General features: G+C 46.7%; 2 protein-coding genes and 1 long non-coding RNA gene across 4 annotated transcripts; 1 reads left to right on the top strand and 2 right to left on the bottom strand.

Annotated features, from left to right (window-relative positions):
* Positions 1-38,255: 38,255 nt before the first annotated feature.
* Positions 38,256-51,740, bottom strand: LOC128333266 (uncharacterized). Its single transcript, XR_008310891.1, has 3 exons — positions 51,564-51,740; positions 49,417-49,559; positions 38,256-38,619 (listed from the first exon to the last, which is right to left on the bottom strand). It is a non-coding gene; the product is annotated as an uncharacterized LOC128333266 (long non-coding RNA).
* Positions 51,741-71,291: 19,551 nt separating this feature from the next.
* MECR (mitochondrial trans-2-enoyl-CoA reductase) lies at positions 71,292-103,708 on the top strand. 2 transcript variants are annotated; one of them, XM_053267051.1, is made up of 11 exons: positions 71,292-71,451; positions 81,678-81,748; positions 87,110-87,207; positions 89,423-89,554; positions 91,154-91,297; positions 92,359-92,461; positions 94,086-94,188; positions 94,862-94,935; positions 98,476-98,536; positions 99,297-99,369; positions 102,710-103,708. In XM_053267051.1, exons 3-11 carry the CDS (start codon positions 87,162-87,164, stop codon positions 102,871-102,873), a joined length of 900 nt encoding a protein of 299 aa, XP_053123026.1. In that variant the 5' UTR covers positions 71,292-71,451; positions 81,678-81,748; positions 87,110-87,161; the 3' UTR covers positions 102,874-103,708. The 2 variants fall into 2 exon arrangements, with proteins under 2 accessions (XP_053123026.1, XP_053123024.1); XM_053267049.1 differs by lacking the exon at positions 81,678-81,748 and having other exon boundaries at positions 71,293-71,451.
* Positions 103,709-109,057: 5,349 nt separating this feature from the next.
* LOC128332594 (transmembrane protein 244-like) lies at positions 109,058-117,659 on the bottom strand. Its single transcript, XM_053267052.1, has 6 exons — positions 117,650-117,659; positions 116,117-116,202; positions 114,990-115,063; positions 114,101-114,226; positions 111,503-111,547; positions 109,058-109,667 (listed from the first exon to the last, which is right to left on the bottom strand). The coding sequence occupies exons 2-6, from the start codon at positions 116,146-116,148 to the stop codon at positions 109,573-109,575; spliced, it is 372 nt and encodes a 123-aa protein (XP_053123027.1). The 5' UTR covers positions 116,149-116,202; positions 117,650-117,659; the 3' UTR covers positions 109,058-109,572.
* Positions 117,660-123,162: the final 5,503 nt, after the last annotated feature.

Genomic DNA, 123,162 nt, shown 5'->3' with positions numbered 1-123,162 from the left:
ATCACCAGACGTGGTGCTCACAGACACGCCGCCTTGAGCCAAACACAGCTGTAACGGGGAGCGCCTGGCTGGAGGAGGTGAGTGACAGATCCAGGGCAGGACTTCCTCCAGATTTTCGGAGCTTGCGTGCCACTGCGCTCACTGACGTCTGAAGAGAAACAAACTCAACCTATTGTGGTCAACTTTGTGTACTTAAGAACTGCCTCCGAAGAAGAGCCTTTCAGCTCTGAATGTGTTAGGCAGTACTGAACTTATTCACATGGAATGCATCAGTAAAAAGATAAATTCATTGGAATCTGCCAGCACCTTTGGGAGTCCACCACCAGAGGCGCTGTTACCGCTAGACTTCCAGGACAAAGTCCAGAGCCTACAAAGCCCCAGGAGCCCCCCAAATCCTCTTTAGTCTGTCCCAGGTGGTGTGGTCACCCAGATGCTTAATTTGCAAAGGAGGGGGGCAGTGTTCCCTCTAACATGGATACCCAGATGTTGTTGGCTACAACTCCCATCATCCCCAGACATGGGCTTTGTGGCTGAGGATGATGGGAGTTGTAGTCCAACAACATCTGGGGGCCCAAGGTTAAGAAACCCTGCTTTAGAGTTTGAGATTTGGATGATCGTTTCCAATACGATATTGCCAAGTCGAAGCATCTTACCCCTGCTGTAGTGTGTAATCTGGAAAGCACCCCGTGCAGCCTCCACTTTCGACCTCCCCACTCACCTCACCGGATCCTGCATGGTCACTTTTAGTTGGACCCAGAGAAAGTTCTCTGCCTGGGTCCTTGCTCAGAAGCAGTCTAAAGAGACAGCCGGGGACTGACGCAGCAGAGTCTGACTCAGCAGTTCTTCTCAAAGTCGTCCTGCAAGACAGCATCCAAAATAAACGGAGCACCAAACTCTCAGAGATGTATGCATTCCATCTGATCCCCCCCCTCCCCAATCTTTCTTCCAGGGAGCTTAGGGAAGCATCCACTGTTTTCTCACCCAGCCCAGTTCCTGGCCAGGAAGGAAGCGAAGGGGTTGTCCTCCTCCCTACCTGGCTGCTCTGGCTTCTGCTGCTTGTTCTGGGGTAGACTGAAGCTTCTTATTTATTTACTTACTTACTTACTTACTTACTTACTTATTTATTTGATTTCTATGCCGCCCTTCCAAAAATGGCTCAGGGAACATAGAGAAATAATAAATAAATAAGATGGATCCCTGTCCCTAAAGGGCTCACAATCTAAAAAGAAACATAAAATAGACATCAGCAACAATCACTGGAGGGATGCTGTGCTAGGGACGGATAGGGCCAGTTGCTCTCCCCCTGCTAAATAAAGAGAATCACCATGTGCCTCTTTGCCAAGTTAGCAGGGGCCAACTTCCTTTAAACAACGGAAGCCTTTTAGAATAATTAATTCAAGCGATAGGACCATAATATACTAGGACAGTATTGTTTATAGTTATTATTTATTTAAAATATGTATACCCCGCCCCTCCAGTGCACTACTGCTCGGGGCGGCTCACAACAATAAGATAGACACAGATACAATAAAAGTAATTTTTTTAAAAAAATTAAAGTCAGATTAAAAACCACAATTATTAGGTTCAAATTAAAACTGAAAATTATAAAAAGCTAAAGAAGCTTTTGTCTGACACTTTTGTTTTTGTCTGACACTTTGCTGCCAAGTTCCAGTCTGGTGGATGGGGGAGTAGGGAATATTTGGGAGGGAAGCACCCATTACCCCATGGAGACATCCCTGCCAGCACAAACCCAGGGCTGTACACCTTTAGCGCTCTTGCAGATGTTGGATTACAACTCCCATGATCCCCCACCATTGGTCACTGTGGCTGGGGATGATGGGGTTTGTAGTCCAACACCAGCCAAAGTTGTGCAGCCCTGCTCTAACCACTACACCCCACTGGTTCTCCAGCATCCAGGAATATGGACAAGGGCGGAGGGAAATGAACATGCACAAATCAAACAAGCTCCCTCCTGGCTGAACCCAGAGGGAAGCCACGAGGCCCAGTGGGGAAACAGCACTTCTGCACTCCTGGATAGGCTGCCATGCTGCGCTGCCTGTGATAGATGGTAATGTCAAGCAGCTAATGGAGGAGTGTAATTCAGATCTGAAAAGGCAGTCTGGGGGGAAATCCCAGGCAGCTGCGAATCCCAGCCTCTCTGTCTCTCTGGTAACCAGCTGGTTTCTGCATCCCGCTGAGTACAAACCAGCCTCTGCACGGAGGGTGGGGTTCCCTTCCCAGATCCTGTTTGGGTTCTGTTTTCCAAAACGGAGCTCAGCAGCAACTGAGAGCACTTGAATGGGAAACTACATGTGAGCACTGTAAGCTATTCCCCTTAGGGGGTGGGGCTACTCTGGGAAGTGCACCTGCATACTTACATGCAGAAGGTCCCAAGTTCCCTCCCTGGCAGCATCTCCAGGATAGGGCTGAGAGAGACTCCAGCCTGCAGCCTTGGAGAAGCTGCTGCCAGTCTGTGAAGACAATACTTAGCCAGATGGACCAATGGTCTGACTCAGTATATGGCAGCTTCCTGTGTTCCTATATTCCTATTAAACGATTAATGTTGTTAATCATACAGCACTGCCTGGCCCATATGTGCTACAACCTTTCCCTCTCTGGATTTGACACAGGATTCTGCAGCCCCGAGTCACCCAGTGAGTTTCATAACTGAACTGGGATTTGAACTCAGATCTCCCCTAGTGCAGCACTACAAGCATTACACCGTTCAAAGCCCTGCCATGAATAAGCTTACCATTTTAAGACCTTGAGGAGAAGCGCTCTTGCGGCTGCAGCAGAAGGAAAAGCCTCCCCATTCCTGGTCTCCTGGTAGCAAGCATGAATTGTCCCCTTTGCTAAGCAGGGTCTGCCCCAGTTTATATTTGAATGGGAGACTACATGTGAGCACTGTAAGATATGCCCCCCTTAGGGGATGGGTAAAGCCAGTGCATGCTTGCATGTAGAAGGTTCCAAGTTCCCTCCCTGGTATCTCCAAGATAGACTCCTGCCTGCAACCTTGGAGAAGCCGCTGCCAGTCTGTGTAGTGGACAATAATGAGCTAGATGGACCAATGGTCTGACTCAGTATATGGCAGCTTCCTGTGTTTGTATGAAGGGAAATGGGCTGTGATTCCTTGGGATTCCTGAGGAAGCATTTCAAAGAGTAATTGTATGGATCAGGGTTTCTTAAACTTGGGCCCCCTGATGTTGTTGGACTACAACTCCTCCCATCATCCTCAGCCACAAAGGCCATGTCTGGGGGGTGATGGGGGTTGTAGTCCACCAACATCTGGGGGCCCACGGTTAAGAAACCCTGGTATGTATGGTGAATTCCCTTAGATACAAGTGGTGGAAAGGTGAGATCTCATCATCCAAGCAATTCTGCCTTTGCAAAAGGGGGTCTCCAGAAAGCACCTTGTGTGCACACCCACCCACAGACTTCAACCCCCAGTTACAGCTTGCTAGAAACTCTCAGCTGCACTCCCTGTCTCCTTTTCTTTCAAGCTCTCCAAGCTGAAATTGCCAGAGCACTCTGAACTGTTTCTGCTTCCTCCAACTTGCTGGAGGGTGTCACCTTCCAGACACAGAAGTGGGAGAGGGAGAGGGAGACGAGATTTTCCAGCCATCAAAGCATATTAACATTTTCCCCCCTCCCTTAAATCCCAGACTACCCATTGAGAAAATATCAGCCCACCATTTCTGACCATTAGCAAGCAATCACCTTTAGAAAAGATGGCCCAATTAGCATCAGGAACAATATTTCCTCGCTTGAGGGATGGTCTGTAGCAGGTAGGAATGTTTTAATGGAGAAGACTAGTTGTTTGGGCAGTTGGAGAGTAAGAGGAGATTGAGACGGGGGTGGGGGGGGGGTGTTACAGCCTCCTAGTGAAAGCAGTTAATACACTGGGGTGGGGCGTTTCATGGGGTTAAGAGCCAGCATAGCGTAGTGGTTAGAGTATTGGACTAGGACCGAGAAGACCCGAGTTCGAATCCCCCTGATCCGACGCACATGGAACTCACTGGGTGACTCTGGGCCAGTCATGTATCTCTCAGCCTAACCTACCTCACAGGGTTGTTGTGAGGATAAACATAGCCATGTACACCACTCTGAGCTCCTCGAAGGAAAAGCAGGATATAAATGTAATAAATAAATGAAGGAAGGAAGGATGGACGGACGAATGCTCTGACTCCGTATAAGACAGCTTTCTATGCTATATGGTGTGTTCCTTGCGACTGAGCTACAGCCCTCTCTTGATATTCCAACCAAGGATTTCTTCTTGGAACGAGGAAACAGGATCATTCTGAGAAAGCTTTCTCTCCCACTCCTCCTTTTTTAATGCAAGCTTTAAAAATTATCACTCTTCCAGAACTGTAACATGTAGGATACAGGAACATAGGAAGCTGCTTTATCCTGAGTCAGACCCTTGGTCCATCTAACTCAGTATTATCTACTCTGGCTGGCAGCAGCTTCTCCAGAGTTTCAGGCAGGCGTCTCTCCCAGCCCTACCTGGGGATGCTGCCAAGGATTGAACCTGGGATCTTCTGCAAGCAAAAGAAGGTGGCAGTAGCTGTACCATTGAGCTATGGTCCATCCTCCTTCTCCCCTTGCAGGCCACTTCAGGGCAAAGATGGCGGGTCCACCCAGTGAGCACCCTCCACAAGCGTGGCCTGCAGAGGGAGGGAGGCAAAAAGGCACCACACTTAAGAGAATAGGAAGGAAAGGGGGAAAGCTCTGAAAGCAGTGTGGTGTAGGGGTTAGAGTGTTGAACTAGGGCCAGGGAGACCCAAATTCAAATCCTCCTTCAGCCATGAAACTCACTGGGTGATTCTGGGCCACTCTGGGCCAGTCACTTATCTCTCAGCCTAACCTACCTCACAGGGTTGTTGTGATAAGTAACAGAACCATGTACACCCCTCTGGAGAGTGAAATGTAAAAATAAATAAAAATTGGGGTAAATAACTTGCCTAGGGAGCAAGAGGTTGTATTTTACATTTATATTCCGCTCTTCCTCCAAGGAGCCCAGAGCCGTGTACATAGTTAACTCCTCACAACAACCCTGTGAACTAGGTTAGGCTGAGAGAGAAGTGACTGGCCCAGAGCCATCTAGCGAGTATCCTGGCTGAATGGAGATTTGAACTCGGGTCTCCCCAGTTCTAGTGCAGCACTCTAACCACGCTGGACTAGAACTGGTTTGAATCCCTGCTGGTATGTTTCCCAGACTATGGGAAACACCTATATTGGACTGCAGTGATATAGGAAGATGCTGAAAGGCATCATCTCATACTGAGTGGGAGGAGGCAATAGTAAACCCCTCCTGTATTCTGCCAAAGAAAACCACAGGGCTCTGTGGGCGCCAGGAGTCGACACCGACTCGATGGCACAACTTTATGATTTATTAGAAGAAAGAGCAAAGGAAGGGAAAGGAAAGGGTACTCGATGGCACTCTGCTTCAGATGACAACCGCTGACATTGGTCAGCAATTGACTAGGGAATGCTAGGACATCACAATTACAGCAGAGGGATTAACTAAAAGGCCGAGCAGATTTGGGTGGGAGGACGATGAAGTGAATGGAGGAAAGTTGAAATATGTGGTACAAGGGTCAGTTGGTGTACTGGACTAGGGCTGGGGAGACCCAAGTTCAAGTCTCCCTTCACCCATGAAACTGACTGGGTGACTCTGGGTCAATCACTAATCTATCAGCCCAACCTGCCTCACAGGGTTGTTGTGAGGATAAACATAATGATATACATCGCTGTGGGCTCCATGGAGGAACAGAGGGATATAAATGTAAAAATAAAATCAATAAAACCGAATCCTGTTTTTCCCAGGAGAACCAAGAATGAACACCCCTGGAAAAAGCATCCCAAAATCTGGGGGCAACCACCAAAAAGTCCCTGTCCTGTCTACATGACAGCCAAACCTCTCTTAGCATCAGCACGTGGGACAAAAAAGCTTATTTCAGGACACCTCCCACGTCTCTGGATTCTATGCATTTTGGACATCTGCAGAAAAATATGTATTTAAATGCATCCTTTGAAATATATCATCACACCAGCTGCTTCGGAAGGACATATGAGGAAATACTCAGGGAAATACAAATTTAAATGTGGACCTTTGTGGTGATGGGGGGGAAATGTCTGATGGTTTGCAGCGGAAGAGAGAAGAACAGAAATCAAAGGAAAACTGGTGATGCTCTAACAGAACAGAGAGATCCATCCATCCAGACTTGCTGAAGGTCAGAGTGCTAGACCTTTGTTCCAAAAGAGAATAGTGAATAGCTTGAGGACAGGAATAGCCACCCCACAACCATCTCAGATGTGATGCCACCTCACGGGTCTAATCCTTCCTGGCTTCATTTCAAAAGCGATTTCTCTCTTCGTTTCCCCCGCTTGGGTAGCCAGAGAACTTCACTAACTAAATCATCCCAAGCAGGACTCGGAGCTGGAGGCTTGCTGAATTTATACATGGGGAACGCAAGAGCCATAAAAAGCAGCCAAATCACCTCTAAAAATAACAACCCATCTCACAAAGGCAAGAGGTCTGAGCAGGGAGGCCATGTGAGCCAATCAAACCACTAGATTAACCTGGAGAGCACCCTGCCTCAGGGTTATCTGGATGGCTCTTGGTTCTGGGGGGTTGGGTGACTTTTATCTCTCTTTCTCCTCCAGATCAATAGCTGGAGGAATAACTCATTTATCTTGATCACTTGCTGGCTCACAGCACCAGCTCTGTGTTGCTTTTGGTTACTGAGTTTCTTTGCCTCCATGGGAGGTCAGCAAGTGTCCTCACGAAGACCCCTGCAGATCTGGGCAAGAATGAGAGAGAGATGGAGAAAGAACTCAAGAGGTCCCCAAAAGCAGGGCTGCACAACTCCAGCCTTCTTGCAGATGTTGGACTACAATTCCCATCATCACTGGCTACTGGCTACTACTCATCATCCCTGGCAACCCGTTATTTAGCAGAGAAGCCCAGTTTGATGAGCTCAGGGACGAGATCTCGAGGTATGTGAGGGCTAATAAACAAGTAAAGGTTTATTTGAAGACAAGCCTGCACCCTGTACTAGCGACCTCATAGAGGGGAGGAGGAGGAGGAAAGAGAAAGAACCAAGAATAAGGGAGTGTCCTAAGAGTGTCAGTCTACCAATCACAGGAGACTTAGAGCAGAGGTAACAACCAATGAGAGAGAACAAAGTGGGGCAGTTCTACACGCTCCACCTCGACTCCTAATGTCCCTAGTGGTCAATAAGCATGCAGGTGTTAAGAGTAGATGCCTGGAATCACATCTCCAACAGAAGTCTGAAAGGAAGGGAAGAGCAGTCGGGCAAACCCAAGGTGGGATGGTAGCAGTAGTCCGATGCCCGAGGAATTCCTGGGTTACTTTAATTAAACTGGGCATTTCTGTTCAGTGTGAATACTGACACACTCGGTGACGCCAAGAGTCAGTAACCGACTTTGGCACCGGCCTGTATATCTATTTTCTTCCCTATTACACATTGTTAAATATGCCCTTCATTCAACCCAGTCTATTGATTTCAAAGCAGTGAGAGTTAATAAAATGGGCTGCAGGAGGCAAAGGGAGGGGAGGTTCTCTCCAACACAGACAGCCGGAATGAAGTGCTTTCGTTCACCAAGGCAGGCGGCACCTGCCTCCTTAGCGGTTAAGAAATGTATAACGTTTTCTTTCTTTCTTTCTTTCTTTCTTTCTTTCTTTCTTTCTTTCTTTCTTTCTTTCTTCTTGCCTTCTTTTTTTATCTACTTTTTTTTGACACGATGTATTTCACAAACATCTTTCCCAGTCCTCCCCCCGCCCCCCCCGCCCCCAGCCCTAGCCCCAAACTCAACCTTTCCTCCTCAAGCCAGTCTTTGTGTGTTGCACTGGCTGGTGGGAAGTGAGAAAAGAAAGGAGAGAGAGGGGGGAAGAGGAAGAAGGGTGAAAAGAGAGAGAAAAAGCAGAAGGGGGGGGAGGAAAGAGGAGAAGGAATACACCTTTGCCACGATGCTGCCTGTGCAGTTACTTGGGTGGAATATTCTATATTTGTTGGTTTCCTTTCCTACTTGAAATTAAGACATAAACTGGCCTGGTTCACACAATCATTCAATTCTAGGTTTAATGTAGGTTACCAACATTATAATGATGATGTGGGTCCACACCAAGATGGTTAATGGCCCAAGATGAATCTGAGATTCCCACCTTGGCATGGGTTCATACAATCTCATTCAGGTCAAGTAATCCACATTAAACCTAGATTTGAACAATTATGTGATCTCTGTCCATCCCCGCTTCCTCCAAAAATGTTTTGTGGCTCCCCAAAATGGCCTGGTTCAAACAGTCATTCAAATCTAGGTTTAATGTGGGTTACCAACATTAGTACAATTGTGTGAACCATGCCAAGGTCATTTATGGCCCAAGATTAATCTGAGATTCCCTACTAGGCGTGGATTCACACGATCATGCTAATTTCAGTAACTCACTTTAAACCTAGATCCTAGATCCTGTGTGAACCAGGCCAATGTGTCCTTGAGGGTCACACAGCTCTCAGGGACATATTTTTGGAGGGCGCAGTATACTTCCAGGGGAAGCAGCCCTTGGAGATGCCAGGGAGGGAACTTGGAACCTTCTGCTTGCAAGCAGGCAGCTGCTCTTCCCAGAGTGGCCCCATCCCCTTAAGGGAATATTTTACAGTGTTCACACACATAGAGGCTATTCCCACAATCAGGTGAAATCGGGCTAGGGGAGCCTCACAGTGAGAACTACCAGGTTCGCAGGCAAATCCTGTGGCCTCCAAGTGGTCAACCCACTTAAATAGCCCTCCCCTAAGCCTAGGTTAGCGGACCGAGCACTCCGCTAACCCGGGCTCTACGATCATGAGTTGCCGTGGCACAGCTCTGCGCCACAGCAACTCACGAGTAGACCCCCGACCGGGAGGCTTAAAAGCAGCCTCCCGGCTCAGGGGTCTCTCCAACATACCCTGTGCACTCGCACAAGGCATGCTGGAGCTTCCGGGGGGCGCGTGGACCCCAATCCTTCCAGCCCCCGCCGGCTCCGTAACAGAGCCGGCAGTCGTGTGGGTGGCCGCTTCGGCCGCCCAGAGCAGACGGCCTGCTTGTGTGCAGGGCGGGTGGGCAAAGCCCACTCCCCGCTAACCCTCCCCAGGCGGCTCGCCCTGATCGTGGGAAGTGCCTCACTGTGTCCCATTCATATGCAAGCAGGGGGGACCCTGTTTATCAAAGAGGACAACTCATGCTGGCCATCACAAGACCAGCTCTCCTCATCTGAATCTTTGTGTGTGTGGGAGGGTGGGGGTCAATTTATCCCCAACATGCACACTAACTAGAGGAAGGTTATCTGAATTCCATGCAGCAAGCCTGGTGGAGCGGGAAGGAATCTAGAAAGGCCCCAGGCAAGTAAATGGCTGGAAGGGGATTTAAATGGGGCTTGAACACCAGTCAATTGACAGTGAAACATAGTTAATTGATTGCCTATTATTAGGCAGCAGCTAAATATGGTCAAATGTTCCATGAAGTCAGATGCTGTTGCATAAGCGGCAGGCTGCCCTTTTGATTGCTTGTGGTGTCATCCCATAGCAAGGGCAGAAGTGAGGAGCACGTTAGCTCCCATTCAAAGAACTGGGGAAGGTCAGCCAGAATGGTCAAGGGCTTGAAGAACCTTCCCTAGGAGGAAAGGAGGAAACGCTTAGGGATTTTGAGTTTAGGATAAAGACAGCTAAGGGAGAGCATAGCCGAGATTTTAAAAATCATGCACAGACTGGACAGAGTGAGAAAGGAAATTATTCTCTCTCTCTCTCTCAAAACACGCAGACTATAATATAGATTGGGGAGGAGAGCTGGTCTTGTGGTTGCAAGCATGAATTGTCCCCTTTGCTAAGCAGGCTCTGCCCTGGTTTGCATTCAAATGGGAGACTAGAAGTGTGAGCACAGTAAGATATTCCCCTTAGGGGATGAAGCTGCTCTGGGAAGAGCAGAAGGTTTCAAGTTCCTTCCCTGGCATCTCCAAGACAGAGCTGAGAAAGATTCCTGCTTGCAACCCTGGAGAAGCCACTGCCAGTCTGTGAAGACAATACTGAGCTAGATGGTCTGACTCAGTATATGGCAACTTCCTATGTTGGTTTGCACTTGGATGGGAGACTACATGTGAGTGCTATAAGATCTTCCCCTTCGGGACTAGGGCTCAGTGTTGGAGCATCTACTTTGCATGCAGAAGGTCACAGTTTCAGTCCCTGGCAGCATCTCCAGGGAGTTATTTGCACGTGACTTCATGCTTCGGGGTAAATGTTGAGCGAAGCTACTTCGAAGTACACTTGCAGCATTGAGGGAAGCAGACCCTCCCCTCTGCTCTCGGATTTTGTTTTGAAACAAGTTCACATGGCATGCTCCATGTTTTCCTTCTAGCCAATGGGTGGTGGGGGAGGGGAGTGAGATCTTCCTTAAGAGCGATATTTGCATTTCTAAAGAGAGTATCCCTCTCTTCATGCTAATGATTCTACGTCAGTGCCTCTCCCTATTTGCTCCGTGTTTTCAGAAAAAGTAGTTTAAAGCCATTTTTAAAATCCAGAAATACATCGAGAAAAGCTAGAATCTGCATCACAAAGCCTGATTTGTGCGTGGAGTGGGTCCAAGGATCTCGAAGGGACTTGGGGTAAGTTTGGCTGGTGTGTGAACGTACACACTCTCTTCTGAAAGAGATTCAGGGTAGAAGCCCTGTCCGTAAAGCTTCCAGGTAGGGCTGGAAAAGACTCTGCCTGAAACCTTGGAGAGCCTCTGCCAGTCAACTGAGCTGGATGGATAAATGGTCTGACTCAGTAAAAGGCTGCCACTTACATTCCTATGTAACCTGAGGTCACCCAATGAAACTGGCAGAAAATTTGAGCCAAATAAAAGAAAACCCCTCTCCACACAACGCACAATTAACCTACAGCATTTGCTGTCAAATGATGTTGTAATGGTCATTAGCTTAGACACTTATATTCATCAAGAGCATCTATAATTCAGCGCAAGAGCATCTGCTTTGCATGCAGAAGGTCCCGGTTTCAATCCCTGGCAGCATCTCCAAACAGGGCTGGAACAGCAGAAATCTCTGCTCGATCACCACAACTGGACTGGGCAGAGGCATTTCTGGATTGCAAGCATTTACACAGCAGGGCGCTTTCCAGATTACACACTGTTCAGCAGTAAAAAAAAGTAATAAAATAAAATAAAATGCTTCGGCTTGGCAGGATCGTTTTGAAAACGTAAACAGCTTGCACGACCCTCCTACAAAGGGAAAACACAGCTTGCTTTTTAAAAATGACACGCGTGCAATGTTGTAGCACTGTAACGCAAAGATAAAACCCGAAAGAAGGCATCGGAAATGTGAACAGCAGCTTGCTGACAGCACAGGGTCGGAAACCAGATAGGTGTGATGTTGAAACGCAGGCAGTAAGGTAGCATGCTTAGCAGACACGTAGTGACACTGTTGTAGGGTGTAATCTGAGAAGTGCCCTAGAGTCAGCATTGTTCAGAAGCAATTTTGTGGCGGCAAGCATGGATTGTCCCCTTTGCTAAGCAGGGCCTGCCGTGGTTTGCATTTGAATGGGAGACTACATGTGTGAGCACTGTAAGGTATTCCCCTTAGGCAATGGGGCCCCTCTGGGAAGAGCCCGTCTGCATACTTGCACACAAAAGGTTCCATGTTCCTGCCCTGGCATCTCCAGATAGGGCTGCGAGAGATTCTCGCCTGAAACCTTGGAGCCCCTCAGGGTTGACAGTACTGACTGAGCTAGACAGACCAAAGCCCTGACTCTGAATAAAGCAGCTTCTTATGAAGAAACAACATCAGCATTTTCTTCCTTGTAAACTGCATTGACATCCCTGTCTTGCTTCTGCATGGTTGGGGCCATCGCAAGACATCTGATGGTCTCCCCCACCCACCCATCCCCGCCTTTTTTCGTTTCAAAAAGAATAAAGGAAGAGCCATTAAATAATTAAAACCCCTACAGAGAGCATGACAAATGCAACAAATGGATCATCGCCATATCAGAATTAAAAGCAGACACGGGTCCTTTGATATTCGAAGATGTGTGCTTAATGGGGGCTCTGAGAGTTACCGAGGAGATGCAGATCAGAACATTTCCACCTCTGATCTATGATTTGCATGGATGCTTTTCCACTCCCTGCCACCCCGGAATTTATGATTTCAAAAGTTAAAACTGGGAGAAGAGACATGGCATGATGCAGGCGCAGAGGGAGGTCAGTGGTGGCCCGGGCTCAGCCTGACGCTGCAGCTCCCCTAGCCCGCCCCCTGCAGAACTGTCTGATGCCAGATGCTTTTAAAGAGAGGGAGAGCCACTCCGGCTCTGCTGCAAATGCAATGCTGTCTGATTGAGTTCCCAAACGGGGCCACGGAGCCCTGTTTGGGAACAAAATCACACAGCCCACGTCTGATGTCAGACATGGGGGGGGCGTGTCTGGGGCATGAGGCATGGCCCCTCTGGGGTGGCGGCCCGGGTTCTTGGTACCCATTCGCTCAATGATGTCTCCGCCGCTGGAGAGAGGCATCCAGGGGCACAAGTAAAATCAGCCAAGATTGACATGAGGAATACAGCCCTTGTGCGGCTTAATTAGCACAAGGGTTCCCAACCTGTGAATGTTGCTGAACTACAACTCCCCAGGTAGAATTTATTTTATTTTATTTTATTTTATCCCAGTGTTCTTTCAAGCAACCCAGAGCAGTGTACATGGTTATGTTTATCCTCACGACCAGAAGTGCACCTAGGTAGTTTTGGAGCCTGGACCTAAAGGCCTTTGGAGGCCGCCCTCCCCACATTGCAAGTTAAGCATCATTCACACACACACTCTCTCTCTCTCTCTCTCTCTCTCTCTCTCTCTGCAGGGGCACACCTAGGTAATTTTGGTGCCCAGACCTGAAGGGCTTTGGAGGGCTCCCCGCCCCCGCCTACTCCCCCTCCCCCACTGCAAGTTTTTAAAAAGTTAAAAGTTTTTTTAAAGGGGGAACTGCATTTTTCAAGGGTCTCCCCAGAAGCATGCTGCCACTGCCCCACGGTGCCGAACCACGGCGCCGAAAACTTCACTAATTCTGGCCACCATGTGCGTGGCCAGGGTGTGGGGGCTGTGGGGGGTAAGCCAAGCAGGGCCCCCCCCGTGATGGTGGTGGCGGTGCCGTCAGCAGGCGGGGCAGGAGTGGCCTCTGGGCCTGACCGTTCGGCCTAGTGGCCCTTGAGAACTGTAAGGCACTCCGGCGCACTTGCACAGTTAGAACAGAGTGTCTCAAGCCCATAATGTCATGCCCGCGATGTGTCAAGCCCGTGACACTCAGAATAGAATAGTGCAGGGATTCTCAACGTTGGGTCCCTAGATGTTATTGGACTTCAACTCCCATAATTCCCTTGCAAAGGCCACTAGGGCTGGGGATTATGGGAACTGAAGTCCAATAACATCTGGGGACCCAACGTTGAGAATCCCTGGAAGAGTGTGTCAAGCCCGTGACGTTTATATCTATGTAAACCGCTTTGGGAACTTTGGTTGGAAAACGATAAATATGCGTCGTATCCATACACCACACTGGCTCAGGATGATGTGAGTTGTAGTTCAGCAACATCTGGAGTGCCACAGGTTGGGAACCCGTGAATTAGAATAGAGGTGAGCCTAGCAGTGAGACTGCCTGAGAAGTGAATCCAGTTCCGAGGAGGAAGTGCTGGTCTGGCAGAAGAAGCTGGGTTGGAGTTCTGAAAACTGAGCATTTGGTTTGGGCATAGGTGGAGAGTGGGGCTGAAGCCCAGAAATAGACACTGGTGGCCGGTGAGGGCGGCACTTCGGGGGCAGCAAGAGGTACCTTTAAAATTAAATTAGAACGTGCGTACCAGCAGTACCACCACCGGCACCTGCAAGCTGCCATGAGCAGCAGCACTCTGCCCAGCATCCTGCGCGGCAGCATCGCTCCGACACCCATTTGGCCTCTGTGCATGTGCAGAGGCCATTGGCATGCCCAGTATGGTATTGCTGACCATGCAAATGGCCTCCGCGCATGCGCAGAGGCCATGTGAGTGCCGGAACCAGAGTGTCACCATGCAGGATGCCGGGCGGAAGGCCACTGCTTGTGTCAGCTTGCTGGTGCTGGCGGTACTGCTAGTAAGCACGTTCTAATTTAATTGTAAAGGTACCTCTCTCCACCACCTCAGGGCCTCCCTCACTGGCTACCGCTGGTGATGGAGCATCTGCTTGCATGCAGAAGGTCCCAGGTTCATTCCCTGGCATCTCCAAGTCGGGCTGAGAGGGACTCCTGCTTGAATCTTTGGAGAGTCGCTGCCAGTCAGTGTAGACAATACTGAGCTAAATGGATCAAGGGTCTGACTCAGTATGTGGCAGCTTCCTCGGTTCCTAATATATGGTTTTTAGTACGAATGTTACACGCACGGCCTTTTTTCATCAATGAAAGGTTGGCAGAACTGGGCAGCAACTAAGCGCATGTACGCACTGCATCTTGTTCTATATCTTTCTGTTCCGTCCTCCTATCTGTGATTTGCCCGGAGCAAGGAAAGTTCTTACCACCAAAGCAAAGGTCAGAGAGAAAACTAACACAAACTTCAGGCTGCCTGGCAGACTGCTCCCTTGCATTCACCATCTCTCTCCAGCCAGATGCAATCACACACTTTTGTTAGGGGCATTAATAATATAGGCAGTTAAAGTGGGGCAGTGGGTGGGGGGGGGGAGTGCTGACTTTCCCAGGGCCACACTGTTGGTTTTATCCAATTCTTTCCCACATGCAGCATTTTCTGACACATTTCATAAGTTTCATGCTTCCACCTCCCTAAGGCTGTCGAGAAGCTGGGGCTATTAATAGAGAGATGTGATCCATAAGCCTGTATTTCCAGGCAGGCTTGACAAAAACTGAAGGATGTTCCTGGCAGAAACCATTTTGCTCCTGCTTTGAGTTATGCCCTTTTAGGAAAGGGGATTTGCATCACATACAGAAGGAATAGGGCTGCTTTCACCAGCTGGGCAGCTGTCTCTGTGCATGGAACTAAAGAGAAAACCCTGCAAATGAGAGAGGTTTCTGCATACCCAGCAGATCCTAGGGTAGGGATGCATTCCCAGCTGCCCCTGTTTGTCAAGGGCAACCCCTAGCTCTGGCAAATCACTGGCCCTATTTTGGTCCTGTTTTTATCTTTAGGGGAAACCTTATTAAATGGTTATTGGGGTCTATCTTGGTAGTAATTTATTTCAGCTTCAGCACAAATTCTGATGGGAGATTTTATAGGGCATCTACATGATGTTAAATCTCATCACATTTTTTTGCCCCATTGGCTGGCAATCCATGGGAAAGCCATGACTTTTCAATACTACTTGTACAGTATTCTGGTTTGAAAGAGACATGGCTTTTTCCACAGATTGTCAGCCAATGACTGTGCAAGGAAATTATGCAATGTGTTCAAACGTCATGTAGACACCATGTAAAATCTCCTGTCAGGATTTATGTTGAAGTTGGAACAAATTACCAGGGATGTGCAAATCGATTCAAATTCAGATCGATTCGGCTTGCATCTGGGTGATTTGAGTGATTTCAATTCTAATCAAATCACTTCTTAAAGGGGCATTTCGATTTGATTTTGAATTAAATTTTCCAAATTCGATTCGAGAGCCGTTTGGCACTGTTTTTTTGGTTAAAATTGCCACCAAAACAGGGTCAAATGAATTCAAATTCAAATCAACCTCAAACCAGATTTCTGGACCAGATCAGAATTGGATTCAAATTCAAAACTAATTGAAAAATTCATTTCTTCCACATCTTTACAATACCATCAACAGTCCTGTGGTCAGAGTTGCCAGAGCAGGGGTAGGTTGTAAGCAGGGGTAGCTTGTCCTATCCAGTTCTTGGTTGTGTGAACTGCCGGGATTTCTTCCTAATTCTTTTTGCACGTAAACCACTTTGAGAACTTTTTGTTGTCATATGGTATATAAATAATAGTAGTAAAAACAGTAATTAATAAAGTCCAAGTGCTTTGCCGTAGCTCAGTGGTTTCCACCTGTGGTCCACAGACCATTGGTGGTCCACGAAGGTACTCCAAGTAGTCCATGGGGTGGAGGTGGGGAGATAATATAATATAATCCTCTGTACCTTCTTTTATATTTAGCAGAGGGAAAGCAACTGGTCCTATCCAGCCCAAGCACAGCATCCTTCCAGTGGCTGTTGCTGGTGTCTACCTTATGTTTCTTCTTGGACTGCGATACCTTTGGCAACAGGGAGCCATCTTGAGTTATTATTACTTTTTTGTGTCACCCACTTTTGAGACTTCTTGTCTAAAAATATTCATAGTAGTAGTAGTAGTAGCAGAAGCAGCTGCAGCAGCAACTCTTTATATATTCTATTCTGTTCCCCACTGGTAGGCCTGCTGCAGATAAATAAACTGTGATGAGTGTAATATGTTTGTGAGTGAGCATAATGCTTTATTAAAATAGCTGCATTTTTAATATCCCTCGATATATCAATCTGACTCTCGTCAGCCATAAGCTATGTTTAAAAGGTTTAAAACAGCTGGCTTACATGGTGGCCCACAAAAGCGTTCGATGTCGATGTAGTGGTCGGGGAACCACTGCCTGAGCTGAATTGTGGACTGAGCAGTGTGTCACATTCTTCTTCCCACAACCCCTCCGTTCTCCTTGGTGGTCTCTAGAGCTGAGAAGTGACATGAGTTGTCCTTCCCAGGAGGGGTATAACTATAATTGAGTGAACGGGTTCAAAGAACCCAGGCCGCCGAGTTCCTGAGGGGCCTCCAGCTCCACCACTCCCAATTTTCTTCATTATCTCTCCCTCACTCTGAGGGGCTGCCAGAGAGAGGGGTGAACATGGGCCCCCTCTCCCCTAGCTACCCCCCTGCAGCTTGTCAAACCTGATGAGATCACAGATAACAGCAGCATAGCTTGAAGCCTCTGCTAACTGGGGAAAGAGGCACCATTTACCTTGGTGATTCTCTTTATTTAGCAGGGGGAGAGTAACTGGCCCTCTCCACCCCCAGCACAATACCTCCAGTGACTGTTGCTGGTGTCTATTTTATGTTTCTTTTTAGATTGTAAACCCTTTGGGGACAGGGAGCCATCTTATTTATTTGTTTGTTATTTCTCTTTGTAAACCGCCCCGAGCCATTTTTGGAAGGGCGGTATAGAAATCGAATTCATCATCATCATCATCATCATCATCATCATCATCGCACAGACTGACTACAAACAAAGGCATGACAAAGTAGCAGGGATGATACACTGGAACATCTGCAAAAAATACAAGCTACCTGTAGCCAAACATTGGTGGGACCATAAAATTGAAAAAGTTGTCGAAAATGAAGATGTAAAAATATTATGGGACTTCCGACTACAAACAGACAAACATCTGCCACACAATACACCAGATATAACTGTAGTCGAGAAGAAAGAAAAACAAGTCAAAATAACCGACATAGCAATACCAGGGGATAGCAGAATAGAAGAAAAAGAAATAGAAAAAAAATCACCAAATACAAAGATCTACACATTGAAATTGAAAGGCTGTGGCAGAAAAAGACCAAAATAATCCCAGTGGTAACTGGCGCCCTGGGTGCAGTTCCAAAAGACCTTGAAGAGCACCTCAGCACCATCGGGGCCACAGAAATCAACATCAGCCAATTACAAAAAGCAGCTTTACTGGGAACAGCCTATATTCTGTGACAATATCTATAATAATTGACAGTGGAATTCTGGCATCCCAGGTCCTTGGGAAGGACTCGATGTCTGGATGGAACAGGCCGGTCAATAACACCTGTCTGACTGTGTAAACAAGAGATAATAATAATATAACACTGAGGGCAAAACCATGGTTAGTTTCGGTGCTGCAGTTACTGCCACTTTAAGGACCGACAAAGCCTCATGCTAGTCTTAATGAGGAGATATCCTTCATTATTTTTTGTTAAAGATAGAAATAAAAAGGCAAAGTACATATAATAACACAGCAAAGAAGATATAAGGATAGGAATTGTCTTGGAACGTATTGTTCCAGAAGATTATGAACAACATCTACTTTTCCATCCATCCATCAGCTGGCACTCCTAATGACTTCTTGAAAGAGAGCAGTTAATTTTGTCATTGTTAAAACAATATTTCAGATTCTTTTTAACCAGTCAGATAATTGTGGTACTTCTGCTTTTCTCCAATACATAACAAAGTACATTAAAGCTGCTGTTAATACAGCTCTAAATCAGTTGTGTTAATGTTGTCCTTTAAATAACATAACAAAGAGAGAGAGAGAAATTAAATTGTATGAAGATCCTGTCATTTAGTAGAGTAATCTATGATCATCTACAACATAGATCTAGGCTAGGTTCACACAATCACAAGAATCCTGGTCAAAAAGTTGATCAGGATTAGTGAGCCCTGTGGAGTAGATTGTGAGAACCTAGAATTTCAGAGCAATCCTGTTCAAAGAGCTCCAGTTAATCAGCATTAAACCAGGATTGATAATCAGGATTGAATTTAACATGCTGGTCAACTGGTTTGACCAGAATTGCTCTGAAATTCTAGGTTCTCACGATCAGCTCCACAGGGCTCACTAACCCTTTAATCAGGCCTTGTGTTTGTGTGAACCCAGTCATAATTTATACCATATTAATTGAGGGGACACGTGTGTGTGTGTGTGTGTGTGTGTGTGTGTGTGTGTGTGTGTAAACCATTTTTAGGAATTGTTATTGAAAAGCAGTAACAATATAAGTAGGAGTAAGAGTATGAGCAACCTAATGGCACAGTGGGGAAGTGGCTTGACTACCAAGCCAGAGGTTGCTGGTTCAAATCCCCACTGGTATGTTTCCCAGTCTATGAGAAACACCTATATCGGGCAGCCGCGATATAGGAACATGCTAAAAGGCATCATCTCATACTGCACGGGAGGAGGCAACGGTAAACCTCTCCTGTATTCTACCAAAGACAACCACAGGGCTCTGTGGGCACCAGGAGTCGACACCGACTCAACAGCACACTTTACTTTAAGAGTAAGAGTAGTAGCGATTTTGTGAATGTCTGCCCTCCTAGAGATGGAAAATAGGTGATAGTATTGTTGAACGTACAGCTTTCTGTGCATTTACACTCCTTCTTTATCCCTACCCCCAAACGATTCGAGTAAGGATAAACATCTGCAGGGATCGCAGTCGTTTTGGCACAGAGGAAAGGGTTAGGGGAAGCGGTGTGCTCCCTCCCCTGGCGGTGGCCCATTCTCTCTCCCAGCGATGACAGAAGCCTTCGACATGCTCCTACCAGCCAGGGATGGGCAGGAAGTGGCACTGGAGATTGTCAGGATGTGGTGCTGGGCTGCAGCCTGCAGGGACATGCTGCTGGGGATTGGCAGCGTGCAGGGGGAGAAGGAAAAGGCAGCAGAGCATGGCAGGCCCGGCAGTGGGTGGCCAGCGGTTGAGCGGAGGGAAGTGAGGCGGCCCCAGAGAGGAGCAAGGTGGCCTCAGAGGCAGGAGGGCGCGGGTTCTTGGGACCTGTGTGCCCTGTTATAGCTCCACCCCATGGGCAGTCCTGATTCAGAGCTCAGTCTTTTACAGATATAAATATGACAAATATTTATATACCACTCAGGGGCGTAGCAAGGTTGGAGCGGGCCCAGAGACAAGATTTTAAAATGCCCCCCTCACTGAAGCTCAGCTCATGAAGTAAAGAAATCTTAAATGAGGCTGAATAGTGGAGAGATAGAGAGAGAGAGAGAGAGAGAGAGAGAGAGAGAGAGAGAGAGAGAGAGAGAGACAGAGGAGAGAGTATGTGTTTTGTGTGTGGATAGATAGATAGATAGATAGATAGATAGATAGATAGATAGATAGATAGATGAACACACCTATGTGCCACAATAGAACATCATCCTAAATTATTTTTTAAAAGGTTTTGTAAATTGTGGACAATGCAAGTCATTGAATGGTACTAGAGAAAGACATGCTGTTCTGGTAGCTCCAGGTCTTAACACTCACAACAATTTCGGAGGATGGATACAACTGAAGGAATCCCGGGTGGGTGCGTGGCTGGGGGAGTCAGTCATGTGACTTGCCTCGGGGGGGGCCAAGGCAGTGGGCCCCCAGACAACTGTCTCCCCTTGCCCCATTATAGTTACGCCCCTGATACCACTTTTCAAAAGAAGTTCCCAAAGTGGGTTACAAAGATATAAATACGTACATAAAATGGCTCCCTGTCCCCAAAGGACTCGCAATCTTAAAATAATAATAATAATAATAATAAGATAGACACCAGCATAAAACATAAGGTAGAAAATAAGATATCTTAATAAGATAAGATATAAAACACAAAACATACTGTAGGATAGACACCAGCACCGGAGGGATACTGAGATGGGGATGGATAGGGCCAGTTGCTCTCCCCCTGCTCAGTAAAGAGAATCGCCACTTTAAAAAGGTATGTCTTGGCTCTGTTAGCAGGATTACATTACACTACCTTTTAGTTAGCAGGGGACACCACTTCTTTGGCACACTGGCCAAGGTGAAGTGCTAAAGGGGTGCCTAGTACAAGGTAGAATCGAAAGCTGTCTTCTTCGATCAAAAAGGGTGTCTGGAGACTGTCACCAAGGAAGGCCACCAAACGACTGGAGCGTAAAGAGCAACGGGGGAGGGAAGGGCTGGCTTCCTTTGCGATGTGTGGAGGATATCTTTCACATTGGCAAAAGCTGGAATTAGAATGCCAGTGCATTGCAGCCAGTGAGTGACTTGTCTGTTGGCACAGAAGGAAAGCTGAACCATGAGGCTGAGGGGACTCAGCATCACACACGCTGGCTGTCAGCACACAGAGTCCAGCGGAGGGACCTGTCACGGCTCTGCTCTCCAACAGCTGATCTAACAGAGGCAACACCGAGGATAGCTATTTCCATCACAGAACTGGCTCTCAGGTCACTGGCAGCCTCTCTTGCATCCTTTTTATAAAGTATATACATCTCGATGGGTGCTCGATGAGTAACTGAGGCAGAAGTATTCATGGGGACTGACTCCATGTGCTTATGAAAGTCAGTGTTGGAAGTCATTCACACAATCAAAAACCTTTCTACCCGGCTTGGGAGCTGTGTGTACTCCCAATTTTTGGTCATGTGGAAGCAAGATAGGAGGAAAACCTGGTTAAAAGTGATGGTGTGGAAGCAAGGTAGAAGGAAAAGGTTTTCCTGCTACCTTGCTTCCACACAACCAAAAACTGGGAGCACACACAGCTCCCAAACCCGGGTAGAACTCAAGTTTTTGATTGTGTGAACAACCTCTTGGTTCCCCTAAAAGTCTGGTTCAAAGTGTGTCTAGTGTCTCAGGCAGTGTTCCCTGTACACGGATTCATAGATGTTGACTATAACTTCCAGCATCCCCAGTTACAATGGCTTTTGGCTGGGGATTATGGGAGTTGTAGTCAACATCTGGGAATCCCTGCTAAAAGGAACACTGGCCTCCGGCCCAACAGACCCTGAAACATCTAGTTTCCAGATCTTCTAGCATCCATACAAAGGATTCAGGTACCCTGGGAAAACATTTCCCAGGGTGCCTACTGCCTGGGATGTTGCTATCCCAGCATTCAAGACACCTGCAAGGGAGGGAGGTGTACTGGCTCAGATTATGTGCTGAGCTGCAGAAATATTTGTAGCCGAGGAAGGCAACCTTGGCTCTCCAGCTGTTGTTGAACTACAATTTCCATTATTCCCAATCACAATAAATTGTGACGGGAGTTGTAATTCAACAACATCTGAAGAGCCAAGGTTAACTACCCCTGCCCTGGTGCATAGCTCAAGTGGTCAAATCGTAACACTAGTACTGAGCATTATGAGCTGGCCAGATTGGTATTCTTAGAACAGGGCATTGTGTACTTCACTGACATCACTACCTTTGAGTACTGGTTCTTACTCATTAAGCCCTCAATTGGCAGGATCCTGCCTGTCTGGCCCTGCCTAACAGTTATAGTGCCCATTGTCCAACTCTACCTTGAGCTGAAGTTGTAGGGGAGGATTTGAATCAACCTCTTATTTAGCAGAGAAACCCAGTAGGATGATAACAGAGCTAAGGAGGAGATCTGGAGACCATTGCTTCCAGTTCTAAAATAACGGAAAGTTCACTCGAAGAAGTTACAAACGCAAATAGAACACCTGCACCCTGTACTAGCGACTTCATGATGGAAGGCAGAAGAGAAAAGAATAGAGAACAAAGAGATGTCCTAATTAGGGGTGTGCATGGAACCATTTTTGGTGGTTCAGTTCAAAATCAAACCCAACAGTGAAGTCTGTTCAATCAAACTTGGTCAAACCTGTTCGAAACGGGTCAAACTGGTCCGACCTGGTCCGACCTGGTTCAAGGGGCGATGCTTGTAAAGGGGAACCCAGCCCGCACAGTGGCGGTGGTGCGGTTCCAGCCTGCACACATCAGAGGCTAGAACTGCACCGCTGCTACTGTGTGGGCTGTGCTGCTGGGGGGAGCACCAGGGTTTAGAGGTGCCACCACCAGCAGTGGCAATGTGCCCCCTTGGCACGCCCCCTTGATTCCCCTTTACTTCTAAAGGGGAATTCTCACTGGATTCTCCTTTACAAACATCGCCCCTCAAATGGCCGAACTGGCTCGAACCAGTCCATAACAGACCGAGACCGGTTCAGTTTGAATTCAAATTGGCCACTTTTTTTGACCGGGGGGGGGGCAGTTCAGTTTGATTTCAAACTGGTCGAACTGGGCCAGTTCAAATCCAACCTGGTTCGATTCGAACCAGTTCTGCACACCTCTAGTCCTGAAAGTATCTGTTTACCAATCAGAAGAGATTCAGAGCAGAGATTGATAGAGTGATCAGGAACAAGGGGGCAGTCCTGAACAATCTGCCTCTATTCCTAATGTCCCCAGTGGCCAATTGCAGTTATGAGTCTATGCTTATGGGGTGACATCTACAGCAGAAGTTTGCTGTGTAACTCCTGACTTCAGCTGTGGGAGGAAAGGGCTGTGTGTCTCTGGCCCGTTTATAATAATTCTGGCAACGGAGGCAGGAACAGCAGCAACATGTCATATTTCTCCTGCAATTCCTGCTGGGATGCAATTTAATGAAGTGCTGGGGTTTCTTTAATTGTGTTTTTCCCCTCAGTGGGCCTGTCGAGATGAACATTTTAATTAACCTGAACTGTAATGAAGTAGGATGGGAAGCTGAGGGTCTGTTGAGCCTCTGTGTGATTACTTTAAAAAAACTGGAGAAGGGCCAACCAGCTTGGCACACCCGGTTGTGCATGCCAAGTAGCCATCCTTTGCACTGTTCAGGGCCTCGTGACAACATCGCATGGAAATGTCCCAAATTAGGGCCCCAGTGCATGGCAATATTGGGGAAGAGGGCATCAACAACAACTGTATTGATATACTTTTTCAAGCTTTTAGGTTTTTAAAAAATTATATTGTTTTAATTGTTCTTAAATGCTTTAATTGCTTTTTAATTGTTGGTTGCTTTATGTGTGTGTGTTCTAAATTATATGTAAACTGCCTGGAGATGTTTTTATACTGGGCAGTTTATCAATCTCATAAATGACTCAAGAATGTATTTACTTTCTCAGATCAGGCACCCTAAAGGACAGCAACCTGATGCAAGGCATATCCTATTTTTCTTCTATATCTTTGAGCATATTTTCTTCATAGGAACATAGGAAGCTGCCATATACTGAGTCAGACCATTGGTCCATCTAGCTCAGTATTGTCTTCACAGACTGGCAGCGGCTTCTCCAAGGTTGCAGGCAGGAATCTCTCTCAGCCCTCTCTTGGAGAAGTTGCCAGGGAGGGAACTTGGAACCTTCTGCTCTTCCCAGAGCGGCTCCATCCCCTGAGGGGAATATCTTACCATGCTCACGCTTCTAGTCTCCCTTTCATATGCAACCACGGCAGACCCTTCTTAGCTAAGGGGACAAGTCATGCTTGCTACCACAAGACCAGCTAGCTCTCCTCAGTATATTCCATTTTCACTTCCTGGTTTAGTTCTGTTGATTTTCCTGTCAGTTTTTATGCGGTTTTCAGTGGCGGTCGGTTCGGGCACCGCTGGGGTTGCGGGGGGCAGCAAGAGGCACCTTTAAGCTTAAAATAGTTAGATGCTTCCCTCCACTCCAGATGCACCTGTAAGCTTCTCCAAGCAGCAGTACACCGCCCAGCACACCCGGGGGTGGGGGATCAGCGGGGGATGTTGCTGAATAAAACGAGTCGGTGTCAACCCGGTCGGTGTTGACTCCTGGCGACCGCAGAGTCCTGTAGTTGTCTTTGATAGAATACAGGAGGGGTTGACCATTGCCATCTCCCATGCAGTATCTTCCTATATCGCTGCTGCCTGATATAGGTGTTTCCCATAGTCTGGAAAACATACCAGCAGGGATTCGAACCAGCAGCCTCTGGCTTGATAGTCAAGTCATTTCCCTGCTGTGCCATTAGGTGGCTTTGGGCCATAGTAGTCACCTATATTTACAACAATACCTCTGGGTGCATTCAGACATTATGCGGAACCAAGGTGTATGCTGACCAACTATGGTTAGTTTGTATGTCTGAACCCACACCAGTCAAACCAACTGTGGTTTATTTTGGACAGTAAAACCACAACCTGAACCCAAAGTTCACAGCTGGTTGTGCTGCTGCATGGTCTCATGTGATATCTGGACCCGCAATCATGGTTGAATCTTGATTTGTTCCAGTAACTCTATCCTCATACTACTCCCACACCGAGAGACAAGCCTAGATCATGGGAGGTAAGGAGCAGGGGTGGGATCCAAACAAATCACAATATGGCAAAACAAACCAAGAAGTGGTTATGACCAGTGGTGCTGATCCAGGTTCTCTGAATAAAGTTTAGTTAAATTAGATCATCAAAAAACCTACAGGCTTAAGACCAGAATTAACCCACTACCCCTTGGAGTCTTATGGAGAGTCTCCGGGTGACAGGGGAAGAGCTGGTCTCATGGTAGTAAGCATGAATTGTCACCTTTGCTAAGCAGGATCCACCTTGGTTTGCATTTGGATGGGAGACTACACGTGAGCCCTGCAAGATATTCCCCTAAGGCGATGGGGCCATAGCTCAGTGGAAGAAGAGCATCTGCCTAATTTCTGAGAAACAGCAAGATTGTTTACTTTTCTGGGGGACAGAGTGATGGACAACATCCAAGAAGACATTTTTCAAACATAAAAAGGAAGCTGGAGGCCCAGACGCAACGGACATTGCCTATAAACAGATCCTAGGAGCTGGTGCTTCTGTGAGCAGCACCCAGGATTGTCTGAAGCTGCCGCTCACATGGAAGCACCAGCCATCATGGTTAGGGCACTTCTCCTTCCAGCCAAACTGAGCCATAACCATGAGCGGCCAACTGGAGGGCAGGAGTGACAGTTCTGGGGCGGGACGTCTTCCCTGCGCTTTGAGCTGCAACCGTGAGCACCGCTGTGCTCTAAAACTTCTGAAGAGGGGCTTGCACTGTAATGTAGTGGAGAGTAATGAAGCTGATCAAACCTCCCCCAACACACACTTTTGTGGTGCCTCCTCTAAATCTGGCTATGGGCCTGTTTAAAATGCCATGTCACTTAACAATAAAATGTAGGCACCATGCAAAGGACGCCATCATGGGAAATATCTGGCTTCCACTTGCATCCTTCCGGTGCAGGAAAAGGGCAGAGTAATTTCAACTTGGCTTTGTCTCTTTTCGAGAGCAGACATATTGCCCATCTTCTCCGAGCTTTATGGTAACTTTCCCCAATCACAATAAGATCTTTACAAAGCTGTGTGGAAATTACCCCGCTGAGTATCACATTGTAGCCTCCATTGCTTTAGAGAAATTTAAGCAATTTTGGGCCCATAATCTTTCTTTTCCAGGGACTTTTCTTCCTTTTATTCTTTCCATCTGTATATTTTTATACTCCATTATAGAGCCATTCAGGTCTTTATCTCTAATCGGACTCTGCTCTTTTCTTCAAACTACCTGTCTCTTGATCGTACCCAAAGCCCCTTTCTCTCGAGCTGTCAGGATGCATCACCATATCCGACCACTTTGAACCTCCTGGCTGTCCACTGACGCATCTGCCTGCCACCGCCACAGGAATTAGGGCTATTACCAGAGGCACTGTTGTCACAAAGGGTGACATCTCTTACATATCTTTAAATAAACCTTTTGAAGACCACCAGACTCCACCAAAAGCCAAGGGATGTGGGCACACAGGAGGGCAAATTCCTGGAAACCGGGAGCTTCTGCTACATTTTAGCCAATTAATCAAGTTGGTCAAGTAATAGCTTAAAAATCAATTAAGTCTGCAAAGATTTGAGAGACAGGGTGATGTAGTGGTTGGAATGTTAGACAAATTCAAATAAGAACGTAAGAACAGCCCTGCTGGATCAGGCCCAAGGCCCATCTAGTCCAGCATCCTATTTCACACATGGCCCACCAGATGCCTCTGAGAAGCCCACAGGCAAGAGCTGAAGAGGTACCCTCTCTCTTGCTGTTACTCCCCTGCCACTGATTTTCAGAATCCCCCTTCAGTTATGAATTTCCTTGGGAGAGGTGATCCTGGGCCATTGCTCTTAATTAGTAGATATGGTAGGTAGGTCATTATTGTCGTTTTAGAGATATTATTTTATGAGGGTTTCTATTTAATGTAATGTTGTGTAACATTTAAAGTTGGTATGAAGCTGGTCACAGACTGAAATAAAGTTGAATGGATCCTGGGCCAGTTGGGGCTATTCCCACAATCCACTGCAGGGTAGGGGGCGTGGCCTGATCGGCCATCACAAGAATTCTACAATCAGGGAGGAGTGTGCATGGCTCCTGAACCCAGCCTGGCCACTCCTTCTACCCTGCAGAGGATCATGAGAATAGCCCCACTATGGGGCTATTCCCACGATCAGGCAAAATTGGGCTAGGGGAGCCTAGCCCGATTTCCCCTGATTGTGGGAGCCATTGGGCTCGCAGGCAAGTCCGGTGGCTTCCAGCTGGTTAACCTGCCAAACTACCCCTCCCCTTAAACCGGGTTTGCGGAGCGAGGGCTCCACAAACCTAGTTTTCCTAATCGTGAGTTGCCATGGCGTGGCTCCGTGCCACAGCAACTCACGAGTAGACCCCCAACCGGGAGGCTTAAAAGCAGCCTCCCGGCTCGGGGGTCTCTCCAGTATGCCCTGTGCGCTCGTGTGTTCTATAAAATCTGAAGAGGGCTATAATGTTAGGTTTGATGGGAGCTTTAGTTCAGCAGCATCTGGAGTACCAGGTTGGGAATGCCTGGTCTACACTGATTGGCAGCAGCTTCCCCAAGTTTTCAGGCAGGAGTCTCCCCCAGCCCTACCTGGAGATGCTGCCAGGGAGTGAACCTGGGACCTTATGCATTCAAGCAGATGCTCTATCACTGAGCTACAGCCCCATCCTCTAAGGGGAATATCTTACAAAGCTCACATGTAGTCACCTATTTACATGCAAATCAATCAATCAATTAATCAATCTTTATTACAGTCATAAACCACTCCCAAGCTGCATACCTGTTCCTTCTGGTGGAGTGTAACCCTAATAAAGATTGTTTATTGGTTGATTGATTGATTGAATGAGTCACATGCAAATCAGGGCAGAACCTGCTTAGTAAAGGGGACAATTCACACTTGCTAGCTACTGCAAGACCAGCTTTCCTCCCCCTATCATGGGTTGTTGTGAAAATACAGGGGAGAAGACTCTGAAGTCTTTGGAAGAAAGGCAGAATTACAGTGTAACAAATGAATAAATTTGCATATGACAAAAACAATTGCTTAAATAACAACAAAAGAACATTTGTTGTTAGATGATGCATACAACTGTTCCAGCAGGCATCATTTTAGCAGAGATGTTCTCTCTTCCCTCACACATTCCCACATAAGATGGTACTTTGCACCTGCAATTGTTATAAGTGTTTTGCATTTTAAATAATTTTCAAGACATGGAATAATCTGCTGGCTGTTGCACTGAGGGCACCTTTTTAGTTGATCAAAATGTTCCCAACTGATTAATCTAATTGATCAGTCAACAAAATATTGCAGCCCTACTGGGATTTTTTTATTTTTTTTTGCATTTTCTAGGAGAACCTCATTATCTGCAGTTGTGTGTATCTGTGGGGTGTCTAATCGACACCCATTTCCAGTATCTGTGGATACGATAGGGTTAAAACCGATATCCGCAGTTCCTGGAATGCTGGAAGTGACTGTGGAGAGTCACTTCCACACTCCTTTTTGTCTCAAGGTGCCATTTTGTGGATGTTTCTTCCAAAAATTGGATTTTCCCCATGTATTTTGAGGTTTTTTTGAGGCATTTTTTCTGGGGGGGGCATTCCTGGGCACATGGGAGACCCACAGAGCACACCACAAGTTTTGGGCTGTTTGGGGCCCATTTGGGGGGATTTTTCCCTCACGCTGGAACCTAACCCCCTTTCCCCATAGCCATAACGCCTTGTTATTCACAATAGTAGATGAGGAACGGAACCCGCACGAGTTACAAGGTTCTCCTCTATTGAACTATTCTAAACACTTTGGACTGTTGATACTGAGTTAACATGAGCAAGCTGATGTCCATTAGCCAAGAACTGAAGCTCCCTACTGTGCATGTATTTCTGTGGAGTGTGTTGTGAGAATTCAAGATTTTTTGGCAATCTCGGATTGGTGCTGCGATTGACCAACATTTAGCCGAGATCAATAGGCCAGCTTCTGATTCCAGATTATGAATCTTAGTTTAATGTCAGCTAAATGTCCGTTGGTAGTATCGCTGATTTGAGATCACTTTAGAATTCTGAGTGCTCACAACATGCTCCGTGGGAATGTATGCAGGGCACTGTTTTCTGATTTGGAAAATAACCAAAAATCATGATGAAAATAACAACAAAAATAACCGGAAATAATGGATTATGGAAAGGAGATCCTAGGAAGGCTGCTGCAGTTGTGGATATCCATTGCTGAGGGACAATGACAGACAGAGCTGAGACAAGGCATCTGTGTACCCTAGGCAAAGTATGAATATTACGCGCCCAATAAAAGCATGAAGTACACAATTTTACTTCTCAATTCCTTTGCTGGTTCCTGACTTCTACCCAAGATCCTCCACTCAACTTCTCACTGGCATTTGAAAGGGATGGAAAATCTTAGGTTAAAGTTGGGAACTGGAGGTTGGTGGGTTCAGACAATACTCACTCCAAGAGTGAACTGAACCTCTGGTTCCCATTTTGCTTAAATATGGACAGTCATGTGAAGTGAACTAGCCCTATATATACACAACGGTCTGCTATCTCTTCCTGCCATAAACAGCATACTTACAGCTTTCCTGAGAAGCAGTCGGATCATGCGTACATTGCAGGTTGTAGGATTAGTGAACTACTGTTGGAAGGAGGGTGGGATTCTTGTTTTGCATTGCAGTTATGTCTGTCTGCTTTTTGTAATTGTTCAGGTAACCCCCACCACCACCACCACCACACACACACACACACACACACACACACACTTCCCTACACTGCAACTCACCAAATATCCATGTGATATTGTCAACTGAAAGGCTTGGGGCCTTCATTTTAATGCCAAAGACTTGAAGCATCACAGAATATATCTGCCACAAAGGGAGTAATTTTCTGATATTAAAAGTGTTTATTAAGTATAACTTGTAATACCGTATTTACCTGAATCTGAGACTAGGTTTTTCCCAGGTTGTTTGATGTTAGAAATCTGGGGGTGGGGTGGGGGGTGTTATCTTAAAGAGTCCTCTTCTCTTTGAATAAAGACAGATATAACCTGTATTTAAGGAGGTCGTCTTAAATTCAGAGTTTGTTATAAACTGCCCAGACATGTGAGTTTGGGGTCGTATACAAATAAATAAAAATAAATAAATTCAGAGTTGCCTCCAATTAGGGTAAATATGCTAGTTTAAGTTGTCATTCACCTGCTGCACCCTAGTTAAAATTGTCACTCACCTGCATCCACACTTGCCTATCCCTTGTCCCAACTCTAGGCTTGCCACCTGAAGAGCTCCAAAATAAATAACGCATTGAGGTCATTCACATGACCTGGCAGGCAGGGCAGCGGGTGGGCGGGAAGGCTGCTTAAACTCACCTTCTCCCCCGAATGAGTGATTTCGTGTTCCTGGGAGCATGCAGAGGCGTTCTTACCCCTGGACTTCAGGGCCAAGGTCCAAGGCCTCCACACTCTCCAGGAGTCCCCAAAGGTTTGTGCCCTCAAGAGCCGACGTGTTAAAAAAACGATGCTTAACTTATAGAGGGGGGCGGGCTGTATCAGGCAGCAGCGATATAGGAAGATGCTGAGAGGCATCATCTCATCCTGCGAGGGAGATGGCAATGGTAAACCCCTCCTGTATGCTACCAAAAGACAACCACAGCGCTCTGTGGTTGCCAGGAGTCAACACCGACTCGACGGCACACCTTACTTTATATGTTAATGCTAAATAAAGAACTGTTGTTTGAAACAAAGGATGGGTAGCAGGTCTACCTGGCTCAGTTGGCAGCAAAGGTGATTGGCCAGTGTGAGAAACAGGATTCCATTGGGTCTGATCCAACAGGGCTCCTGTCCGGACTGCCGAATTCTACTCTGAAAGGTTGAAAGCAAATCTAAAGCAAGGCAGGTATGAATGCATCCCCATCATCATACCATTCCTCAGAGAATAACAGCCTCCCCCTCCCTTTTTAAAAAAATATGTTGAAGCAAATAAAAATTTAAAAAGTCAGAGAAGGCCAGAGCGGCTCATTCACTGACTCCATGATATGATACATAGGAAGCCTTTAGCCAGAGCCCCATCCAAGACTGAAATTGCAATTCCATGATGTCCAGTTTAGGCCTCATCAATTTCAGTTCCGGTTACTGTATTCTCTCTAGCCATCTTTGATGTTTGGTTAATTAGAAGCTTGTCCCGGTGGGGATCCTGCAGGGAGTGTGGGGGGTAGAGTCAAAAAGGAAAGGGAGGGAGACAGAGACGGAGAAAAGATGGCGTTTCTGAATAAAGCTTAGTTAAACATAAGATTGCTTTGAGTTTATGAGGGAAGCAGCTATAAAACACCCGTCAAGGCTCTGAAATTGACAAGAACATTCTCCCAGGCAGCAGCCTAATATTTCAAATTAAAGAGCGGCATAACATAGCATTCTAGAATGTTGTTAAGCCATATATATATATATATATATATATATATATATATATATATATATATATATATATATGCTGGATTTGTCTATAGAGAATGGGTGCAACCCAGTAAGTAAGTAAGCCTCTACAGGATTCCTTCCAGGATAGAGAGAAGCACAACAGGGAGACATTGAGGTCATTCACACAATCAAAAGCTGTGTTCTACATGGGTTGGGGAGCTGTGTGTGCTTCCAGTTTTCGGTTGTGTGCCAGCAAGGTAGGAGGAAAATCCTGGGTAGAAGTGATGGTGTGGAAGCATGGCAGGAGAAAAAGCTACCCAGGTTTTCCTCTCACCCGGCTTCCGCACAATCACTTCTACCCAGGTTTTCCTCCTACCGCACTTCCACACAACCAAAAATCCACACAGCTCCCAAAATCCACACCTGGGTAGAACACAGGGAGGCGAGTCTCACGATCGGTGAGACTTGCCCAGAGCGGGTTTGCGGGGAGAGTGGGCTTAGCCCGCTCTCCCCGCAGACGACCAGAGGGGAAGCCCTTGGTGGAAGGATTGGCCACCCACATGACTGCTGGCTCCATGATGGAGCTGGCGGCGGCTTGGGAGTTTGGGGGCCACACGGCCCCCGGGAGTTCCAGCATGCTCTGTGCAAGTGTGCAGAGCATGCTGGAGAGACCCCCAAGCCGGAAGGCTGCTTTGTAGCCTCCTGGCTGGGAGTCTCCTCATGAGCTGCCACGGTGCGGAGCCCTGCCGCAGCAACACACAATCCGGAAACCCCTTGTAGCCTCCCGGTCGGGGATCTACTCATGTGTCACTGTGCACTACAGCGGCACATGATCAAAAAAATAAGGTGAATGGATCACTTGCGCTGTTAAGTTCATTTAAGGGCAGGGGGAATTAGGCAGGCTAGCTGCCATGGAACCACCAGGCTCATCCGCAAGCTTGGTGGTTCCGACGAGCACTAAAAAGTGGGCTAGGCTCCATTAGCCCGCTTTCTAGTGATCGTGGGAATAGGCTCAGTTTTCGATTGTGTGAATGACCTCATTGCTTTGCACTGGGCAGATCTGGTCTGGTTCACACAATTGTTTGAATCTAAGTTTAATGTGGGTTACCAGCATTAGCATGGTTGTAAGAATCCACACCAAGCGAGTTTCTGGCCCGAGATGAATCTGAGATTCCCACCCTGGTGTGGGTTCACACAATCACGCTAATGTTGATAACCCACATTAAACCTAGACTCCGATTGTGTGTACCAGGACTGAGATGGTAAACCCATCGGGGCTTTAGCACTTCAGAATGGAGGTGGGGCTAACACAACCGAATGCTTCCCTTCCCTTCCTCACTAGGTTGTGGGGTGGTGGGATTCTTACAAATTGAAAGCCAGCATGGCAAGGAGGGAAGTTCCAACCTGGACCTCTAACGTGTTCTTTTTTTGTGTTTAGGCACTGAGCAAGGGGATTGGACTAGAAGACATCTCCAAGGTCATTCCAACTCTCGGACTGTATTGTATGGGAAGAATATCCAGCAATGAGAGCCCCCACCTGCCCACCGATCCAATATAAGCCCCAACCCAGGTTTACCACTTCCAGTGAGAATTAAGCCTAAACACAGCAGCTTGTACAAAAATGCATGATGCAGATGGTCTTGGTTTTGTTCAATGCCTGGTTAAAGTTTCCAAAGCTCCTGCCGTGAGGACAACGATTCTCAGGTAATTTGTAAACAGCCGCTGCTGACGTGCATCTGCATATAGAATACAGCATGCTGTTCTGGTGGCTGCTTATCCCAAAAAGGAGACTATAAAGGCACAGACGTGGGCACGTACAGTGATGACTTGAATAAGTACTGTTTTCTCATCGGGGATATGCATTTTGAAGCCATAAATATTGCTGAACAGTTCCATAAATGCTGTCATATGCTTAATGCGGAAATAACGGTGGATGGTGATGGCTGTTGCCTATTCTTGCTCAAAATGTAGGGCTAGCATCAGAGGTTAGCACTATCCAGCAGCCTGCTGGGGGCCCAGAACCCTCAAAAGGGCCCACACACCCCCTGCCGCGTTTCCCCCGCCGGCACTGTGATTAAAACTGGTCCCGCGAGGTGGAAGCATACCTCCTTGCCGACCCAGTGTACGTCGGACCAGAAGCGCCCGGTGCATACATGCGTGGCACCAGTTTGGTCACATCCCTATAAGTTAATGCTATTTATCCTCGGGTAGAGACTCTCAACCTTGGGTCCCCAGATGTTGGATTATAACTCCCATCATTCCCGGCCACAATAGCCTTCATCCATTGTGGCTGGGTATTCATGGGAGGTAGGAACATAGAAAGTTGCCTTATATATACTGCCTTGTACTTGAAGTCAGACCATTGGTCCGTCTAACTCAGTATTGTCTTCACAGACTGGCAGCGGCTTCTCCAAGGTTGCCGGCAGGAATCTCTCCCAGTCCTATCTTGGAGATGCTGCCAGGGAGGGAATCTGGAACCTTCTGCATGCAACCGATGTCTGACTAGGAAGAAGGCAGCTTCCTATGTTCCTATGTACAATCGCCTCATATCTTTGTACAACATCAGCAATGCTTCCATCTTTCTTATTTGCCATTGGCACTGTCGGGAGAAGACTTGGCTCGTTGGAAGCTGAGACAAGTCCTGTGTTCGGGAGCCAACACTGTGCCAGTGAGTCGGGGTGGCAGGATGGCAATACAAAGCAAGCTGTCACCCCTGGGCATTATTGGCTCATGGCTTCAGGCTTCGGGGTAAATATTGAGCAAAGACACTTCGAATTACACTTGCAGCATTGAGGGAAGCAGCCCCTCCCCTCTGCTCTCAGTTTTCTTTTGAAACAAGTCCACATGGCAGGCGCCTGTGTTTTTCTTCTAGCTAATGAGCGGGGTGGGGGGGGAGAGAGAGCTTCCTGAAGACCGATATCTCCATTTCTAATTAGAGCTTCCTTCTTCTCATGCTAATGATTCTACATCAGTGCCTCTCCCTATTTGCTCTGGCATTTTCAGAAAAAGTAGCTTAAAACCAGCATTTTAAAACTCTGAATGCATTGAAACAAGCTAGAATTCGCATCACAAAGAGCGATTTGTATGTGGAGTGAGTCCAAGGATCTCGAAGGGACGTCGGGTTAGGTTTGGCTGGTGGGTGAACGCAAACACTCTCTTCTGAAGGAGATTCGGGGTAGAAGCCCTGTGTGTAAAGCCTCCCAGCCAGCTAGCCCTGATTCCTCCGGAACCCAGGGATATTTGTCCCACCCTAATCTATTCAGATATAGACATGACCCTGAACCCAGGGCTGAGAACCCCTGGACTAGTGTGACAAATGAGCATGAGGGATAGAGTTATCTCTGTGGAAAATGGCAAGGTTATGGAGTACTCTCCCAATCAGGGGTGGATCTCCCAGGGAGCGACCACATGCAATGAACATGGGCCACTGGGAAAGGGCCATCATTCGCCTCCTCCACTGTTGAACCCCCCACCTGCATCCCATTTGCACCCTGCCCTCCCACTGCTGGCCTCCACAGCCCCACGAATCACTGCCGCTGTCCCTGGTGGGATTGGGGAGACTGAATCAATTGATCGTATATTGTCTCTTTTATCATGATTTGCGGCTTCGGCTTATTACACCTCTTTTAAAGGTAAAGGTAAAGTGTGCCGTTAAGTTGATTTTGACTCCTGGCGCCCACAGAGCCCTGCAGTTTTATTTTGGTAGAATACAGGAGGGGTTGACCATTGCCTCCTCCCGCACAATATGCCTTTCAGCATCTTCCTATATCGCTGCTGCCCAATATAGGTGTTTCCCATAGTCTGGGAAACATACCAGCAGGGATCTGAACCGGCAACCTTCTGCTTGTGAGTCAAGCATTTCCCCACTGTGCCACTTAAGGTGATACCCCTCTTTTAAACCTGCAAACTACACCCATTTGGTCCTGTGAAAGGGCTCTGAGTATTGTCTAAGCTGACTGGCAGTGGCTCTCCAAGTTTTCAAGCAGGAGTTTGTCTCATCCTTACCTGGAGATGCTAGCAGGGATTGAAACTGGGCCCTTCTGCATGTAAAGCAAATGCTCTAGCACTGAGCTATGTACCTTCATATATAACTCTTTATTTGGCCCTTGCTTTAGTCATGCTGTTCATGATTTTCGAAATCTCTTTCAAGTTCACCTTCATAGTATGTTTCTTTCTAAGTTAAAAAAAGGCTTGCAGCTCACTTCACTGACTGCATGTTTATTTGGATGGAAATCCAATGAGAACTACCCCCTTGAGTGTGCACAAGATTGTAGCTATAACCTCTTCAGGCCTTTCTTCAAAAGGAAGATGTTCCATCCCATGGTGTATTTTATTTTGAAGATTTATAAGCCGCCCTGCAGCACAAGACCCCCTCGGTGGCATACATATTAAAGCCATTAAACAAAAGCTGGGTTCACACAATCACAACAATCCTGGTTACGAAGTTAATCAGGATTAGTGACCCCTGTGGGACTGTGTGAGAACCCAGAATTTCAGGGCAATCCCAGTCAAACTGCTCTCTTTAACCAGCATTTAACCAGGACAGATAACCAGGATTTCAAAGTATTCCACCCCTCCCACCATAGTTTTTTTATAATTACTAAAGGTGATAGTAATTAACTAAATTACTAAAGGTGAGGAGAGCTAGTTTTGTGGTAGCAAGTATGACTTGTCTCCTTAGCTAAGCAGGGGCCACCTTGGTTGCATATGAATGGGAGATTTAATGTGTGAGCACTGTAAGATATTCCCCTTAAGGGGAGGAGCTGCTCTGGGAAGAGCATCTAGGTTCCAAGTTCCCTCCCTGGCATCTCCAAGATAGGGCTGAGAGCGATTCCTGACTGCAACCTTAGGGAAGCCGCTGCCAGCCTGTGTAGACAATACTGAGCTAGATGGACCAATGTGGTCTGACTCAGTATATGGCAGCTTCCTATGTGCCTAAGGAGGCTGGAAATTTAGTGTTTTTATGTATTTTCCTGGTGGATCTCAGGCAAAGGAAAATAGATGGACAACCCATATTGCTTTTTTTTTAGGGTCATTTTTGGGTTTCTTTTCCATCTTCCTTTAGTGGTGCTATTCTGTTGGTTGTAATGTATTGCTAAGCCTCGGTGTCTTGGGTTTCTCCAGTGGTTCAGGCCAAGGGCTTGGGTTGTCTTGGCAGTTGGCTTTCATTCCTGAGCTCCTCCTGCACTGGCTCGGATCATCTAGGAACACAGGAAGCTGCCTTATACCTTCCGGTATAAGGCAAGTCCATTGGCTCAGTATATCTAGCTCAGTCTTGTCTACGCCAGGGACGTCCAACTGTGGCCAGGCCTCCAGCTGTTGTTGGCCTACAACTCCCATCATCCCTAGCTACTGACCACTGTGACTGGGGATGATGATGATGATTTATTCGATTTCTATACTGCCCTTCCAAAAATGACTCAGGGAGTTATGGGAGTTGTAGGCCAACAACAGCAGGAGGGCTGCAGTTGGATACCCCTGGTCTATACTGACCGGCAGTGCTCAGTATCTAGATCAGTGCAGTCTGGCTCAGTATTGGCAAGACTGACTGACAGAGGCTCTCCAGGTTTCAGGCAGGAGTCTCTCCCAGCCCTACCTGGAGGTCCTGTGGGGTTAAAGCTGAGACCTTCTGCATGCAGGCATACAGATGCTCTAGCACTGAGCTATGGCCCCATCCCCCAGAGGGAATATCTTACAGAACTTACATGTAGTCACCCATCCAAATATAAACCAAGGCAAACCCTACCTAGCAAAGGAACATAAGAACAGCCCTACTGGATCAGGCCCAAGGCCCATCTAGTTCAGCATCCTGTTTCACACAGTGGCCCACCAGATGCCGCTGGAAGCCACAGGCAGGAGTTTAGGGCGTACCCTCTCTCCTGCTGTTACTCCCCTGCAACTGGTACTCAGAGGCATCCTGCCTCTGAGGCTGGAGGTGGCCTGTAGCCCTCCAACTAGTAGCCATTGATAGACCTCTCCTCCATGAAGTTATCCAAACCCCTCTTAAAGCCATCCAGGTTGTTGGCTATCACCACATCCTGTGGCAGAGAATTCCACAAGTTGATTATGCGTTGTGTGAACAAGTAGCAAAAGAGACCATTCATGCTCGATAGCACAAGATCAGTTCTCCTCTCTTCGTCTCAAAATGGGGTTTGAAATCTCTTGGGACTCTGCCAGCTTTCTGAACTCACATCCATTAGATCTCGGTCTAGATCAGAGTGAGATAAGTGGCAGCATTATCTTGGAGTCTTGTCTTGGTTAGGAACCCATGAAGCTGCCTTATACCGAGTCAGACCATTGGTCCATCTAGCTCAGTATTGTCTACACAGACTGGCAGCAGCTTGCAGACAGGAGTCTCTCTCAGCCCTATCTTGGAGATGCCAGAGAGGGAACCTGGAACCTTATGCATGCAAGCAGGCAAGATGCTCTTCCCAGAGGGTCTCCATCCCTAAGGGGAAGATCTTATACTGCTCATACCTGTAGTCTGCCATTTGAATGCAAACCAGAGTGGACCTTGCTTAGCAAATGGCACAATTCATGCTTGCTACAGTGGGGAAGTAACTGCCTAGGGAGCAAGAGGTTGCTGGTTCAAATCCCCACTGGTATTTTCCCCAGACTATGGGAAACTCCTATATCAGGCAGCAGCAATATAGGAAGATGCTGAAATGCATCATCTCATACTGCGCAAGAGACAGCAATGGGAAACCCCTCCTGTATTCTGCCAAAGAAAACTACATGGGAGTTGGGAGTCCAACAACATCTGTCGGCCCAAGGTTCAGAAACCCTGCTCTAAGATATTTCCCTTAAGAGGTGGGGCTCTTTTGGGAAGAACATCTGCTTGCTTGCCTGCAGAAGGTTCCAAGTCCCCCCCCCCAGCAGCATCTCCAAGACAGGGCTGAGAAAGAGTCCTGCTTTCAACCTTGGAGAAGCCGCTGCCAGTCTGTGTAGACAATACTGAGCTAGATGAACCAATGGTCTGACTCCGTATTTGGCAGCTTCCTGCCTACATCTACCCAATGTGACATCTACATGACATACATAACTTGACATCTGCAGCCAACCTGTCACGAGCCTGCCAACCTGAATTAACTGCTCATAAATCTACGACACAGTTGTAAATGTGTCTCAGATTTCAGCTTTACTGAAGAACAATTGGTCCAGACAAACAAGCAGTCCCAGAATACAGAAACAAATCGTCCATGCACAACAATTCCCCTTGACTCCAATAAGCCAGACCTTCTTGCAGAGTTTCGGAGGTTGAGAGTCCAGAGTCCCAATCCTTCAGACCAGAGTCATGCAGGCTGATTAGACGCATTGTCTCCAGAGGCCCGCTCAAGGCACAAACTGCAGAATTTATAGCCGACAGTCAGGTGAAGCCAATCACCACCCCTGGCAGCTGCCACAAATTCAGTCTCCTGCTGCCTTCTTGCTGATAACCGGCTACTTCTTCTCAACTCAATCATCTGCCGCTGACGCTTCTCTTGCCTACGTTGCCTGGGGGACAATGGTCATTCAACCTCTTGCTCAGATTCGGACCCTTCCTTCCCAATACTATCCTGACCCATTGGATCCTCCTGCAGCAACTTCTCACCCTAGCCCGTCTCAGATGCCTCCCAGCTCAGATCACCAACCTGACCACCGCTCAGACATCTCCCTGCTTCCCAGTAAATCCACTGCCTCCCCTCCAGTGTTCCCTCTAAGAGGGAGTTCCAGATGTTGTCAACTGCAATTCCCATAATCCCCAAGTAAAGGCAATTGCAGCTGAGGCTGCTGGGAATTGTAGTCAACAACATCTGGGAATCTGTTAGAGGGAACACTGCTCCCCTCCTCTTCAGAGTCCTCAGGTGGGGCATGACACAACCACCTTGGACATCTACAGCCAGGTTGATTGGTCTCAGAGCATGGTTGAAGGGCACATGATTCAGCCACTTTGCTGCAGCTAAGGAAGTCTCCGTGTGCTCAGTGTCTGGATGGGAGATCCGTACATGGCTCCTTTGGGGTGGGGCGGTCCGCTCAGGGGTAGAGCACTTCAAAACTACAGCTAGCTGAAGCTTTATCTGTCTTAAAATGTGAGACGGATTTACTCCAAAAACGTGCTTGCAGGAAAGAGCTTTGGAGGACAAAGATCACAAGGCTTCCTAGTTGGGAAAGCAAATTGGAAGGATATCTTATTCTTGAACCATGATGATTTAATGTAACACATTTCTTCCTCCTATATATCCTCAATTTGCCACCCTGTAAAGTACATGCATGGATTTATAGCCCAGCTTAGCATGTCAATGTTGTGAACAACTGTTTCAGCCTGGGAGGGGCCTGGACACTTTCCAGAAAAGCTAGTCAGGAACCAGGGCTCCCCCCCCCCGGCCATGACATCACTGTGCCTACCCCAAGCTGCTCAATTGGGGTGGAGGGGCTGTCCCACCCCATTAAGCTCAAGATCCTTTCTTTATGCCTGGACTTCCTTCCGTGCTTCAAGGGGCTGTTTTTTCCTCCACCCTTCGGCGTTCCGCAGAGATAAATTCATTAAGGTTCTTTGACACCATGGTGATTAACCAGGTTGCCCAGAATAGACAGTAGATCAGTTCACCTGGCACAGCTGCCAATCAATAAGACACCTCCTTACATAACAACCGGTGCTTCTATTAACTGCCAGCCGCGGGTTTCTGTTCTTTATCTCATCAACAGACGATCAGTCTTCATCCATCTGCAGCTCACTGTCAAATCTCTTTATGCTGGCAGTGAAATGTTTAGAAGCAGCATAAAATGGGGGAGTCTAGAGTGGGCTTGGGAAAGATCCATCTATCTATTAAAATACAGTTTGGGACTATTTCGCTGAACATATTTTTATATTTCATGCCTTTTCCTACCTTGCTCCTCAGCTGACAAAACTCCCAGAGTCACTTACGCAAAATCAATAAAATAGTAAATCATTAAAACAATAAAATGCGGTTGGCTCGTTGGTTCGCTTTCCTTAACGGCTTCTGGTTCTCCTCCTCATGGGGCGGATGGTGCTTCTGCTGGCCTCCGGGAGAGGAAGAGGAGCCCACTGACACTTTGGGAACATAGTGTCACCCTCCTCAGCAAGCCGCCTGCGCAGCGGCAGTGCGGTTCTGGTCTCCATGCATCAGTGGAGGCCAGAACCACGCCACCGCCAAGCAGGTCGCTTGCTAAAGAGGGATCGCTGCATGCTTAGGCTGTGCCGGGGGGTGATCAGCAGCGTTGGCATCCACATCGAGCTGGTAAGAACTTTAAACGACTTCTCTCGCCGACACTCCCTCTCCGGCCGCCCTTTCAATGCCAAACTGGTCCGCCCAAACTGGATTTGGTTCGATTCGATCACAGACCGAACCACTTCTGGTTTGGTTTGCGATTGAGCCGCCGAACTGGCCCGGTTCAAGGTGAACCGGTTCAGCATCAAACAGTTTGTGCACACCCCTATCAGAAACTAGAGGATCAAAGCAGAAGCTCCTCCTCTGTTCAGTGCCCATCTGCCTCTGAACATGGAGTTTGCAGACAAGCATCACAGCTCCCAGCCATTTTATAACACACACTTAAAAATAGAGCACAACCCTTCTGGTCCAGGCAGGAATTTTTGGACAAGCTTGATATGCTGGCGAAAAACACACAAAATTCCAGGAGCACCATGTGTGGGTGTGGGGGCTTTAGTTAAATGCGCTTGAAGGCAAAAGAAATTATGGGATTGTCCAGCACCTTAAGAGGCGTTTAATGAGGATTCGGGGATAAGCCGTGGATTAGGGAAAGTGCTTCTTTAAGCACAATGCAGTTTTTTATTAGAAAATTCATGCATGCCTAATAAAAAAGAAAATCAATTGATCTCATTTTATTTTCTGAATGTTGGAGTTTCTCAAGCTCCATTGTTTGCTTCTGAATGCTGTTCTGGAGCCTTAATAACAGCATTTCCACTCAAATCTAAGAAGCATAACAGCTGATCTTGCCCTGCACCATGTAGCAGACATTCTGTACTGGATGCCTTTAACTAATCAAAAACCGGGATATGTTATTTTTTAGAAAGCATATGCCTGAGCATTGGAGAAGATGAGTGCACAGTTTCTGCAGAAAACAGGAGGGGAGACAGCTTTTTTTAAAAAAAACAAAAACCCTGGACTTTCTAAATGATGAGTAGTTGGGGATGTCACAGGTACTGTTCAATAGGTAATGATTATGATAGCACCACCACCATCTTCGTACCAAAAGAAATCACACTATTTGGGGGCAGGGATTTGCTGTTTCCCAGCAACTCTGGCTGGAGGCATGATTGCTGTTAAACAATTATTGCTCCAGCACTCCTGTTGTGGGAGAATGTTGTTTGGCTGTTTCAGTCACAGCTGCATAGCTCTGTTAAAGGGGCCTTTAATTAAAATAAAATCACAATCAAGCCTGAAAAATTTCCATCCTGACAGCTTAATATTAGGATGGGCTTGAAAAGAATCACAGGAGGAGTCAGACTTCTGGCAGGGCCTGCTGGGAAATATACAGCAGAGTGGGAGAGCCTGTCCTTTTCACAGCTTATCAGATGAAAATCCCCTTTCATGCAAAGTCTCAGGGTTGTTCTGTAATGCAGCTTCAGGACTGCTATGCATCTTATAGCTGCCAAGAGGATGCTGCTGAGCAAGGGCGCCATTAGGGGCTGGCTCATGGGGCACAGACCCCCACGGAGTGGCTCAGAGCCCCAAATCTCATCTGCCACCTCCCGGCTCCATGACATCTTCAATAAAGGAAGTGCAGCAGTGGGGGCACCTGCACAGAGCAGGGGAGAGGGCTCCCAGCCTCACCCATCTCTCTGCTGCTTCCACCTTCATAGGTGCTGTATTATAATCTTAGAGACTTTTAAAAGCAAACATAGTTATTGTTAGGAACCTAGGAAACTGCCTTATGCTGAATCAGACCAGGGATTCTCAATGTTGGGTCCCCAGATGTTCCTGCAGGCAGCGCGTGGGGGGTGTCCGCAGATGTTCCCCCTCCCCCTGCCGGCCTTCTAAATCACCCCTGGTTTTTGGCCTTCACCATGGCCATGTTGGGGGCTGCACGCCTGCGCTCATGGCCTCTGCATGGCCCGGGCCACGCAGAGGCCATGTGTGCAGGTGCCCAGCCCCCAACAAGGCCACCGGGCCGCTGGGTGAAGACCAAAAACAGGCTGAAGAGCACCTGAACGGGGCAAAGGGGTGATTTAGAAGGCCAGCGGGGGAGGGGGGACATTAGCGGATACACACACCCGCACCACCTCCCGGAACTCCTCCGTGGGGAGTACAAGGTTTTAAAAAAGTTTTTTTTTAATGTTAAGCATTTTTGATCCGCGAACTGGCCCCTCCCCGGACCGGACCGGGGGCGTTCGAGGGAGTGCCGGACCAAACTGGCCTGGTTGGGTTCGAGGCCAGTTTGGCCTCAAACCGAACCGGGCCAGCCGGTTCCATACACATCCCTACCCCAAGAATGTCCCTTTGAGTTCCACCATAGAAGGATGTATAATTGTTGGGACACTGGCCACCACCCTCTCTGCCCTCAGCTGTATCCCAGTGTGGGTTCCCTCCAGCAGCCACAAGCATTGCTTGATGGTGCTGGCTCCAGCTGAAAAAAGAGGGGTGCAGCTTCAAGACCCAGAGAGCCCCACCAAGCACAGCTGCTGAGTGGTGAGCGGGAGGGGGAGGCAGAGGATGAACAAGGAAGGTTGGAAGTGTACAGGGAGGGCCCGGGAATAGGAATTGAACTGGAAAGCAATTCAATGTTCTTATCAACAGCTACAAGTCAGAGGGCTATAGGTCACCTCCAGCCTCAAAGGCAGGATGCCTCTGAGTACCAGTTGTAGGTGAGTAACAGCAGGAGGGAGGGCATGCCCTCAACTCCTGCCTGTGGCTTCCAGCGGCATCTGGTGGAACACTGTGTGAAACAGGATGCTGGACTAGATGGGCTTCCTTGGGCCTGATCCAGCAGGGCTCTTCTTGGGTTCTTCATTAAAAGAATGCAAGGGATCGTCAGCTTTATTTAAGCAGCCAGAGGCCAAGAATAAGTTAGGAAGATAGGAAGCTGCTTTATACAGAGTCAGAACCATTCAAAAAGGAATTGTGGTTGGTAAAGAAAGCAACTGGAGTATTAGAACAACCCACCCAATATATACTATCACATAAATCGTAACGTATCTTGAATGTAAAAACCAAGTGTTTATTTTCCACTATATATCCAATAACCTGAATAAAAACAGATGATCTGAAACTGTATCAATTCTAATCCAGAAACTGTATAAAATCCCAATAATAAATCCAACGACATATAACCACATTCTTCCATTATTTCCAAATGATGCACTTTCCACAAAGCAAGTAGAGAAAAAACTGCTATTGTGTCTGTTGAACTTTGCCAGAAGTACTTCCTCTTGTTATTGGAGTTCATCTGGAGAATGCATATTTCTGTATAACTTGTTTGTCTCTGCCAAACGCGTTTCCACCTTCTAGGTCTTCCTCAGTGGCACTTACGATTTATGTGGTAGTATATATAGGGTGGGTTATTCTAATACTCCAATTATACAGCGTCAGACCATTGGTCAATCTAGCTCAGTGTTGTCTACCCAGACTGTCGGTGGCTTCTCCAAAGGCAGGAGTCTCTCTGAGTCCTATCTGGAGATGCCAGGGAGGGAAATTGAAAGCTTCTGCGTGCAAGCGTGCAGATGCTTTCCCCAGAGCGGCCCTATCCCCTAAGGGGAATATCTTCCAGTGCTGCTCACATGAGAAGGAAGAAAACAAAGAGAAGAGGAAGAGACAGCTCCCTCCCCAAGCCCAGAAGCCCTCAAGATCTGCCCATTGGCTGCCCCTTTTATCCCAAGGTGACAGAAACAAACAAATGTATGAAGCTACCATATCCTGAGTGCCTGATCCTTTATATTTACTTACTGAGCTAGAGGAAGCAATAGTATGACTTGGTGTAAGCTGGCTTCCTATATTCCTATGATCAGTTTCAGTTCACTGAAAAAACTTCTCTGAACCCGTTTCATGGCTTGGGTCTCTGTTGTTTTTGGTGAATCCGTTCCTGGATCCAGGCTATTGTATGCTAGTCCTGGAGTAGAGGCAGGGCTAACAAACAGCCAGCAGCAAGAGCTTGGAAAAGCAGTCTGCACTGGCCTCTCTGTCTCTGTGCATAATGTCTATTCTATTCATATTCCTGATTCCACTCTACTGGCTTGTCCTTGCACACCACAGCTCTTTCCCTCAAATTCTACAGGATCCAGTTTGATTCTCTGGGATAAATATCCCCTCCTTAGCATGGCAGTCCTAATCCTATCAGCCTTTCCCCTTCATGGTTATTTGACTTTTTAAAAACACAAGCAAATTATCCATTCAATATAATGTGTAGTCTGGCTCTAAATCTGCCAAAGTCTGCTCTTCTTGGAAGGGGGACGTTTTAGATCTGGTCTAATCATTTCCCAGAGATTTTCAAATATTGACAGATCTTATCATTATAAGGCCCTCAGGAGAAGAACACAGACTGAGAGGGGGTGTGGTGGTGGTTATAGTGTGGGACTAGGACCAGGGAGACCCAAGTTCAAATCCCTGTTCAGCCATGAAACTCACTGGATGACCCTGGGTCAGGCACTTATTTCTCATCCTGACTTACCTCACAGGGCTGTTGTGAGGATAAACATAATAACCATGTGCACCTCTGGGCTCCTCAGAGGAAGAATGGGATAAAAATATAAAATAAATATAAATAAATACATTACTACAGTACATATATAAATCCGATAACGTTTCCTTAAATTTGAAATTGTTTTAATGTATACATTTTGTTTTTATTTCATTTTTACTGTAAATCGCCCGGAGATGTAAGTTGGGTATAGAAATATAGAGGTATAGAAATGTGCTAAATAAATAAAATACATTTGGCCATCGTGGCTTGCAGAAAAGAAGCCTGGGAAATGTAGTAATAATGTGCTAGAATTCCTCAGGCCAATCATAAAACTACATTTCCTTGGTAGGGAGCCATGACAAAAACACAGATTGGAAAGACATCTAAATTTCTAGCCTAGGCATGTCCTAAGGGACGTGAAAGAACCTGGCTTCTGGGCACTGAGGCCAAATGAGCACTGGATTCAACTCTGTTCCTGAACATCTTGTCTTACACTCCTACCGGCACTTTCTAGAAAACGAGCGTGAACGAAGAAAATCAAGGGAAAGTCTCTAGCATCTGCTCTTCTCTTTGCTTTGTGATTGACACTGGGAACTCCTCATTCAAACGGCATGTTATATTTATCACTCCTGCACCAAGCTCAGGGCTTCCTTTATTCCTGGTATTTCAAAAAATGATGTGCCTTCCAGCATCAGAACATTGTCAGCACAAAGCATTTCGGAATACAGTTGCATTCATCAAAACCAGAGGAAGCAGAGTCAGAGGCCTGGAAACTGAGAGACCTAGCTAGCTCTGTCACACGCTTACTTTACAGGCTCCAACTGCCCCTGTTTATCAGGGATGGTTCCTGTTTTCTGGAATCTGTCTCTGGTAAATAACTGTCTTGATTTTTTGCCTCTTAGGGATAGGAACATAAGAAGCTGCCATACACTGAGTCAGACCATAAGTCCATCTAGCTCAGTATTGTCTACACAGACTGGCTGCGGCTTCTCCAAGGTTGCAGGCAGGAATCTCTCTCAGCCCTCTCTTGGAAAGGCAAGGGAGGGAACGTGGAACCTAGATGCTCTTCCCAGAGCGGCTCCATCTCCTGAGGGGAAGATCTTACAGTGCTCACACTTCTAGTCTCCCATTCATATGCAATCGGGGTGGATCCTGCTTAGCTAAGGGGACAAGTCATGCCTGCTACCACAAGACCAGCTCTCCTCCGTAGGAGATTGACTTCTTCAATATTTTGGAATTGTCATTCATCATTCACCTCTCCCCAGAAACGGTAGAAATTAGATCTACATAGGAAGCTGACTTATACCAAGTCAGAACATTGATCCATCTAGCTCAGTATTGTCTACACCAGGGATTCTCAACGTTGGGTCCCCAGCTGTTATTGGACTTCAACTCCCATAATCCCCAGCCAAAGGCCACTGGGGCTGGGGATTATGGGAGTTGAAGTTCAATAACATCTGGGGACCCAATGTTGAGAATCCCTGGTCTACACTGACTGGCAGCAGCTTCTCCAGTGTTTCAGGCAGGAGTCTTTCCCAGGATGGGAGATGCCAGGAGGTGAACCTGGGACCTTCTGCATGCAAGGAGATACTCTACCACTGAGCTATGGTCCCATTCCCTATGCGGATCTTACAGCAGACAGTGCTCACATGAAGACACCCATCCAAATGCAAACCAGGGTAGGCCCTGCTTAGCAAAGGGGAGCAGTCATGCTTGCTACTGCGAGACCAGCTGTCCTCCTCAAGTGGATGGGTGGATGCATGGTGTTTCTGCATGTCAATGGATGCACAACATTCAGACACCTTGAAGCTATTCACATGTGCAGGCATAACCGGTCTAAGGAAGTCCATCCCAGTTTTGATTGCCTGTGTGTACCACCGGGATCGGGCCCAATCCCGGCATCTCAGCAGCAAATCCGCCTCCGGAGCCACCCTCTTAAACAGGGTTAGGGGAGCAAGCACTCTCCCAACCCTGCTTTACTGATCAAGGGTCTGACTCAGTAGAAGGCAGCTTCCTATTTTTTTTTTACTTCCATGGTTCAGATTTCACCTCTGTAATATGAACTGAAGGCAGCCTTGCACAGGCTGTAATGTTTTCAGTCTCAGCTCTCCAGCTGCAACATGGGGATAATAATACATACAGGAAAACCTCGTCAAGCGCGGGTCCAGCACCAGCAGTTTCGCATATCCACGGTAGGGTAATAGACACCCGACCTCGGTATACATGGAAAAAACTGTGGCAGGGTTAAAAACTGTGGAGGGTTAAACCCGTGTATCTGGAAATAACCTCAGAGGTCATTTCTGGCTGCCATTTTGTGTTTGGGAGCTGTTTTATGACTCATTTACTGTTTTTTTAAAAAACGGGAGAGGTGGATGCATGATTTTTGGCTGATTTTTCACACCATTTTCACTCGTGGGTGACTCAAGAGCATGGTAGGGTATTTTATTTGGCCCGTTTTCTGGTTTGGGGGGCAATTTCGGGCAGTCCGGGAACCTAGCCCCCTAATTCCCATAGCCCTAATGATCCATTATCCATGGATTCACTATCTGTGGCCCTCCCGCCCAGAACGGAACCCCTACAAATAATGATGTTCTCCTGTATTTCCCTTATAAGGATATTTCAAGGACATGCTTTAAATGCCAGAAAGTGCTATGCAGATGTTAAGTATTATGCCCACCTCTGGATTCTTCTGCCAGAAATTTCTAGAAGTGGAAACTCATGGTATTGATGGCAGTTCCCCACCCCAGCCATCGTGAAAGGAATATTGGAAGCTGCTCTACACCAAGTCAAACCATTCATAAGAACTTAAGAACAGCCCTGCTGGATCAGGCACAAGGCCCATCTAGTCTAGCATCCTGTTTCACACACTGGCCCACCAGATGCCACTGGAAGCCACAGGCAGTAGTTCAGGACATGCCCTCTCTCCTGCTGTTACTCCCCTGCAACAGGTACTCAGAGGCATCCTGCCTTTGAGGCTGGAGGTGGCCTATAGCCCTCCAACTAGTAGCCGTTGATAGACCTTTCCCCCATGAAGTTATCCAAACCCCTCTTAAAGCCATCCAAACTAGTCACCACATCTTGTGGCAGAGAATTCCACAAGTTGATTATGTGTTGTGTGAAAAAGTACTTCCACTTGTTGGACCTAAATTTCCTGGCAACCAATTTCATGGGATGACCCCTGGTTCTAGTGTTATGTGTGTGAGAGAGAAATTTCTCTCTATCCACTTTCTCCACACCATGCATGATTTTATAGACCTCTATCATGTCTCCTCACAGTCGTCTTTTTTCTAAGTGAAAAAGCCCCAGGTGTTGTAGTCTTGCCTCATAAGGAAGGTGCTCTAGGCTCCTGATCATTTTGGTTGCCCTCTTCTGCACCTTTTCCAGCCCTACAATGAGGTGATTCGCACGCTCAGGTGAAATTGGGCTGAGGGAGCCTAGCCCAATTTCGCCTACACGTGAGAACCACCAGGCTTGCAGCCGAGCCTGGTCTCACCCAAGCGGGTAATCCGCTAAAGCTACCCTCCCCTAAGCCCAGGTTAGTGAAATGGGCACTCCGGTAACCTGGGCTTTCGGATTGTGTGTTGCCATGGCAACTCACGAGTAGACCCCCAACTGGGAGGCTAAAAAGCAGCCTCCCGGCTCGGGGGTCTCTCCAGCATGGAGAGGCATGCAGGCATGCATGCGCAGGGCATGCTGGAGCTTCCGGGGGCGTGGACCCCGATCCCTGCAGCCCCCGCCGGCTCAGTGACAGAGCCGGCAGTTGTGTGGGCAGCCGATCTGTGCTATGCCCGCTCTCCCTGCTTAACCCCATCTGGCAGTTCCCACTGCTTGTGGGAACCGCCTCAATGTCTTTTTTTTAGTTGGAGTGACCAGAATTGTACGCCGTACTCCAGGTGTGGCCCCACCATGGTTTTTTTAATATGGGCATTATAATATTAGCAGTTTTATTTTCTGTTCCCTTCCTAATGATCCCTAGCATGGATTCACTCATCTAGCTCAGTATTGTCTACTCTGCAGGGCTGCCCAAGAATTGGGGGTTTCCCAGACGAAGCCTGGCCTTAGTGCTCCTTTACCCCCTTCACCTGTGCAGGCAGGTACCTCCTGTCAGGTGGGTGGGCGATCCTTGCTGCTTGCCTTGGCTGGCTGTCCACAGCTGGCTAACTAGCTGATGGTACACGCACCCACCGATGGTCACCTGTCCCTCAGATGGATGGATGGATGACTCCGCCATAACCCTGGCTATCGATGCCCCTCTCAGCTTGGTGCCCTAGATGGCCACCTAGCTGGCCTAGTGCAGGCATGCTCAACTTCAGCCCTCCTGCAGATGTTGGCCTACAACGCCCATAATTGCTGACTCTTGGGCACTGTGGCTGGGGATTATGGGAGTTATAGTCCAAAAACGGCTGGGGGTGCCAAAGTTGAGCAGGCCTGGCCTAGTGGGAAGGTCAACCCTTCTGCTCTGACTGGCAGCAGCTCTCTAAGGCTTTGGGCAGGAAGTTTTCTTCACCCCACCTGGCGATGCTGCCAGGGATTGAACCTGGAAAGATTCAAACCAGCAGATTCAAACCATCTGCTTTGAAACTTCTCCATGCAAAGCAGATGCTCCACCACTGAGTCAGCCCCATTCCTTTAGAGGTTAACACTTGGTTCTTTTACCTGCATTTTCTTGATGTGCGCTCACTTCAGGCGACGAGAATTCTTGCCTGGAGCCATTACATGGATCTTGCTGTCATTAATGTTTATATCATTTCCCAGACAGGAGGCACCAAGACAGAATAATCGATGACAGGCCCCGCAACCTGTGCATGAGAAAACCATCATCCGTAGACAGTACAGAGAAACCATCTTCGTGTAAAAACTCAACTACTGTATGTTTCCAGGGCCTGCATCATGAGTGCTTGTAAAGCACTCAAGATGCGGTCTGCAAATGCTCAGAGGGAAGCAGCCCCTCCCCTCTGCTCTTGGGTTTTGTTTTGATGGAAATTCACATCGCATGCTTTCACATCATTTTTCTTCTAGCCAATATGGGGTGGGGAGAGATTTTCTAAAGAGCTACATGTGCATTTCTAAAGAGAATATCCCTCTTATCGTGCTAATGATTCTATGTCAGTGCCTCTCCCTATTTGCTCCGGAGTTTTCGGAAAAGGTCTCTTAAAACCAGCTTTTTAAAAACCCAGAAATACATCGAGATAAGCTAGACTTCGTAAGACAAAGCCTGGTTTGTGTGTGGAGTGGGTCCAAGGATCTTGAAGGGACTTCAGAGTAAGTTTGGCTGGTGTGTGAACACACACACTCTCTTCCGGAGGAGATTCGGGGTAACAGCTCTGGCTGTAAAGCCTCCTGATGTTTAAATCTTAAAAGGCATAGGGCTGCCACTCTGTGCTTCGCATGAAGAAAATCCCAGGTTCAGTCCCTGGCAAGATATCCTAGAGCTTTCCCAGACAGCAGGCTTTACAGTGGATTTTCTGTGAAGCTTTACTGTGAGTTCAAAGTTGCCCCAAAAAACCAACACAAAAAGTAAATTAAAAAAACAAAACACTCTGGATATAAATTGGGCTACACTCTAACACTCGATGAAAAACCCAAATTGTATGTGAAGTGCTACCTGATAGCTCGCAAGGACTTGGGGAGTCGATTTGGCCAATATGTAAATGTGCACCCTCCATTCCAGAGGAAATGCAAACTAAAAGCTGTGTGTGAAAAACCTCCAGGTAGGGCTGGGAGAGATTTCTACCTGAAACCCCGGAGAGTCGCTGCCAGTCAGTACAGACAATACTGAACTCGATGGACCAGGGGTCTGACTCAGTATGTGGCAGTTCCCTACATTCCTATGCTCCTCAGCAATAACTGCCTTTTCTGCTTTTAATAGCTTCAGCAAGAAAGCAGGGGCATGGGTAAAGAGAGGTGGGCAGCAGAAGGAGCTAAGGGTTCTAGCACAAAGCTTAAGAGATCTGAATGCTTCCTCTCCCACTGCAGCTAATCTCGTTACTTGGGGCAGCTTCATTCAGCTGCCTTGCCCATTCCAAGGCTGGGAGGGTGAAACAGCAGGCAGGTGGGGTCTGGGATGCTACTGCCATCTAGGGGAAGAACCAAGGAGGTGCTGTGGAGAGCTGTCCATCGAAGCCGCTGGGGAGGGGGGGGGGAGAGAGAGAGAGATTATCCTGTCGGTTTCTTCCAAATCTTGGCTGTATTTTTTTTCTTTTTTCTCATTTCTCCTAGTGCTGAAGGTAGGAGGGGATTTTGTGCATAATTCAGAGTAGCCGTCCTCTGAGTATTATGCTAAAAGATTGCTTTTAAGGAGGAATCTGAGCATTTAAAATACAAAACAGGTGAGTCAACGGATCAGTCCCCGAGTAATATCAAACCAAAGGAACACAGGCAGCTACCTTACTGAGTCAGACCATTGGTGCATCTAACCGCCCCAAGACTTTGGTTTGGGGTGGTATAAAAATAAAATCAATAAAAATAAAATAAATAAAATAATTCAGTATTGTCTACTCTGACTGGCAGTGCCTCTTTAAGGTTTCAGGCAGGAGTCCTTCCCAGCCCAGCCTGGAAATGCCAGGGACTGGACTGGACCTAGTACCTTCTGCGTGCAAAGAGATGTTCTACCACTGAGCTATGGCCCTATCCTGTAAGGGGAATATCTTACAGCAGACAGTGCTCACATGTAGTAGTCACCCATCCAAATGTAAACCAGAGCAGATCCTGCTTAGCAAAGGGGACCATTCGTGCTTGCTACCACAGGACCATCTCTCCTTTCCCATTGGATGCTTTGGGAGTAGTCCTAGTACAATACTTACATGTGTAATATAGTACAACAGGTTAACAAGGGAGACCACAAGTACAAGAACAAAAACCTAACTTAAAAAGTGTAACAAAGATAGTGTTAAAGTTTCTGGCTGCATGCCTCGGAGGACTGGTCTACCTGATAGACCAGTCCTCCGAAGTGGGCTGATGTACTAAGTCTGGAGCGGAAGTCTGGTCTAACCGCCAACCCCAACTGTTAGACCAGGGGCGGAGCTATCATTGGGTGAACGGGTTCAAAGAACCCGAGCCATGCCCAATCAGGAGCCACCATTCGTGGCTCTGACACGCCCCCCGTGTCTGATGTCAGACGCGGGGGCGGTAGTTTAGCTCCCGAGTGGGGGCCATGCAGCCCCTTCAGGAGCTAAACAAAGGCTGGTGCTGCGTTCGCAATGCAGCCCAGAAGTGGCTCTTCTGCGCAGCCCCTTCAGCAGTTAAGCTGCAGCAGCAATCTGAACCTGAACGGAGCCTCAAGGCTCCGTTCGGGAGCCAGACCATGCCCCCCGCGTCTGACATCAGATGTGGGGGTGTGGCTATCCCCTGCATCTGATGTCATACGCAGGGGGTGGGGCTATCGGGGCGCCCACCGCGGCCACACACGGGCCGCTGGTGGGCTAGCTACACCCCTGTGTTAGACCAGCTCTCCCTGTAAAAATGGTACCATTTTGAGGCCCATTTTGGGGGGTAGGGCTGGTCTACCAATTGGGGTCAGCGGGTAGACCAGACCTCTGAAGTGTGCAGATGCCGCAAGTCTGGAGTGGAGCTCTGGTGTACCCAATTGGTAGACCAGTTTCCCCTGGGAAAATTGTACCATTCTGAGACCTGTTTTTCTAGCTCTCCCCAGAAAATTGGAACTCAAAATGGCGTTTGAATCACTCAAATCGATTCAAGTGATTCGGGGTTGATTTGTCAAGACAACTGGCCAAGGCGGTTGTTTCTGATGAATCAATCTGAGTTTTTGAAATTCAGTTCAAGCTTGAATCAAATCACAAAACTTGATTTGTGCACACCTCCACCCAGCGGAGGAGCGCCGGGATCAGGAGCAATCCCAAGCGGTTCTCATGAGCAGACCTAGCCAGGCTAGCTCTGCCTAACCCGAGTACAACTGGTCATGAGAATGACCTGGTTGTGTGGCTTATAATCAGATAATGCCTTTGAAGTGCTACAGGATGAGGCCCTTGCTCAGTAGTAGACACCTGTGATGCAGGTAGAAGGCACAATACAAACACAAAATCAATGAGTAAACAAGGTAAAGTTTTAAGACAGTGTAAAATACAACTTGTAAAATACACCCCTGCTAACTTGGCAAGGAGGCACCTTTTAATGTGGTGATTCTCTTTATTAAGCAGTGGGAGAGTAACTGGCCCTATCCACCCTCAGCACAGTACAGTACCTCCAGTGACTATTGCTGGTGTCCAAATTATGTTTCTTTTTAGATTGTGAGCCCTTTGGGGACAGGGAGCCATCTTATTTATGTATTTGTTATTTCTCTGTGTAAACCGCCCTGAGCCCTTTTTTGGAAGTCGAATAAATAAACAACAACAACAATTTCATGAAAGACTGGAAGTAAAGATATTTACTGGACAAATAAAGAGAACAGAGATAATAACAGAGGAGTGATGGCTACAGTATGGGATATATATTAAATATATATTAAAAAATAAGACACGTGCAGTGCTAAGAGCACAATTTGCTACCTTCTTTATTCCACAGATTAGAAACCATCGAAACAATGTTCTTAATGGTAATTCTGCCCAGGGGTGCACTAGATATTATCTTTCTAAGAAGCCAGCCTTTGCATCACATCTCAATTGCAACTGATCTTATGTGAACCTCAAATACTTCTTGGGAAACACCAGACAGTAGTTTCCTTCTTCCTTGGCTCACTTATTGCAATGGTAAAACACATTATGCTCCCTTCGAAAAAAATGTGGACAATTCCCATAGTCTGGGAAACTTACCAGCAGGGATTCGAAACGGCAACCTCTGGCTCGCCAGTCAAGTCATTTTCTCGCTGCGCCATTAGGTGGCTGGTTCACTTCTCTGTATATAACATCCATTTCATTAAACTGTTATATTCCTGATTCCACTCCTCTGCCTTGTCCTTGCATACTCCAACTCTTTCTCTAGGGTTCTACACCTCCCACATGATCACTTTCCCCTACTCTGACCTAGTTTTTAACTCACACATGACGGGTAATCAGGAGTGCTCACAGTTCCCAAAGCTGGGTAGGATGCTTGTTCTACAGGTAAGGTAGGAGGCGAGAAAAATGCTCACCTGTGAGCTGAGTTTGGAGGTAGGAGTGTTGGAGTTCCAGTGCATCGACCTTTTGCACCAGGTATCCTATTGACCACTTGGGGCATTGGGAGTAAAGATGGTAAGTAAGGGTCTCTCTAGCTGTTCTACCTGTCTCTACTCTATGACCCCTGATATGCTTCTTCAGGTATTTCCTGTGCTGAGTCAGAATCTCTTCCTTTACTCTTAGAAAGCAGATGGAAACATATCTCTCTCCATACCTATTCATTATGTAGTACTTTAGATTAAGGATTAGGTCTTTCCTATCCAAAGATGTAAAGGTAAAGTATGCCTAACCTACTTCACAGGGTTATTGTGAGGAGAAACTCAAGTATGTAGTACACTGCTCTGGACTCTTTGGAGGAAAAGGGGGATATAAATGTAATGATGATGATGATGATGATGCCATCAAATTGATGTCAACTCCTAAGGGAGGAGAGCTGGTCTTGTGGTAGCTAGCAAGCATGACCTGTCCCCTTAGCTAAGCAGGGTCTGCCCTGGTTGCATATGAATGGGAGACCTGATGTGTGGGCACTGTAAGATATTCCCCCTAGGTGATGGAGTCACTCTGGGAAGAGCAGAAAGTTTCAAGTTCCCTCCCTGCCATCTCCAAGACAGAGCTGAGAGAGATTCCTACCTGCAACCTTGGAGAAGCTTCTGCCAGTCTGTGTAGACAACACTGAGCTAGATGGACCACCTATGGTCTGACTCAGTGTATGGCAGCTTCCTGGGTTCCTGACCACAAAACTCTGTGACTTTCTTGGTAGGATACAGGAAGGGTCTACCATTGCCATCTCCCGTGCAGTATGAGATTATTCCTTTCAGCATCTTCCTATATCACTGCTGCCCGATATAGGTGTTTCCCCTAGTCTGGGAAACATACCAGCAGGGATTCGAACCAGCAACCTCTGGCTTGCGAGTCATTTCTCTGCTGCGCCATTAGATGTACTTCACCAATAAATCTACTAAGTATTTTATTCTACTGGAATCTCCATGTGTCTTCTCTAAATAGCTGCAACAACTAAACTCTGCATTCTACTCTGTAACTGGAGTGGGTAGCTTCTTTAGTGCTCTGATAATTAACTGGGGTCACCTTAAGTGGCGCAGCGGGAAAATCACACTCTAAAAGCAACATCAGATAGACACCAGCAATAGTCACTGGAGGTACTGTGCTGGGGGTGGATAGGGCCAGTTACTCTCCCCTTGCTAAATAAAGAGAATCGCCACGTTAAAAGGTGCCTCTTTGCCAAGTTGGCAGGGGTTGAAAGGCATCATTTCATACTGCACGGGAGGAGGCAATGGTAAACTCCTCCTGCATTCTACCAAAGAAAACCACAACACTCTGTGGGCGCCAGGAGTCGAAATCGACTTGACAGCACACTTTACCTTTAATTAACTGGGGGATAAAAATTACAACTCCCAACAAGGAGGCCCAGGGAGTCCTTTCCCTCCATCCTCACCTGGATCTGGGTACAAGTTCTTGACTCACCACAGCGCCCTCCCCAGCATTTCTCCCCTCCTCCTTGTATGTAGAATTCTCACAGTGGCCAATCAGGATGGTACATGGCTCATGAATTAGCATCTGTGGCGTCTTCTCCTACCCTCTGCCAATTGTGAGAACAACCCTACAGCAATCTCACTCTGCCTCCACACATTCAGTCTATGTATGAAAGGAAGATGAGAGCAGGGCTTCTCCGTTACCCAAATAATCTCCAGGAATCAGCTTAGACTCCTGGATCAGGTCCCATGGAGCATCATGCACCAATGAAGGGAGGCACAGAAAGGAGGAGAAATCCATAAGAAACTGCCTCAGAATGAGTCCAGTGGGCCATCTAGGTCAGTACTGTCAAAAACGATTGGAAGTGGCACTCAGGATGTCAGGTGTGGGTCTTTCCCAGCCCTACCTAGTGATAGGAAGCTGCCTTCTACAGAGGCAGACCACTGGTCAGTATTGTCTACACAGACTGGAAATGGCTTCTCCAAGGTTGCAGGCAGGAGTCTCTCTCAATCCTCTCTTGGAGATGCTGCCAGGGAGAGACCTTGGAACCTTCTGCATGCAAGCATGCAGATGCTCTTCCTAGAGCGCCCCCCCCCGCCATCCCTTAAAGGGAATATCTTATAGTCTTCACACATCTCCCATTCAAATGCAAACCATGGCAGATCCTGCTTAGCAAAGGGGACCATTCATGCTTGCTACCACAAGACCAGCTCCCCTCCCATTTTGGAAGAGGTTGTATCATGGTGTGCACTGCTGCACAGAGCAGCATAATGCTCCACTGCCTGCATCGTGGATAAATGAGTCTGGTGCATTGCTCTGTCACACTACCCTTACTTACCAGCATTAAAATCGCTTAACAGATGTCTTCTTAAAAAATTAATCCAACGTCATATTGGCAACATTTTTGCTTTCAGGACATGAGCAGGCAGGAATTACTTGAATCAGTCAATGAGCATGATAAATCATCGGTTCATAATTAACAATAATGGTTATTAGCCAGGCAAGGCAGAAAGGAGCAAACAGCCTCATTTATCCTCCTGGCCAGGCTGTTCTGCTGGGGGAGGCGAGGGCGAGACTAATGAAGCCATGAAACGCCACTTGCACTGGGGAGTGTTCTTTGCCCCTGCCCTTCTCAGCCTCCCCAAATAAATAATAAAACCTCCCCCAAGAACACAAACAAGATTAGCATGTTCTTTTTAAATGATTGTAGCTTCAAGAGATGAAAAAGCTCTTAATCATTGGAAATTGTGCTTGTTAAAAAGAGAAACATTAACAAAATAATCATAAATTGTCTGCCAGTCCCAATTTTCCAATGCATATGTTCCGACCTATATGCGAGAGAATCTCATTTTGCCGGCATAATTAGCTCTTTAACCCTTTTTGCCTCACTTGGAAAAAAGGCAGAGAAGCAGATGGTGGGCGGAAGGACCCATGGAGGAAGTTCGGGTTTCATACACAGTGCTCCTGATGGAAATGTGTCACGCTGTGATAAAACAAGGGGAACTGGAGGAACTGAGGCATCTATCAAATATCTCAATTCAATGAGATGAACTCATGGTATTTTCACTCAGCGCATGAAGAGGTACTTGAGCTTTTCTTGACAACTCAGGGCATTTCCGGATGCAATGAGTGCACTGTGCAGTTGTCACCTGTTGGATTCACAAAACCCAGATCGCTTTTCTCAACGATGCAATTCCATGGCAGGCATTTTACATGCCCCCCAGTATCATTCCCCAGCTCTCGGGAGGAGACTTGGTCTTGTGGTAGCAAGCATGACTTGTCCCCTTAGCTAAGCAGGGTCCGCCCTGCTGTAAGATATTATAGATACTGTAAGATATTCCCCTCAAGCGATGGAGCTGCTCTGGGAAGAGCAGAAGGTTCCAAATTCCCTCCCTGGCAGCATCTCCAAGATAGGGCTGAGAGAGAGACTCCTGCCTGCAACCTTGGAGAAGCCGCTGCCAGTCTGTGAAGACAATACTGAGCTAGATAGACCAATGGTCTGACTCAATATATGGCAGCTTCCTCTGTTCCTATTTAAACAGCAACAATTTGCTGCTGGGACTGAGTTGCTCCAGGGACCAGGAAAAAATGTGGCTGATCTCATTTTGAAATGGCCTAGAACAGGGAGTTCTCAACCTTTTAAAAACATGCATGCCCCTTCCGCTGCTAACTTTCAGCTCTGCTGCTGAAGACAGAGATTTTTAGTGTGACCAACAGGTGACTGCCAAACCTGAGTGTGGCGTTGCCTCTGCACATGCCGCGCAAACCCTGGCCAGACAGGCCCCAGGAGGATGGGGAGGGGTTTCTAAGCACCCTGCTCCTCCTCCATCTGCCAGGGGCGCTTTCCAGACCAGCTGCTCATCAGCAGCAAAATGCCTCCGTTCGGGCAAGTCACATTTGGAATGTAAACAGCAGCGGGAGCAGTCTCACAGAAATGAACAACCCAAGAAAACAGTAACTTCCTCACGCCGGCTATACGACGTCCTAGCTCTATATCGCAGCGATTACATTCGGAACAAGGCACTGGAAATGTGAACGGCACCCTGCTGTCCGCGTAGGGACTGTGGTGTCACGATGCAGGAAGTGTGGAAGCTCACTTCCAAAATTTGTCCTGACCCCGTTGTAGGGTCTAGTCTGGAAGGCACCAGGGAGCGGGAATGTCTTGCTTTTCCCCAGGAGCCCATACAGGCAGCCACCCTCCATCTCCACTGGCCTCCTCATCAAAGCCCATTATATATGTCCAGAGGGTCAGCTGCCACCCCTCTTAACCCCTCCCCTGCCTTTCATTCCCAGCCTCCTGTATTCTGCCTGTTAGCATTTAAAGGGGCTGCCTTACAGGACTCCATTTCCCCTCCTTGCATCATCCCCCAGGGTCTCTGCAGAGGGGAGGGACCTGCTAGCTCTTTGCTGCAGCCAGGCAACAGCTTGTTGGGCCATTGTCTGGCCCAGTCAAGGGCAGCTATCCTCCTGGCTTCCTCGCCCTCCCCTGCCTCCCAGCATGGCTGCTGTTGGCTTCGTGTGCAGTCGGGCTGTCCCCAGCTGTTGATCTGCTCACCGCACAGTCGGGTGAGTGCCCCACCCTGCTGGGCGTTGAGGAAGAGTCCCAACAAAGAGCATCCACAGTTCCCTACTGGGCAGTTAGCCCCAAGTATCTGCTGGAGCAACATCCATCTTATGTCTGTTGTATCCAGCTTGCTTGATTGCTTGGAGCCTATCCAAGGTCCTGACACCTGTCCAAGGTTTGTGTCCCTCTTGAATCTTTGTTGTGGCAAAGACCCTGGCTTGGCCTGGAACAAGACCATTGGTTTTCTGGCTACCTTTATCAGAGCACTGACTTAACAACCCGCAGCAAAAGAGAAAATGAAAGGATGCTTGGCATCATGTGGAATCTAGGCTTTTAAGCGCAATTAAAATGCTATTGTTTTATTACTGCGATAAGATTCCAACACTGATTCAAAATCAATAATTTACCAGCCAGCCATTTACATTCTTAATACTCTGAGAAGCTTAGTGCCCAGTCTCTGGACAATGATACTTTAATAGTGTGTCACTGCTAAAATGTGTGGGTAAGTTCTGCCCCAACCTTTATGTGTAATAAAATCATAGTTCTTACTCATTTAGGAGGCACCCCAGACATTTTCTATAAACAAAGTACTACTTTTACATGGAAACTGCACTCCATTCTGTATTACCTATGCTGGTCTTTGACCATAATAAAGTTGATTGATTAAAAAAAATGGAAACCAAATGTGTTTGTGCAGTTGGCCTATGGAGTTTGAAAAGCAAGTACCATATTTCTCCAAATAGAAGATGACTGAATTTAAAACAGCCTCCTTAAAATAATACAGATTAAATACAGATTACAGCTGTTTTTACCCTAGAGGGAGAGGACTACACACATAGGCATAACTTGGTTATGCAACCTCCTAACACCCTGCTAACTTGGCGAAGAGGCACATTTTTAACGTTGTGATTCTCTTTATTGAGCATGGGGAGAGCAACTGGCCCTATCTACTCCCAGCACAGCATCCCTCTAGTGTCTGTTGCTGGTGTCTCTCTTATGTTGCTTTTTAGACTGTGAGCCCTTTGGGGACAGGGAGCCATCTTGTTTATGTATTATTTCTCTGTGTAATCCACTTTGGAAACTTTTGTTCAAAAGCAGTATATCAATACTTGCTGTGGTTGTTGCATGTTTACTTAAGAGTATATCTTACTGCAGGCAATGTAACTTACTCCTGAGTAGGCATAATTAGTCCTGCCTCACTGCTTCTGACCACGGTAGGTGCCCCTGCAGCAAGATCTTGTGCCAGACCACCACCACTTCATAAATTGGGAGGTGGGCAGGGGCGTAGAGGCTATGAGCAAGGGGGGACAATTGTCCCCAGGCCCGGAAGGTCTGGGGGGGGCCCAAGGTTCAGCCTTGGCCAGGGCATCCCCTTGCACCCTCCTGCATCCAGCTGGAGAGCAAAGCTCTCGCCGGCTGGGAACGCGGAGGAAGCCAGCCAGTGGCCCGTGTTCCTCCCGACACAGCGGACACACACACACACACACACCCGCCACATCCCCTGCATCTGATATCAGATGCAGGGGGCATGGCTTTCCTTGCAAACGGGGCCATGTTCCCCATTTGAGAGCAAATATTGGCCAGTGCTGTGTTTGCAGTGTGTCTGGGAGCTGCTCTCCCTGCCTTTAAAGGCAGGAAGAGGGTTAGACCACCACCACTTCACCACTGGCACAAGGGCTAGAGAGGGATGAACTCTCCCCCCAGCCAGGCATTCGCCCCTCCCCTGCATCTGACATCAGACACAAGGAGGGGTGGGGCGCTCCCTTTCAGAAATCCCACCAACCCCTGACAGGGGAAATGAAACTCTGCGGGGGCTGTGACATCCCCGTTCTGGACCTGCTCCTCCCTTTGTGTCTGATGTCAGATGCAGGGTGTGTGGCTCGGGGTGCACACACTTTGCACATGCAAAGGAATACCCAGAGAGCAGGGGAGCCACTGGTCAGACTTCAGCCCCTGCCAAGCTCCCTGCACCCCTGGTGGTGGGGACTGTGCGGGTTGTCTTGATCTTTTATGTTCTGTTGTTAAGCTCTTGAGAACCAGAGGTCCTTGTTGATTTACTGTGGGCCTGCACAGCATGAGGCCTGCGGGCCAGATCTGACCCTCGGGGACTTTTTTGCTAGCCCGCAGATAGGAATATCTTGCAGCAACAGCAGGCGCTCCTGTCCTGCTGATGAGCAGAAGTGACTTCATGCAGTTGGCTGCTGGAGACCAGACACTTCTTGCCCTGGGTGAGAGCCCCCTGACACCATCTCTCATCCCTCTTTCCCCTTGCTCAGGGGTATAACTATAATAGGGAAAGGGGAGGCAGTTGTCTGGGGGCCCACTGCCTTGGGGGCCCCCCCAGAGGCAAGTCACATGGCTGACTCACCCAGACTGACTCACTGTGCAGGTTTTCTTGATCTTTTCTGTTCTATTGTTAAGCTGCACACCCGCCCGGGCTTCCTTCAGTTGTATTCATCCTCTGAAATTGATGTGAGTGGTAACACCTGGAGCTACCAGAACAGCATGTCTTTCTCTAGAACCATTCAATGACTTGCATCGTCCACAATTGACAAAACCTTTTAAAAAATAATTTAGGATGATGTTCTATTGTGGCACGTGTGTGTGTGTGTGTGTGTGTGTGTGTGTGTGTGTGTGTGTGTACACACACATGCATGCATGCACATGCACACACACAATGCTTTTTGTTACCACTATTCAGTCTCATTTAAGATTTCTTTACTTCATGAGCTGAGCTTCAGTGAGGGGGGACCATTTTAAAATCTTGTCTCTGAGTCCACTCCAACCTTGCTACGCCCCCTGCCCTTGCTCCCCCCCCAACTCCAACCCTCTGCCCCCTCACTTTCATTAATATTTGTAATAATAAATTTTAATGTAATAATTAATGTGCTGATTAATTGGTGTCCCCTCACACCAAGTCATGGCTGGTTCTGGCTGGTTTGAGTGGTGTGCCCCGATCCACTAAAAGTGACCTAATGATCTACCAATAGATCCCAATCTTCTTTCTACCTTTTCCTGACCTAATTCATCCTTCTTTGGAAGTTCAGTTCACACTTAATCATACAATGAAGCATTTTAATAATATGGACAAAACCAGAGGTGGGAAGGGATGGGGAGATTAATCTAAACTGGCACATGGTAACGTGCAGCCATTGATTTTTGCTTCAAAAGACTTTATGCACTATGATCTGAATACAGATTTAATCCGGTCAATATTTATTATTATCCCCGCGCCTCGCACTATGAGTGCATTGATAAATGGACAGGAGGGCTGTCTAGATCAAAGCACTTTATGAATATTAATTGCACCATTCAATGCCTTGTGTGGCAAATCTTTTAATTATGATTGCCACTTAATGGAGGGAACCTAGACAAGGACACACAGTCAGAGGTGTGTGCCATGATCCAGCAAGGCTGAGCCAGGTGTGTAAGTGGGCTTACTATTGTCCAGCTAATGCAGATCCACAAGATCTGTGCCAATCACAAAATGCTCATCTGGGCCAGATGTTTCGTTTGATGCGGGTGGGAATGGATGTCTGCATCTAAGACAACCACTGTTAGGGGAAGAGAACTCGTCTTGTGGTAGCGGACATGAATTGCCCCCTTTGCTAAGCAGGGTCTGCCTTGGTTTGCATTTGGATGGAAGAATACATGTGAGCATGGTAAGATATTCCCTTTAGGGGATGAGGCTATAGCTCAGTGGTAGAGCATCTGCTTTGCATGCAGGAGGTCCCAGGTTCACGTCCTGACAATTCTAGGTAGGGCTGGGAGAGACCCCTGCATGAAATCTTGGAAAAGCTGCTGCATGTCAGTGCAGACAATGCTAAGATAGATTGACCAATGGTCTGACTCGGTACAAGACAGCTTCCTAGGTACTGGTTCCAATGTACTAGAGGAGAGCTGGTCTTGTGGTAGCAAGCATGAATTGTTCCTTTTGCTAAGCAGGATCCATGCTGGTTTATGTTTGAATGGGAGACTACATGTGTGAGCACTGTAAGTTCCCTTAGGGGATGGGGCCTCTCTGGGTAGAACAGGCCTGCTCAACTTAGGCCCCCCCAGCTGTTTTTGGACTACAACTCCCATAATCCCCAGCCACAGTGGCCAATAGCCAAGAGTTATCTGCAGGAGTGCTGAAGTTGACCAGCCCTGGGATAGAGCATCTGCATGCAGAAGGTTCCAAAGTTCCCTCCCTGGCAGCATCTCCAAGATAGGGCTGAGAGAGACTCCTGCCTGCAACCTTGGAGAAGCCGCTGCCAGTCTGTGCAGACCATACTGTGCTAGTTGGACCAAGGGTCTAACTCTGTAGAAGGCAGCTTCCTATCTTCTTGTGTACTAATAACTTTGATATAACCTGTTCTAACAATCAAATACATTTGAATGGATCAAATAAAAGGGTACTTTCCCCTCTGATCCACTTGCAAAGAACACCATCTCCCTACACGGACAGCTTTCCTTCTAAACCACAAGTTAACATTGTCGAGGATGCTTTTTAAAAATTCTTTTGCAGAAATTGAATGAGGACGGCGTGATCACTGCTAGCGCATGAGTTTCTAAAAAGGGGGCCTTTGTCACTGAAAGAAAACAAAATGCTTTGCACTAGAAAAGGGAATTTGTGTGCCGCCACAGCATGCAGGGAGGGAAATGCACAGAAATGGGGGCTGGGGTGTTTTTAACTAAAGAGTGTCATTATTTCTCTCCAGCTTCCTTTCAGAGCGACATTCCTGCTCAGGTGGGCTGGCAAGTCTCAGCACAGACCTCATTCCAGCTCTCTGCATATGTGCACCAGTCACTCCCAGGCAAACCTGAACAACACTGCCAAAGCATTAAAGCCCACAGCACCCCTCGGAGGCAGGTGAGGATGATCAGCATCTTTCAAAGAAATGAATTGTACGCCGAGGGACAGAACGGGCGTTTTTTTCTTCTCCAAAGCACTCTACTGCAATTTAGAAACCAACGTGTACTGGCCACATTTGCGAAGTGCGAAGCATGACAATTTGGCCATAAATGTCACAACGGGAGCTGCCGTGCCAGGTGCCGAGCATTCTTTGCAAAACCCATGCCGTGCCTCCAGGTGCCTAAATGGAAGCAGAACTCTTAAGGAAATACAGCTTCTCGGGGGTGAATGCAGAGGAATTGCCAATGCTGGTCCTTTCGCAGCTGGCAAAAAGCGAGGCAGGAGCAAAGACTGGGAGCATAAGAAGCTGCTTTTTACAGAGTCAGACCATGGGTCCCTCTAGCTCAGTAATGTCTGCACTGACTGGCAGCAGCGGCTCACCAGGTTTCAAGCAGGAATCTCTCCCAGCCCTACCTGGAGATGCTGCCAGGAATTGAACCTGGGACCTTCTGCATGCAAAGAGGTGCTCATCCACTGAGCTACAGCCCCATGCCCTAAGAGGAATATCTTAGAGCGCTGACATGTAGTCACCCATCCAAGTAGAAACCAAGGTGGACCCTGCTTAGCAAAGAGGACAATTCATGCCCGCTACCACAAGAGGTAGCAAGTATGACTTGTCCTGTTAGCTAAGCAGAGTCCACCCTGGTTGCATATGAATAAGAGACTAGAAGTGTGAGCACTGTCAGATATTCCCCTTAGGGGATGGAGCTGCTCTGGGAAGAGCATCTAGGTTCCAAGTTCCCTCCCTGGCTTCTCCAAGATCGGGCTGAGAGAGACTCCTGCTGAAACCTTGGAGGAGCCACTGCCAGTGTGTGTGGACAATATTGAGCTAGATGGACCAATGGTCTGACTCAGTATATGGCAGCTTTGTTCCTATGTTCCTAAGACCAGCTGTCCTGAATGTGTGGTCAGCTGACACACACACACACACCAGGGCCAATCCCTATCCATTAGGCATCAGCATGTACTCCTTAGTCTGAGCAACCTGTTTCTTTGGTGAGAGCATTGCTGGGCTAAGCTCCTATTTTCAAGGACTACTTGGACAGAACCGTTAGACTTACATAGGGACATAGGAAGCTGCCTGATACCCAGTCAGACCATTGGTCCGTCTTGCTCCGTACAGCAACTTCTCCAAGGTTTCAGGCAGGAGTCTTTCCCAGCCCTACCTGGAGATGCTGCCAGGGATTGAACCTGGGACCATCTGCATGCCAGCAGACGTTCTACCACTGAGCTATGGCCCCATCCCCAAAGGTGGCATATGTAGGTCTCCCATCCAGACACTGATAACACCAAAACCTGCTTAGCTTCAGAAAGACAGCTGATTTGTGTGCACCTAGATGAAGCCAGCTCAACTTCGCCCCACCCCTCCAGCTGTTCGACTCCAGAACAGCTGGAACTCCTCCAGCTACAGCGGCCAATAGCCAGGGATTGTGGGAGTTGTAGGCCAACATCTACAGGAGGGCCGAAGTTTGACACCCCATGCTCTGGGAAGATTCCCTGGGATACTAATACACCTCTTCACACCAATTTGTATTTGTTTTAATCACGGTAATGAACACATTTATAAATATATCTGATCCTCAGTGGTTGTTGATAATTGAAAGCTACGTCATCCTTCAATATTAATAAACTAATTTAGTTTTCTGGTTTCAGTCTTTCCCCTGATTTAGGGCCAAATACATCAGATGATTTAGGGCCAAGTACACCAGATGCTTCCTGCCCAGAGGTGGCACTGGAGTGAGAGTGGGGCAGCCCCCACATTGTGCCCCCCCCCGGTGATAGTTGATCCTCCCACAGTGAGTTGGCAGCAGAGCAAGCCATTGGCCTGGAGGGCATGGCCTCACTCTCACTCCAGGGACCACCTGGTAGATTTGGTCCCAGATCGACATTCCAGTCTAACACTTCATTGGCCGATCGTCACTATCAGAACTTGGGTATGAGAAGCATCCTTCCCAAGTTGAGAGCTGGGAGAAGAGCGGCTCTTGGGGTAGCAAGCACGAATCCTCCCCTTTGCTAAGCAGGATCCACCCTGGTTTGCATTTGAATGGGAGGCTACACATGTGAGTACTGAAAGATATTCCCCTTAGGGTCTTTGGGGATGAGGCCAGGCCCGTAGCCAGCTGGTGGCATGGTGTGTTCCTACCACACCAAAAAATTATCTTTCCTCCCCAGCCTCTATGACTGTTTTCACTGATCATTTTATAACCTGCCTCCTCTAACTTCTGCAACCCCCCACTCCCATTTTGAGGCTGGTTACAGGCCTGGATGGGGCCGCTCTGGGAAGAGCATCTGTATGCTTGCAGGCAGAAGATTCCAAGTTCCCTCCCTGGCAGCATCTCCACGATAGGGCTGAGAGAGACCCCTGCCTTCAGCCTTGGAGAAGCTGCTGTCAGTCTGTGTAGACAATACTGAGCTAGATGGATCAATGGTCTGACTCGCTAGAAGGCAGCTACCTATGTTTTAAGGGAGGAGAGCTGGTTTTGTGGTAGCAGGCATGACTTGTCCCCTTTGCTAAGCAGGGTCCTCCCTGATTTGCCTTTGAATGTGAGACTACACGTGTGAGCACTGTAAGTTATTCCCCTTACATGATGAGGTCACTCTGGGAAGGACATCGTGCAGGAGATCCCAAGTTCCCTCCCTGGCTGCATCTCCAGAATAGGGCTGAGAGAGACTCCTGCCTGCAACATTGGAGAAGCCGCTGCCAGTCTGTGTAGACAATACTGGACTAGATGGACCAATAGCCTGACTCAGTATATGGCAGCTTCCTATATTCCTATGTTCCAAGTTTGGGAGCTGTGTACAGTCCCATTTTCTGATCATGTGTGGGCTAGAAGCAAAATAGGAGACCGGGAGCTTGGTCATTCGCTAAACCCCAACTTAGGTAGGGCAGATTTTCTTTCTACCTCATTCCGAAACTGGGGACAGAATCTCCTTGGCTTCTCCTATCCAAGTTCTGATCGTGAGAAGGAGCCCCATAGCTAGCAAGGGTCTGAATTAAGATTTTAGAAGGAGCTTGACTCTCCTCTTATTATCTTATTTCAAAGGGCATACTGATTAATCTTACTCAAACACTCAGGATAGCTATTGTGGTCTCTTATTGGTCAACAGCCGCAATAAACTTTGGTTGATTGATTGATTGATTGATTGAGCTTATTGCCTCTCTGCACTTCTCCAAGCGGTGACTTTTTAAAACTTGAAAAATAGAAAGGAAGAAAGGGAGAAAAAGCCTGTAGGAAGAAAACGCAACATCCTAGTCTCTTTGTAGAGTTTCCAGGCAGCGCGAAACCTTCAGTCGAGGTCAGGAGAAGTGTGGAGGCACTGAGCAGGCGGGGAACTTATCTCCAGCGTGCAGAGGGAGCAGAGCGTTAGATCTCCGAGCCGTACTTGGCAAAGGCAGCAGCTGGATGGGAGCAAAACAAACTGGCGGCGCCCTCAGCAGCTCGCGCCACTGCAAGTAATTGTGTTCCTGTTGAATGCTGAACAGAACCAGAGGGATTTGGATTTACAATTCAAATTGTTAATTAACCTTTGGGAAGCTAATATAGAGCTCTCAAAATACATATTTACTTGTATGTATTTAACATACCAAACAGGTTGTTTTTCTGACCCGCTTCCGGATTTACATAGGTTTCCGTACAAATCAACATTTGCAGAAGGAACACTCCAGATCGCTTGTGCCATGGGAACGCTGGAAGACTGGATATTCCACTAGATAAGTCAGGCCAGCACATTGGACCATTGTCATCTTCAAAATATCATGGGGTTATTCAGCTCACACACACACACACACACACACACACACACACTCACCCCTCCCCCCGCCTTCAGAGCTGGTCTTGTGGTAGCAAACATTACTTGCCCCTTTGCTGAGCAGGGTCTGCCCTGGCTGCATATGTCAGTCTGGTTCAAGGGTTCCCAATAGGGCGTACTGGTATCCCAAGGGGTATTTGAAGGGCTCCCAGGGGGTACTAAGAGCCCTCCTGCCTCCCTACGCTGCAGCTGCGCTATTTGTTCCCAGCTGAGGATTACCATCTTGAAGCCGACGCATCCTCAGCAATGTGTCTAGTGCAGAAGGGGAGGGAGGGAAGTGAAGACCTTCCTCCTCTGCTTCTGATTGGCTGGCTATGTGCTGAAGCTCAGCATGCCCCTCCCCTCAGCCTGACAGACAGGCTTCTGAAAATTAGCACTGAGTATTCCCCTTGAAATTAATAGGACAATCACATCCTCAGCCAAGTGTCCTATGCAGACCGTGAGAGGGAGGGTGAAGACCTTCCTCCTCTGCTCCTGATTGGCTGGCTATGTGCTGAAGTTAAGAGTGCCCCTCCCCTAAGCCTTAACTAATAAAGGTGAAGTGTGCCATCAAGTCGGTGTCGACTACTGGCGACCACACAGCCCTGTGGTTTTTCTTTGGTAGAATACAGGAGGGGTTTACCATTGCCATCTCCAACGCAGTCTGAGATGATGCTTTTCAGCATCTTCCTATATCGCTGCTGTCTGATATAGGTGTTTCCCATACCAGTGGGAATTCGAACCAGCAACCTCATGCATGCTAGGCAAGTCATTTCCCCACTGTGCCATTAGGTGGCTCAGCCTATAGGCTCCAGAAAATTAGCACGAGTACTCCCATTGACATTACTAGGACAAGTAAACTTGTCCCATTAATTTCAATAAGACTGCTCAGGAGTAGCTTCATGTGGATGTGAGTCAGCAACCATAGTGGCCTGTGACCCTAACTGCAACACTTAAAATTGTGAGTTTATGTATATATGCATGTGTGTGTCCACGCACATACACACGCGCGCACACACACTACAGTTTTGAGACAGACTACTGGTTTACAACTAGTTCTGTCCAGGTTTGTGACAGAAAGGGTTTGCTTGTTTTAAAAAGTTGGGAAGTCCTCATCTGGTTGATAGTGGAGAAGGAAAGGGAAAAGAAAAAGAAGGGAGGATTGAACAGAATAACAGATGTTAGCCTGCTTGCAAAATCTGGATGTGATCTGAGAACAAACCATAAAACTAATTTGTAGCCATCTAGAGAAAAACCTTAAGATGGGTAGACAATTGAATGAAAAACAGCACTCAGAGTGTAATAATGGATCGTTATTAAACTAGAAAGACATACAAACTTGTGGGATTCAGGAGGAGCCATTCTCCTGCTGCTATTCTGCTTTTCATTAATGGTTTGAATGTGGGACAATATATGTTTCAACACAGTGAGGAATTTACAAAACTGGGAAAGGCTACAAATGCTTTAGGAGGCAAGCCAGATGTTTAAAAAGCTCAGGGCTAATGGAGAGCTAGCTGAAATGAACAATGAAATGAAATGTAACAAGAACAAACATAAACGGTGCCGTGATACATTTGCAATTCAATCCTTACCGTTTATTCAGAAGGAAGACTTGCAAAGTCCAATAGGACTCACCCCAACTTAATCAAAATAACATTCAAGCCACAATAGAACAAAACACTACAGTTTGGAAATGTAGTTTAAATGTAGTTTACCATAGTGTCTCCTGCTAACTGGGCAAAGAGGTTCTTTTAAAAAGTGGTGATTTTCTTTATTGAGCAGGGGGAGAGCAACTGGCCTTCTCCATCCCCAGCACAGCATCCCTCCAGTGGCTGCTACTGGGGTCTATCTTATGTTGCTTTTTTTTATTGTGAGTCCTTTGGGGACAGGGAGCCTCATTCATTCATTCATTTGTAAACCGCTTTGGGAACATTTGTTGAAAAGCGCTATATAAATATTCATCGTATTCATATTAGTATTTTGTTGTGAAACAGTCATAGACTGAAAATCCCAGTAACTGTGGACTGTCATGGACTGAGGGCCAAATCAGATGTGATGTTAAAAGGAATCACCATCAAGTTTGGATCTATTTTTCATTTCAAATAGTAGCCATGCAGGGCCCTGATCTGGACTAGGAGCATGATGCAGAGAGAGGGGATGTTTAACCTGCATCTTCCATGTTATTTTCTCAGCAAACATCCCCACTCCAAAGTTGCTATGGGCCACTAAAAGTGCCACTGAAACACTGGCAAGATGCTTTGCAGAAAAGAGGGCAGAATTAAAAAGTTGAACACCTCCTACCTCTGCACTACAATCCTGATCTGCATTGGCTCCGCATGCAGTCACTATTTTAATCCCCCCAAAAAGAAACCCCAAACTAGATGACACAAGCCCTTTTCACACATTATGTTCAGTCATTCATTCAATCTGTGTATAGTGTGCATACATATCTGAATGCACACACTTAAACATTATGTTCAACAGACGTACAGCAGTACACTTCCTATTTGTACCCTGCCTTTGAGGGGGCCCGTGCCCAGATACACTTTTTAAATAAACACATGTACAGTGATTCATACAAAACATCTGTATGCAGTACAATGTAATGTCTGAATCTATACTGCTGTTCACTAACATTGTCTATTCTGTTGTTCATTCAGGTATGAACTTATTGCTGGTACTTTAAAAATAAATATTTTAACTGCCACTGTCAGCTGCCTTGAGAGGATCTTATTCTAAGGAAGGAAGGATGGAATAAAGCCCTTTCTGAGAAAGAAAGAAAGAAAGAAAGAAAGAAAGAAAGAAAGAAAGAAAGAAAGAAAGAAAGAAAGATTTTAATGTCCATTTGTTTGCATTTCTCATGCTGCACATAACAAGCTTTGCCCCTTTTTTATATAACTGTTGTTTTTGTTGGAATGAGAACCCAGGCAGCATCAGCTCTCAGCTGTGACCATTGGGCAGGGTGGGTGGGTGTTAGGGTCATGGATAAAAGTGTTGGACTCCTCCCCTCTTTATTCTTCTAGTGTTAGTCTCCATTTTGTCTCTCCAGAGATGCGTGTTTGTTTTGGTCTCTCTCTTCAGCCATGAGCTACAGCTGAAATTAGGCTGCAGGCTTTTTCACATTCGTTTGTAACCTTTTCTTTAAATAAATCCTCGTAGTTCTTCAATCCTAAAGAACTGTCTCCAGACCTCTTGCTTTGCTGCTCTCTCACCCAACTGGCTTTGCTCTGCTGTTTGGGGACTAAACTGCCGTTCATAAGAACTGTCATTTTTATATCCAGGTTGTAAGCCACCTTTGGCGAAGAGCAGCGTTGCGGTTTTTTGTTTGAAACCCACAAATAAATTGACTGGGGTTCTTAAGCTTGGGTCCCCCAGATGTTGGACAACAACTCCAATCATCCCCTGCCACAATGGACTCCAGAAGGTGGGAGTTGTTGTCCAACAACATCTGGGGGACCCAAGCTTGAGAACCCCCCCAAGTAGACAAAATGATACTAGCAAGCCAGAAGTTGCTGCTGGTTCGAATCCCCGCTGGTATATTTCTCAGGACATGGGAAACATCTATATCAGCAGCAGCAATATAGGAAGGTGCTGAAATAATAATAATAATAATTCAATTTCTATACTGCCCTTCCAAAAATGGCTCAGGGCGGTTTACACAGAGAAATAACAAACAAATAAATAAGATGGCTCCCTGTCTCCAAAGGGCTCACATTCTAAAAAGAAACATAAGTCACACACCAGCAACAGTCACTGGAAGTACTGTGCTGGGGGTGGATAGGGCCATTTACTCTCCCCCTGCTAAATAAAGAGAATCACCATGGTAAAAGGTGCCTCTTTGCCCAGTTAGCAGGGGTAAGGCATCATCTCATACTGGGCGGGAAGAGGCAATGGTAAACCCCTCCTGTATTCTACCAAAGAAAACCACATGGCTCTGTGGTCGACAAAAGTCAACCCGGCCAACAGGACAGCAACCCTACTACCCAGCACCCACCCACTCCCACCCCAACCCTAATACGATGCTTTTGCAGAAGGACAGTGACAATAGGCTCTCCGCCCCTCCTTCCCCTGCAGGAAAAAGCGGCGCCCAATGGCGAAGGCGAACGGCTAAGTGGGCGTGGTCTCGAGGCGCTGGCGGCGGAGAGGCATGCGAGGCCGGGAGATTTCTCTGACGTCATCAGAGAGCGCGCTGGGATGGTTGCTATGACGGCGTGTACGGTCCGTCGTGTCTGGCCGGTTCGGGCTTTGGCGGGAGGCTGTTTCCGCGCGTTGTCAGCGGCCAGCCAGGCGCGGCCTCGAGGGCTGGTCTACGAGCAGCACGGGGAGCCGGCTCAGGTCCTACAGTAAGAAAGGGGAGGCTCTGGGCGGCCCTAGCGGGGTTGCTCCTCAGAACGGAGGCACTCCGATGTCTGTCCCGGCTGTCAGGCGGGCGAGGCTGCGCTGCAACAGGAGAAGCTTCCTGCCTATTCCTCCCCCGCTATTCGCTATGCAAGGGAGCTGCCCTGTTGCGCTTCGGCCTGTCGTGTACCTTTGCAGGGAGCAGGAAACCCCGGGATTTGGGGCGGGGCGAGCTTTGAAGGTGCGTTGGCAGAACCTATAGGGCTGCTGCAATGCCCTAAGCCAGGGCTGCAAGGCGTCGGCCCTACTGCAGAAGCTGGCTTAAAACTGCCCTCGGGAATGATGGGGAGTTGTGGTCTAATGACAATGAAGTCGTGCAGCTCTGCCCTAAACTGAAATATCCCCAGAGCTGGAGTTCTGCTCGCAAACAGGCTACTGTTCTGCTCGATCAACTCTTCTCTCACCTTCCCACCTACCCCCACATCAACTCTTCTCTCACCTTCCCACCTGCCTTCATGCAGTGCTCCAATTGTTGGCATGCCACCCTGCTTTAACAATTCGAGCACTGCATGAAGGCAAACCCTTGGTGGAAGCAGGGGGTAGGTGGGAAGGTGAGATAAGAGTTGATCGAGCAGAACAGTAGCCTGGTAAAGGTAAAGTGTGCTGTCAAGTTGATTGCAACTCCTGGTGCCCACAGAACCCTGTGGGTTTGGTTTTCTTTGGTAGACTACAGGAGGGGTTTACCATTGCCTCCTCCCGTGCAGTATGAGATGATGCCTTTCAGCATCTTCCTGTATCGCTGCTGCCCAGTATAGGTACCAGCGGGGTTTTGAACTGGCAACCTTATACTTGTTAGTCAAGCATTTCCCCACTGTGCCACTTAAGGTGGCTGGAAAACCCAAACTTTCACTCTGTGTTGTTTATGTGACTTGGAACCAGTGTTCCCTCTAATGGGTTCCCAGATGTTGTTGACTACAACTCCCAGCATCCCCAGCTGCAGTGGTCTCTGGCTGGGCATTATGGATGTTGTAGTCCACAACATCTGGGAATCCCTGTTAGAGGGAACACTGCTTGGAACTGGCCTGCATACTCTGATCTTGGTTGGAGGGGCGGTGGGTGCTCTGGCTTCTCTTCTAAAAAAAAAATCATGCTTCTTCTCTCCCCACATGATTTGGGATAGTTAAGGGAGCAAAGGAAGACTAGGCTGGTAGCTGCCTTCCTACAGTAGTTGCCCTGGCAGGGATACTTAAGAGTATAATTGCTATAGAGCTGGGACTGGGTGCCAGTGTGTCAACAAATAATGATTTATTGTCATCGTGCTATCTGTGTGCATGATTGCTCACAAACAGTTAAAGGAGAGGTCACTGCCCCAAAGGACTCACAATCTACTCATAGCCTCCAAAGGAAACAATAGAGGGAAATGGAAGCAGGGGTGTTATAAAAAGAATAGGTGAATTGTATATGGATGATGATGATGATGATAATGCTGCAATCAATGACACAAGGTGAAAAAGCATAAGGAGAACGTAATAGCTATTATAATCACAAATCCATCCACCAGGAGTGGATGATAAGATAAGCGAAGCCTCAATACAAACACACCTATGATATGTGAAAAACACTTGGGTATGTGTACTCAGAGAGAGTGAACAAGGGAGAGCCAGATGGATGAGTTCCTCAAGAGCGCCACCACTGCCCCTGAATCTGGGTTTAACTTAAGAAATTAAACCCGTGTTCGGTGGCTGCTGCTCTTGGCGAACTCTGCCACTCAGCATACTTTCCTTGTGTACACGTGCCTGAGTGTGGGAAGCAAAACAATGATGCTAGATAGGGGATGGAGGCAGCAATCAGTCTACCAACCAAGCTTGTTCATGCTGCTCCTCCCCCTTACACTTATGAAGCAGGCTGCAGCTACTGCTGGAAGAGCTATGTACAGCGGCAACTAAGCAAGCCCCCATGCTGCCTTTCCTGGGGTAGGGAGTTATTGAAGGCTTCAGCAGCTCCCCATCTTTCCATAAAGATGAGGATGACCCACCTTTCTGTGTTTACTCCCAGCTTCCCTGCACCAAAACTCAGACACACACACGCTCACCAGGCAACTTGGTTTTCCTACACAACTCTCCCACCCCACATGCACACACCTTCTTAAGGGGGAGAAGGGGGTGGGGAGGCACAACTGAGACAGAGTCTTTTGGCTTGCATCTTGAGTGATTCTCTCACAGCAGTTCAGTGCTTCTGAGCAGCAGCCAGGCAGCAGCCAGTTCCTCCTGTCATTCAGGGGCCCCATGCCACTGCACAGCTGAGTTGACTATGAATCCTCCACTGATCATAAACTGTATTGCCATGTTGGAAGGATGAAATTATCTGCTGCATCTCTGCTAACTGAGCAAAGAGGCACCTTTTTAAAGTGGTGCTTCTCTTCATTTAGCAGCAGGAGAGCAACCGGCCCTGTCTATCCCCAGCACAGCATCCCTCTGGTGGCTGATGCCTGTGTCTATCTTATGTTTCATTTTATATGTATGTAAACCTCTTTAGGAACTTTTGTTGAAAAGCAGAGTGTGTTTGTGTGTATTCCTCCACCATCGTATTTGTATTCTACTCTCTGCACTTCCGTCTCTCTCCCTGACTCGCCAAGCTAGTGTAAGCATTGAAGATCTATGAGGGAAATTCAGCCAGAAAATGAAGGAACTAGATTACAAGACACTTTCCCATCTCCCATATCATCAGTCCTTGCAGATGGAGTGTCAAAACTGTTAATGTAAAACAGGCTAGCCAGTATAGTGGCAAAGGGCAGAGATGAATTTTGTGAATTTTACTCTACACAAGCTCTGCCTCATTTGACAAGCGTAGGATGCTCTTTTATCAGCAGGAAAGTGTCCGGCAGTGTTGCAGATAGTAGGGCTAGGAGAAGCCTCTAGGAGACGTCCTGGAGCTGTGCACACTCCCAACATTTGATTGCATGTTAGATAAAAGCAAGGTTAGAGGCAGGGAGCTTGCTTATCAGTCAAGCACCAGCTGGGTAGGACGAGCACACCCTACTCAGCTTCCATCTCCTGCTTCAGAACAAAGACAGAAGAAAAGATCTTCCTCCCCAGCTGGGGCTTGACAGGGGAGCAAGCTCCCTGCTTCTGACCTTGCTTTTATTTAGCACATGATCAAGCATCAGGAGTGTAGACAGCTCCCAAACCAGTGTAGGAGCTTCTCCTACCATAATAATAATATTGAGAACAGCCCTAGTATTCATTAGGTTTTTATCCTGCTTCTGTACGAGTCTATATTCAAAGGAATTATTTCTATACTACTTTTCCAAAACAAAATTTTACCCAAAGTGTTTTACAAAAGTTACAGCATTTTAAAATATGGTCTCTGAAGTTGTGTTAAAGCCTCTTCCCAGCTCTCTGCTGTCCCTTCACCTGCAGTTCTGTGAGTGGCAGTCCCAAGTGCCCCAAGATATGGCAGTCCCGAGTGCCCCAGGCAGCACCAGACAAGTAAAAACGAAATTCAAAAGTAACCCAAATTCTCCAATTTACATGATAAAAGTATTTCTGAAAGCTCATCTTTCCAAGCTTACTTTTGCAGCTTTAGGTAACCCAAAGAACACAAATTGCTGACAGCTGAGCAGTGTTCCCTCTAAGGTGTGCACATGTGCGCACACTTACACAGTTTTTGGTGTCCGCTTAGGTAATTTTAGATCTCGCTCAGGTCCCACTCTGAATGCATGTGCATGCGCACTGCCTTGATACTGCCACCCAGAACAAAACTCATTCTGCACACAGATGAAAAAAATTAGAGAGAACACTGCAGCTGAGGAAAAAATGCAGAGTAGTTGTTAACCACTGGTCATCAGACTTCATGATAATCTATGCAGAATGTGTCACTGCAGTAAAAGAATTAGGACAACTTTCTGTAGCTCAGAGATCTTAAACTTGGTTCCTTGGAGGGCCAGGGAATCTTAACTTTATCATGGTGAATGTTCTTCAGTTCTTGTTGAGAGGTTGTCAGAATATTGAAATGGCAGCTGTAGAGATTGCATCCCTTTGGAAACTGGGTACAGACAGATTCTTCTGCTACCACATCTGAGAAGGTGATGCTTTTAACGTACCACATAAGGCTAAATCTTCCTGCAGATGTACTCTCAGTGATTATTTTTATGGCTCAAATCTTTATTTTGTCTCTTGGTTCCATATATAATATTAGCTGTCTACAAAAATCTTCCAGGTACCTAGACAAGTAATGTTTGTGTTAAGCAGGTCTGACGTTAAGTCTGCTTTGTCACATATAATACCTAGAAGAAGTGCCACTTTCCCCCCTTTCGCTTTGAAGGAAGGCAAGGATAATCAAGCCTACAAGCATAACTTTTTAGTTGGGATTAAAAAGTCAGTGTCCAACTAGCTATTGGATTTTAAATTATTTGAGCATAGTTGTAGTAAGATACAGAAATATGACCTTGAGAAGGACTCTTCATTTATTTTAAATACATGTGTTTGTGCCTAAGGTTGCAGAGTTGATTTGGGTAGCAAAGAAGGAGATGTAAGGTGTAAGTGAACACAAAGATGTGCAGTTCTGAATGTGAACTTCTGGTTTTTGCTCAGATTTCGGTTTCCAATTCAGATAGTTTTGAACCTCTGGTTTTGGTGCAACATTCTTTGACAGAAATTCTCAGTTATAGACATTTAGACTTACCAAAAACTTTAAAACTTTCTTTAGTTCTCTGGAATCAGGACTCTGCGAGATGTAACTATTTTTGAAAAGAAATCATGAGACAAGTGTAGTATGGTTAGCTTGCTTAGTGAGCAGTTTGAATTTGGTCTCACGCTGTCTGTTTATGAGGCTCAGTTCTACCACCCTAGGGACTTCTCTGCCTCTGCAGGGATTGTGGCCATTTGACCAGCCAAAAAAACTTGGTCAATGGACTGGCCAATTCTTGGAAGCATTAACTTACTGCAGAGAGCATTAATGTATTGCAGAGAGTTATACTAACTTCGAAATCTACTGTTTTCTACTAAGGATCCTGTCCCTCTTAAGTGCTCTGTGGAATACTATGCCAATAAACCGGGAGCCCCCACACCCTCCCCACAGCCAAGGCAATGGACTTTCAGACTTACTAACAAGCTTTTGGAACATAACCTGTTTGTAAGTTGAGGACTTCCTGCATATTGCTCTTATTTTATTTATTTATTTATTTATTTATTTATTTATTTAATGCATTTCTATACTAGTTAGTCTTCATCTTTGTAATCTCTCTTCTTCCCATCCTTGATCTGGGAGACTAGCACACACATACACGCATGAACCCAGTCTTGCCAAATGCACCTTGCAAAATGGTGTTGGCTGCCTCCTCAGCATTAAGCACTGTTCCCTCTAAGGTCCATGCGTGTGCACACCAACCCCCAGGCCCCCGCGCAGCAGTTTCTGGCGGATGTGCAGTCTCTGCTGCGCCTGCCACTGCCACCCAACTGTCAGGCATCTCTGCTAGAGTCTCCCCCACCCCACCCCGGCTGAAAAGTATTGTCCCGTTGCCCCCTCTCCCCGACCGGGTCGCCACCACGCCACCGCCACCTCCTCCCTCTGGCCAGGCCTCCTCCTCCTCCAGTTCCGGCGGCAGATCTGCAGACGGATGGAGGGAGGAGGTGACGGCTCCCCGCCCCAGCAGTCCAGAGAGACCAGAGTGGGGGCATGGGGGAGGAGTATGGGAGCTGTGCTCCCTCTAAGGTGTGTGCATGTGCACCTGCTCACCAGTTTTTGGATGTCCATTCAGTTAATTTTAGATCCCACTCAGGTTGAATCAGGAAGGCCTCAGTCTGAATGCACATGCGCACACACTGCCTTGATACTGCCACCCAGAACAAAACTTATTCTGCACACAGATTCATTCATTGATTCATTCAGTTTCTATACCGCCCTTCAAAAAATGGCTCAGGGCGGTTTACACAGAAAAATAATACATAAGTTGGATGGATCCCTGTCCCCAAAGGGTTCACAGTCTAAAAAGAAACATAAGCTAGACACCAGCAACAGTCACTGGAGGTACTGTGCGGGAGGTGGATAGGGCCAGTTGCTCTCCCCCTGCTAAATAAAAGAGAATCACCATGTTAAAAGGTGCCTCTTGACCAAGAGCAGGAGTTGAAAAAATGAAAAAAATTAGAACACTGGACTGGAGGCAGTGGCAGGTTTAAAAAAAAAAAAGGTAGAGGATGTTTGCATTTATTCTTAACTGGTGTGTGTGAGTGAGTGTTCTGTGCACACACTGCCTTGATACTGCCACCCAGGACATAACTCTTTCCGCTCATGTATTCTAAAAATCAGAAGGAACCCTGGTCCTAAGCCTGGCGCGACATGGAGATGCATAGTGTGGATATATTTGCATTTGAAAGCAAGAAACCTGTATTGTGAACATAATGTGTGCTGCACTAGAAATGCAGCCTTTCTCTCTCTATAAAGGCCACTCTGGACCTTTGCCATTGATCCTGCTTCTGTGCAATGTTCGTGTCTCTTCATGTGTAAGTAGAGATGATTTCAAACTTCTGCTCATGGTTTAGAACAAACAGATTTGCTGGAACAGTGGGAAATTATCACCAGGTGGTCATTCAGTTAGAGAAACCTGTGAGGCTTTGATGTTTGGCTGATATATAATTATGTTGGGCATGAAAGGGAAATAGGGTGTTCTCTAGATCATTGTTCAGTGGGCTGGTGTCCACTGAAGTTATCTCAGTCTTCTAAGTGGACTTGTGTGGAGGGAATTAAAACCTGTTAGGTTCTGGACTCCAGCCTCCCTTTCTAGCTCCTCCTGGTGTCTTTCCTTCCCCTCTGACAGCCTCTGGGCCTACGGCATGGATGCAGAGCATCCCAGTGCACTGACATTATATATTCATGCTGCGATTCCAGGATGATCAATTCATAATATACTAGTTTATTGCCTTTTCTGGTGCATTTGCTTCTCTTCAAAATGACTAGGTCTACTGGATCACCCTTCTGCTGCTGCTGAATATGATGCTCAGATTAACTGATGCTTGAAATTATGTCAGAGCACCAGTTAGCCTGAGCAGTCACACCACTGATTTGTATTTTTTCCATGTTAGGCAGCTTTCTTATGCTGAGTTGTATACATTGTTCCATCTAGCTCAGTATTGTCTACCCAGACTGGCAGTGGCTTCTCCAAGGTTTCGGGCAGGAGTCTTTCTCAGCCCTATCTGGAGATGCCAGAGACCAGCCCCAGAGCCGCCTTCAGGCAAGGCACATGCTCAGGAGCTACTGTAGGATTGAAGATGGCAGCCAGCCTCCAGCTGGGGAAGGATCACTCTTGCAAAGGTGGGGGCAAGCCTGACCAGCAGATGGAGCAGCCATAACTTATGGGACAAGCCTCATAGGAAGCCGCCATATACCGAGTCAGACCATTGGTCCGTCTAGCTCAGAATCATCTACACAGACTGGCAGCGGCTTCTCCAAGGTTGCAGGCAGGAATCTCTCTCAGCCCTATCTGGGAGATGCCAAAGAGAGGACTTGGGACCTTCTGCATGAGCAGCCCCATCCCCTAAGGGGAATAATCTTACAGTGTTCACGTCATATGTAGTCTCCCATTCAAATGTAAACCAGGGTGGACTCTGCTTACCACAGGGTAAGCATGACTTGCTATCATGCTTGCTATCACAAGACTAGCTCTCTACTTGGATGGATCCCCTTCTCCATATTGTGGCAGAATACCCAGCCTTATTGACTCTAAGGCTGGAACTTCTTGCAAGCTTCTTTTATAATTTCTGACCATTCATTTTAAGCAGAACAAGTTAATTTTTTCTTTTTTGTCATGTTTGGGCAGAGTCATAGTTGAGGGAGACTGATGTTTAGATATTGCCCCTAATGAGTTTGGAGAAGAGGAGATGGATATGAAAACCCAGTGACCATTGGCTGAAACCTGAAAGCCATGGGACTGCTCTGCTTCCCTGCTGTAGACTCAGAGGCTGTCAGAGGGGAAGGAAAGACACCAGGAGGAGCTAGAAAGGGAGGCAGGAGTCCAGAGCCTAACAGGTTTTAATTCCCTCCACACAAGTCCACTTTGAAGACTGAGCAAACTTCAGTGGACACTAGCCCATTGAACAATGATCTAAAACCTTTTCTCTTCTGGCCTCTAAAACTAGACAATTATTTTTTCCAAGAAATAAAGAAACTTATTGCACACTGCTTGCCAGATTATTTAAATTTAGCTTTGCAGGTAAAATGGTGTTAAAAAGAAAACCGATTACCTAGGGAACCACTCATTAAACTTAGTGACTGCGCTGGAGAGTTAAAAAAATGTTATTGAACCTGAACTGGAACCAAATTAGAATTTGAAATGGTTCAACTTCTTGATAAAAAAGACACCTTAAAAGATGACACTTTTGTTATGCATGCATTCCAAGACCCTGGCAGAAATGTATCCCCCTTTCTCACTTGCTGGAAGCCTAGGTAACGACTATTACTAATATTTATATACTGCTTATCAACAAAGTTCTCAAAGTGGTTTCCATAGAAAAATAAATAAATAAGATGGTTACCTGCCCCTAAAGGGCTCACAATCGAAGGAAGATGCCAGCAACAGCCACTGGAGGGATGCTGTGCTGAGGCTGGACTAGGCCAGTTGCTCTCCCCCTGCTCAATATAAGAGAATCACCACTTTAAACGGTGCCCCAGGGCATCCTGTGCTTCCTTTGACAAAACTAGCAGTGTAGTCTGCTAGTTGCTGGTGGCAAATCAAGTTGTGATCATTGGCCAAACAGCGGAACGGGATGACTAGTGGTCTGGTAAGGGGGCAAGGCAGAGGAGGACAAAAGTTGGGGCAGTAGCTGAAGGGTAATGTTGGCAGCAGAGGCTGTGGAGACTGCGTGAAGTTGTTGGTGTGTCTTGCTCTGTTGGCATGAAGATTTTGGAATGTAATTCTTAGGCGCTCTGGTCGAAGCAAACTCTTTATTTGATGACTGTGTGCTCTCTTCTCAGACTCCTGTGCTGGTACTTGAAAGTGCTGCTGTGATATCTAATTCCTGTCCTGAAACCAAATCGAATATGACATTGGCCATAAAATTCCCTGCCCAGCATCTTGTAGATTAAGCAATGGATTTCTTACACAATTTACTTGATCAGTTGAGGCGAGTGACCATTATTCAGCTGAATGGCATAATAAATTTGAGCAAATTTGGGTGATTAGGTTCCCGCCATACTTTGCTGGCAGCGCTGTAATTAATGGTCTGTCAGCATTTCCATTATAACATCAGTTTTTCAAGGGAGCTATAAATTAACTATAAAAATATGGTCCATGCAGAAATTTTGAGATCAAGGGCTCAGGCTGAATTTTTCTTCTACACTGGGCCTGGGTGTGCCTGATTCTTCATTAGCAACCAGACTAGATATTTGTCTAGGTATTTCTTGGCACACTTTCCCCCCTAGCCCCTGGTTTTTGGTGAGTAGCAAGCTTCCAGGTGCAGATGAGCCACTGCAGTTGCTTCTGTTGAGCAGCTACTGCTAACAGTAACATATGAACCAGCCTGTTACCAAGTCAGAGCACTGGTCCATCTAGCTCAGTACTGTCTGCTCTGACTGGCAGTGGCTCTCCAGTGTCTCGAGCAAAGGTCTTCTCCAGTGCATGCTACCTAATCCTTTGACTACGATGCCAAGGCTTGTGGTGCTCACTTTTGTAAATGCAATAGACCTTTCTCTCTCTCTTTTTTGAAAAGGAGTTTGTTAGATCAGAGCCCTCTCAGGTGGCAGCCAACCATGGCATAGTGGTTAGAGTGTTGGTTTAGGAGCAGGGAGACACAGGTTCAATTCCCTCCTCAGCCATGAGGCTCATTAGTTGACCTTGGATTCTTTCTCAGCCTAGCCTTCCTCGCAGGGTTGTTGCAAGGATAAAATGCAGTCAGGAAGACTTGTGTACACTGTTTTAATACATGAGCCAGCTGGGATGGTCAGTACAATCTGGGGGAACAAATGCTCATTGTGGTTTCTACATGGTCTACACCACCAGAGATGGCAAATCGATGATACCACCACAATCCTTTCTGCTTTCAGTGTGTTACAATGCTTTTGTTGGCCTGCAGTGGCCAAATTTGCAGTGATGTTTTAAAAGTTTTGAAAATACAAATTGTATTGATGTCAGAGAATTGGGAATGAAAATGGGCAGGAATCTTCTTCGGGGATTATTCCATGGAGAGAATATAGCAATTTGTTCATTGTTACGCTGACCCTGACCCTTTCCTTTGTGCAGAAATGTCTGCAATTTTACCCTAATCGTTTCGGAGTACTGGATAAAGAAGAAGTGATAACACAGAGAAAACTGTAAGTGCAACAATGCTATCGCCTGTTCTCCATCTCTAGGGGGTAGACATTGCCAAAAACCACGATGAGCATGCCCCTGAGATGGAACCGATGGCCAGAATTTGTGAGCCTGGCTCCGGAGCTCCTTGAAGGAAGGGTAGGCTAAAAATATTAAGAAATCAACATGTCAGGGATGTTCTGTATCTATGTCTGTAATTAAAGGCAAAATGAAATGGGAAGAGATGGAATACCATGCAGGTAAAATACAGCATTCATTTAACTTTAGTACGAGGTTGCAGATGAGAACAAACTGTAACTACTTCAGCCACCTGGGTGATGGATAACTGTGTTCCAATTAAGTCCAAACAGATGAGCCATAATTCCAAGCTGAGCTAAGCCATAAAGCCTCGTTGACTGTAGCACAGATGCTACTTGGGACTCGACAAGGGCTTTGGTATTTGTACTTAGAATCTATACACAAATTTCCCCCGACATTAATGGCTGCAAATGAGCAATTGTGTTTGCGATCAGTTGGTTAAACTATCAGGATCCAAAAGCTTTAGAAAGGAGCTGTTATCAGGCTTTCAGAAGAAATGGAACAATTCCACTGAAACCGCCAAAAAGCTCTTTTATTTCCAACAACTCCAGCTGCATGTAGCTCTCTTCCCCTGCTCCCAGTTTTAATTTCTTCATAAATAATGTTATCAGTGCTCAAGTCTCCTTGGTGATAACACTTTTGCAGACATTTTGTTCTGGTCTGAAGATATACAAAGGTAGTGTGTTTTTTAAAAAAAAAAAATCACCACAAGCCTAATAATTATTTTTCAACCTGAAACTTCGTGTTTCAGAACCTGATCCATGTGGTCTTATTTGGTAAAATGAATGAAATTCCTGTCATGTAGGATGGAGGGCTCCTACCTTGGTGTGTGTCTTCCTTGACATCATTTTTTTTGCACTTCCTTTGTGTTGGCTCGACAGAGCAGTGCACATGGGGAGATCCAAACCCATAAATGGGGCATCTTATTGTCACTGTGGGTTTTCCAGTGTCCGTTATGCAAGGGAGGCCTCTGCTATTGGATGGTAGGAGTCTTAACACTCATTTCCTTCCATGAAAAGCAGAGGTTTTGCATTTTTAAAATATAACTTATGTATCTAGTTATTTCATTGTTATGTTGACCTTTTTCCAAGGAGCTTGGGACAGCATTCATGGTTCTCCACCCATTTTATCCTCGCAATACTCCTGTGAGGTAGGTTGAGTGGAGAAAATGTGCGCCGAGTTAGACCATTGGTCGGTTCAGCTCAGTATGGTCTGCACTGACTGGCAGTGGCTCTCCAAGGTTTCAGGCAGGAGTCTTTCCCAGCCCTACCTGGAGATGCTGCCAGGGATTGAACCTGGGACCCTCTTCATGCAGAGCAGATGTTCTACTACTGAGCTATGGCCCCACCCCTACGGGGAATGTCTTACAACAGACCGTGCTCACCTGAGGAGGAGAGCTGGTCTTGTAGTAGCTAGCATGAATTGTCCTTTGCTAAGCAGAGTCTGCCATGGTTTGCATTTGAATGGGAGACTACATGTGTGAGCACTGTGAGATATTCCCCTTAAGGGATGGGGCTACTCTGTGAAGAGCAGAAGGTTCCAAGTTCCCTCCCTGGCATCTCCAGGTAAGATTGAGAGAGAGTCCTGCCTTCAACTTTGGAGAAGCAGTTGCCAGTCTGTGTAGGCAATTCTGAGCTAGATGGACCAAGGGTCGGACTTGGTAGAAGGCAGCTTCCCATCTTCCTATGTAGTCACCCATCCAAATGCAAACCTAGGTGAAACCTGCTTAGGAAAGGGGGACAATTCATGCTCACTACTGCAAGACCGACTCTCTGTTAGTCACAGTGGTTTTCGTCTTTCCTCCAGTCAGTTCGGAGCAGCACCTTTGGCATCACAACCACCTTGTCTGAAAGAGTGGCTTTCCCAAGGCCATGCAGTAATATCAACCTGTTAATGAAACCCAGTTCCCATAACTTGAGCTGCTCTGCTGTCTTGTACGCTGTGACTCTTCTTCTCTGCTTACACAGACTGCGCTAGTTAGGCATAGGATTAGCCTGCTTCCTGGCTTCCTCCCATCTGAGGCCCACACCCCAAAATTAACATCCTGCACTCCGTAATAAATAAGGTCTGGCAGTTAATTATTCAGCCCCCCCCCCCGCTAGATTGTCATTCATTAGGAATCATTTCCTTTCGGTGCTGGTGCCTGTAATGGGGAACACCACCCTGCCGAGATGTGACAGGGCTGTTCAATTGCCATTTTTTCAAGCGGGCATTGAAAATGTGTCTTTTCTACCAAGGCTCCTGTGGCTATTGAGCCAAATGATCTTAATGTGCTATTGCTGCCTTCTACTTGTATGAATTTTCAAGCTGTATGATTATCGCTGAGATTTTTGATTGAGGTTTTTATGCTGTTGTGTTGTATTTTTTATGTTCTCACCGCAAGCTGCTTTGAGAGCCCCTAGGGCTGAAAAACAAGGTGTGTGTTTTTTTAAAAAAATCTAAATATAATAATTCTGCTGACTGGGGTTCATGATAATTCTTCATGGCCTCTGGGGCAAGGCCTTTATTAACTGCAAACTAATTTTCATGATCACGTTTTAGAATCTGCCCTGTAATTATTGGGATGCTTCAGTCTCTCTTGTCAATATTTAATTCTGAAAGGAACACACTCTTGCACTCACCTCTGTGGGGTAGCAACAGAATTTGCGGAGGAATCTGTTATTGGCCTATATCTCATTGGGAGGTAGCTCTTCCCACCATCACAGAAATAATTATTGGATTCAGGAGCCTCAGGGGCTTCATTGTGGGTATGCCAAGTGAATTTGGCTGCCAGAAAGGATTCCATGATGTGAAAACAACTGGACATCTAGGCTTCTTCCTGCAAAGTAGAAAGCTGGAGAGCAGCAAAAGGCTGTGTTGGGATCAATAGAATTCTAGGTGGCACCTTTTAGGTCTCTCATTAGCCTGCTTTCCAGTAGGCTTATGAGATCACCTGGCATTTCGTGTGTGTGTGTGTGTGTGTGTGTGTGTGTGTGTGTGTGTGTGTGTCCATCCGTCCCCACCCACCCCATCAACTTCACACCAATATGAACCAAATCTGGTACAGTTGTAGGGACACATAGTGACACCTCAACAACATAGTTTGTGTTGATATAATCCACCCTGATTCAAGGTGGCAGACAGGTAAACTTTTGAGGCACAAGTGGGCTAACTGTGAACCAACTAACCGATTTGAACTAAATTTGCTACAGCTGTATGGCCACATAGGGGCACCTCAATGGTGTAGTTTGTGATTATGTCATCCACCCCAATTCAAGATGGCAGCCACATCAGCATTTGAGGTGCAAGTGGGCTAACTTGTGGAGCATCTAACTAATTTGAACCAAAATAGGTACTGTTGTAGTGAATGGCACACAGGGACACCTCAATGCATTAGTTTGTGATGATGTCGTCCATCCTTCCCTCCAGTTCAAGATGCTGGACAAATAAACTTTTGAGTCACAATTGAGCTAATTTGTGAACCTCCTAACCAATTTGAACCAAATTTGCTAAAGCTATAAGGACACATAGGGATGCCCCAGTGGTGTAGTTTGTGGTGATGTAATTCACCCCAATCCAAAATAGCAGATACCTGAACATTTGAGGCGCAAGTGCTCTAACTTGTGGACTATCTAACCAATTTGAACCAAATTTGGTACAGTTGTAGTGAGTGACACACAGGGATACCTCAATGGTGTAGTTTGTAATGATGTCATCCTCCCCGATCCAAGGTGGTCGACGTGTGAACATTTGAGGTGCAAGAGGTCTAACTTGTGGACCTCAATTTGAATCAAATTTAGTCCAGTTGTAGGGATAGTGAAGGGCAAGTAGGCAGATTAGTTCTTACTAGAACAACTTGTGTGTATCTTTCAGATCAAGGCTTAACAAATCCCAGGCACCAGGGAGCCATGGTGACTAGAAGTCAAACCATGGTTAACCATGTCATTTAACTCCCTCTGAATATCCTAGTTTAAGTGCCATGGTTAATTAAATAAAATATTTATTTGTCCCAGGCAGCCTTTGCTGTGTTCTATGTTACATGCAGTGGGGAAAAGGAGAAGCCCATTTCCCATCCCCCTTAATGTTGGTTAGTGTGCAGTAATTTTGTCAAGTGTCCATTGCCTGGCTCCTAAATTGCTGGAATGACTCCTAGAAAATTTGTCAAGGACTACTTTAGATCTAGCTAGAGCCAGACTAGACGAAAGTATGGAGATCAGGTCTCTCATCTCCTCCGCATGTTTATAAAAAGCAGCTGAGGGGGCAATTTGGATCAGGACTACAGCAATGGAAGAGAGGGCTTCTCTCTCGTAGGAACATAGGAAGCTGCCTTCCACAGAGTCAGGCCATTGGTCCAATGAGCTCTGATTATCTCCACCGACTGGCAGTGGCTCTCCAAGATTACAGGCCAGCATTTCTCCCAGCCCTACCTTGAGATGCTGCCAGAGAGTGAAACTAGGATTTGCTCTTCCACTGAGCTATGGTTCTATCCCCACCCCAAGTGTGTTTTTCTCAATAAAAATTGTCCACCTAAAGCTGCTATTTGCCCCCTTAGGGAAAACTTACATCTACCTATATGTTTCCCCCAATGGATAAAGCAACAGTTGGCCACAGGACAGTTTTCACTGGGGGGAACATCACGACAAACAAGGATTAATCCTCTCTCCCCCTAGAGCTGTGATCTAGATAAACAACCCTCTGTAGTTAGTTTTAACAAAAAAAATTTAGAAGCAGAAATCCAGTGTCCTCTGGTTTGGCTCTTGGCCATATATGAAAGTGACTTCTTAAATAGTAGGTCAGAACCCATAAAAGGTCGGCAGGAACTCCTGCAGAAGTTTCAAGCTGCTACTAGATAAAAGCAAGGCTTGTCAAATCCCAGACACCAGGGAGCTGTGACAGAAATGTAGCCGTGACGCCTAGGCTAGGATATTCAAAGGTAGAGTTATTTAATAAAACCTTTATTTGTCCCAGGAAGTCCTGGTTTGTTGTAAGTTACTTGTAAAAAGAATAAAGGGAAGCCAATTTATCCTCCCTCTCCAGAATTTCCATCACTTATTCCAGTAATTTTGTCAAGTGTCCATTGTCTGGCTCCTAAATTTTTGGGCGGGCTCCTAGATCCAAAGAAAAATTGTTGCGCCTAATAGCTGAACAAGTGCACCCCTTTGTCTCTTTTGTATGAGAGTCTGCGACTGATAGATGCATCCCTAAAAGTCCAACTAAACTCCAATTAAATGCTTGAGAACCACTCGGGAGTGGGGGTGCTGCAGTGGTGGGAGAGAATAATCTTGCATTTTGTCTTTTTCCTCCAGTCTAAAGAATATCGATCTTGCAGAGCTATGGGATTCTGGGGTCCACGTGAAAATGATTGCAGCTCCTATCAATCCATCAGACATCAATATGATTCAAGGTAACCTTGGCTTGCAGGCAGGTTCTTTCGTTTTTGCTCCCCATTCTGTTTTTTCCACATAATCTCCCCCCCTCACTCTGCTGTCAAATGAACAATTAGGCAATTAGATTGCCCAGGCTTAACGATGCGCCCACTGAAATCACACACGGAATTTATAAGGCTGGCTTTTTCTTCTTGCACCTCCCATTTCTGGGCTGCTTGAATTGGAAACATATTTTTCTAACGGCCCCTTCAGAAGCCTCTTCTAGCATTTGAAAACTGAGTTCCACGTACAAAGAATACATGTTGTGATAGTTATGAACAGTGTGTATGTTATGTACACATGGTTATATGTAGTAGGGATGTGCAGAATGGTTCGCGGTTGGAACTTTCTGACTACGAACTGAGCCATTTTGAGTGTTCCGATCTCGGAACAGATGAAGGGCCTGTTCCGAACTCAGAATGGAATGACCCTATTCTGAGTCAGAACACTCAAAACATTCCAAGCACCATTTCGGACTCCAAAATGGTGCCCGGAACCTTCCAACACAGAACGAGGTCGTTCTGTCGGAACAACCAGCTTGAGCTTGGAAAAGAACACAAATGCCATTTCGTGCACATCCCTGTTATGTAGGTGTGACTACATTGTGTTTTCTTCAAAATATACATGTGTGTGCACCAGACCTTTACAGTGTATACCTGCATTCATATTTGGTGGTCCTAAGAGATGCTGCCTGTGTATATTTTGAGACAGCCAGAATTCCAGAGACAAGCTGTGAAGCATATGCTGCCTACAGCTTACCGTATTTACCCCAATCCAAGACGAAGTTTTCCCCCAGTTCTTTCCTGTTAAATATAGGGGTCACTAAATATATTTATTGTACAAAAAGATGGCTGACAATAGAGATAATGAGAGGAAACCAAATTTTAGTTGAATATTTGGGCTTGCGCTTTCATCATCAGCAGATGGTTTTCTAAAAAATGTTGTGTGAGCACAGACCACTCACAAGGTGGCCATTAAGGGTGTTGTGTTATCAGAGTTCCAGGGCAGGTGACCAGAAGAGAATGATTGACCATGTTGCAGATGGATGTAAGGTAGTTTTATGTACCCCCCTCCAAATTCAGTCCATCTGGGTCTTGAGTCCGTAGATCCGAATATATATTAACCACCAATAAAGCAGTACAGATGCAGCACACAGAAGCAGCACCAATAATAAAGGAGAATAGTACTCTTCAAACTACTGTATTTACCCAAATAGAAGGCAGCTCTGAATTTAAGACGGTGCCTTAAAAGATAGAGGTTAAATACAGGTTATATCTGTATTTACCCCAAAGAAAGAGGACTCTGAATTCAAGACGACCCCCCTTATAATTAACAGGAAAGAACTTGGATTTGGGTGACTACGATCTAAAATCCCAAGTAAAAAGCCAGGTCTTTACCTGCCTTTTAAAAGCAGTGAGGGAGACTGAGGAATGGATGCCTATTAGGCGAGCATTCCAAAGGCTGGGGGCAGTGACTGAGAAGACCCTGCCCCATGGGCACGGCAATCAAGCCTCCTTCAGCATCGGTGCATGGAGCATCTAACGTCCTTGTCAAGCGGGCAGAAATCTTTGGGAGCAGGTGGTCATCCAGGGCCCAAACCATTACGGACTTTAAAGGTCAAAAACAGCACGTTGTTCACCTTACCTTTCAATCTTTGCAGGTTCTCTGCTGCCCCTGTTCTGGCCACATCTGCCGCTCCATTTGGCTGCGGTCGCAGTGTTGTTGGGCACTGGGATGCAGGGAGTGATGAAGTGCAAGAAAGATAAAGTAGCAGCCAGATCATTCTAGAGCATGAGTAGGCAACCTTTGCCCTCCAGTTGTTGTTGAACTACAATTCCCATCATCCCCAGCTATGATACACTGTGGCTGGCAGTGATGGGAGTTGTAGTTCTTCAACAGCTGGATGGCCAAGGTTGCCTACCCCTGTTCTAGGGGATGCTGCATCAGACAGCTGAGTACCACCTCCTGCTACTGCAGCTTGCTTTGAATGATTTAATTGAACTTTTTACATGTGTGTTTGCTGTCAATCACTTTGAGAGCTGTTATGACAGGAGGGCAGTCCATAAATAACAGCCTCCTTTAGTGTATGCTGAAATCTCCTTATGAATGCCATCAAATATCTGAAGCAAACCCGAATATTAGTTCAACCCAAGAATTGCTCGGATGTTTTACGCCGTTCTTGTCCCCTTGCAGGCACCTATGCTGTACTTGCTGACCTGCCTGCAGTAGGCGGGAATGAAGGTGTTGGACAAGTAGTGGGCGTTGGGAGCCACGTGACCTCTCTGAAGCCAGGTGACTTGGTTATCCCAGCTGATGCAGGACTTGGTGAGTCAGAATCAGTTTTTTAAAAATCATTAAAAGAGGGGGGAAAGAACTAGGTTCCACAGCTGGAAAAGGTAAGAAAATGCATTATCAAGGAGCGGAAGTCATCTGACAGTCTGATTCCTTAATTTAGAATCTGCCCTTTTGCTAGTAGCCTACCAATCCATCTGCAAAGGCTTCTGTCTGAAAGTAGTACTACCTTTCTGTCTGCCCTGAATCTTGTGCCAATCACTGGATGACTCCAAGTCCTAGTGTTTGGGGAAAGAATGAATAATGTCTTTTGACCCCTGTTCTCCGCACTATGTGTAAGATATCTTCTCTTCTCCCCTAAGAAACCATACCCTTATATTCTGTCAAGTAAAGTTTTTGGGACCTGGCAAAACTCTAACCTTATGGATCTGATTTTAAAATTTTGACATCTCCACTACTGGCAATTAGGAATTTTAATTCCTAAATGTCCATTGATATATTTCTTTAGACTTTTTTTTGCTTCTGAAAGTGGTCCTTAAGCCAACCAACAAATTTTGATCATTGGTACCCTCTCAGGGGGCAAATGCTCCTTGTGATTTTTGGCAACGTCTGCCCCACTAGAGATGGAGAAGAGGTGATGGCATTGTTGCACTTACAGCTTTCTGTGTGTTATCATCCCTTTTTTGTCCCTACCCCCAAATGATTAGGGTAAAATTGCAGTCATTTTTGGACAGAGGAAGGGGTTAGAGTCATGGTTAGGGTGACAATGAACAAATTGTTATACTCTCCCCATGGAATAATATTTGGAGGACGTTCCTGCCCATTTTAATTTCCATTGCTCTGACAACATTGATAAAACTGTATGCAGTAGAACCTCGATATCTGTAGATCCAGCATCCGCATATCCACAGCCAGGTAATAGACACCCGACCTCAGTATACATGGATTTTAAAAGGCTTAAATGCACAGATTGGGGGTGGCTGGAAATGACCTCGGAGGTCATTTCCTGCTGCCATTTTGTGACCAGCCATTTTGTGGCTTATTTTGGTTTTTAAAAACATGTTTCCCCGTGACTTTTTGCAGAAAAATTAGGACTTTGGGCCTTCGGGGGGGATTGTTGGACTGCAGAAGGCCCATGGAGCATGGTAGGGCTTTTTATTTTGGCATTTGGGAGGCTTTTTTTTTTTTTTTTTTTTTTTTTTTTTGGCCTTTGGGGTTTTTCCCCCAGGCACTGGGAACCTAACCCCCAGATTTCTATTGCCCCAGTGCCTTGGTACACAGTGGTTTCAGCATCCATGGTTCTAGCTCAGAACGGAATCCCCGCAAATACTGAGGTTCTCCTGTTGTAGTGTTTATGTTTTTAAAAACTTTAAAAACCATTGCAAAGTTGGCTGCTGCAATCCCGATGGACAGGACAATCATAGCCCGAGAACACACTGAAAGCTGAATTGCAATGCTATCACCTCTATTCTATCTCTAGGGATATAGACCTTGTCAGGAATCACAAGGAGCATTTACCCACCCACACCAGATGATGCCAACCCCACAGCTGGCTCATCCACTAAAAGTTTTAGTTAGAAAGCGGCCTGATTCTAGCTGGCCTGAGTCAAACCTTTTTATCCCTCAAACTAGGAACATGGCGAACAGAAGCCACCTTCAGTGAGGAAAATCTGCTGAAAATGCCTCCTGGTATCCCGCTGACTTGTGCTGCCACCTTGGGAGTCAACCCTTGCACAGCATATCGGATGTTATCTGATTTTGAGACCTTGAAGCCAGGTATGTGTTGAGAATAGGCCCTGCTGTGGCTGTAAATGATGGTTGGCTTTATCAGCAGGCCGTTTTCTGTCAAGGCATTTGCTCTAGCTGTGTTGATGAGAATGAATTCATTAATTTCCCTAAGCCGTACTTGGAAGCCCAGGTAGCAATCACCAAAGTGTTCAGTGCCAAAGAGAACAGAGGGCTGGATGTTATGCTCGGTTCTGGATTAAAATGCAGAGAGTCGCTAGTAATAATACAAGGTTGTTCCTGCTCCAACAAACTCTAGCTTTCAGATCATCTGAACAGGGCCAATATCTCTGAAGAGGTCTTTAGATTCATAGTGTGTTTCATATTTTGGTGTAAGGGGAGAAATGTTGCTTTTAAACTTTATGCATAAATGTTGTGCTCTGTGGGGGAAAGGCCGTGCTAACTGAGCAAAGAGGCAGCTTTTGAGCTGGTGATTCTCTTTATATTAAGCACGGGGAGAGCAACTGGCCCTATCCAGCCCCAGCACGGTATCTCTCCAGTGGCTGTTGCTGGTGTCTAAAAGAAAGATAAGGTAGACTGTGAGCTCTCTGGGGACCGGGGACCATCTTATTATTTATTTTATTATTTAGAAGAGCTGGTCTTGTGGGAGCAAGCATGAATTGTCCCCTTTGCTAAGCAGGGTCCACCCTGGTTTGCATTTGAATGGGAGACTACATGTGTGAGTGGTCACTAAGTGACCACTAATGGAAATAGCATTATTCCCATTAGTGGGAATAGCATCTGGGAAGATGCATGCAGAAGGTTCCAGGTTTAAAACCGTTGCCCTGACAGCATCTCCAAGATAGGGCAGAGAGAGTCTCCTGCCTGCAACCTTGAAGAAGCTGCTGCCAGTCTGAGTAGAGAGTACTGAGCCAGATAGATCAATGGTCTGACTCGGTATAAGGCAGCTTCCTAGGTTTCTACTTGCTCTATGTAAACTGCTTTTAGAACTTTGATTGAAAAGCAGTATTTAGATATTAGTAATATCTTCTACCAAAGGAAGGGGAAAGGAACCTTTTTAACATAGGGCCACATGATCTGTTCATCTGCAGGAGATTCTGTCATCCAAAATGCAGCCAACAGTGGAGTGGGTCAGGCCGTCATCCAGATCGCAGCAGCCAAGGGTATCAAAACAATCAATGTGGTCAGAGATCGGTGAGTGTATTATGAAACTGCACTGTTGTTGACTGGATTAGCTGTTAAGAGAACCCCAAATACTCCAACTGCCTATAGGAGAGGAGGATTTTTTTAAGGGCCATTTTCAAGTTGCATTTTAGCAGGTGTGCATTACAGACCTGGTCATGCTGCTAAATGCTGTACATTTAGGAAACATACTTGCAGTAACACAACAATATAGTCTGGAACCCAAGCTCCAGAGTGCAAATCATTTGCACAACGTCTTGGTGCTAGTATGACGTCCTTCTAGCCAATTAATTGCTCAAAGGTTGTAGCTCTAATAGTTGATAGTTTTGCCTATCATATTTCACACTTTCCTCCAACATATCTGTGTTTCTCCTAACCCCCTGTGGCTTCAGGAGTTGTGAAGATGTTGCATCTGTTCCCCCAATCCTATCTTCTTGGATCATGTTTGTATCGTGTTAGTATTCGTATCATGTCAACCAGAAACATGGAAATGCCAGATCACAAGGGATTGGTTTAGGGGAAAGCAACGTGATGTATGGGGCATGGCAATGGCTGCAGTGACCTGATTTCCAGAGCAGGATTCACTAGGTCAGGGGTAGACAACCTTGGCTCTCCAGCTGTTGCTGAACTACAACTGCCATCATCTCCAGCTGCATGTTATTGCGGATGATGGAAGCTGTAGTTCAGCAACAACCGGAGAGTCAAGGTTGCCTACCCTTGTCTAGGTCCCAGACAACAAGAACATAGGGACATAGGAAGTTGCCTTATGCAGAGTCAGACCCTTGGTCAATCAATCAATATGTATTACTGTCATAGACAAGCATAATGTATAAGTCCCTTGGTCTATCTTTTCACACAACGCACAATTAATCTATGGGATTCTGTGCCATGGGATGTGGTGATGGCCACTAGCTTGGGTGGTTTAAAATGGACTTAGACAAATTCATGGAGGACAGGTCTATCAATGGCTAGTAGTCTGGTGGCTATAGACCACCTGATGCCTCTAAAGGCCAGTTGCAGGATAGCAAAAGTGGGAGAGGGGGCAGGCCATCACCTCTCGCCTGTGGGCTTCTCAGAAGCATCTGGTGGGCCACTGTGTGAAACAGGATGCTAGACTAGATAGGCCTTGGGACTGATCCAGCAGGGCTGTTTGCCCTGAGCTCAGTATTCTCAGCTCAGAATTGTCTACCCAGACTGGCAGCAGCAGCTTATTCATTCATTCATTCATTCATTCGATTTCTATACTGCCCTTCCAAAAATGGCTCAAGGTGGTTTGCACAGAGAAATAATAAATAAATAAGATGGATCCCTGTCCCCAAAGGGCTCACAATCTAAAAAGAAACATGAGAGACACCAGCAACAGTCATGGGAGGTACTGAGTGTGCTGGGGGTGGATAGGGCCAGTTACTCTCCCCCTGCTAAATAAAGAGAATCACCACATTAAAAGGTGCCTCTTTGCCAAGTTAGCAGGGGCTTCTTCAAGGTTGCAGGCGGGAATCTCTCTCGGTCCTATCTTGGAGATTCCAGAGAGGCAACTCAGAACCTTCTGAAGCTTAACCCTCCCTCCTTTGCAGCTGGCCATGGTAAACATCAAATGTTTTCTGCCGGCTCCCTTTTATTTCTCATTTCTGCCCAGACCTGACCTCCAGAGGCTTGTAGAGAGACTGAAATCTCTTGGAGCAGACCACGTCATCACAGAGGAGATGCTGAGAAAACCAGAAGCGAAAGACTTATTTAAGGTATAACTCAGTTTCTGGGAGCCACAGACAAGAAGGGAACACGGGGTTGCCGATGCTGTAGTGAATTGCATCACCTCGTTCGGTGGCTGGTCTTCAGCCATGGCTGAGCCTTGGTGAAAAGTGCAAGATGCGGCAAATGATGACCCTGAGCAGCTGCTGGCTTCGGTGCAGAAATGTGGGTTAGCATCTCTTTTACAGAGAGCTCTACATTTTAATCTGACTTGTTGTGGCTCTGAGATCTTGTAGCAGGGAATGCAAGGCAGGTGCTTTGGTATGAGGAACTTGCTTTAACCTGGAGCCCCTGCAAAGTTGGTTTATTTATTATTTAACATATGTATATACTGCCCAAAACCTGTTTCTCTGGGCAGCTTATGATTTAAAAAAACCCAACAAATTAAAAGGTTAAGACATTAAAATAACTTATAATTTAAAATAATTTACAATTTAAGTCAGACAGCCTTGATCATAACAGAATTTGTTCCATTCAGAAGAAACATAACCAAGCAGGGCCATGTCAAGATCAAGGGTTTATGAGTCTGATTTCCACCTTGCTAGAAGGCGGAAATCTTTATAATTCAAGGATAACTTTATTAAGCATTTCCTCGTGGGCAGAAACTTGGGGGAAGGAGTACGAGTAGTAACATCTTCTCTAAATTCTCTTCTTGTTCTCCAGAAAGTTCCAAAGCCCATGTTGGCCCTGAATGGTGTGGGAGGAAAAAGTGCGACTGAGTTGCTGCGTCATCTGCAGTAAGTTGCCCTGATGTTTGGGGTTGTGCTTAGTATGAATTGCAACTGGAAGGCTTCCTTTATTTAGAGGATTAGCCAAAATCCTGTTCTGCTGGCACTCTTCAGCTGGGGAAGAAACAACGCCGCGGGCTAATTGAAAAGCTTCTTGCAAATGTCAGGCTCCTTTCCAGGGATACAAGACTTTGGCTTATAGGAAGCGTTTTTAAAATAGTGCGTCTGTATGTGTGTGTCTCCGTGTGTGTGTGTGTGTGTAGAGATGCACACACTTATTTTTCATAGCCTAAATATTCCCCTGAAGCTGTTGTTTGCCCCATGGAGCAAAATATATGGGTACCTGTATATTTTGCCCAGCATGGCAAATAGCAGGCTCTAGAGGGGAAGTATTTTAATTGGGAAATAAACACAGTGGGAAAGGCTTTCTTTTCTTTTTCTTCCTTTTTTTAAGCCGTTCTCTAGCACCATACTCCTAATCTAAATTGCCCACCCCCATCCTGTGGCTGCTATTAATTAAAACAACAACAACCCAAACGCTGAAGATTCTGTTCCCACATCTTCCACATCCCATCTGGATCAGCCCTAAATTATTTAGAGTACCATTGAATCTGCTGCAAAAGTTCTGTCTGAGAAGCATTTGAGAAATAAATATATAAAGGTCCTAGAGCAGGGATGGGCAAATGTGGCCCTCTAGCTGTTGTTAAATTACAACTCCCATCATCCTGAGCCCCACGGTAAATTGTGGCTGGGGATGATGGGAGTTGTAGTTCAACAGCAGCTGGAGGGCCAGGTTCGCCCTCCTCTGTCCTGGAGTATGATCTGAGGTCAAATGAAAAGCTACTTTGCTAAAGCTAAGCAGGTCTAGATCTGGTCTGCGCCTGAAAGGGAGACCACCTGGGAATCTCAGATATGCCACCTTGAGTTCTGTGACAGAAGAAATGCAGAAAATATGTTATGCACCACCCGGGTTTGCCTCTAATACTTCTAAAAGACTGAATTGCTGTCCCCCATGAGGTTTACCTTGATTGGACTGTAACCAATATGTCATGGAGGGATTTAGATACCCCTGTCTCTGTTAGACTGAAATCAGTCTTTCCTCAGTTGGACTAAGCTGCAGAGCTATACCAATCTGTCGTGACTGGACTGCCACCAGTCTGTCTAGAATTAGGGAGGTTATCAATCTGGCGTGGTTGGACTGCCACCAGCCTGTCAGTGGGCCTCAAGTAATTACTTGATGTGTCTTGTCTGTCCCTCCCAGTTCTCTTTCCCTTGGAGCTATAGCCCCCAGCCCTAGGGCTTCACCAAGCAAACAAAACCCACAGGAATTGAGTAGCTTATTCTAAACTCTCTCCCGGGAAAACTCTTGCCCAGGAAACATAATTATTTACATGGCTGTGTGAGAAGAATCAAGTAACCAGACCCAGAATTTCTTTTGTGATTTTACTTAAGGTAAGGAAAGGAAAAGGGAAGAGGAGAAGAAGGAAAGGGGGGAAGGGGGAACAGTTGCAGGGAACCAGTGAGTGGCCAGTGCACTGCTTTCTCCTGTCTTACCAAGCTGGTTGAATCAGTTGAGTTCATTGAAGAGGTGGGTGCAAAGGGAAGCTGCAGCGTTGAGAGGAGAAGGCGCCTTCTGGGCCCGATCCTTTGAGGTTCTGGTCTTCTGTCCTGGTCTTTACACCCTCCTTCTCCTTTGATAGTCTCAGGGATGCCTGCCTCTCTGGCCTGTCATCCTGGCATCATCTTTCTGGGTTCTGGTCCTGGAAGTCATAATTCCATCTTCCTGTGCTGCCTCCTCTCAACTTTCCTTATCTTGTGCACCTCATTGATACGGGGTGTTGCCATCGTTTTCTTCAGCCTTGATTGATAAGCAAGAAATGTCCATGCATGGATTGTTGTTCTTTCCAGGGGCCTTCCATCCTTTTTGGCATACTAACTGGTATGGAGAAGGGAGTGAATGGGGTGGGCAAAGTAGTAGGGAAGCCCTTTACATATATCCTATCGCTCTCAAGGCCTCAGTAGTTACACCAACCATATATACAGAGTGGTAATTGCTTCTGGATGCTAAGCTGAGGCCCTATACAAAATGTAGCCAAGAAGGGAGGGTGGTCTTCTAATCTATTTGCAAAAAACATGAGAGGAGAGCTGGTCTTGTGGTAGCAATCATGACTTGTCCCCATAGCTAAGCAGGGTCTGCCCTGGTTGCATCTGAATAGGAGACCTGATGTGTGAGCACTGCAAGATATTCCCCTCAGGGGATGGAGCCACTCTGGAAAGAGCAGAAGGTTCCAAGTTCCCTCCCTGGCTTCTCCAAGATAGGGCTGAGAGAGATTCCTGCCTGCAACCTTGGAGAAGCCGCTGCCAGTCGGTGAAGACAATACTGAGCTAGATGGACCAATGGTCTGACTCAGCAGAAGTCAGATTCTTATGTTCCTCTGTTCCATGGTCACTGGTAGCTTTTTGTCAATGAATCCCATGTCGTTTCTTTTAGCCATCTCTGCTTACAGCTTTCAGCGCAAACAGGGCTAGCCATGGGTAAAAACAGGGCTAGCCATGGGTAAAAGAGGAAAAGGCAACACAGAGAGCCATGGAACACAGAATATCATATGGGAAGGGGAGACCACGGGAACCAGCGGGGATTCATAACATATCAATGTAATGAGTATAAAAAATGATAAAATATCTTTCTGTGTGATGAGCAGTACGTGGCAGTTGAGACCAAAGGTTCTACTGTGCGCTGCTTCCTGAACATCTCTGAACAGCACATCTCTAAGGGAATAGAGGTCCATAGCTGTATGGCATACATCCTTCTGTACACTCTCACGATTCAGACACTATGCAGGGTTGGTTTTTGTTAGAAGTGCTCTTGAGCTAACTCAATAGTTGTGATGGTTGAGGGTTTATTCAAGAAGCTGAAGGTTTGCTAGAGTAAAACCAGCTTGCATTATACAACGTGTGGAGCCATTTGAGAATACTTGGATGGCCTGCCAGGTTCTACAGGCAGGTTGCCAAAGGCTGCCCTCCCATCAAATGGTAGATCGTTGACCAGGACCACAAGTCTTCAGTAGGGTGTGTTTTTCCCCCCCTGAAGAGTAACAGATCTCTTAACTGGAGATAAGATTAAGACAACTGTGGCGTTTTAGAATGGAGAGCCCTGTGCATTTCAGTCGCTGCCCCACACCATTTTGCTTTGTGTACATTGTGAGCTCTTGGGAGAAGGAATGGCATTTTAATAGTTGCAGGATACTGTTGCTCACTGCGAACCATTGGGCTTGCAAATTATGGCCGGAGAAGTTAACTGAATGACCAGGAGCTAAGGAAGCCGGCCAATAGGATAACCTGCGTGTCTGATTTTGAGAGAACCAAAGTTGTTGTTGGACTACAGCTCCTATCACCCCCAGCCACAATTTATTTACTGGGGATGATGGGAGTTGTAGTTCAACAACATCTGGAGAGCCATGGTTGCCCATCCCTGGAATAGGGTTTCCATCTGGAAAGGAAAAGTCAGTTGATTATTCAGCCTCCTAACACAGCTGATTCCTCCTACAGGCACAAAGGGACCATGGTTACTTATGGTGGGATGTCAAAGCAGCCCGTGACAGTCCCTGTGGTGAGTAGCAGTGGTGTGTTTGCTGTGCATATCTCCCTTGCTGTGCATAGTGACAAAGAGCAATAGCTTTGTCCTCATTGCACTTGCCTATCCAATCCTCCTTGCACTGAGCCATTTCTTCCCCTGCAAGGTGTACCCAGTTCCTAAAAGAGCAGAATAGAACTGTTCTACTACTACTACGAATATTTATATATTCAAACTTCAACTAAAGTTCTCAAAGCAGTTTACATGGAAAAATAAATAATACATAAATGAGATGGTCCCCTGTCCCCAGAGGGCTCACAGTCTAAAAAGAAACATATGGCAGATACCAGCAACAACCAACGGAGGGATGCTATGTTGGGGTTGGATAGGGCCAGTTGCTCTCCTCCTGCTAAATAGTAGAGAATCACCACTTTAAGAGGTGTCTCTTTGCTTAGTTAGCAGGGATTCAGTCCACATTGTGATCCCATATACTCTGTTAGACAATAAAGTCATTCACACAATCAAAAACTGTGTTCTACCCAGGTTTGGGAGCTGTGTGTGCTCCCTATTTTTGGTTGTGTGGAAGCAAGGTAGGAAGAAAAGCTGCCCAGTTTTTCGTCCTATCTTGCTTCCGCACAGTCACTTCTACCCAGGTTTTCCTCCTACCCTGCTTCTACACAACCAAAAATAGGGACTGCCCACAGCTCCCAAACCTGGGTGTAACAATTTTTGATTGTGTGAATGACCTCAAAGTATTGCAGCACTTTCACAAACTATGATTTCTCTACCTCTGCAGAGTGCACTGATCTTTAAGAATGTGAAGCTTCGGGGCTTCTGGATGACCCAGTGGAAAAGAGACAATGTCCAGAGTAAGTGACTGTGTGTGCCGTGGAATGAGGAAGCCGACACTCCTCAGTTCAGTCTCCAGTCTCCGATACTAGTTAAGAGTCTGTGACTAGGGGCGTTATGCATGTAAACTGAATGTAGGCAAGACTAAAGTAATGGTTATAGGCCATGTGATGTTGGGTGGACATGCTTCATCAGAGGCTTCCTCTAGTCACAGCTGCACAGCTTTGGCCCTCCTGCAGTCGCTGGACTACAGCTCCCATAATCCCTGATGATTGGCCGCTGTGGTGGAGGATGCTGGGAATTAGAGGGCCAAAGTTGTGCAGTCATTCAGGTCAACAAGCTTGGGTTGGAACAGTCCTCCATTTGGCATTCTGGTTCCACATCTGTAAACTGGGAACAATCAGTGTATATCCACACACATTGGATGGTATTTACAATACTACTTCATTCTATACACTTGGTAGCCCACTTCAGAGCTGAGCAGCTGAGGTACTTGTTCACTGCCACCTGTTCTCTTGGGCTGTTTCTGGACAGCTTCTTTTTTAAAAGATAATTGGGACATAGGCATGCATACGAATTTTTTTTAAGCTGTGGTCCAAGGGCATGGGAGACAGTCAGTTTGCTGAAGCTGGGCAGCTCCAGATCTGGTAATGCCTAGATTGATTGATTGGCTGGCTGGGAACCCCAGGTATGCTGCATTAAAGGTGGGGTAGAAATGAAATTAAATAAGTGTGTGTGTGACATAGGAAGCTGCCATATACTGAGTCAGACCATTGGTCTATTTAGCTCAGTATTGTCTAGACAGACTGGCAGCGACTTCTCCAAGGTTGCAGGCAGGAATCTCTCTCAGGCCTATCTTGGAGAAGCTGCCCAGGAGGGAACTTGGAACCTTCTGCTCTTCCCAGAGCTGCTCCATCCCCTAAGGGGAATATCTTCCAGTGCTCACATATCAAGTATCCCATTCATAAGCAACCAGGGCTGACCCTGCTTAGCTAAAGGGGAGAAGTCATGTTTGCTACCACAAGACCAGCTCTCCTCTCCAAAGTAAGAGAGAGAGAGAGAGAGTGTGTGTGTGTGTGTAGAGAGAGATCTCATTCACATGTGTGTGGGAACTATACTGTGACTCGACTTGCTAGCTAGTGCTGTAGATAATATTTAGCCCGTAGAGGTTCCACACCCTCTGCATCAGAAGGAAAGAGGCTAATGACCTCTCCTCCAAATGGGAGGAGAGCTGGTCTTGTGGTAGCAAGCATGAATTGTCCCCTTTGATAAGCAGGATCCATCCTCGTTTGTATTTGAATGGGAGACTACATGTGTGAGCACTGTAAGATATTCCCCTTAGGGGATGCGTTCATAGCTCAGCGGAAGAGCACCTGCATGCAGAAAGTTCCAGGTTCCCTTCCTGGCAGCAAGATAGTGCCAAGAGAGACTCCAGATTGGCTTTTTTAAAGCCAAATTTTGGGTTACGACCCATTTGACCCACGAATATACCCCTCAGGTTCTGGCAACCGTGGCCCCTGCCAGTCTGTGTAGACCAGGGGTGGGGAACTTAAGCCCTCCTGCAGATGTTGGCCTACAATTCCCATAATCCCTAGCTATTGGCCTCTGTGGCTGAGGATTATGGGAGTTGTAGTCCAAAAACAGCTGGAGGGCCAAGGTTCCCCACCCCTGGTGTAGACAATACTGAGCTAGATAGACCAATGGTCTGACTCAGTATATGTCAGCTTCCTATGAGGCTTCTCCCATAACTTATAGCTGCTCCATCTGTGTTCCTTCTGGTGAGGCCGGCCTCCACCTTTGCAAGAGTGATGCTTCCCCAGCTGGAGTTTAGCTGCCAGCATCAGTCCTACAGTAGCTCCTGAGCATGTGCTTTGCCTGAAGGTGGCTCTGTGGCCGGTCTCTGGCATCTCCAGTTGGAAGGATCTTGAGTAGCAAGTTAGGAGAGACCCCTCTCTTCCTGTCGCCTTGGAGAGCTGATGCCAGACGAGCGCGGTGCTGAGCTAGACGAATCAGTGGCCTCACTCTGCCACCTCTCCCCACTCTCTCCCTGAGAGCTGTGCTTCTAGCCCAACCTGGCATGCATGGCACCAGCAATGCTACTTCACTGCTTATCTGGCCGTCTTTATTTCCATCTTGCCCACTCATCTATGCAGACTTACTGGAGAGTTGGCCCACGAGGGGCAGCTCTGTCATGAGGCCACAGGAGGCGATGGCCTCAGGTGGCAAATGTGCGGTGGGGCGGCAAACATGGGCCCACCTCCCCCTGCTGCAGGTATCCCTACAGTTCCTCATCTTCCACTACCTACACTGCCTCACCTGTGTTGCTGCCACTGCCCCTCTCCCAGCGTTGTCACTTGCCCCTTTCACTTCCCTCGTTGTGCCACCCCCGCCTCACTGACCCAGACTCTGCTCCTCTGGCCCTTGCTGCTGGCCTCAGTTTCACCGCTGGCCCTGCTTGCTGTTTGGATGCTGGCGAGAGGCAGCCTGGCACAAGCCTCCAGCAGGGCCGGGCTGGCCTCTCTTGGTTGCCATGGTTCTGCTAAGCCCGCATCAGTATCTGCTCACTTCCCTCCCCTCCCCTCCCCTCTCTCCCAAGAGAGAGTGAGAGGGCCCCTGTCCACTGGTGCTGGCTGATTAACAGAGAGAGGCCAGCCAGCCGTGCTGGTGGCACATCCCATGCTGCCTTCCCCAGTGTGAAAATGGCAAGTGGTGGCAGCAGGTCAGTGATGGCTGGGAGTGACAGGGCCATCGAGGGGGCTGGGTGGCATCAGCGCCAGCTCCCTTCTGGGGGACAGCACCGGCAGGAGAGCGGAAGCTGCTCATTGGCCATTTGCTCCAAGTGGCAAATGACAACGAGCCCGCACTGGGTCCCATGCACTTCTCCAGAATAAGTAGCTTGCTTTTTGAAGCAGTCGCGGCACCACCAGGGCGGAGGGGGGAACAAGAGGCTCCTTTAAGCATAAATTAGTCCATCCTTACCTCTGTTCCAGCCATACCTGCAAACTGCTCTGTGCAGCAGGTGAGTGGCGGAGCCGATCCCCTGCCACAGGCTGTGCTGGGCGGCACACCACTGCTCAGAGCGTCTTGCAAGTGCGGACGAAGAGGAAGTAAGCCCCTTCTAACTTATGCTTAAAGGTTCCTTTTGCTGCCCGGCTGCTACTGTTTTCAAAGTATCCCCTAAACAGCACTCAAGGACCAACTGGAAATGCATTCCCTCCCTCCAGCTTTGATATCCAATAACGAAACTTCCCATGTGGTGTTTGTGTCGCTTCTGATGTATTCTCCTACCAGGGCTGATTTAATCTAAGCCCCTGAAAAATCACAATGACACTCTCACATTCTCTGTTTCTCCACCCACAGACAAAGACAAGCTGAGAGGGATGGTTGCAGATCTGTGCAGTCTCATCCACCAGGGTCAACTCACTGCTCCCACCTGCCAAGAAGTCCCACTGGAGGATTACCAAACAGCTTTGAAGGACTCTATGAAACCGTATATATCTGCTAAGCAGATCCTGCTCATGTGAAGCTGGTCCCGTGAGGAAATTGGTCACAGCTGCTTCAAACAGCGTTCTGTTCGGTGCTTTCTGATCTAGAGGATTGAACGTCCAGTTTCCAGGCCACAGGGCTATGGCAGAGGGAGAGACTGCTAGGGGAGAACTGTGGGGAGCAAATGGCGCAGCCCGCAGACCTTGAATATATAGAAGAGACCGTAATTCAGTAATATAGATGTTCTGGGGGGCCAAATGCCTCAATTTCTGCACCAGCAGGCAATGCTGGTTAGCTTCATGGCAAAAAAGCAGGGGTTGGGGGTGGGGGATGACCCCTAGAAGTTTTACACTCTACAGTCCGGCACCTTGAAGGCAAAGTATGTGGAAGTAGCTACTCGCACTGCTTTGAGTTTGCATTCTGAGTGTCTAGAGCTAAAGTCTGTGACCAGGCTCCAATCACATATGTCTTGCCAGATCTGTGGGTGTGCTCACTTACTTGTAGCAGACTTCTTTGCTGGCTTTGGTGTGACATGCACAGGCTAACTAGAAACTGGTTTCTGTGTTTTCTGGATCAGGGGACTAGTCTGTAGCTAGCAAGCTTCTTCCCCTGTAGCAAGAGAATTGCTTTTGATTTATATACAGTACAAGCCATTGTACAGATCTTTTCCCTTTGTCTGTTCAATTGCCTGTTCAGTTTCACTTCCCTGATTGTTTCCCTGAAGAGTGCCCTGACAAGCTGCTCCTGTGTCTTAAAAAACATAATGTTGGTTGCATCCAAAATAGCCGTTTCTTCTTTTTTAAAAAAATTATCATTCTAAATACAATACAAAAATGCAAATTCAATACATTACAATAAAGAGAATAAAACATGGCTAGATATTGTCCTGGAAGTTTTTATTGCAGTGGTTTCCAAACAGAACCCAACATTCTGCAAAGTTGTTGTCTGTTCCAACATTACTACTTTTCATAACAAGCCAAACTGTTTAGGAGAGCATTTGTCTGTATTCTGTCCCACTCTGGAAAGGCAGGCATCCTTGATGGTTGTCGCATTGCTGCAATGCACATCCTGGTTGAGATTGTCCTATCACTAGTTCAAAGACATCTTCAAACTCAAACCCCTTTAGGAGAAATGAGACTTTCATATCCAGTAGTGTCCCTTGTTTTCCTGCAAAATTTCTCTTAGAAGTACCTTTCAAATGATCAATTGAGAAAATACATGAAGGTTTGTATCACGCAAAAATTTGACATCTCCAACAATAGTCGGTACCCATTATATATAATCATTTGAATCACTAGTAGTCCTGTGCACAGTGGAAATTGTTGGATCCAATCCAACCTGACAGGAAGATTGTCAGGAGGGACTGATGTGACCAAAATGATTGAATTCAAAATCCAACAATTTCCCAACATTCTGTCATTGAGACTTAAAAGTTAAAGGAGTTTTCCCTTTAACTTTTAAATCCCAACTGTGAAAAGAGAATAATAGTAATTTAATAATAAACTTTATTTGTTAGCCGCCTCATAACAAATTGTTATCTGGGCAGTTCACAACACAACAGTAAAGCATCCAATAAAAACACATAACACATCAAATCACAAAAAGAAAAATACAAAATTTAAAAACTCATTTTTAAAAATCAATTTTTAAAAAATTAGAATCAGATTGTAGCACATTAAAGCCTTTGTCTCAGAGCAAGGTCATGGTGAAGGAAAGAAATGCTGAATCAACCCTGCTGACCTGCCTGGCTAGGCTTCTAAAACTATTCTGTATTATCAGGAGGTTCAAAATGCTGCCACTACCACTCCTTTTGTCTACAGAAACTCTCTGTGCTCAGGGTGGGATAACTCAGAAAAAACCCTCAAATTTGCCTCTTGGACAGGTACAAAAATCTTCCACGTGCAAGCCTACACGTGGTGAGAGAACTGATAACTGTTGAACATTTGATAACATGTATGCACAGAGAAATCCCCCTTCCCCCCACCCCACCCTTTTCCTGAATTAAAAACCAACTGAGAGGCTATAACAAAAAACAACAACAACCCCAGTCTTATTCAATTACTACAGAGTACTTTTGTCTGAGGTTTTCTCTGCTTTTAGATACAGTTAAGGATACTTAGTAGGATACAAAATAGGTTGTCTGAAGTATGCGTAAATGTTTAGAGTCTTTTGCAATGCCTTAAGTGGGTTGGGCGTAGGCTAGTGTTTCTTATTTTAATTACATTGCAGGTAAACAAAACTAGAACACTATCGGGGATATACAAAGCACACACACAAAGAAAGAAAAGTTTCTAACACAAAGTCTGACTAAACAAACCTTCCCCTAAATTAACCTTCCCAAAGCCATAAGCCCTGGCTCCTTACCATGAACTCACCAAACTCCTGATGAGAATTCAAGCTTCCTGCCCTCCTGTCTTTCAAGAATCTGCAGAGTTATTCTCCTTCAGCCAGCCTCCATGGCCACATGTCCTGTGCACCTCCAGTCTAGCATATACCTTTCTTGTTCCCAGAATTCCCAGCAACAGCTCTCCAGGTCCTACCCACCCTGGTGGACTGATTAGGCAACCTCTGTAGGTCACCAGCCTGTCAGTCAAGACAAGGATTCACTTCCAGTTAACTCCTTAGAGGGAGGGGAGCCTGGTCACTACACAAATTGAGAAGCCACTTCTCAGCTGAGAGGCAGTTCTTTCACCTGCTTGGGATTCAAAAGTTAAAAGAAAGTCCCCTTTAACTTTTAAAATCCCAACTGGTTGAAAGAAAAGTGGTTTCAGTTGAGAAGTGGTTTCCCTTCCACATGTCTGGGTCTAATAAGTATGTCAGAACGGCAGGAGAATTCTACCATGACAGGAGGAATTTTAGAGCTCCAACTGAGGGACTCCTGTCATTGTGGAACTCCTTCTGATATGCCCTACAATGGACCTATATGGCCAACATGTCTGTTGGACTGACACAACTGCACAGCCCTAATCTCGGGTGTCATTATATAGCAGCAGAACTGCAGCTCATAATAGCTTAAGATACTTCACTTCTAAAGTATTCCCATGTCCTCGACATACATTTATCCTTCTTAGAAGCAGAAAGACCTTGATGCATTTAAATACAAGAGCGATTTGCAGGAGTGTGATAGAAATGTGACATGGGAGGCAGCTCTGATCAAGCGTTTAGCAGAGGAGAGGTTCACTTGCTAGGCCTCTTCCTGGCTGCTTGAGCTTACAATCCACAGTATCTATATATTTATTTCTCCTGGGTGCGCCTTGGAATGATTGGCTGGGCGGCAGAGGCGTCTGATAGGCTGGGGCACGCCCAGGGGGATTGGTTGTCGGCGAGCCTGGCCATGGAGGTGAGGCGGTGGCACACCGAGGAGGCCGCAGCACTTGGCCTGGTTGTGGCGGCACTTGGTTCGGCCAGTGTGGTGGTGGCAGCATTTTGAACCTACCGATAATACAGAATACTAGCCAGGCAGCTCAGCAGGGATGTTTCAGCATTTCTTTCCCTCACGTGAATGAGACAAAGGCTTTAATCTGCTACAGCCTGTGAGATCCAGCCAATAATCTAGCAGCTGTGTCCAGCCTGCCAAAGCTCCTCCCCACCCCCCACCCCCAGTTTGTGGATGAGTCTGCAACCAGCTGCCATATTGGGGACGACACAGTTCGTGAGAGCTTTTGATGGGCACATGCTGTCTGCAGTCCTTGTATCCCCCAATCTGTGTTAGAATGTACAGGAAATGACTGTTTCAAATCAGTTATTCACACCAAGATGGCTGTAAGTGAAATGAAGGCAAATTGTATTTGATTGCAAACTTCTTGTTGCAGAACTGTGTAATGGCCATTGAAATGCCAATGATTTTCCTTTCCAATAAAATTCTCAAGCTTTGGTGATCAGTGATCAGTAATGGGATTTTTGCTTTGGGCTTGGTAATGGGGCATGACATCCTTGGAGCTGTCCAGTCACACGCTGTGCCTTTATTTGCTACTAGTATTCTTCATGGTATTGCTTTAATAGTTTATGTGGTGCTTTTAGATATTAGACCTGAGAACGGTCAGTTTTTGTTAGTTTGTGTGAAAGGAATTGCTATGCTAGCCACTGGCAGTGTTATGCTTGCATAATCTGATTAGAGGGTGGACCAGAATTACACAAGTTGATTGTAAATGGCAAGGTACAGATTTCAAGCCTATTCATACATGGGGTTGTTGGTACCATCTGGGGAGACGAATCCTTTTTGTGATCTTTGACACAGTCTACACCCCTAGAGATGGAAAAGAGATGATAGTCATAGCCATAGTCATGTTTATTTACGGTCATAGACCAAAATTTAAGGCATACATAATAATACACGTATGATATAATAGTAATATATACAGAGATCCAATATTATCTCATCCTAATCAGCAGTTTCCAGTTTACATAATCTGGTTTACCATCTGTTGTCTAGCATTCTTAGCTGCCTCACAAAACTTAGCAACTTTAATTGTTACTTCCATCTCTATGGAGATTACTCCATAGAGTACACAGATTTGTTCAGAGGTGCTTTAACCCCTGTATACGGCTTAACTCTACAGGTCAACTTTCAATGAAGAGACCTATAAATAGGGGAGTTAGACAGGGTTGCATCTTAGCTCCTTTCCTATTCAACTTTTACGTGAACAGTTTGATCCAGCAGCTGCAAGGTTCGGATATATATGCACCTAAACCGATGACGCTGTAATTTTATCACACACTAGAATAGGTTTAAAAAGAGCTTTGGGTGTTTTGGAAAGCCATTGCAAGAAGGAACAATTAGTAATAAACTATTCTAAGACAAAAATTCTTCGTTTTAGTTCTAAACATCGGAATTTTAACTGGTCAATTGAAGATCACAAAGTAGACCAAGTAAAGCAAATCAAATACCTTGGGATAGTGTTTCAATTCAACGGCTATAAAACGGGCCATATTAGATCGGTAGTTGATACGGCCAAACGTAGTATTATAGCCATTCTGAAATTCTTCTGGTCCCAGGGAGGGAACTACATTCCTGCTGCCATTAAACTTTATAAGGCCAAAGTGATCCCCCAACTCCTTTACGGGACACAATTGGGACCATATACCAACCTTAAAGATTTGGAAAAAATTCAAACCGGTTTTTTAAGAACTATATTTGGTGTACCCAACTGAGTTTCCAGTTCGCTGATACACATGGAACCGGGCATACTGCAACTGGAAACCACAGGCTGGCTCCTAAGGATATTTTATTGGCTTAAACTTCATCTGTATCCGTTAGGGCTAATTCCAAAGCTTCTTGCGGCTGAGCCTTAGGTATCTTGGTCTAACAAAACGATAGATAAACTTTGCCAATGCGGCCTGTCATCCACTCTATTATTAGAGAGCGGTGAGAACACAGCCCGCAGTCTAGTACGACAGAGATTGGTCGATATAGACATTCAGGAAGAGAAGGCTTGTTTACCATCTTTTTATAAACAAGTATATGCTAAGACAGATCTTGCCCCAGCAACGTATTTATTTACGATCACTTTGAGTAAATTCAGATGGGCCTTCTCGAGGGCTAGGTTCAATGCTTCCCCATCTGCAATGCTGTATGGGAAATATTTGAAGCTATTATATGAAGAATGGAAATGCCCCTGTGGAGAGGCGATCAAAACCATGGCCCACATACTTGAGATCTTAATTAATCTGCCCACTGTTAAATGATATGAGGGGACAACCTGAGGATCTTGTTGTAGCACATTTATTAGCAGATAAAGATGCAACTATTTCATATGTGGCTATTTCATATGTGGCTAAATTCTGTTATGTGGTCACCAGATTAAGAACTTCAAAAGAATAGAATACAGCTTTGGGTTCCTTACTGTTAATTCTAAATTATGCCTATAGACTTACGCCTTTCCAATGCCATTATTTTATTTTATTTTTACGTGTAATTATTATTAATCAAAAGCTACTAGCCATTTATGTGTAACTGACTTTCTATTAATATTTTTCCTTTTAACTATGTAAAGATTTTTATTTCTTTTTTGGTCAAAGACCGTAAATAAAGTATGATGATGACTTAAGTATGTAGTACACTGCTCTGGGCTCCTTGGAGGAAGAGCGGGATATAAAATGTAAAATAATAATAATAATAATAATAATAATAATAATAATAATAATAGTTACAAAAAGCAGCTTTACTGGGAACAGCCTATATTCTGCGACAATATCTATAACAATTGACAATAAAATTCAGCCATCCCAGGTCCTTGGGAAGGACTCAATGTTTGGATAAAACAAACCAGTCAATAACACCTGTCTGACTGTGTAAACAAGAAATAATAATGATAATTAATAAATACATGCAAGCACTGTAAAATATTCCCCTTAGGGGATGAGGCCACAGCTTAGTGGAAGAAGATCTGCATGCTTGCATGCAGAATATCCTGGACTGATTCCCCCTCTGGCATCTCCAGGTAGGGCTGAGAGAAACTCCTGCCTGTAACTTTGGAGAGACAAGTTCTGTGAGACAATACTTTGTCTTGGTCTAAAGCCACTTCCTAGGTCCTGCACCACATTGTAGTGAAGATGCAAAGGCTGGAGCTTAAGGGAAGAGTACCTTGATTTTTGTATGACTGTCCATCCTGTGAAAGGTTTGAAAGTGTGCTTTGCCTGAAGTTAATGAAGGAACAGCCTCCTTCTGTAAATGCAGCAGGGCTGCAGATAAGATGAAGCACAGAGGCTTTCAGCCTGACCCAGGGTTCAGCACAAGCTTAGGGGAAACTTTCCTTGCTAGGGTCATCGGAATTGGAGCAGATAAAGTAGGTCACAAGTTCTCCGTTGCATATCATGAGGAAGAGGCCACTGGCTGTAGGAGAGAAAGAGAAGCCAACCACCCTATGAAACCAATGGTTTAACCCAGTCTGTTTAGCCAACACTTTAAAATTGCTACTGCTGGAGTGAAAATTCTTCACTGAACTCTCTCATCTTGAAAGTGGGGACAGGGGGAAAGTGTCGTGAAATCCCACCAAAAGAGGAGAGCTGGTCTTGTGGTAACAAGCATGACTTGTCCCCTTTGCTAAGCAGGGTCCACCCTGGTTTGCATTTGAATGGAAGAGTACATATTTGAGCACTGTTAAAATATTCCCCTTAGGGAATGAGAAGGTTCCAAGTTCCCTCCCTGGCAGCATTTCCAAGATAGCGCTGGGAGAGACTCCTGCCTGCAACCTTGGAGAAGCCACTTCCAGTCTCTGTAGACAATACTGGACCAATGGTCTGACTCGGTATGAGGCAGCTTCCTATGTTCCTTTGCCCCTTTTTCATTACTTGTTTGTAATCCTAGCAGCACTGACCCTTTCTCTAATCAAAAACCACCAGGGCAGTGATCTTCACTATTTTTCACAGTGGGGCCATTTCCCACTGTGAGACCTCTGCATGGTCCTGCACTTTCCTCAGTGCTGGGAGGTAGAAATATGCACGAATCGATTTTTTTGTTTCGATCTGTACCCAAATCGAATTACCTCCAATTTGTTTTGGGTCCGAATTTGCCCCCTGCCCATCACCCCAGATTTGATTTGTACCCAAATTTTCTGAATCCAAATTGATTTGGGGCAAAAAAGGGGTCCCAAGGACAAAAGAGTGGGGTGGGTGATAGTGCCCAATGGGTGGAAGCTCCCACCCATTGGGCACTACCACCCAACTCACTTTGGCTACAAAATGGAGGTCTGAATCTCCACATTTTTCGGGTCTGAATCTGGGGTGATTTGTTTTGTACCTAAATCTGGGCAATTGAGGACAGGGGTGATTTGCTTTGACTACAAATCACCCGAATCTGCCAGATTCGGGTACAAATCGTTTTGTACCTGAATTGTTTCAAACATCCTTACTGGGAGGGCCCTTTAAGAGAGATGGAGCCCTCTCTCTAGGTCAGGGCTGCTCAACTTCAGCCCTCTTGCAGATGGCCTACAATTCTGATAATTCCTGGCTACTGACCACTGTGGCTGGGGATTATGGGAGTTGTAGTCCAAAACCAGCTGAGTAGGCCTGCTCTAAGTCAAAAGCACTGGGAAGGGCTGCAAATTACAGCACTCCCTGCATGGCTTCCAAGATGGTTCAGGGCTCAAGAGGGCTCCATTTCCCCTCAAGGAGCCCACCTGTACCGGGCAGCAGGACACAGCACTGTGTGGAGGGAACAGTCACTGCTGCATGGTGCCAGGTGCAGAGTATTCAGCTTTGGCCAAAGCTTCACACAGGCTCAGTGAGCAATTACCCAGGGAAGCTGCCATTGACCCCGCCGCCCTGGCCAATAAAATGAAGAACACTGCACACCAGGCTGAACCCAGGAACCCATTGCCTTTACTCTGAATTAGCTTCAGATGCACCTACTGTAGCTAAACCTCACTGGCTACATGGTGTCATTATGAAGCCAAATTGGAGTGAGAGCAGGAAGCAAGGCTGCAAGATCTCACTAGAAGAGTAGAGGGCTGCTCACAGCCTGAAAATGGGTTGGCAAAGTTGAGAGTGCCAAGTCAGCTCAACCCTAACTATTACTCCACTGATCAGCCATGGAAGGTCCTGCCAGCTCCCCAAGTGATGCTGATTGGGTTGACTTGCGATATTGCCGTCAGTGTGTATATCCTTTCTTTTAACAGAGACGCTTCCGTTCCGGCTGAATTCATTTAATTACAAGGAAAGCGAGCTTACCAAGGGCCAGCCACCATTGCCAAATCAGAGGGAATTCTTCCATCACTGTGAAAAGACAAATCGGGGGGGGAAATTAGCTGGAAGTCTGCAAAAGCACACCAGCATAACTAAGGAAAATTCATATCTGATGTTCATATCTTAATATGAGCGAAATCATGCCCCTGTGTCTGGCATCTGGTGCAGGGGCGTGACACATGGCTCCTGAGGGGCGGCGGCCTGGGTTCCTTGAAACCCCGCCCCTGCTTACACCATGTTCCTGGGAAGGACCCGCCGCCTTCCAAAAGCAACCCTTACAAGCTCTGAAAGTGGCGAGGGAACGAAGAGGAAGGAGAGTGGAATGAAACTTTAACGTTACAGCCACAAGCTGTATTTGGTTCAAATCAGGTTCAAATCAGTGCAGGCATTGTGAAGTAGATAGGGGGATACACACACACACAGCTGGGTGATCTCATAAGTTTACTTTCCTTGAAGAATGTAGGCTTAAAAAAAAAAGGAACAGCATAGCAGTTTACTCAAACAAGGCCCCAGTGCATTTCAAGGACAACCCTCTTCTTCAGGGAAAAGTGTAGAAAGTGGGGGGGACTTCTCTCCAGCAGGTGACCCCTGAAGAAAGAGTTGTGCCGTGTTTGAATATGAGGAACAGCCACATCATTACAGCTATGATAGGTAATTAGTAACATCGTCAACTTCTAGCTCATGGGATCCAGGTTCTCCTCTTGTCCTCCTGTTTAGCATCCTTGAGCAAGAGGTTTGGGCTTCTTTAGGAGGATCCTGAAGTCAGTGGCGACTGCTCTGTTCTGGCATGGCAAATCCAATAATCCTGGCTCATCCATCTGCCGGCAGGTCCATCCATCTCTTCTCCCAGCTGCTCCCCATTCCTTCCCATATGCCTTGTGCTGCTCATCAATCATCTATTAATTTGCCCATTTCATTCCTTTCACCTATCTATCTCCATCCCAGAGCCCAGGAGTTTGTCTTTCTTTAAACTGTGACTCGGAGAGAGCGGGGGGGGGAAGCACTATTACAGTAGAAGCAGCTGCAGTATATCATGTTAGAGCCAACCCGTATCAATCATGCCCGTGTTGGAAGCCGATACGGTGGCCCTAATAGGCAGGCGCGTGATAACGCGGGCTCGGAAGCAGCGCCATCGTTTCCGCCGAAGTGTGTCTGTCTCCCCGTTTAGGAAAATTGCTTTGTTTATGAGTAAGCAATTAGTCTTTCAATAAACACCCCAGCAGCCCCACAGGAGGAGTGCCGCAGCTCTTGGGTGGCGGGGAAGTGACAGGACTCTTTCCAGTCCATTAGCACCAGCAGGCTGCAGATGGTGGTGCTTGTCTTGGTGAAGTGGCATTGCAAGAGAAATGAAAGCATCTCGCTGGTTATCATTGCAGCCATGATGGGAAGGAAGGCAAAGTGGTTCCACAAGGCGCCAGAATTAATGGGACAAAACAATAGCAGAGGTGGAGGCGGTGGGGAGAGGAGGCCACCACAGAGCCATTTGGAAGCCATTTAAAAACAATGCTCGCTTCCTTGGTAATGTTCATATTTGCTTTAAAGCTGTTTCTGATTTGATCGCGCTGGATCATTAGCTTCCTTCCAGGAGAGGCGGCTGGGGGGAGAAGGGAAAGGGTGACTCTGTCTCCTGGGTGAAATACTCATAGGAACATTGGAAGGCAGGTCATTGCTCAGGATTGTCTACACAGATTGGCAGCCGCTTCTCCAAGGTTGCAGGCAGGAGTCTCTCTCAGCCCTGTCTTGGAGATGCTGCCCGGGAGGGGACTTGGGACCTCTTGTATGATATTCTTCCCAGAGCAGCGCCATCCCCTATGGGGAATAGCTTACCAGTGCTCACACATGTAGTCTCCCATTCAAATGCAAATCGGAGTGGACCCTGCTAAGCAAAGAGGAGGGGACAATTCATGCTTGCAACCCCAAGACCAGCTCTTCCTCCAGGGAGAAGAAAATGCCCCAGTTGTCTTGCACTGTTTTGTATGGATGGCCAACAGCACCGAGTCCTCCTCATAGGCGTACAGTGTGTGTGCTTTGCTTTGTTCATGTATACCTGAGATCTTCACTGTTTTTCAAGCAAGAGCCACTATGGCAAAATAAAACCCCTTCAGTGTGAGAGCCATTTCCCACTGTGCTGACCTCCACACAGTACTGTGCTTTCCTCAGTGCTGGGAGGGCCCTTTAAAAGACATGGAGCCCTCTCTTAAGAGATCTAGAAGGAAAGCACCGGGAAGGATACTGTCCACCGGACCGCGAGCTGTTTCAAATAAAACTGGCCCCCGGTTCGTTCCAAGTGTCGAACCGGGCCAAACTGGTACAGCACACCCCTAATCACCGGTACACACTGAAAGCAGCAGCTTTCCTGGACTTTAGATGGATATTTCCCAGCCCTACCTGGAGAGAGCAGAGATTGAACCTGGGCCCTTCTTCATGCAAAGCAGGTGCTCCACCATTGACCAATGGCCCCATCCCCTGAATCTGGATGACCAACAGCCAACTTGGACCCTGTCTGATGCGCTGGTAGATGACATTTATTTTTTCAGCTTTAAATTATCCATCACATTTTGTGCTTGACTGGCTTGGACTCACCTGCAGAGGTCAGGAGCACATGACCCAAGGTGACAGTGATGGCATAGTCCCAGACCCATCGTTTCAGCAGCCCAGCAAAGAGGAGGCCACTGGTGAAAAAGGTTATCTCCATGGACAGCACACTTGCTGGAGAAGGAGGGAAAGGAAGGTATAAATGAAGATATGAAACTGCCTTATTCGGAGTCAGACTATTGTTCCATCTCGCTCAGAATTGTCTGCTCTGACTGGCAGCAGCTCTCTAGTTTCAGACACGGGTATTTCCCAGCATTACCTACAGTTGCCAACAACTGAACCTGGGACCTCCTGTATGCAAAGGAGGTGCTTTACCCAGGGTCCTAGGCAAAGTATGACTTTGATGCCCACCCCCACATATACACATTCAATATAGAGAAAAAGAGAGAGCCTGAATGGTGTAGTGGTTAGAGAGTTGGACTAGAACTGGAGAGATCCAAGTTCAAATCCCCATTCAGCCACGAAACTTACTACAAAATTAAATGGGAACCACTTCCATCTAATTAGATGGAACCACTTCCATCTAATTTGGTGGCCCTTTAGTGCTTGGCACCCTAGGCAACCGACTGGTTCACCTGTATATTGGGGGTGTTCCTGATTCCACCACAGAGTTATGGGTGTTCCTGATGAATATATGAAGGTGCTTTATACCGAGTCAGACCATCGGTCCCTCTAGCCCCGTGTTATCTTTCCTAAGCCTGTACTCCATAGCCTGGGAAGTAACCTAATTTGAGTTGCAGTGAAAGTTAAGTCAGCTCCTCAAGCTTGAATGCTCCATGCAGAGGTCATGCCTTTGGATTGCCTGTGCTGAACCTTCTCTGCCCCCAAAGACAATTCCATCTGTATGAGCTTTAAAAGATTTATCTCAAAGTCTCACCCAGATAGCTCGGATTTGAGTACGATGGCTCAGTTTTAAATTCAAACGGGATAAATGCATCAAAGGTGTTCAGTCTAGAAAAGAAGAAGGACAACTGGAAGATAACCAGGAATGGTTGAGGCTTCATTCGTAATTGTATTTCCCCCACTTTTTAAAAAATTTGAAATCTCAGTAGCATCCAATCTACAATTTAGCGCTGAAAACAATTCATACAGGTGTATATAATCTCATTTCTTCTCATTCAGTACTGGACAAACAATATCCATCTAGACACAGATTTATCTACTAGATCTCTTCTGTATCCCTTCGCTCATCATCTCAGTCCTTGCTGGCATTGGAATCTGGATACGTGATTCTGTTTTGCCCAACTCCCCAGCCTGGCGCACACACACACACAAACACAAACACACACACACACACACACAAACACACACACACCGTGCATGGCCCTACTTCTTCCCCCCTCCCCGCCTGCCCCCATGTGCACGGCAGTGGCAGCCTCCCTGATTGAGAAACCCAAGGTACTCTGCCCTGCCTGCCTCCACTGCTCATCTGGATGCCACACAAACATGGCGGCCATTTGAGTGGTCGGCAAGGCCGCTGGTGCTGTGCTGACCACTCAGCTGGCCATGGTGATGTGTGGGGGCCAGCTGAGCAGCAGAGGCAGGGCAGCCTACCCCAAGCTGCTCAGTCAAGGGGGAGTCCGGGCACTTGTTACAGTGGCAGCCCCAGAAAGAGCTGGAGTCGGCCCTGGCAGCAGTTGCACCCGGGTGCTTTGAGCCCATGCACACAATTACAGCGCTGCCCCTGCTCTCAGCGTAGGGCCGCAAATTTAAGCAAATATATAGGGACCCATCTCTAAAGCACGGGGAGAAATACACCGACGCCTTAAAATTCCAGGAACATGCTCCCAGACGTTACGTTAATAGCACAAAGCTGAAGCAAAATTAAAACAAATGGCCTCTGCTGTCATGAGCCTTGGTGGCAGAACTGCAGAGCAAGAAGGATGACACTGCCACCCACTCACCCCCATCCCGGGAACAGCAGTAGGGAGAGGGAATGTGTGTCTCAGGTACTGACGGAAGAGGTTGAAGGGAAGATCTCTAGTTCCAGACAAGCAGCCTCACCTGAACGCTCCGCAGCAAACGCTCCCCATCATGTAATAGACTGCGTAGAAAATTAGGAGACACAGCAGGATATGAAGAAGGATGGTCTGGCAGTTGAAGCGGGAGAAAGAAATATCCGCAAAAGATCAGGACAAATGTGGCATCTGTCGGACGCTTTTGTTTTAATTTGCTGCTGAGAAAACATGACCGATGGCTTATCTCAAAGGTGAGCCATGGTTAGAGAACGACGGGGCACGTAGGCTGCCAGGCTTCAGGGAGGTCTCCAAGTGATACTAAAGGTTGCTCGTAACCCTTCAGAGCCAAAAGAGTGAATGGAGGTGTGCAAAGTCAGGGCGTTCCGACTCTTGTTTGTGCCACAAGTGAAGAATTAACTTGGGCTTTCTTTTATTAATTATTTGTGATTGTCATTGTCATTATTGTTATTATATTTTTATTTATTTATTTATTTATTTATTTATTTATTTATTTATTTAACACGAAACATATGGCTCTGGGTGGTTTACAATTAAACAATACAAATTAAAACAAAATTAAAACATTAAAACATTATAATAATTAAAAAATTAACCCAATGTCAAAAACCGTTAAAAACTATAAATCTAATTAAAAGCCTGGGTGAACAAATGTGTCTTAATTGCCTTTTTAAAAATTGTCAAAAATGGGGAGCGCATTCCAAAATTTTAGTAGGAAGCACATTCCAAAACCTCGGGACAGCAAAGAAGAAGGCCCGACCCTGAGAAGCCAACAGATGAGCCAGTGACAACGACAACAGCAGCAGCAGCAACAACAACAACATCTCATTGTTCCTCCAAGTAACCAGAGCAGTGTACATGGTTATGTTTACCCTCACAACAACCCTGTGAGGTTAGGCTAAGAGATAAGTGACAAGCCCAGAGTCACCCAGCGTTTCATGGCTGAAAGGGGATTTGAACTCGGGTCTCCCTGTTCCTCATACAAAATTACACCACACTGGCTCCCTTGCTATAGCTAGGCTTGCCAGCTCTGACAGAAACTATCCCAAAGGAGCTTTGCTCATCCTTCCCACACACCCACCGACCCCCACCAAAAAGGAAATGTCTTCACAAAATCAAGCCCTTGCAACCTCAGGGTTGTTCCCAAGAATCACCTTGGGAACTCCATTTCTGGAGACTCCCAGCCAACACTAGAGAATTGGCAGCCCGGCTCAACTTCAAAAGCTGGTGGCGGGTTTCTTTAGCTGGTGGCAGTAGCATGAAACAAACTCTGACGTGGAGTTAAAAGGAGTTAAAATGCTGTGGGGAGAGGGGGTGGATTGCACAGCCAAGCAGTTTCTGTGGTCCAAGAGAATGTGGGGGGGGGAAATGCATAATAAAATGAGGCATAAGTGTCCCAATTAAGGCAAATGTTTCCCAAGCCAGAAGCTGTTTCTCCCCACACATTTTGTGCCCCCCCCCCAATATTTAGGTTGGCTTCAGTCCTGGCGGTGGGGAGCACAGAGGCTGGGGTGGTGGCAGGAGGCACAGGGGGTGGCAGCAGGCAGGTAGGATGTCTCACCTGTGGTGGGGTGGGGGTGAAGTGAGCTGCCCATTTACTCACAGCCAGAGGCTGTGGCCTCACATGACCTCATGAGAGAGCTTCCCATAGGAACATAGGAAACTGCCATATACTGAGTCAGACTATTGGTCTATCTAGCTCAGTATTGTCTTCACAGACTGGCAGCAGCTTCTCCAAGGTTGCAGGCAGGAATCTCTCTCAGCCCTATCTTGGAGATGGTGCCAGGGAGGGAACTTGGAACCTTCTGCTCTTCCCAGAGCAGCTCCATCCCCTGAGGAGAATATCTTACAGTGCTCACACTTCTAGTCTTCCATTCATATGCAACCAGGGCAGACCCTGCTTAGCTATGGGGACAAGCCATGCTTGCTACCACAAGACCAGCTCTCCTCCTCCCCTGACCCTCTAGCACAGGGGTGGGCAGGCCCTCCAGCTGTTGTTGAACTACAACCCCCATCACCCCCAGCCATAAGTTATTCCAGCTGGGAATGATGGGAGTTGCAGTCCAGCAACAGCTGGAGGGCCAGGTTGGCCCACCCCTGTTCTAGCATAATAGAGCACAGCAGGAGGCTTTACAGACAGGGCTTTTCTTTCAAATCCACTCCCAATTGGAGTGTGCCAGTCCACGCATCCGCTGGACTTACCCGAAAGTCCCTGCAGGCTATCAGGGACCAGGACAGACAGGACTTTGTTTCCCCCCAATGCAGGCTGCACGTTCTGACTTAGCCCAAAGTATGAATGGCTTTTTAAAAAATCCTCTAGTTTCAGAGGCTTTGGGGTGGGGGGAGGGAGGAACCAAGGCTTCTGTTTTGCTCCGCAGTTTCTCTGTTATGTTTGGGGTGGACATGCCAGTAAATTGGCGTTTTTCAAAACTCAGTGAAGGGGAGTTTGACAGCTTTTTGGGGCATGGTCTGCTCTAAGTGATTTGCAATTGCAAGCGCGGCGGGGCGGGGGGTGGGCTGGGTGGCGGAGGTGGTGTTGCAGATTGGTGATACTCTGAGGAGGGGGTCCAGAAGGGATGGCGGGGGGAGAAATTCCTGAGTTAAACACAAGAACGAACTGCAAAATGTGTGTCTTCCTATGTCTTCCATAGGCTTTAGATATGCAGAATGTGATGTAACCTGAGCCCTTTTGTCTGAGCTGATTCCATTAGGGGGTGGGGGGGGGAACATTAGGTGATGAAGACAGTCACGCACAAAGGCAAGGGTTAAGCGTCCTGCTGTTTGATCCAGCTGGCAACTCGTCATGCAGTCCTTCTGCTCTTAGCTGTCAAACTGGGGGGAAAACAACACCACTTTCTTGCCTCTTCCTCTGTGGTGTGATTTGTGATTGGTTGGAGGAAAAACCCGGAGCAAGTAGGTGGAAACGCACAGGAAAAAGATCTGCCAGGAGTGTGGGGAGGAGCCGACGGCTACATGAACTGGCAATTTAATCCCCCCAATTAAACATCTTGCAAATCTGCTGCAAAGCAGAGTCCTCTTCAGATACTCCGCAGCATGAAGCCAGGTCCATGCCTCCTTCTGAGAGTCCTGAATATCATCACTACAAAGCTTCTGCTTCTGGTTGTCTAAAGCTCTAAATGAGAGTGCTTCTCTTATTTTATTTTATTTTATTTATTTATCTGATTTCTATACCGCCCTTCCAAAAATGACTCAGGGCGGTACACAGAGAAATAACAAATTAATAAGATGAACAAAATGGAACCCTGTCCCCAAAGGGCTCACAATCTAAAAAGAAACTTAAGATAGACACCAGCAACAGTCACTGGAAGTACTGTGCTGGGGGTGGCTAGGGCAAATTACTCTCCCCCTGCTAAATAAAGAGAATCACCACATTAAAACTCTTTGCCAAGTTAGCAGGGGGTCTCTTGGGATCTGGAGATACCTTGCTTCATTTCGGTGCAGGCCTTGCTTGTGTTGTACTATTGCTAACATCCTGCGGGCCGGTTATATTTCTCATTCTTTAGCCAGGTTCATGAAGAAGAAGGTGCTCTCTTATAACAAAAACAAGGGGCGTCGAAGATGCTCAAGCAGTAGGGATATTCATGAGCTGGTTCGGCGCCTACTCTGGGAAGAGCCAGACCAGCTCAGATGCTGGCCATGTGCGTGCTGATGCCATGCGGAAGCAGAGGTGCTCTTACCCCTGGACTTCGGGGCTGAAGTCCAGGGCCTCCACAGCCCCTGGGGGCCCCCAAATCCTCTGTAGTCTGTCCCAGGTTTGGTTGCCCAGCGGATCATAATTATGCTTAATTCGCAGGAGAGGGGGGCCTCCAAAGGCCGAAAACCACATGGCTCTGTAGTCAACACCGACTTGACACTGACTCGACGGTGCAACTTTACCTGCTTTTTAAGGGAACCACTCTCTGCCCCACCAGCAGCCGCACCAATGGCTCGTGTGCATCTCTGTCACGCACTATTCTTTCAAATGAGAACATCTAGCCCAGTATTGTCTTCACTGACTGGCAGCAGCTCTCCAAGTCTTTCCCAACCCTACCTGGAGATGTTGTGGATTGAACCTGGGACCTTCTGCATGCAGAGCAAATGCTCTCTCACTGAACCATGGGCCCCATCCCCTAAGGGGAATATTTTACAGCAGATAGCACCCACATGTAGTCACCCATCCAAATACAAATCGGGGCAGATCCTATTTAGCAAAGGGGACAATTCATGCTCACTTCCGCAAGACCAGCTCCTCCTGCCATGGACTGGTATGACAAGCAGGTTTTTATTTTTTCACCCATGTACTGTTGGAAGGGATGCTGTCCCACCCTCCTCACCCCTCTTGGCTGGCATTTCACTCTTTGCCTCATTGGCCTAAAGAGCCCCTCTCCGCTGCCAGAATGGGCATCTTCAGCCACTGTGATCCAACAGCAAGCCGATCAGGAGCAGATGGTGGGACTAAATCCCTGCTTGACCTCCCAACACTGCCGCTGCCAATTTCATGTCTGGCTCTGCTTCGTCTCCACCCAGCACAACAGAGGCTGCCCACTCCTAAAGGACTTTACCTTGATGGCTGCTGCCCGGCTGCCATGAAAGACCATCGGTAGGAAAGGTTCATAACAGAAGAAGCCTCTTTCACAAAGAACTGCTGAAGCCGAGGTGCACCGGCACTGCCAGAGAGAGGGAACCTGGTCTTCTCTGGCAGGAGGAGATTAAATAATTAGCTGCAATGCATGCTAGAGGCAAAGATCAGGAAGAGGAGGGAGGGAGGGAAGGAAGGAAGAAGGAAGGAAGGAAGGAGAAAGAAGTCTGCCACTTCCTTGACTAATCTTGATGGCTAAAATATAATAATATCTGTTGTACTGGAATTCAGAGGTATACTGCATCTGAACATGGAGGTTCAACTTAGCTGTCTTGGCTAAAATAAAGCCCTGAAAGTCAGTGGTCACTACCACATCTTGTGGCTATGAATGCAATATAACTTATGAAGGACTTCTTCTCCTCTGTCCGGATAGTCAATCAAATCTTTATTGCGGTCATTGACCAGTATATAATACATACAGTTTAAAAACAACAACAACAACCTGCGGTAAATACAGTTGCCTGAGGAATTCAACATTTTCCCAAAGTATTTCCCCTTTAGGGGAGAGCTACCAGTGACTGGTGTGATCTAGAGGCTAAAATACAAAATGTGGCTACATTATAAGAAATTTTGTTTGTTTGTTTGTTTGTTTGTTTGTTAAGAGATTTAATATACTGCCCAAACCACAGACTCAAGGTGGTGTACAAAACAAGAAAAGCATCCAAGATGTATTTTATTTTATTTTTAAATTAAAGGGCAAATGCCTGGCAGAAAAGAAATGTCTTCAATAAGGTTTTAAAGGCTGAAAGAGAGGAGGCAGACCGAATCTGGGGAGAAGGGAGTTCAAGAGTGAAGGGGCAGCAACAGAGAAAGCCCTTCCATGGGCCCTAGTACTACAGATCTCTGTGAGACCAGGGACTGGAAGCAGGGCAAATCTCAGGTTTAAGATCTTATCTTTATCTGCTAAAAGAAACCAAGTGTAAAATTCATCAGGTCAACCTGGAAGATCCTTTATCATGGGTGAAATTAGTTTATGGTTCCCCTCCATCCCCAACTGCCACCACAGAGCGGCCAGGGACCATCTTGCTCTGAGGGAAGGAGAGAAGAAAGAAGTGAGACCAAGACCCATGTAAACGTGTGGCTTGTTATTGTTATTTATTTAAGTTTTTTGTAAACCGCTATGGGAGGTTTGCCTGAAAAGCGGTATATAAATGCAAAATAAGCAAATAAATAAATAAAATCACCAAAAGCACAGTACAGTAGAACATGTATCCAACTGATTCAATCTGTCCTGATCCACATGGACAAAAACGTTGCTGAACAGGGATATTTTTGTATCTGCCTTCTAATAGGGCTGACGGGATGGCATTGAAATGGACCCTAGAGAAGGCCCACTGATATCTGGGCACAATCAGTGTACCCAGATATGGTGCTAGCTGAAAGTTGGGGATCTGCCCAAGGGCCCCATAGGCTTTAAGCAACTTGCTTAAATCACTTTGGAGTTCCAAAATTCATGGTTTAACTGTTTCCTTGGCCCTCTCAAAACCCAAAGATATCAAAAGACCCGATCAAAAGCCACGCTGAGATATTTTTCTGATGACAGTCTTCATCTACTGAAGATCATCACCTTCACTTCAAATTTAGTAAGAAAACTTAATAAAAGAATAATGCACGCTTTTGGGGGCCCTGTGCCACTGTATTCCATGTGGTCAGTGAGAGAATATTGTCATTAGGTGATTCTGTATGAGGCTTTGCTGCCTTCTCCATTGCTAACAACATAAGAATATAAGAACAGCCCTGCTAGATCAGGTCCAAGACCTATCTAGTCCAGAATCCTGTTTCATACAGTGGCCCACCAGATGTTTCTGGGAAGCCCATAGGCAAGAGGTGAGGGCACACCGTCTCTCCTGCTGTTGCTCCCCGCAACTAGTATTGAAGACTAGTAGCCATTGATAGACCTGTCAAGGTCTAAGGTCTGATAGAACTTAGTTTCAACTTCTCTGCATAAAGAGGGTTACTAAGCAAAGACTGGGCCTCAGATTCAAACACTACAGACCAATCCCAGACTGAAAGATAACAGCCCTGCTGGATCAGGCCCAAGGCCCATCTAGTCCAGCATCCTGTTTCACACAATGGCCCACCAGATGCCACTGGAAGCCACAGGCAGGAGTTGAAGGCATGCCCTCTCTCCTGCTGTTACTCCCCTGCAACTGGTACGCAGGGGCATCCTGCCTCTGAGGCTGGAGGTGGCCTGTAGCCCTCCAACTAGTAGCCGATGATAGACCTCTCCTCCATGAAGTTATCCAAACCCCTCTTAAAGCCATCCAGGTTGTTGGCTGTCATCACATCTCATGGCAGAGAATTCCACAAGTTGATTATGTGTTGTGTGAAAAAGTACTTCTGTTCGTTGGTCCTAGAATGAATTTGTCTAAGCCCTTTGAAAACCATCCAAACTAGTGGCCATCACCACATCCCATGGTATGCAAGTCAGAGTT

This window comes from Hemicordylus capensis, chromosome 7 (genome assembly GCF_027244095.1).
Source record: "Hemicordylus capensis ecotype Gifberg chromosome 7, rHemCap1.1.pri, whole genome shotgun sequence".
NCBI classification, from domain to species: Eukaryota; Metazoa; Chordata; class Lepidosauria; order Squamata; family Cordylidae; genus Hemicordylus; species Hemicordylus capensis.
Note: the sequence above shows the minus strand (reverse complement) of the source record. Positions and strands in the feature narration are given on the sequence as shown.

What these genes read in the sequence shown, in the direction of transcription:
- MECR (XM_053267049.1), top strand. Translation starts at nt 71,303, where the DNA reads ATGGTTGCTATGACGGCGTGTACGGTCCGTCGTGTCTGGCCGGTTCGG. An exon ending in GAGCCGGCTCAGGTCCTACA is followed by an intron (nt 71,452 to 87,109) that starts GTAAGAAAGGGG and finishes TTTTTCCTCCAG; the next exon opens with TCTAAAGAATATCGATCTTG. An exon ending in AAGCGAAAGACTTATTTAAG is followed by an intron (nt 94,189 to 94,861) that starts GTATAACTCAGT and finishes CTTGTTCTCCAG; the next exon opens with AAAGTTCCAAAGCCCATGTT.
- LOC128332594 (XM_053267052.1), bottom strand. Translation starts at nt 116,148, where the DNA reads ATGATGGGGAGCGTTTGCTGCGGAGCGTTCAG. An exon ending in CTCAAATCCGAGCTATCTGG is followed by an intron (nt 114,227 to 114,989) that starts GTGAGACTTTGA and finishes CTCCTTCTCCAG; the next exon opens with CAAGTGTGCTGTCCATGGAG. An exon ending in GCAATGGTGGCTGGCCCTTG is followed by an intron (nt 109,668 to 111,502) that starts GTAAGCTCGCTT and finishes TCTCTCCTACAG; the next exon opens with CCAGTGGCCTCTTCCTCATG.